Here is a 144,179-nt window from a genome sequence, read left to right as displayed (position 1 = left end):
ATGGATTTAAGGTGGGCTGGATCTACGAGTTTTCGTAGGCTCTGGTAATTCTAGTGTTAGAGACAGCAGTTGAAAAACTGATACAATTAATCACCCAGCTCAATCCAAGAATGCATCTGCCCTGTGCTCTGACCTCCAAAGACCATGTGAAAAAATTTCCTTTCAGTGATTAATAGTATCAAATACCAAAAAAAGTGCCCCTTCATTGTAAGACTACTGGAATATACACAGATCAAAGTAAGCTCTTCTGATATTCAGTTTTAAAACCTATTAGTCTACTACTTACCTCTGGGGGTGGAGGCAGCAAGCACAGAAGACTGACTTAAAGGCTTAGTATTTGGTGAACTCTCACAGTCCAAATCAGAGTCCTGAGAAAGAAGTGTATAGGATTTAATCCAGCAATGCTTGCAAGGTATTCTGAACTTTAAAATGAGCAAGCCAGATACTATTGGTTAACCCCTTTGCATATAGTGGATATTTTTTCCTAACAGACTAAGCACATCCTCAATCTAGGAGTTGAGATCCATCAACGCATGAAATGGATATGAAAGCCTATGGTGGTTTTAAACAAGTGAAACAATCACTTAAAGGATAAGTTCTCAGGTGGGGGTTTAGTGTTTCGGGTTCTTTTTTTTTTTTTTTTAAATCTTTTTTCTACTTTGAAGTCATTTGTTGTGCTACATCAATCAGTTTGATTGTATGCAATGTTTTCTTCAAATAAAGTTTTGTATTTTTCAAGTCAAAGTTTACTCACAAACATGTTATATGTGCATTTGTCACACTTAATTTTTTAATAATTATACTGCCATCACTGGCACTTTATAAAAGAGGCTAATAGGACACTGGCACCACCAAAAAAGCTTTAAAATTGAAAAAATGTTCCAATAAGAATACCTGCAGTGTTTGACACGTTTGTGATAAAAGGGATCTGGAAATCACTCCCATAATCCTGGTATTTCCCTCTTGTTATAAGATACCTTTTCTATTTGCTGGTGTGTCTTTACATAAATACTGCAGTAAATCAAAACCACCATGTTGCACACACACAAAAAGTGATTTGGTCCTTAAAAGGAAATCACACCTGGGGATATGGGGCAGCTGGGGTGAAAGGCTATTGCAGAGGAAACACGGAAATGGTGTTAACTAGTCTTAAAATGGTTAGATATATTTTTGAACAAAAAAATGAAATGCATCTTACAATGTGTGTGTAATCACTAGACATGGATCAATACTTGACAACTGTCTTGGACGTATTCAAGAAGCTTTTATTTTCCACTACCCCATTAGCCTCCACGGTAAAGTACCAGTAAAGGCAAGATGTCAAACTTTAAAGACAACACCCCACTTTAGAACAGTTGTGGATGGCAAATGCATATACCACAACATTTGTGAAGAACGAACTTTGATTTTAAAAATACCAATTTTATTCTTTAAAGCATAGTTCAAAGCTGTGCATCTACCTGCTGAACATCAAGATTTTTGAAAGAGTAGCCCTGCAGTGTGCATCTGGGGAATGTTCGATGTTGAATTGAGTGGTTAGTTACATACTATATAAACCTCAAGTCCGTCCCTCTGGCTATAGGAATATCTAGCCTGGAGAAATGCTAAAGCTTTAACGAAAAGCTGTCCAAATATTTTTAAAGTTAATACTTTGTTACACAAGTAACTAGGACAAGTACCAGTTTCAAAGTAGTGTCGACCTAAATTTTTTTTCTTGGTAAACTGGCTCATAAAAAGCCTCTGACTCAGTAGGATGTCCAAAGACCATAAAAACATCCAAAGTATAGAGAACATAGCCCTTTCAATGGTTCAAAATGAGGTTTATATTACATTTGTTGTCTGAAAGCCATAGGTACCACACCTCCACACACCCATATCATCCTGAAGAATGGATGTAGGCATGGATGTCCTGGTAAAAGGAACACTGTGCTGCAAAGTAGCAGACAAAATTTAAATCTCTGCTGAATGTGTTCTTGGAACACTATTGAACTACTCCAATTAGACTAGGAATAGGAGGAGGATTGTCAACTGTCCCACCTAAAGCTGCCAAAAATCAAATGCAGTGCACACAACTTAGTAATGTTAAGGAACATTCCAGTTTCAATATAATGAAGTTAATCCATGATGCAGGGAAAGTAAATGCAAAAAGGGAGAACGAGGGAAGGAACAATATCAGCATATTCCAAAGCTCATCAGGTTTTGTTTCTACAAAACATGCACTGCATTTTTATTGAACTGTTTGGCAAGCTGCCATTCTGTAAAACCAATAAAAAGGTCAACCTGCCAGAACTGCATTAATGGGGGACTGTAGAGGGAGCCCAAGCATCAGTTATATTCTAATGGTAACCAAAATGTTCTTGTATCTGTGGTACAGTACACTTAAAATTTGCACATATAATAAGCTGTATGCCTTGCTTATAAAAGGCACTTTGCAGGTAAGGTGCAAAAGATTAAGAGTTTATATTAAAAACCCAACTACACACAACTTCCTAAGCAAACTTAATGTCCTACAACTGAGTCACTTGCAAATGGCAGTGCAGTTCAGACATGCTAGACTTATGGACATTTGAAATGATCCCAACAGGACTACACCATGAGAATCGCATTAAAAGCAGACTTGGCCCCATATATACAGTGCATCATCTTAGTAGGCTCCAGCATCAACAAGATTACATTCCACTATTGAGAAAAAGAAAAAAAACATATCATGAAAGTTCCACACATTAAGAGCACAATGAAATTCTTACTTACATAATAATAATAATTCATTACATTTATATAGAGCTTTTCTCAGTACTCAAAGCGCTATCCACACAGGGAGGAACCATGTCCGACTAACAGGCATGTCAATAACTACCCACTGGTGGGCCACTTTGACTGCCATGTGCGCGTCAGCAGGCCACACTAACAAATACTATACAAATTTACTGTAGCTTTCTTTCCAATACTGAAAACTTTAAAAAATGTAACACTTAAAGTTTAAAGAAAAGCAATTTCTATACAATCTCCGAACAACAGCGTACAATTAGAGTCTTAGCTAGGTCCTTATATAGGAGTCTTACAGTCCGATCTATTTCTTTTGTCCCGACACCCGGCATCTCATGTTTGTAACCAGTTCATCAATATCAGGCTTGAAATCTTGAGCACCTTTCATTCCTCATAAAAGTTGCAGCTGCACGACAGTAAGTCTTGAGCGATGTGGGGTTTTGGTAGCTTTCATTAATGAAAACAATTGCTCACAAAAGGTAAGTGCTTCCGAACATACAGTACAGTCATCCCTCACCTATCGCGGGGGTTACGTTCCAGAGCCCCCCGCGATAGGTGAAAATCCACAAAGTAGCGACCTATATTTTATTATTTATACATATTTTAAGGCTTTATAAACCCTTTCTACACTCTTATAAACCTCTCTCACTCTTGTTAACCTTTCCCACACTCTTATAAAACACTTCCTATGCTCTTAAACACTTTCTACATTCTTAAACACTGCAGACCAACACTGCACGCAGCGATCAGACGTCGATGTGTCTGCACTCGCTTTGTGAAGGGGGGTAGCTGAACTCACGCGGAGCAGAAATGGACTTTGTGCTGCTTCTGCCAAAATGCCTGCTTGTCGCTCTGCGCGTTCGGAAGGAGGAGGAGGAGTGGGGGGGTGTGTGAGGGCTGAACGCACGTTCGCTCAAACCCTCCTCCCCGGAGGTGCAGTACGCTCCTGCCACTTCGCATTGTCAAGGGGGTGGGGAGCTGAATGAACGCTAAGGAGAAGTGGACTTTGTGCAGGCTTGGCGCTGCTCGTCGCTCTGCCTGTCAATAATTTAAAAGCCTGTACAGCACCTATTTTCCTGTCTCACTGTCTTGCGTGAAGTTAAAATGTTTTATAATAGTGAGATGTTACTCATATCCTTAGCCCAACATCCACATATCATATGTGTTAAAGTGTGTTTTATAAGTTTACATGTGTTTAAAGCATGTGGGATGGGTATTTTAAGGCTTAAACTATAAAAATATTTATATGGTCTTTCTATATCGCGGATTTTCTCCTGTTGCTGATGGGTCTGGAACATAACTTCCGCGATAGGCGGGCAATCACTTGTATTTAAAAACCCGCGAAGTCGTGAATCCGCGAAAAGTGAACCGCGAAGTAGCAAGGGATTACTGTACTCTTGATGCCAACTTACGGATCTGCACATACAAGGGTGGCAGGTAAGCATACAAGCCTGGCACACCAACTTCGTTGTATTTTGCCTTCAGAATACAATCTGACTGCAGTTCAATCAATTCTATTTGGATATTCTAAGGCACATTCTCAACATTGTAAGAGTATGGTGACGGAAACAGCGTAAAGTCCTGTTCGTGTGAACTGAAATCACGAAAACGCTCACTGCATTAATTGCTCAGTAACTCAAGTTGGAAAACAAATCCTCCAAAAATCAAATTTCACTTTACTAAGTTTACTTCAAAGGGGCAGTGTCATGCCTAGGGTATCAAGGCTGCAACTATACTAGCAGATAACATTTCCGGTAATGTAATGCCATGGGAAAACGTGCTTTTGTCAGAAGGCAGAAGTCAATAAATAACGCCAAAGATGCAGAATGATTCAATCACAAACGATAGTAATCATTTTGTACAAGTTTAGTGCGAACTAGGATCTGTCATGTGGGCCGCACAGATTTCTGTTGCAGGCCGCTTGTTTGACATGCATTGACTAACATACACCCCATCATTTCAATAGCAGTATCATCTGCACAAGGACTCCATATATACAGAAACACTAAGTAGGGGTGGGATTCATTACATACCACATGATTTGATCACGCTTCAGGATGCCATGAAGAGTTTAAAAGGTGCATCAAGTCTAGTTTTGTATTTATGACTGATACATGAATTTCCATACTGTTTGACCAAAACCTCCTACAATAATAAAAAAATAGGCTGAATTTAAATTCCACCTTTTATAACACTTAAAAAGTGCAGACTGATTAGTTTCCCTCATGCGTCAGCATATTTTCTCTCCACAGCAAAATAGGAACCATGTCTAACCAGAAAAGGGAAAAAAAAAAAAATCACTTAACATCCTTAGCATTAACCCCAAGTGTGTCTTTGACTCATGGTAAACTAATTGCATACAATTCTGAGCAACTCTGGATGACTTGTAAAGATTTACTTTACATTAAGCTCATGCAACACTCAGGACAGTATTCTGCTGCCATCAAGTGGATAAAATCATGTTGCAAAATTTCTGTGCATTACACCATTTTAAGGTAACTCAATGAATGAGGCAGAACCTCCAACTAAAAACACAAATGGTAAACAAGAGCCTTAAAGGCAGAATGAACTTAAAATGAACTATTGCTCAAAACGAGTGTTAGTGATAACTGGGAACTGGTCACACGTTCACAATGAAAGTGAAACTGATGCAGTCGAACCGGCATTATATGCCCTCTGAATTCTGTGAAGCTTTGGCATGTTACGACAACTGCATAACAAAAAGAAAATTGCCATAGTACAAGGACAAGCAAGATATTGCCCCCTAAGCATGGTTTACATCATGGCAACTGTCAGTTTGTGTTAGGGGAAATGTGGAAGTCACCAAGCCTTGCTGCAGTAGCCTCCCCACACCACAATGGGCAATGTTGACTGTGCAAGTCAGGCACTGACCTTCTACCCTTTCATGCTCCTGCAACAGAAAAAAAAAAAAAATGTTGCCAACAAGCTCTTGTACTAGCCTGTTTGTATCAGACTGCTTTGGTAACTGTCTCAAAAAACATACCACACACAATAACTGCGGTGTTTACACAAAGAATGTGTACTAAACCTGCATCAGAACAGCAGTAGACTGACATACCTTTTCTACTGTATTTATGTAAATGTCTTGGTACTTGTGTGTTGCACATAATTACAGATTTACTTGTTGAAAAAAAGTTTACTAAAAGTTTTGGTAAGCTTTGCCAAGAACATCTCAAAATGCTTGGTTTTATCCTTCCTCTCCAAGGGTACACCAAGTATTGAAAAGGCTGAGCACATGGAGTTTACGTTTCAGCAACCTTAAAATTTAGCAAATATGTACAAGAATGTGTGCCCACCCTGGGAATAGCCTTACACACCAAGTTCTCCCAGGATAACACTAGCTTCTCCCAATAGATCAATAAAATGAAAATGCTTGCTGGATCTCCAGATTGGAAAATTGAGCTGGGAAGTTTTTTTTACAATTACAACTCTTCACTACTGGAGACAAAGTAAAGAAACTTTGTAAAGTTTAACTGAAGTCTATTACCTTAAAGTATTTTGTGCAACATTCTTCGGCATGCAAACATTTGACTTAAATCTGTCCAACAGAAGTACTAATGTCTTAAGTCTTCCATTGAACTAAATCTGGGCCAAAAGTTAAACCGAGTTTCAACATGCATTATGCTTTACACTAACAGAAGTGTTACTTTTAAGTTCAGTTTGAATAGTTTACTTTGTCCTATAGAATGACCATATTTTAGCAATGGTTACAAATTCTTTAACCTAGGAAGTCAAAAGCTTCTGAAAATGGTGTCTTGTGCGATGAAGAGCACTAGTCATTGGCTGCCTGTGGTGCTGCATTTAGGCATTACAAGCCATTAGCTAAACTTAAAATGTACCTATCAAAGTGACCTTTCTGTAAAAGTACATTTAACTTGCAATTGATTTAATGCACCACTTTTGAAGTCTTCGTCTACAGACATAACAGTTAGGATGTTGGAGTTTGGTCTGTTAAGTATGGGGCCACTGAACACTACTTGGATTCACACTGTTGTGGTTAGACACCTGGAGACTTTAAAACCAAGACCAAAAGGGTTACCTGCATAAAACTGAAGGATCCTTGAATCTCTGCCATCAAGTCTTGCAGTTTCTCTTTTCTCAAAAGAGGATCTTTTGGAATGGAAGAAGGAGAGTTGAATACTGCAATAGGAGAACTGGTTCTCTTTTGTGTCTGCTGAAATAAAAATGGCAAGAAAAATGAATCCTCCAAGTGCAAAAGGTACACCACCAGTTTAGCTGGCAGTAAGGGTAACAAAATAGGATGCTATTAGGCAGTCTACACTTGCGGATTTTTAAGTGTAGCTTTACAAGAAATTTCCATGCTTCGTATCTTACTTTTAATATTTGTATTTGGTATACTAAAATGTTTATAAAGTATACGCTGTAAAACTGAAATTTTAAAGCAATTTGACCTTATTACACACAATAGTGACATTTGGCACCCTGTCAAACATCTTTACCAGTGACTAATGTCAAAGAGAGCCACTTCAATTTCTAGACTAGATCTTTCAGCTGGTGCCTTGCCATTGTGTATTTTTTAATCTACCAAAAGGATTATACTTCACCAAAAGCAAATATAGCAGTCTTCACCATTTTAACTTGTTCAGCTTTAGGCTTCCGTCCACGTTTCTATGAAATGAAATAAGAGTCAAATGTTTGAAACAGCATACATACAATTACATATACATAAATGTTTAGTTCAATCCAACATCCAGATTTAGCAGCATTTATAAAGAAGTCCATGTAGCCAAAACTAGGTCGCCAGGATATGGATCAGTTTTACTTCAAGAACAAGAGACCTACTACAGATCTGATAGGTAATGAACTTCAGTTTATCAACTTTTAAACCATCTAACTTGCATAGCGGAAGACTGACAAGCTATGGTAGTAAGCAGTCCACTACTAGTAACCATACCATGGTCAGTTTGGCAGGTAAATGAACTTCGAGGCCATGTTCTTAAAACGTATTACAAAAAGGAGGGGCAAATCCAGTATTTGGGATGTTTTGATTTAGATATTAAGTGGCTTTGGGAGCTGCAACAATGCTGAAACCATTAAAGACAATACCTTCTACCTCATTAGCAATCCTTAAGTACTGCTAGTAAGCCATCTGATCTTATTTAAATCAAAGTTTCATTGGTCTGTATCATGGAAAATGATGAACATTGACTAACATGAGTGAACCCATATTAAAGGTTTTGCCAAATAGCAGGAAGGAGCCTTGTTAAAAATCCATCCACTCATGAACTTGCTTTATTCATTTAAGGCAGGGCAGTGCTAATGGCCATTCTCACAGCATGAGGCGAAAATAAATAACCAGCCTTGGAAGAGGTGAGTGTACCAGAAGGCTTACTCATGCACACAATGGATCAACTTGGTTCCCGACTAACTTTACGTTTCATTTGGGATTTCTTTACAAAATCAAATACCTGGGAAAAAAAATCCGAATATTTCAGGGAATGCTAACAGATTTCACATGCAGACAAACAGCAATCAGTTAAGATTTAAAGTGAGCCTCAAACTTGAGGCAGGGGTTCCAACCACTGCAACCTTCTGCACAAATTCCTCTGAAATCTACTTAAAACCAAGAGTTGGATAATTTAGTGATGAGCTAAAAACATTCGAGGACACTTTAGATGTAGCATATGAAGTACCCATAAGCCTAACAAAGGTGGTGCATTGAAGCCTTGGACCCACTTTTATAGCTTAAGAACAAAAAACACTTGTACAAGAAGGTTTATGGATGCTAAAATTTGATCATGGAGGATTGTATGGACCTTATGAACAAGGTCTCAAAGCATAACATGGTACAACTTACAAAATGCATTAATACAACTTGCAGTCTAATTTATCAAGAGAACTACCCTATTTAAAAGCCTCTTGCAAAAAATATATTCCAAGCCAGACTTAGAAGGCATGAGAATGCTAAATCCTACACAGGTATTCAAAAACATTCTAATATGTGGAAATGAATCCACAGTCAACTGGCTTAGGGCCATAGGAACAGTCATACGAAGTCTGATAAAATGTTGAATATGTACATTAGTTCTCAAACAAAGCCAAAAATCGTACCAGCTTTGGTTCTGAAATGCATCCCTTTAGTTCCATTGCATCCTTTGGCACAAGTGTGGCAGCAGCTCTCCATTGTTTAGGGGGTGAAGGCTGTGGTGGTGGCGAATCATCATCAAGAAGCTGCATCTCCCATGAATCGGGAGGTTCTTGATTCACTGTTGACAACTTTGTCTTCCAAGATTTTTCTGACTGTTCTTGAACTTTATACTCTGTTTCTGGCTGGTAGCGTCTATTAATAAACTACCAACAATGGTAAAGTTAAAACCTAGTAGGTGAATGCTGAATAATAAAAATTGGAATTTGTGGCATTCTATAATTAGGAAAAAGTTAAAATCTGAAGGAAAAAAATATGTAAACAAACCCACCTCTCGAATAGGAAGGTCATTCTTTTGTGGAGTTGGTACAGATGGTTCTGTGAGAGTATAAACCAAATGAATGTCTGATTAATATGGGGAAACTTGTATTGCTAGTATTTTCTAAGAAATGTGACTTGCATATTAAAGTTTACAATGCATTTTATGCCATGCTTGGGTCTTAAGTTACACACACACACATCTAGCAGAGCATGGGGGAAGAATAGGGTCACTAGATTCCTCAAACATAGCTAGTGTTAAGAATGCTAATTTGACTGCTTTTTTAAAGTCTACACACTCCACTGGATAGCCATTTGGATGCCCAGCTTTCCTACTTAAAGCATCTAAATGTTGAGGAGCCTCAGTGGTTTCCCTAGATCCTGCAAAAGCAGTATATCAAGTGGTATTAGTTCTAATTTAGAGGAAATCATTGCCATGACCTTTCCCATTAAAGTGGATAAACAAGCAATATGTTCATTAAGTAACTTCATCAACATAGCTGGAACCAATCTGTTTTACACTTGTCAGGCTAGAATTTTATGAGCCTTTTTCACCCTGTTTGTAAGAGTGAGGTGACTAAAGCTTGCTCCATTTCTTTGATTAAATTCTTTACAATGGACATTTTATCATAGCATTCCAGTAGCAGAGTTTGCATTGGACAGATTATTAAACTGACTATTAAATTTTATAGGGTGAAGACTTCATTAGTTTAAGGATTTAATTGTCAGATGACTTGTATTAGTAGCACAGTGATTCAAGTGTAAAATAAGAGCAGGGTCTGAAAAGGCAATTGTATTATATTTACAAGACTTAAGGTTATCAATGAAATTGTCCGGTCAAAAATAACTTATGTAACATTGGAGAAAAAGAAAAAAACTTCCCTTGAATAGGATTAGATAAACAGCAACATGTAAAACTTTTTATTTCCTATATACCTTAAAGTGGCGATTTATTACACAATCTATTGGCTTTATAAATGTATGCAAACTCATACTAGGAATTAGCCTATTAATACATATTACTTAGTTTTTCTCCATCACATTAATACAGTGCCCCCTTAGCTTGCTAAGACCTTAGCAGCTACAATAATGTTCATTCTGTGGATCAGAATTCCGAGTATTTAGGTCTTACTATAGAAGAAATGAAACAGGACTGTCTTAAGTGATATTAATCACTGCTTTTTAACCAGTGATTATTCAAAAATGCAAAATCTGACCAAGGAACCAAGATGTGAAAGCACTAACCTCATGACAGAGAGCCACAACCATACAGGATCTTTGTTTTTAGAAATCATTCTCCAAGGTGGAGCAGGTGCACAGAGCAATACCTGTAACTTTCAGATGTCTACATTTTCCACTGCTATAATATGCACATTAAGACATTGAATTGTTTCCCCACTTAAAATCCTTCCCAACCTTTCCATCCTAAAGGACACAAAGATCAAACACTTAAGAGTTCCAATCCTCTGGAATGCCAAGCAGCACAATACACCCAAAACAGTCCTATAACAGTGAGCAAGGAGTTGCAACAGAAATACAAGGCAGTTGTGAATACTCCTAGACAGCCAGTGTTTAATCTGTCCAGAATTTTATCAAAGCTTGATAAGAAACAAAAGCACAAATTTGACGAAAGCAACAACAATATTAATGGGTATTTTCTTAGGACCATGATATTAAGACTAAAACAAAAACAATCATGTCATTTTCTAACTGTTCATCCAGAGCAGGGTCACAGGGGGTGCTGGAGCCTAACCCAGCTTGTATAAGGCACAAGGCAGGAAGAAACCCTGGACAGAGCATCAGTCCATTGCAGGATGAAACCACACACCACCCCCCCCTTCACACACACACACACACACTAGGGCCAATTTAGTGTTGCCAATTCACCTAACCCTGCATGTGTTTAAACAGTGGGAGGAAACGGACAGGGGAAGACCCTGAACATGAACCCTGGTCATCTTTAAGGCAGCAACACTACCACTGCACCACCATGCCAGTTATGTAATTTCCAATAAGTAAATGGCTTATGGCTCAGAGTATTGAGTAAGACAGTTGTCAAAATTAACTTTTAATCTAATTTACATGTCAATTATGCTTGTGCTTCTGAAAGTTGTACTTGTAATTTTCAGTAGCAAGCAATTCTCAGGTGTGAACAAGCTGTCAAAAATGTGTCATTGGATGCACAAGACAGTTAGAGGTAGAAACGATCGATTTGTTACTAAGCATATGCCATAAAGGTAGAATACTTAAGCTATTTTTGACTGTGATCCTACTTCATACTTGGCCCCTTTACAGTGGGGCCAAAGGGCAAAACTCAAAACAAAATCGACAATGAAATTAAACAACGACAACATGCAAGTAACAATAAAAAGCATGAAATTAACAGCTGTGCATTTTAAACTTTATATAATGACTGAGTGTAATTTACTTGCAGGTCATGTGATTTTAGTGTCACATTTGACAATACTTTTATTTTTCATTTTGTGTCTTTATCCATGCATCTGTCCAATTTCTACACGCACTTTATCCTGAGCAGAGTTACAGAGAAGCTGGAGCCTCCCCCAGGAAGCATAAAGCCTTCTCTTTTGTCTATGCCAATTAAATATCAAATCTCATTCATCAGATTACAGTGTGCCAACTTTCCCAGTCAGTAGGACCCATGTAACTATGTTGGGAGAAGAGAACTCCCAAAATTTTAAAAAGGCATCCATCTTGTCAAAGTTATTAAAATTAGGGTGGTCCAGTGCCTTTTAACCCTTTACAATGGAAATTAAGCATCACAGTGAATCCTATTTATTGGATATGGCAAGTTTGCCGGCCAATTTGAACACTGAACTCACGTTGGGCCAGACAAATCTCAACTGCAACTTATAGGAATCTTGTCACAAAGCTATGAAAATAAGGGTGGCAAAATGCTGCACAACGGTCTACTGTGCCCGTTAAACAAAGTTACTCCTAGTCATTAAAAATTGGAATATGACAAATTTGCCAGTTAATTTCAGACAGGTACTGTACTCACACTGGTCTGTGCAAAACTCAACTGCAACTTAAAGGCATCTACATTTTCTCAAATCTGAACCAGGGTGGTCCAACATTTAACCTTTTACAGTGCCCATTAAACATCAGTTATTTTCCTTCACTGCCAAGTTTGCCAGTCAGCCTGACCCATGTAACTGAACTGGGACAGCAAAACGTAACTGCACTTTAACAAAGGTATTCACTTTCCTCTGAAAATTAAGTACATCAATGACATATAACCCCTTTATAATGCCAGTTGAACATCATATTGAAATCTGTTCATTAGATATATGGGAATGAAATCTGCCAGTCCACTTGACCCATGCACCCAAAGTTTAACTGCAATTTAACAGAGATCTTCTCAAAAAAAAGTGTAGCTGAATGCCATCTAACCCTCTGTAGTGCCCGTTAAACATCTAATTTCATTCATTTGATATGGGAATGTGCCAACTTTGCTTATTAATTTGACCAATGTACACAGCTCTTATATAACAGGCATCTGCCATGTCAAAGCCATGACAAATAGGGCTGCATAACACTTTACTGTGCCCATTAAACATCAGAGCACATCTTACTCATTAGATAAGACAGTGTGCCAAGTTTGTCATTGAGCTGGGCAAAACTACTGCCATTTAACAAAAGGCACCAGTCTTGTCGCAAAACTGAAAATTAGGATGGTTCAGCTTGATGCAACTCCTTTGTATCCGATAAGGTATAAAATCTGGAAAACTGATTTCTTATTTTCAAATAAAGGGCTAATTTTAGTGACACATGTTAATATCCTTTTCATGCTGCAGAAATATTCAACGTTAAGAGCCAGTCACAATAAGTAACTGCTTTTCACAAGATGTATAAAACTGGCTGGAAGCAAATAACTTCAGGCTCACGTGGAATGATCACATTCTCCCCATATCTTCATGGGCTTCAACCTGCGATTCTTTGGGAGGTCTGACAAAGTAAATGAGGGTTCAATGGCACACCCCTCCATGATGGAATAGCATCACAGCCTGGGCTGATTGCCCACAGACGTTCACTAAATGCTGCTAGGGAAACTCTGGTCCCAGAGACCTCCAGTTAGATCAAACATGTAACAGTGAGATGGCAATTGAACAGACATTCAAAGCTTTAGCCCATATTTTATATATATAGTAGGATCGCTGTCAAAAAAACTCCAGCATCCACCTTTGACACGTGTAGTAAATCAATTTTCTTCAATAGAGAATGCCTTGTGTGTCCAGTGAGGTATTTGACAGTGTTCACACCTGAGAATTGTATTGCAATTTTAAAATTTGTTTCACGGAAACATGAACCTTTCCTTTTCCATTCTAACCACTTAAAGTTACAAAAGTATTACAATTCTAAGCTGTTAAGCCATATACAGTAATATACAGAGAAGATAATGACAGACAAGTAAATATTAAAAGAATAATAAGGTTATGAACTAATATAGTAAGATTCTTTGCATTTGTCAAATCTTTACTTTCTACTTTAACACCTATAATATGCTTCTAAAACCTTGCAATGGATTAATAGCTCAGCCTCAATAGGGGTCCTGTTAAACACATGAAATTCAAATCAAATTTGAATTTGTCACATACAATATATAGTGAAATGCTTGTTTGCTGAACTCCAAGACTGCACAATACAAGTCTAATTATGCATATTTAATGACTATCAAAAACTTATAGGAGAATTAATATAGAATCATGTAGCACTAGGCACTATCCTTATTTGGAAAGCAGTTCTTCCTCAGTCTGAGGATGTCTCCAAGCAGTGTGTTTAGGGTTAGGGATGAAATGTGGCCACCCACCCAAACCACCTAGGATCTACCTGTGAAAATGATAAATCCCAGCTGCGCATTGAAGTGTTCAGACACAGGTCATTTTGCATGGTGAAGACCTTAGGAGTTTATGTGAAAATACTATCTAGACTATAGTTTGGCATTTAACACAATTTCCTCTACTGTTGTCCACTTGGTCCTATATTGTATGTAAGAAAGGTGATGGCATCCTTTGTGGATCTACTAAAACAATGTACTGTAAAGGATCTAGCTCTCTGGGCAGTGAAGAGCACATGCAATTCTAGACTAACCTCTATAAACACTTCATTGCTATAGGTGCTATTGCAATGGGAAGATAGTCATTAAAGACAGACTGAATAGGAATGCAGTGCAAACTAATGTATCATTAACCATGCAGAGAAAGAAAATATGGCCAACTCAAAAATGTCTCCTCGCACTTTACAGCTTGGTTCCGTCTAAACAGTTTTAGACAATGTCTGTATTTTCATTGTTTCAGCTTAGTGAGTGCAGATTTGAACGATGAACTACTCTTCTACAGAATGCATACTGTTAGTAAGCTAATCACTAAAGTGTCAATAGAGTATCAGTTGATACTTTTGGTCGGCCGTGAATAGCTGGGGTGTTATTAAAGAACTATGCAAACCCTGCAATGCAAGTACTGTACTTTTAAAATTATAGAAGTTAATTTGTGTTTTAATGTTCCAATGAGAAGTCGGTCAGCTATCACTTATGTAATGAATTATGCGTCTTGTCTCAGTCTTGTCTGCAACATTAGGTTAGCCTTTACTTTGTTAGTATTCATGCAAGGGGGGGGGGGGGGGGGGGGGGGGGGGGGGGGGGGGGGGGGGGGGGGGGGGGGGGGGGGGGGGGGGGGGGGGGGGGGGGGGGGGGGGGGGGGGGGGGGGGGGGGGGGGGGGGGGGGGGGGGGGGGGGGGGGGGGGGGGGGGGGGGGGGGGGGGGGGGGGGGGGGGGGGGGGGGGGGGGGGGGGGGGGGGGGGGGTGGGGGAAGTTGTCCGACTTGCTTTACTTTAGATCATGTAAGGAAGCAATTAAGAAAAACACGGCGGTCTGGCTGGAAAAAGTCCAGCCATTATTAATAAACGAGAATGGTTTTCACCGTATCTATGTAACCTGGTAGCCAATTAGAATAGACTGGAATGCACATTCATGAACAGACTTCAGTGGACTAGTCACATTGCGTTTTAGGCAAAAATCCACTCCGCAGCTTCGGTCACCAGAGCAGAAGGAACATCGTGCTGCAGTTGCTAATGACTTGCGTCAAACTGCTACAAATGAACTAGATTTTCTGATGAAGGTCATAACCAGAGATGAATTGTGGGTCTAAGGCTATGATCCGGAAACAAAGGCCCAGTCGTCCCAATGGAAGTCACCTGGTTTTCCCACACCCAAAGGCGAAGTCACAGCGAGATCAAGGCCATGTTATTTGATTGGGTAGGTGTTGTCCATCACAAGTACGCTCCTCTAGGACAAACAAGGAGTAGTACCTCAGTATTCACCGGTTGAGAGGTACAACACCACCGGCCACAGCTATGGGTAACTGGAGATTTGCAGCTTCATCAAGACAACGCACCCGCCCATGCATTACATTTCATGCAGTTTTTTGGCGAAACACACCCAAGTGACACTGCTCCCCTACAGCCCAGATTTGGCACCCTGCAACTTCTGGATTTTCCCAAAACTAAAATCACTGTTAAAAGGGAACAGACTTCAGACCTAAGATGTGGCAGCTGCAGTGTTTTGAACATTGGAAGAGACACAGAACTGTGCGAGGTCCCAATGGGACTACTTTGAAGGGGGTGGAGACTTCATTGCCCTATGTTTCTTGTATCTTCAATAAGTGTAATTGAAAAGTATCCAGCCATGTTTTTTTTTCATGCCAGACCTTTTACATTGCTATTGGAAAACATTTTAAAATAAAAAAGTTAGGACTATTGGCACAAGCTATAAACAGTGGGGGTGGGGGTAAACATACACTTAAAACTCCAGAAGATGGTGTGACCAACATAGGAGAACAAGCCAAAGTCTATAGGTGATCCTGGACAACGTCCCAGAACATAAGTGGCAGCCTCAAATTTATCCTTCTCTTCCATGGCGTCAGTGATAAAATCACCAGTGAAACAAGTTTCAAAAGAACAGCCTGTTTACTGGACATTGCTATAAAACCCCTTTTTTTTTTTTTTTTTTTTTTTAAAAAAGGGTAGGGGAAAAAATTGCTTTCTATCAAATTTCAGATCAGCTACTAAACAGGATGCAAACTCACCAGACACACTCAGTTTAGGCATTTCATTTGTTATCTTGGTTGATGAATCGAGCTTCACAGTATTTGTGGTCCCCTTTTTTTCCTCTTCCTCTGGCATCTCATTGTGAGGGGCCGGGATGTGATCAAAGTACCCACAGTCTAACAAGCGTGCCAACTGGTCTTTCAAATGCTTATCTGTTGAACGAACACATTTTTAGGAACATTCATTTACATCAACTTGGAATCATAAAAGGTCTACTCCAGTTCAAACCTTATAGGACCGGTTACTAAGTGTTAGTTCGGCATTTATACTTTAGATTGTAAACGCAGGAGTCATGAACATCCAGTAATTAAGCTAAAAAGACTATAGTGATGCCATACAAACCCATAAGACAACCTCCTAGACTGAATACACATTTGATCATTTTCTCCCATTATCAGTTAAAATGTGATGCCATAATATGCAATATTGCGGCAAGGTGCACATGCACTTCCTACTTTTTGAAGTATTTCCTTCCTACAGCAACTTCCTCTCAGTCACAAAGCAATGTGGTTTTGAACTTGGCACCTACCATAATATTGATGAGGGGAAGGTGCCTTCCTGCAGCCAAGGCAGACTACCTCAACCTATTACAGGTTTAGTCTGACTAAAATTAGTCTGAAGTTTAAAAAAATAAAATGGGTATATCGTGGCTCTTTACATATTCATTAAGCTACCATTTCCTGCAAAGTGGAATAGGAACTAAGAATCCAACGTTTTCTAAACCACATATCAGGTAAATTAATGAATAAAAAGTTAAAGTACTAGATAACTTTGATTTGGAATGTATTTCTCCACCACCAGAATGCACACTCTAGCCTTATGTAGGCCTAGGTGCTCTTAGATATGCTGAAACCACTTTCAGGGTGGGCATCTAAATCCAGAGTCTCAGGTAATTAAAAAATTGTGATCCCCAGCCCCAAGCAGGCCAGTCACTTGTATTAGGGAGCCAAAATGCTCTAAATCTTCACAATAAACCCTTTCCAGCTTATCACCCCATGCACATATGCAGGTTTTGACATCCCCCCCCCCCCCCCAAAAAAAAAAAAAAAAAAAAAAAAAAAAAAAAACTCACACGTGGTACCAGCCACAGCTTTCTCATTTCCTTCCAGCAACTCCCAAAAGCTGACTGCTGCCTGATCCATCTGGTCCTCCAAGCTGCAATAAGAAAGGAGTCATTCAGAAAGCTGCTCACTCCCTTGCAACAGCCTCCTCTGAAACAAATGGTAGCTTGTGGACAAAACTATACATTCACCTGTTGTAACCCTGGGAATGCGATAGATCTGCTGGCAGAATATAAATAACTACTTTGCCTGTTTAAACTCACGGTTCAAAAGAGGTTCTGGACCGCATGTTTTTTTTTTTTCCTGTGATAAAAGAAAAGTCTATCAATTGCAACTATTGGCTAGTTAGCTGCCATCCACATCAGTTTGTGGCCAGTTACCAGAAAAAGATTGGATGCTGTGATAAAATGCTGGGGGGGATCTGGTGGGAAGCTACCCAATCATTATCCTCTAATTACATGCAGTTCTTCTCAATAGTTTCCTTAAAATCCATACAGACCACTGCAGGAAATCTATTTGGAGTCATACAACTAACAAATTTATCACCAGTAGTAAAAATATGGAGAAGAGTAAGTACATAAGCAGGGATGTGGAGTTGGAACCAATTATTGTGTTACTGGGAGGGGAAATGTGTTAAAATGGCCAGTTTTACCAATTCAAATATGCTTTTCTTATAACCTTTTGATAAAATTAACCTCTAATTTTTAAGGTTTTGCCAGTTACAAAATGTTTGTGTATAATTAATATATATATTTTTAAATCAAAGAATAAATTGCTTAAGGTTAATGCTTACAAATTTAGGTTTTGTATGATTTTGGCGTTTTCCTCCTGATGCAATCAATGGAAACTTCATGCTTTTGATAAACTAAAAACCTTGAGCCTTAATTTTTACACTACTACCACCTCCATACAACAAGGAAATCCTCTAAACAAACATCGAATGGGTATACAACTCCCAGCCTAGAGACACTTCTATATATGCCAGACCAGTCTTAACATTGTACTTCATTTTACTTTGAATTGTCAATGTGTTCCATTTTACTGCAAACATTAGCTGTTCAGCTTACCTCATGCACTCATTTCGCTCCAAAGAAGCCATCTTTGAGAACCTGATCAAAAACTCAAGTTCTTTAGCAGAGAGAAAGAAAGCCCCATTAAGACCACTTCGAAAGTCTTTCTTCACGTGTTCCTGTTCCAGGCTCTGAAGAACAAATTGCACCTGAAAGATAGTGCGCAAACGCTTTTTCTCTGCTTCAGTCTTCATGACTTGCTCACGTCGTACTGCCTTCTTCTGAGCTTTTAAAAGCTGTAGGATTAAAAAAAGGCGGGGGGGGGGGGGGGAACACAACTTAATGGGTTTTACAAAGGTACTGAATCCAAACTATCCAGTGTACACCAAGAGAGACAATTCTGCACAAGTTTTCAATTAAAAATTATTGCTAGAAGTGCTACAAACAGTCTTACTGATCTAACCCCAAAATATACATATTGGCACAACTAACAAGTTTGAGTAACACTTAATTTACTTCTGAAATATTTGTACTCCCATGGGACATGAATGTCACTGCAGCAGCAATATATAATCATACAAGCGCACATTGAAATGGATTGTTTTTAATTCAAAATAATTCTGAATCTGCATCGGCAATGTGTGTGTACAACACAAGTACGAACTGTGTTCTTCTACTTAATGTAAAAGCAGGCAAAATGCACTTTGACCACTTGATAGCAACTTAGGGTTACATCAAAGAAATGGTACACAATTTTTAATAAAGTCCCAAATAAATGTTATCCATCCTCTAAAATCTTTACCTAAGCAGTTGTGGTCAACAAAGCTAGAGGTAAAACCAATGTTTTTTCAAGGACGGATCACAAGGAAATCCCTGGTAACAAGTATTGAACCACTGACATACGTCCATCAGAAGTTTAGTTTGGCAATACCGTCTTGCTCAGAGTTAAGTTACCTCTGAACATTAAATCTAAATTTTAATTTATGCTATTGCTAGACATTTAGTGTGCACGTCTTCCATACCTTCCTGACACTTAACCTCATGTTTTACTAATTAATTTCTTTGGCTTCTTGTGTTTTTGCTCTATGGCTTGCCAACAACATAAAACAGCACTATTGTATACCAACAGTTCTTACTGAACACTAATCCTTCATATATGAATATTGCTGGAAAAACTAAGCCTCAAGCTAAACCCAGTAACTTCCTGTTCAACCATCTTCTCTAGTTAAAATACATAACATAGCTTAGTAACTTCGCATTTGCCACAAATTACATGCATTCTTCTCGTAATCATGAGAAAGCATTATAAAAATGTCTTAGGACTTCACTTATTCCGTCCTTGGCCTCTCCAGACATGAAAACATGCCTCTCATTCAATATATTTGGCGATATAGCACTAAGAGAAATAGGCTTGGCCCATCAAATTTGATTATGTTAAATTATAATTGGCAAGTCAGTTTTGTTGTGCAGAGAGCAGAGGGATAAGGGATTAAATCCAGGTTATGCTTTATTACACTCGTTTAAGTACATTAGAATATAAGGCTAAGTTTCCTTTTGGACACATTTAATTGCACTTTAGAACATGCTAACTATAGCTCAGATCATCAAACTACAGTTAAGTATTGCTGAATAACATTCAGATCTCTGAAACCAAGTAATTTCCTCAAGTTGCTTAATGGATTTCATCACTGTAGCTTTATTTATATAACACATTAAATCCGGCAAACAAAAGTAAATTCTAGAAGTTGTAAACCTGTAAATTGGAGGTTTAATTGCATTTTAATCCTTTGCAAAGTTTTAGATTTAGGTGCTTTATTACTCCAACATGGTTTAGGAGCCATTTGTAAGGGTATTGGAACATGAAAGTTTCTACAGCTATCATGCGCTACTTTTTCTAGCACACATTGAAATTACGGTTAGGCGTCTAACAAGGACATCTTTATAGAAGCTGTATATAAAGGCTACAGTCTTCTGCTTAAAAATCTAAGTATGACAGACTGAGAAATGCAAGGGCCTTTTTTCTGTTAATCTTCCCCTTCCGAGTATTCCTGTTAGCCCAGGTCCAGTGTACTAATACAAATAGGATCACACACACATCCAAACACAGTGGCATTCTATGACTTTTCATTGCTTTAGAAACACATTTAACACATTTAACAAATCAAGAAAATTGGAGGATTACTATAATTTGCAAAGATCATTTTCAATAGGCAAAAACTGAAAATTGATACTTACATCCTGACTGAGTGCATTAAAGGTTTTATGCAGTTCTTTAGCAAATTTAAGATTGTGAACAACTTCCTCATACTTCTCAGCTGCCTCCTAAAGTGGGGGGGGGGGGGGGGGAGAAGGGGAGAACAAAAAAAAAAAAAAAAAAAAAAAAAAAAAAAAAAACTCCAGGTAACTGAAACCAGTAAAGCAGACAGTGCTGACAAGGTGGGTAAGGTGTTACACCATAAAACAAAAGGTTTATGCTTCAAACCTTAATAAATCACTTAAATCATAAAGGATAGGAGTACTGTATTTCTGATTTAAGTTTGATAAAAGTTGCAGCTATGTCAAAAAAAAAAAAAATAAAAAAAATATGCAGAATTGTTAAACACCAAAACTAATGCACATCAACCAGGAAAGAGTTTAAAACCATTCTTAACAGCTAAGCAATAATTTTTTACATCAGACATTAAACAAGGATGCTACCCTGTTCTTTGAAAGATAATTTGTTACCCACAGCAAATACCTACAGCCATTATATTAAAACAAATATGGTTTTGAAGTTGATTTTCTCAAACTGTGCTTAAAAAAAAAAAAAAAAAAAAAAAAAAAAATTAGCCCAGAAAGGCAACAGCAGCGAATTGAAGGACTAACTGCCAATTATTCTCTTTAATATTAGGACCTTAACAGCTAGCAGGGGATAAGGGGTGACATTTTGTAAATGCCAACAGAGTGAAAGGGTTTTCAATGTTGACTCAACATTGGTCACAATTATAGAAGAAAAATTAGTCTTCAAGGAGTATATTATAGTTGGCCGAGGACAAATTTATTATGCCACTTCACATGCAATAAAACACAGTCCAGTCCCACCCTCAGGAAATGACCATCTATCTGCCACAGCCAGGTGGTGTGTTGGCATCCCCTCAGCCTGGTCCAGCCACTTGGGTCCTCAACAATGAGGATCCGGAGGCCTGATTCATCCTCAAGGAAATTGCACCACCTGGCTATATTGGTGTAATTGATGCTCCCTCACAATGCAGGTAATGTGCCTCATTTGGAACTCTGAGCAACTGCTTGTTTGACACAAAGTCTAACCAGCAGTACCCAAGGATTCTCTAAAGAGACAGTACCGAAGGAGTCCAGTCTTCATCTCCGGTCACTGGATAGTATCCATGACTCCCAACCATACAGCAAAACAAAAGCACCAGGACTCAATACTTGAACCTTCCTTTTGCAAGAAAATCAGGAGCACCACACACCCCTTTCCAGCGACCTCATGATCCCACCCCTCTCTCCCAATCTGCCTACTAACTTCACAGGAAGAGGCAACAGAGACATGAATGTCACTGCCGAAGAAAGCAAACCTCTCTATGAGGTAGACATTCTCTCCACAGATGTACACTGCTGATGACTGCCCAAGAGGTCATTAAAGGCCTGGATCTTTGTTTTTATCCAGGATACTCACAAACCCAGACACGCAGACTCCTCACTCAGTCCCTCAAGAGTGCCAATCAGAGCCTCCCTTTACTCCAGGAAGATCACAGCATCAGCAAAGTCAATATCAGGGAATCTTTCTTCGCCAAGAAATGCCCCACAGCAGCTGGAGCCCTACCCAATACCCAGTCCATGCAAGAACTGAACAGAAGAGCAAGACGACACGCCTGACAAACCCCAGAATCAACTAGGAAAAACGTAGAGGTTTTGCCTCCACTCTGCACAGGCTGTCCACGATATCTAGCAACTCTGGGGGATCCCACAATGTCTCAGGATGTCTCACAGGGCAGCTTGATCAACCAACTTGAACATATGACATTTATATATAAAAAAAAAAAAAAAGCTACAAAGAAATTGACGATATTTGCGTTTCCATTCCATGAGAACTCTCCGTGCCAAGATGCGTTTGATGGTAGACTTAGGCATAAAATCCGAACTGCTCCAGTCACTGGTAGGTGAGCAAGTGATCACGGATTCTATTGAGGATGACCCTAACAAGGACCTTACCCGGCAAGGAGAGCAGCATTATTCCCCTGCTGCAATCCTGGCAATCACACTTCCCTTACCAGATAGGGATGAGAAGTTCCATTTTCCAGTCAATTGGACAACATTTCAAGCAGCCTGGAGAAGTCTCCAAACCAAGAGACCACAAATCCCTGCAGCCTTCCCTGCCCTCAGCTGGTTCACCACCTGTGCAATCTCAATGAGATTGGGTGGTTCACAGTTAATTGGAGGATCAGTCTCGAACTGTGGATGCAGAGATGCTCAACATCCTAGCTAGATTATCTTTAAACAGCTGCTTAAAGTAGCCAGCCCAGTGGGTCACAACTGCAGCGTGGTGCAGTGAAGGAGGAGATCACTCACATCCTTGTAGGCAGACACTGGAGGATCCTACAGAACTGCAGATCCTACATAAGCGTCTAGTTTGTGAAATCTGACTATAGACTTGTTGCTACTTTTAAGATACAGGGTTAGTAGTCTACCACTTACTAGGAGAATGAGGCTGGACCTGGCTAGACTCCAAGATCAGGCTGCTTCTAATAAGTTTGCCCGCAGCTTGAGTGAGGAACTTACAGACTTGGGTGCAACTGAAGATCATAATGTGACGTAGGAGACCTTCCGTGACAAGACCTTGAAGGTTGCCAAGGGTTGTGTTGGTGTTGCTGGTGTTCCATCTCGCAGGGCACCCTGGATATCATTGAGGAGTCACAGCACATGGCTTAAATGGTACCTGTGGTCTGCACTGGGAACAGGATGGCTGCGAGGGTTCCAAGGGCAGATAAGAAGACTTTAGAGGAATATGTGAGCAAATGACACCATGGTCTAGTGACCAACATCCTACTTGCAGAGGAATCAAAGTATTGCCCACATCCGAATCTGTTCCTTGCAGATTTATAGTCGGGGCAGTCCTTACAGATGGAAAAAGCATATCCACTTACTGTAAATATATGCATAAAAAAATCAAATGAATACCATAAACTCACTCTCAGAATAATGTCTCATTACTGTCCATTTTCAGCTTTCTACTCCTTCCTTCCCTTATTTGCCACAAACTGAAGCTACACCACTTACCAAAAACACTATAGAAGAGTTTTAATCTAATGATGAGATTTTAAAACAATCCTCTTAAACTTAAATACACATGGCATATTGTAAATGCAGTTCCCTCCTTCATATAAAAAAACTTTACAGACCATACAATTTAGCCACTAGTTACTGTACATACAGTCCATCCACTATTCTTTTGAATACCACAAACAGTATGACAGGCAAGGACAGATTACATCAAGTTTACTGCCTATAGATATTCAAATTTAGCTGCTAAATTCTGAACTCCTGCCCTTCAAATCTGATGTACTCAGAAATCCAATGCATGTTGCATTCTTCCCCGCCAAAGTTTGTTCCCTTTTTACAAAATGAACATTTAAACCCATTACCAATGGTTCAACCCTTTTAGGCATTACAGTTGAAGCAGGGAAGTACATGCCTACATATGCAGAAAAATGGCTGTCATTCCTAAATGGTTCATACGATACTTTTGGTAAACCCCTTAAAGCAAAGCTGAAGGTCTACACTTCAATCACACGATTGCTTAATTTCAAATCCATTGTGGTGGCATACAGAGCCAAGATTTTGAAAATTGTGTCACTGTCCAAATACTTATGGACCAAACTATAGATTTGTATTTATCCAATAATTAAAACAATCCTCCATACAATACCAAAAACTTATTTTGTATTTCCATGATGCAAAGCGTCCATCTATTCAAAAAACAAACCTTAGACATTTAACTTGAACAGTTGTTTCATAAGGTAAAGTCAAAACACTTTCTCCTCCCTTACCCATAAGCCATGATGAGTTAACATAACCAAGATATCAATATACCTCACTTAAGTAGTGAGCAACAGATAGCTCATATACTTTAAACTGAAATACTGAATAAGAAACTCAGTTATGAAATTATTCACTTTGCTGCATAAGCTGATGTATAGAGACTAAATTATGTTTCTGATTAAAAGGAAACTGGCAATTCTTTAGACTTCTATTGATCCAAATTGTATGCTGCACTTCTACTTTGGGATATAGTAACTTCAAACAAAAATGTAGATAGCTTACAATTTGGGCATACTTTGAAAGAGCAGTATGGATCTCGACACATCCAAGCCATAGAACATCCATATTAAACAGATGCACTAGATGTAATAAAGTGGCTCTGTTCACTTGTATTCAAGAAAAGGTAGGTTGCTTTGCACATCACTATTCCTCAAACTCAGCATCTAAAGAAAACAAGTTTGAACATTGGAGTAGGCACAAATGGTACAAAGTAGAAGATCTCCATCAAAGCAATGACATTTGCCTCCTATAACAAATGGTTATGGGCCCATTTTTGGTCAGTTTAGTGCTTTCATCGTTACCCATATCATAGCATTAAGCAGGTACAAGATGCACATGCAAGATAAAAAGCTACCTTATTGGAAGAAAACATCCTTACAATATCTTAAACATTCAGAAGTGCCGCAAAAAATCTGAATGTGTCCATTTCTATTTGGGGCAAACAGGCAGAGAATGCTGGAATTTGTGATCACTTCATTAGACTTCAAGGAAATGTACAGATACTTTTACCCTCATAACTGGTAGAGTGCATTATTAGTGTCAATAAGCATTTGAAATGAATACCAGACTAATACACAAGTTATGGAGCTATCAACTTTCTATGGTGAAGTTGCATGTAAAGTTCTTACATGCACAGTACACAAGGGTTGCAAGACAGTAAAATCTGAAGGTTTAAAACAATAGAAAGTACACCTAATGCGAGAAAGGTGCATGCAACTTTCAGTAAGCAGGGAGGACTATAATACATTTATAGAAGCTTCTAAAAAAAAGTATACTATTGACAGCCACGTTAAGTTTCAGTAATACATTAATTGGGTAGTAAATACCATTTATCCATACATAGACTAGTGTAGCTTTCTCTAGGGCATTCCCACCAATTACTGACCAGCAGGTTCTACATTCTACATTAACTATATTAAAGTTAATCCAAACATAGAATAAACTGAAGCCATTCCGTGATATAGTAATCTGTCAATTTTTGGAGATGTATAACTATTGCACCACTGAGATCCCTTCTTAGTTATTCCATAAAACCCATTTTGATTTACCACTGTAATCTATGGCCAGCAGTTCATCCCGGCCAATACCCCCACGCCACCAGGTGGAGCCCTTCTTGCAATATGGAGGTGCCCCAAGCTCCAGCAGGGCATCATGGACAGTGGAGTTTTATATCACAGCCCTGCTGGATACCATGGGGGCCTCAAGGGGATGCTGCAGGAAGGCACAAGGATTTTTATTATAACCTGGAAGTACTTTCTAATCACGGGAATAGAATTGACAAAGTACTTCCGGGATGAAGAAAAGTTTTCACCTGACCTGGAAGTGCTATGAAATCACATGGACTGAGAAAGAAGCACTTCCGGGTTAGGGACTATAAAAGGACTGTGGGAAACCCCAGCAGATTGAGCGGAGTTGGGAGGAAGGGTGACTGAGCTGCTGGGAGTGAAGGATTGATTAATTGTAGTGCTTTATTGATTGTTTATTGGAGTATTGTGGAGTAGTGGTGCTTTGTGCACATTATTAAAAATTTAATATTTGGACTTATCTGGTGTCTGATGTGTGGTCTGAGGGTTAAAGGGGACGACAGCACCCCCAATCTCACACCACCATTACAGGCCAATTAGACCACTAGAACAATCTTGCCAAAAATAGGACATTCAGCTCAACAAACTCAATTCTATTTAATTACTAAAAAGTAATTGACTCAAGTTTTAATGACCAACAAAGTCATACTGTACCACACCACCTGGCAACTCATCCCATGTACCTACAATTCTTTGCATGAAAACACCAAACCTTTTTGGTCATACAAGATGACCAACAAGTCAGACATCCCATATTACTTTAGTATATAAAGTATTTGTGACAATTCAGATACATCATTGGACATTTACTTCATAAATTTTCTAAAGGTTTTACTTACCATCTGGTCCATGTTTAGGGTTTCTCCATCACCGAGACGTTTTTTGTAATCTTCCAGCTTCAGCTTTAAAAGGAAAACAAGGACTGATTTAATTGAAACTGAAGAGATGATGCGATTCTATACTTTAGAATACCAGTTGGTACACGAAGTGAGGTTACATACCAGACAGCAGTCTAATCTACGTTGTAGCTTCACTTCCTATAACCTGGCAGTAGCACCTTCAGCACATTATCTAAAGTGCCTTCAAAAGTAGTATCTAAAAACTGGAGTTCAGGTTCAAGCCACAGCCACCACTAGGGCCTTTCTGATCTCGGCAAGTTAAGCAAATACTTGGGCCTCCATATACAGTGGGGCTTCCCCCCTTAAACCACACAAAGAAAATGTTTCTGCACTCCATCCATAATAGGTGTTATGTTTAGGGCCCAAGACATGGCTTGAGGCAACCCTACAAACCATTTAATAATTAAAGCACAGGTGTTGACAATAAGAAATGTTCAATTGTACTCTGGAGCAAGACTAGAGGTATTCAAAAAAAAATTGTAGTTTTAGCCTTTATAGTCAACCAGCTGATTCAAACACTTTCCTCCTCCAACTACAAAGCTGATTTGCACCAAATGTCTAACAAAGCTATTGCACCTTACAGATAAATCAAAGCAAGTTACAAGAAAAATTAAGCATTTTAAATATTGAAAAGGTCACAACTAAAATTGAAGACAGACCTGCAAAGAGGTAGGGCAATACAATGTAATGAACCACAACTTTAACCCTAAGCATTATATACCCTACCTTCTTTTTCTCAATGTTGCGAATCTTGTGCTTGAGGCAGAGGAGACCATCCTCGATGTAAGTATCATAGCCCTGGTAGGTTGTGGTTGCAGCAGAGAGTGCCAGCTGCAAGGAGCTCAGGCCTATCTGCTGCTCTAGCTTTGGGCTTTCCTCTTGCTGCTGCTGAAGCTGCTGCTTCTCCTCCACCCTCATTTTCTCATCCGTCTTATCCGGAGTAGGGAGACAAAGGACAGGGGAAGGGGAGAGCTGCACCATTGTAATCTGAAAGGATGGTTCTTGTTTATTAATAAAGTTTAATGTGTGGTTTAAGATGGAAATCAGATACATTCAACAAAACTGCACAATACTAAGCCTGTACAGCTAACCAAAGCCATGGGAGTAAATATTTATTTGGATCCAACATTGTGGTTGTGGTCCATGACATTTTGCATTATTGATGTAAATATTTATATGGCTCCAAGCTTTTAAAAAAAAAAAAAAAAAAAAAAAAAAAAAAAAAAGCTTAAACTGCTCCAAACTACATATGCAGATATCTAATATTTAACTCAAATGAGGTCTTAGTTTTTTCAGCACTGCATCACAATAGGAAGTCTGCAAATTGTATTCTAGCACCAAAGAAAAAGCAACAGCATGCATTTACCATATGTGAGGAGCTTGTCATCTCACTATGGTCATGGACAACTATCAAATATAAAACTACTTGGTAGGGACAGATTTGGAACTTGGTTATTGGCTCTATTTTCCTCCCTAAAACAAAGAAAATCTTAAATTTCACAACATACAGGTTGGTCATGACTAGGGTTTAATATTTTAGTTGGTCACAAAAGCAGATATGTGCAGATATTTCACCCTCACTTACATATCAGGTTCAGTACTTATCACTTCTGTCTGGGCAAAAAATACTACACTATTTGGATACAGCAGACACTGAATAAATTAACAAAAAGCTCATCTTAGAACTTGAGACTTCTAGGTCACAAGATTTCACTACTGCTTGAAATAACCCATGCATTTTAGAACAATTTTGATAAAACCAGGCTATTCAGCCCAAGAAGAACACCAATCCACCCAACCAGTCTTTAGGTGCCTGCATAAACTCAAAACCTCATTAACTTTAAACCAGAAACCATCACTCCAGCTCAGCATTTGAGCCCCTTTAGAGAACACACCAAGCACATTTAGACAAGGTGATCAATATAAAATATAGTCTTTGAATCTTAGGCTTTTTATGCACCTCAATCTACAGAGAAGGTACACCAAGTGGGTAATAAACCATGAGTGGAATTGTCTACAGGACTTAATGCACAATACAAACCTTTCAACACTTATTTGAAAACCTAACCTCCACCCATGATGAAACCAGCAGCTAGGGATGGATGGATGGCTCTCTCTCTATAACATACATATGCATGCACAGAAGGAGGAAACGTCAAGCAATGCCATGTACCATTCAAATTTGTTGTTTCTGAAACACCAACTAATTGCCAAAGTCATTAATGTCTGTAATAGACAGTTTTTCCTCAAGGAATTAAATGACTCAATATGTGCACATTGCATCACTGATGTCATCTTATTGTAAAACAACCCAGGCAAAAAGTTTTAATAGGCACTGTGTTTACATACAGTATGTTACCACAAACTAAAAGTGCAGAAAGCTATGCAGTGGCTAAAAACTCGCAAAACATTTATACAGAAAATTGCCATGCTGGACTAGATTAGAATTAAAAAAGTGAAATTAAATATGTGGCACAGTGGCTACACATTGCTTTCTCAACTCCAATAATCCATCTGCCAGGTCACTTTCTGGGTGAGATCAGCAGGTTCTCCCAATGAAAGTGAGCCAAAAAACTACGGTTGGGTTAACTGGCGCAGAAGGAGTGGGTGTGCAGAGTTTGTCCACTGATGCCCAGATCAAGATTGATTACAGTGATGAATGTTGGGCTAGGAAGTAACCCATGCCATCCTGAGGATCTGAACTAAACTGTCGCCTTAACTTCATGTAGAACGTTATCCGCCACATGTGTATCACTAGTATACCCACTGTATGCTTCTCGCAGTTTCCGAAAAGGCGTTAAAGCGTTTCAAGGAGCTGCTCTTCTAGGACTACTCTCGATTCAAATCGGGAGAATGAGACCCTCCAGCCAGCGGGGAACGAGAAATGCCCGCATAACTGAAACCCTTACACTAAAATAGAACCAGGCGGCTCGAGGCTAATTCATAAAGTGTGCACCTTCATTTTCTTGGGTAATACTTTTCCAAGTTTAATGCTTGGTATCTTAGAGATATTGCAACTAAAATAGCGACTCCCTTCCATTTTCCGTCCTGCCCTCCCTCATTTATTTAACTCGCCAGAGTCGCGGTGGTCCAAAACCTTCGAACTTTGGGCATTAAATAAGGCTTGCACTGGCCACATTTCTGCCGCTGCTCTTGACAAATTGTGACATCAAAGAACAGAGTAAAAGCAATCTGTCCCAGCCAATAAAAGAGCGAGAGAAGGCGTGACCACGATCAATATGCGTGGTTTGAGGGTTTTTTTTTTTTCGGGGAGGGCAATTTAGGTGTCTGTGCATTAGCTGATTAAGCATCGTGACCGGTAAAACACAGGCTAATATTCCGCTGGGCTATTCTAGACCGTCACCAATCTGTCAGCCAATTAGCACTGCTTGCAGAATGACTTGCATTTTCCCTTTTAAAGAAGTCGGGTTATAGACAGAATGGGAACCACCATGAAAAATAAAAGTCCCTCCACCACATCGGTAGCATGGGTTATACCTAGTAACCCCCTCTTTGGTAAAAGTATAGATATACTATGTAAAGTTACTAAGATTTAAAGCGCGTCGGAAATCTCCCAGTCAGAAACCCTGACGGCAGGGGGACTGCGGCTTACGGCCAGAACTGGATGCGGTCCGGAGTAAGGGATAGAGGAAAGCAGCTTTTTTCGGTTACTTAATGAGCTTGTACTGACGCCGACACAAATTCTAACACGTCAGTCAGCTTATTTGAAAACTTGCAAACCAAACTGCATGCCTAGCATAAGGTCTCGATTGGGTAGAAAAATACTTTTGGGAAGATGTAAAATCCTTACCGAATGAATGAGTGAAAACCCGATTAACGCGAACCCCCACCCCATTCGGCCCAACCGAGTCTTGTGCTCCTGCCCCGTGTGTCGAAAAAGGGCAACCCTCCACATCTCCGTGTACAAATAATGCGAAAAGTCTTTCCATTTCTAAATCAAAAAATAACCAATGCTGTAAACCAAAACAATCACGGTGACTACAGGCTCAAGTAATGTCAGCAAAAGAGATAACGGACAGGTGCCAGGATCACATAAATAAATAAATACAAATTAAAACATCTGCACATGCAAATCTCCTGGAATAACCAACCTCCTCGCTGCACTCTGAGCCGCAGGTATAAAGGGAAGGGGAGGGGAATCAGCCGCACACTTTAAAACCACAAAGACCGCAACCCTCAATTCAGACCAAACGCAGGAGATGTTAGTGACTAGCCGGGGCCGACCGCCCCTACATTTACCCTTTTATACTCCCACACCCCTCAACCCTCTAGCCCCGCCCTTATCTTCCCTATGTCAGCTGCGGCTGCGTGAACACCGGGTCGTGACGTCATATCGGAGTCCGTGCATTGCATCCACCTGTGTGCGCGGGTAGTCGTGGACGGAGTAACTCCCTTACTGTAAGCCCGCTACATTTCAAAATAGAACCGTACTTTTTCGGCGATCTAACCATCCTTGGTGACTTGGCTTTAATTTCATGTAATATGAAAGGCGGCGCTTTCCTTTGAGTGGCTGAAGAGAGGACCAGAGAAGCTGCCGACATCACACTTGTCCCACGCAAACCGCCTCGAACCCTCCGACGCTACGGCGAATGCTGAACATGTGATATGCCGGTGACGAAGACGACGGTCAAGTAAAACATGCTGATGGTTATTATATTATTTGTTAGAACCATATGTAGAAGTTAAAATCTGCACACTAAGTTCAGTTCTTTAAGCTACTAACTTGGCATCCTCTAGAGTCGTGCCTAGGTTCGCTTCGAAGCCCACTGGAAAACTTTATGGTGCTCAATAATACAGATATTAGCCCAGAACAAACAATTGTTGCAGGTAATTGTAACGCTAATGAGTGTGCAATATAAATGAATAAATAATATTTTCAAATAAAGACTGCAGCAGTCCATTTACAATATCTGTTTGGGGAAGTAGTGGCTATCCCGGCAGCATGGGGTCAAGACAAGCGTCTCTGCCGGCAGCATTGGGCACAAATGATGGGATGAGGCAGAGACCACCGCAGCATGGGGGTCAAGGCAGGTGCACAAACACACTCCCACTCATAAAACACCAAGTTAAATACATGTTTTAGGAGGAAAAGCCAAATAGACAGTGGGAGAACGTATAAACTCAGTGTGAACAGGGATAAGACCTGCACTTTGAACCCACCATACCACCTTAATTATTGAGAAACATACTCTATTACTGATTTTCTTTCCATATTGTGTGCTGTATGGGAGCTTTTCAAATTAATCCCATTATAATATTTAATGGTTCAAATGTAATTTGCCATTGATAGAAGGTTCAATTTTTATTTAATTTTATTTTAGCCTGATCCATCCATCCATCCATCCATTTTCCAACCCGCTAAATCCAAACACAGGGTCACGGGGGTCTGCTGGAGCCAATCCCAGCTAACACAGGGCACAAGGCAGGAACCAATCCCGGGCAGGGTGCCAACCCACCGCAGGACACACACAAACACACCCACACACCAAGCACACACTAGGGCCAATTTAGAAACGCCAATCCACCTAACCTGCATGTCTATGGACTGTGGGAGGAAACCGGAGTGCCCGGAGGAAACCCACGCAGACACGGGGAGAACATGCAAACTCCACGCAGGGAGGACCCGGGAAGCGAACCCGGGTCTCCTAACTGCGAGGCAGCAGCGCTACCACTGCGCCACCGTGCCGCCTAGCCTGATCCATCCATAATTTTTCTGAGCCCTCTTAATCTAGTTCAGGGTAAACAGGGCTGGAACCAAAGCAAGGACAAGATAACAGTCTAACAGCAGGACATGCTCATGATGTATGCACTGAACAAATGTAGAGTCACCTTTCAAATAAATAGCATTTGTTTCTGCAGCACATTCTCATGTAAACAATGTAACTCAAAGTACTTTACAAGATGCCAAAGAAAAAAGTTACAAGAAAAGGACAACAAATAAAAAATAAATAAGAATGGTAACAAATGGCATATCAAAATTAGTAAATAACAATAAATATACGCTTACATGACATACCTTCAGAAATCATAGATAAAGCAGAATCCTTTATATATTTGTTTTTAAGTGTCAAATGATAGGTCTGATAATATGGCCAGATGGCAGGAAAGGACAGAAAAAAAAAAACTCCAGGGATGCAATGATGGAAAAAAAACCTAATTGTTCTTTAATCTCCATCTTAGAAGATTTGATGCAGAGGATCATGTGGACAGCTGGGTTACCCACTTTTCATTCCAGCATCACAGGCGACTGCACAGTACTTTGTTCAGGTGGTGATGGTGGTGCAAAAACACGTCACCATAGAAAACCATAAGAGAACATAGAGAAAAATAGAGATTAATATAATTGCAAAGTATTGAGAAATATATATTTCTAAGCATGTTTAATCTATGAAAGTAGAATTAACATACTGCTATGAAAAAGCCACATTGAAAAGTAGGGTTTTAGGATTTTGTTTATTGAAAGTTCCACAGTATTCCAGATTATTGGTGCAGAATAGCAAAAGGCTGCCTCACTGCTTCTTTTATATTTGGCTCTTAGAATAATAAGCAGACCACTAACAGAAGTTCTAAGAGAACTAGGAATGTAAGGAGACAGACACTCCAAAATATAGGAACGAGAAAGATTATATAGAGCTTTATACTGTATACCTTTAATAGTATTCTAAAATCAGTTCTCAAGAACACAGATAACCAATGTATTGATGCTAAAACCAGTGAGATGTGCTGAGATTTTCTTTTCCTGATTAAGATTCTTGCTGGTACATTCTGGATTCTGGACTGACTACAACTGATTTATGTCTATCTAGGTGGTCCCATTAGGAGTGAATTACAGTAACCTACTCAACTATCCATCCATCCATTTTCCAACCCGCTGAATCCAAACACAGGGTCATGGGGGTCTGCTGGAGCCAATCCCAGCCAACACAGGGCACAAGGCAGGAACCAATCCCAGGCAGGGTGCCAACCTACCGCAGGACACACACAAACACACCCACACACCAAGCACACACTAGAGCCAATTTAGAATCGCCAGTCTACCTAACCTGCATGTCTTTAGACTGTGGGAGGAAACCGGAGCACCCGGAGGAAACCCACTCAGACACGTGGAGAACATGCAAACTCCACGCAGGGAGGACCTGGGAAGCGAACCCAGGTCTCCTAACTGCGAGGCACCTACTCAACTAAAAAGCCTGAAATAATGTTAGCATCATAGATAGATAGATAGATAGATAGATAGATAGATAGATAGATAGATAGATAGATAGATAGATAGATAGATAGATACTTTATTAATCCCCAAGGGGAAATTCACATACTCCAGCAGCAGCATACTGATAAAAAACAATAAATTAAAGAGTGATGAAAATGCAGTGCAAGTTAAAAAATGCAAGGTGGAGAGTGCGAGGCAGGTATGACAATCAGTAACCTTGTATTGTTTTAACATTTACCCCCCGTGGAATTGAAGATTCGCATAGTGAGGTGGATGAACGATCTCCTCAGTCTGTCAGTGGAGCAGGACAGTGACAGCAGTCTGTCGCTGAAGCTGCTCCTCTGTCTGGAGATGATACTGTTCAGTGGATGCAGTGGATTCTCCATGACTGACAGCAACCTGCTCAGCGCCCTTCGCTCCGCCACAGATGTCAAACCAGTTTGTCCAGGCGTGAGGCGTCCCTCTTCTTTATGCTGCCTCCCCAGCACACCACCGTGTAGAGGAGGGCGCTTGCCACAACCATTTGATAGAACATCTGCAGCATCTTATTGCAGATGTTGAAGGACGCCAGTCTTCTAAGGAAATATAGTCAGCTCTGTCCTTACACAGAGTATCAGTATTGGCAATCCAGTCCAATTTATCATCTAGCTGCACTCCTAGGTATTTATAGGTCTGTACCCTCTGCACACAGTCACCTCTGATAATCACGGGGTCCATGAGGGGCCTGGGCCTCCTAAAATCCATCACTAGTGCTTTGGTTTTGCTGGTGTTCAGGTGTAGGTGGTTTGAGTTGCACCATTAAAAAAGTCCTTGATTAGGTTCCTATATCCTACTGCCTACATCTTGCAATGTTTTAAGAGGTCTAACTTTTGCAATGTTCCTTAAATGAAAAAGCACAGCACAAAGTTTAAATCAGAGTCCATAATAATGACAACTTACTCTCAGAAGCTGAACCCAGTTGTGTTGATAATGATTGTGGGTTTAAAGTTTAAATTGGAGTCCACGACTACACCTAAATTCTTTACTTTCGCCTTGACTTTTAATGCCAAGGGATCAAGTTTGTTTCTAATGCCCTCACTATTTTAATTTGTGACAACAATTTAGATTTCTGCCTTTTTCTTACTAAGCCTGAGGAAATTACTACTTACCCATTCAACAAATGCAATACAGATATTAGAACGGAGGGCCGAAGGCTTCAGGTTGATCACGTGCTATAGATATGTAAAGCTGTGTGTCATGTTCATACATGGAGTAGTTCGCGTTGTGTTTCAAGATAAACATTCATATCTTTTCAATATGTGAGGATACCAGAATAGATGAAGAATTTTTTATGCAAAAGGTGACAAGGCCGGGACTCTCAGTCATTCTCCTGGAAATCAGAGCAATTCTAAACCCTTTAGCAACGTACCACCCCATCCATTAAATATCCTCTTAAAAAAAAAAAAAAGTATTATGGTGCATTATCAGACACTGGGTGCAGAAAACTTATCAATCAACATAGTATACAGTAAATATAACTTAGGCATAGGATAACTTTAAATGTTAATTGTAACACTGTTGCTATTATAGGATAGGGTATATGTAGTAAACAGTATACCATGCATAAATAGAAGTAATAAATTAAATAAAAAGTGAACAAATAATACCAGTGAATAGAAAAATAAATACAAACTTGAACCATCTGTCCTGGATCAATGCCTGCTTTGCATCTGATGATGCTGAGATGGATGAGAGTTCCTGTAACTCAGAACTAGATTAAGTGGGTTAGATGATAGAATAATTGAGAATCAAACACTGGAAAGCTGGGGAGCTACAGAAGGATATGCCATTCTCCCTGTGAATGTAAATGGAACTGCAAGGTCTTTGGCATTAGAAGTTTGAGAGGTTATTTAAGCCATTATTTGATTATTAGCATGCAAGTGGATAACATTAAATAGCTGCTGCTATTTAGAATTCAGTTCTGTTTGAACCTAGGTTCACTCAGTTGCTTATTAATTGTCACAATTTGGATTGAGTTAAGAGTGGAAATTCCACAGAAAAAGTGAACTAAAAATATGATAAAACAGAATTAAGCATTTACAGATGTGGCAGAAAAGTTCATATTTTCTGTAAGTGTAGCACTATATTGAACTTTTCTGAATGCAAAATATAAGGAGGAATTCCAAAGTGTGAATTTCTTTCTCTTATGTTTTCGGCGCCTTCGGAAAAATTCAGAAGTACAAGTTAATGACGAACCCAAATCGGCTGTCACTTTATTTTAGATGATTTAGTACCAAAATGAAGGGAATCATCCATTATTTGAAACTGCACACTGTTCAAACATTTATACAACCATCTAAAATTCAACCGCATGGTCTAGTATGTGCATGAAAGCTAAGCAATCGGCACAAAGTCCCAACAACAGACATCAGATATTCAGTTCATTTTTTGAGGAAGAACTCATGTCCATATCCAGTAGGCTGCGCTACAGATAACGGGGCGAACGCGGGAATGGCATTGCGCTCAACGAGCGAGCTAGACTGTAGTGTTTTGGCCGTAGTCTACACTTAGCGATTCGTTAGTATTCTGTGGGTTTTAGGCTAAACGTAAACACTATGCGTTACGTAGGTCATTTGTATTCATAGAAGCCTTGGCGAGCCGTACTGTATTGAATTACCTGTTGTTTGTATTGAATGTTATTTATATAACTCTATAAGGGCATGAGCATTTGTTTAAAATGCCGGACTTGTGCTACAATCGTGTATGTGATGTTGCTATATTGCCCTATATTACAAAGCAAACAAATAATTGAAAGCGTGCAAAGATCGTGTAAGCAAAGAGCAAACTCATAATATTTTGACAGTAAGGCTACAGTATTTTTTATTTCATGTTGCTTTATGTGTAATCTAGTATGCTGTATAAATGACACTGCAGCATGAAACAGTATTTTACCCTCTAAATACTTTATGGGCTATTGTTATATTTTATCATTGTGGGGTAATACTGATATTAAACATGTATTTTATTTTTTGGTTAAATTATTTTGATATTAATGCTTGTAATATTATCTGTCATTTGAGGAAAATGTTTAATTGTTAATGTTAGGCATTACTGAAAGTGATATTAAATAAGCAGATATTTAGACACTTCTTTGTGAACAAAATAGATGATAGCCATAGACATCTGTGTAGTGGGCTTCAAATATTATTTTCCTTTTGCAGTTCAGAAGGTGTCAAATAACAACTTTGTAGACATCTTGTAGTTTAGCATGGGAAATAACTTCTAAGTTCTCTTAAAGCCAAGAATGAAAGTGCCTCCTTCTGTTATTTTATACAATCAAACTGGATTTGGTTAATTCACACTTGTACCTGTTCAGTATAATATGTATACACCTTTGTATCAGCACAGCAGACTTATCTGAAGTCTCTGAAATTTAAGATACAGAAAAAGCCTGTGAGAGTTGAATGCAATGTACATATGGCAGTACACCTCATTTGACTTGAATGTGGTTCCTTATTATCCTCATTACACAATTTTGGGGTTGCACTCAATATATCTACATACAGTGCATCTGGAAAGTATTCATAGCGCATCACTTTTTCCACATTTTTTTATGTTACAGCCTTATTCCAAAATGGATTAAATTCATTTTTTTCCTCATAATTCTACACAAAACACCCCATAATGACAATGTGAAAAAAGTTTACTTGAGGTTTTTGCAAATTTATTAAAAATAAAAAAACTGAGAAATCACATGTACATAAGTATTCACAGCCTTTGCTCAATACTTTGTCAATGCACCTTTGGCAGCAATTACAGCCTCAAGTCTTGTTGAATATGATGCCACAAGCTTGGCACACCTATCCTTGGCCAGTTTCGCCCATTCCTCTTTGCAGCACCTCTCAAGCTCCATCAGGTTGGATGGGAAGCGTCGGTGCACAGCAATTTTAAGATCTCTCCAGAGATGTTCAATCGGATTCAAGTCTGGGCTCTGGCTGGGCCACTCAAGGACATTCACAGAGTTGTCCTGAAGCCACTCCTTTGATATCTTGGCTGTGTGCTTAGGGTCATTTTCCTGCTGAAAGATGAACCGTTGCCCCAGTCTGAGGTCAAGAGCGCTCTGGAGCAGGTTTTCATCCAGGATGTCTCTACATTGCTGCAGTCTTCTTTCCCTTTATCCTGACCAGTCTCCCAGTCCCTGCCACTGAAAAACATCCCCACAGCATGATGCTGCCACCACCATGCTTCACTGTAGGGATGGTATTGGCCTGGTGATGAGCGGTGCCTGGTTTCCACCAAACATGACGCCTGGCATTCACAACGAAGAGTTCAATCTTTGTCTCATCAGACCAGAGAATTTTCTTTCTCATGGTCTGAGAGTCCTTCAGGTGCCTTTTGGCAAACTCCAGGCAGGCTGCCATGTGCCTTTTACTAAGGAGTGGCCTGATTGGTGGATTGCTGCAGAGACGATTGTCCTTCTGAAAGGTTCTCCTCTCTCCACAGAGGACCTCTGGAGCTCTGATAGAGTGACCATTGGTCACCTCCCTGACTAAGGCCCTTCTCCCCCGATCGCTCAGTTTAGATGGCCGGCCAGCTCTAGGAAGAGTCCTGGTGGTTTCGAACTTCTTCCACTTACGGATGATGGAGGCCACTGTGCTCATTGGGACCTTCAAAGAAGCAGAAAATTTTCTGTAACCTTCCCCAGATTTGTGCCTCGAGACAATCCTGTCTCGGTGGTCTACAGACCATTCCTTTGACTTCATGCTTGGTTTGTGCTCTGACACGAACTGTCAACTGTGGAACCTTATATAGACAGGTGTGTGCCTTTCCAAATCATGTCCAATCAACTGAATTTACCACAGGTGGACTCCAATTAAGCTGCAGAAACATCTCAAGGATGATCAGGGGAAACAGGATGCACCTGAGCTCAAATTTGAGCTTCATGGCAAAGGCTGTGAATACTTATGTACATGTGCTTTCTCAATTTTTTTATTTTTAATAAATTTGCAAAAATCTCAAGTAAACGTTTTTCATGTTGTCATTATGGGGTGTTGTGTCTAGAATTCTGAGGAAAAAAATGAATTTAATCCATTTTGGAATAAGGCTGTCACATGACAAAATGTGGAAAAAGTGATGTGTTGTGAATACTTTCCAGATGCACTGTAAATTAAACTATTATACCATATTCCAAAAGCTCCTGATTGTATATGTAATGTACATTCTGATTTCTTTATTTGTAGAAGATTAAACTAGACCGGTATGTCCTTTGTCATTTATTTTATCTGCCATTCCATTGAACCTTTCACTGACTACGTATGTAAATGGTAAGAAATTTGGGAAAATGTAAAAGGGAAGGACTCGAATTAAGTGTCTTTTTACGCAGATAATATAGTGCTTTATTCTACTGATCTATATTGGGGTTAAGATGATAATTGAAATCAGAACATAATTTTTGAATTCCCGTACATATAAGCTGACAGTTCGCATGCAAATTAATACACACCCATATAAAGACCTATTTAAAGTGAACTTTAACAGCTTGACTAAAAATGTTAAATCAAACTTCATTGACTGGTGGTATATAAATCTCCCATTAGCTAGGAATATTAACATTATTAAAATGAATTTCCTGCTGAATTCTTTTATCTTTTTCAGTAAATATTATTTTAAAGGAAATTGTTTAGACAATTAAGGTAGCAGGTTATTACTGATAAAAATATTAAATTTTAAAAAGTGAATAGAAAGCATGTCATTTGTGCTAAAAAGCTATGACAATATATTATTCAATTTTATATACCATCTTATTGAATTTAGACCATTAAGACAACAACATTTTAAATTTGTAACTGAAGTTGTTACACACTGCTGACAGTAATTTCTAATCTCACTGCAGTGGTCATGTGTTTCAGTTCAAAAGACCAAAAAGTAAAGAAGTCTGTCTGGTAAAGTCTATTACTGAAGAGATTAACTTATTTGGAAATTTCCGCTCTTGGTAGGTTGAGTTAAATATTTGAGCAGTTTGTTCTGCTTCGCCACAGAAAACACCTGAAGTCACATTTTGCAATACAATTTTATTATGTATCTTCATTTGGGTTACAAAGCATATTTGTTTCATAGAGAGGGGTACATTTTGTTACAAATATTCAGTTATTTTTACAATAATTGCCACACTTGATAATGATCATGATAAAATAAATAAAACAACATTATTTTTCACGTCATGGGAAATATCCTGTATTCACGCATATTCATTTATTCAATGGAGTGCGACTAAATTTACAAGTGTCACAAGTACTCCTTAAGAAGGGACACAGTAATCCTCCGCCTTATGCTTCCTATTGACTTCCCTTTGCCAAGACTCTGCTTTGTATCTCCTTCCTCAAGATTAAATAAAAAAGATTGCCTGTCCTCGCGTTTGTTTTCTTCAAGCTTAATACAACAGTCACATGATAACCTAAAATCAGTTTATGGCAAATACTGCCAGTTATTATGACAGTACGGTACTGCAATTATAAAAAAGGTAGTAAAAGTCTCAGAAATTAAAAACAGTGCTTATAGACTATTTCTGCAACACCAGCTATTAACAAATGTTGGTCCCACACCATTTTGTGTCATTTTTAAATCTGGGATGATACTAGCTTGACAATGAATACGTTATAAAGTTATCTTCCTTTCATAATAAGACTCAAATACTACATTTTTTAAGTTAATCAATTGAAGGTTTATGTATAGTAAGTGAAGAATCTGATGGTATGCTATCCAAACTCCCGTTCTCCAAAGAAAGAAAAAATGGAATATATGCCAGGTATTGAAGTCTGCTCACAGGTTCAGTTTCTTCCTTAAAACAAAACAAAAACATTAATAGAATGTAATTATACTTTTGTATTTATTTTAAGATACATGTGGAGGTATGGCCCAGTGGCTAAGACAATTGCAAGCATAGCCTTCATCATTTACAGTACCTTATGGGTGATCACAAGCTTGTCACTATTGCTGGCACTGACAAAATATGACATTTTCCTCCCAGTCACAGTAACATGTTGCTATACTTCTTCAGTGTTAACTCTGACAGGTTAATTGAAGTTATTTAGTAGTTTTGTCAGGTAGTTAAGTGGTTTGAACATTTGCCTTCCTGTAAATGTTCAGGGTCACCAGAGCAGAGAATTGTCTGTGGACTCCTGTTTGTTTTATCATTGAGGCATTTTAAACAGATTGGCATGCATCAGATGACTTTAAAAATCAGTAGGATTCCAAATAACCATATGTTGGCCTCATGTTGTATTAGTTTTTTAGTAATAAATAACAATGTGCACGTCATGTGCAAAATATAGGCCCTGTATGTTTTTGAGCATCTCAGATATTTTTTCCCCCTTACCAATTTATAAGGCAGGGATTTTTATTGCTAGATCTGTAACACTGTCATGGCCCATAATAATCAATAATAATTATTGAGTCATCCATTGCATACATTGAACTCACTAAATCCAGTTTAGTGTCAGGAGGGTGTTAAGTTTATCCTGGCAGCACTATGTACAAGGTGAAAACCAACATTTGGTAAGGCATCATTCTATCATTGACCATGTTCACACATGCATCCAACTCGTATCCAACCAATTTAGATCACCAGCAACACACACGTCATTGGAATGTGTTTGGAAATCTAAAATAACTTGAGGAAAAATCTACATAGACTTGAAAAATGTGCATGTGGGTGAATGGGCCAATATTTTGGCCATTTTATCATCTCAAAAACAATTATCATCTTGCAATTTAGATTGAGTATTGCACTCCAAGACCATTGTTTTAGAAATAATGGGTCATATATAACTGACATGATTTTCCTACCAGTTGCAAGTCTGTAAGCATCTGCCCCCATAATGCCCTGTGATGGTTACTTAAATCCAGTTCCAGTCCAGCCTCCAAAATCTGTTGCAGTGAAGCAATACTAATAAATCCTTTCTTTTGTCGATCAATGCTGCAGAAAAGGCTCTGGAAGAAATGAGAAAGTAAGGTGCGATTATTAATTCAGTCCTTAGTAAGTAGGCTTTTAACAAGGACTTCATATTTTCAAAACTGAAGCTTTACATCTTTCCACAACAGATTGCTGTTTCTTTCAATAAACTACTGTAGCTATTTTTAGTTGTGGATTCCTTGCAATTTACTTAATTCCTTATTGAGCTATAGACCTCCCAACGCAATCATTGCCTAGGTTTCTGAGAAGTCCACTAACCAGTTGGCTTCTTTACCCATTACATTTAATCATCTTGGCTTGTCAGTTGCATATTACCTGAAGTAATTGTAACCTTTCAAGAATTCTCAAAGGAGTTCATGTTGTGCATCCTTCCAGCTTACTCTTTTCTGTCACAAATGTATTTATCATAGATATGGTTTGCACCACATATTAAGAAAAAACAGCAAGCCAAAAAGCATCTAATACTTAAAAATTAAATTAAAAAAAAAGTTATTTGTATGATCATTCCTCTATCCTGTGCTCTGGAACCCATTAATTGTGGTGTAATCCTTTGCCTCAATGGGTCATGTAGTGAGCTGACTGCCTATTATTGTTCTTACTTGTATGTCATAAAGTTAAGTATTATTGGTTCAGGTCAAAAAAAATAAAAAATCTTTGCAAAGGGCATTGGTTAGGTAGCATGGTGGGCTTGGTGGTTAGCACAGCTGTTACACAGATACAGTGTCCTGGGCTCAAGTTCTGATCTCAGTTTACATGATCTCCCTGTGTCAGTGTGGATTGTTCTCAGGTTACTTCCATTTTCCTCCCGAAGATATGGAGGAAGGTCAATTGGTGATTCAAACCTGGTCCTGTGTGGCTGTAAGTCTGAGTATGTGCTCTGTGTTGGTTTGTAAATCTGCCTTAGGTTCAGTGCTGCTAGGATGGACTTTAAACCTGAACAGGATTAAACTGTTAGAGAAAGTTATGGTATTATGATTTACTGGGAATTAAAGTGTAAAGTGTCTGACCACCAATGAATGCCTTAAGATTGTATGGGCATATACAGTAAATATACCATATGAAGAATAAATGTTCAAAACACACAATACTGAGCTATGAATTAAACAATATATTTAAAAAGGAACTTGGACTACAAATACATGTCAAAATCTCACTTGTGCGAAGCTAACATTGATTCTCCTGCCAGCAATTAGGACACCTGAGTCAACAGACAGCATGTAGAAAACATGGACTCTTTTCTTTATTTCCACAGAACCTCCTTGAACTTTTAAACAATGGACTGTAAATCCCATCTCAAACAAAACTCTTGTGTATCTTTTAAAATGACTGCTATAGATTGATTTTTAACTCGGTATTTTTACTGACTTGAATCTTGTAGAACATTCTTTTAAAATGCTAAAAAAGTAACAGAAACATCTTGAAATTTATTAGCCCAGGATCATTAGAATCAGAATGGACAATCAGCCTGAGGAAGACAAATACTTATTGATCATTCTTAGAATCATCATTAATTCAGCATGAAATAAGGCTTTTAAGTTTGGGATAGATGCAGAGCAGAGAAGGGAGAGAGAACGCAAAGAAATTGATAAGAACGCTGTGGACTAAACAAAATTCAAAAGCAGCTCTACACCTAAAGTTGAAGAGACTCATCTTCCATTACTTGTGCTTCCTGTATAAGTATTTTTTTTTTAATAGCGCTCTTTTTCAAATATGTTTTCTAACTTTTTAAGACTCTCTTCAAATATATTTCGTAGTTTTGCTTCCATCCATTTTACTGTGGTTTTTAATTAATTTTGCTTTGTAATAATATTGTTTTTATACTGATTGATTATGTCAAAGTATATTATTAAGAGGACCTGGTTTGGGTGCCATATTCCCACAGGGGTTAGCAACTGAGAAGAGATGTCTTCAATCTAAAGTAGTGTGGTGCCTGGCACAGGTGTACCTTAACCGTTTGGTCTGCTTGTGCTGAGCTAGTAAGTCTCTTTGCTTAAAGCAGTTGTCCACATGCAAATAAAGCTTTCATGTTTTAATGCTATCAGCTATCAAGAATAATGTGAGCTACATGCTTATTCTTTATGGCATGTCTCTAAAACTAACTCAATTTAGTTCAGCTGTATTTGTACTTATTATCATGCATCATCATTAATGTGATGTTAGTTATCAAAAGACATGTATATGAAAAAAATGAAAATCCTGGCTGCTGCTACTGTCTCAGTAATGACGAGACAGAATCATACAAACCAGATTTTGACATTAGGTACGTTACTGCAGCAAACACAGTGATCATTTGAGAAGACTGGATAAATAAATGAGTGTTAGACCAAAAGTGATTTTAAAGCTGTGGCAAACTTGAGCGGTGTATCAGTTAACAGTGTCAAAAGCACTCTGAGGCTGGGTGGCTAGAAGAACTTAAAATATCTCAAAAGATTGTATAGGTTTTGGTGGTAAACATATGAATGATTAAGCAAATTTGTGGGGAATAATGAATAATTAATTTATGCTAAAATAATCCATCCATCCATTATCCAACCCGTTATATCCTAACACAGGGTCATGGGGGTCTGCTGGAGCCAATCCCAGCCAATACAGGGCTCAAGGCAGGAAACAAACCCCGGGCAGGGCGCCAGCCCACCACAGGGCACACACACTCATGAGGGACAATTTAGGATTGCCAATGCACCTATCCTGCATGTCTTTGGACTGTGGGAGGAAACCCACACAGACATGGGGAGAACATGCAAACTCCACGCAGGGAGGACCCGGGAAGCAAACCCAGGTCTCCTAACTGTGAGGCAGCAGAGCTACCCACTGCGCCACCGTGCCGCCCGCTAAAATAATACAAGGTGTTATTTTTGTTGAAGACCTAAGATTACCCATCCATGTAATACCATGGTGATAGCAGTATTGGTATATAAACATTAATAAACTTGTCAAAATAATAGGAAAAATGAATGTAGCAATGTATGTGCACATATTGTTTGGATTCTGTATTAAAAAAAAACATACTAGAGTGAAACATCAACTATTGTTTGAGGAAAGGTAAAAGAAAAAAATGGTGAAGAATGAAATAACAAAGAAGCCGGCAGAATTCATGGTCAAAGTTCTGGCAAAAAGTCAGAACTAGAAGGACTAAAGATAATATAAATGGCAAACCAAAAACCACAAATCCAGATTTATAGTCCACCAAGAAAGTTCATAACCAAATAATCTTAAAGTTATCTTGTTTTTGTTTAATCTATAACTACCACTAACATGAGTTTGTTTCATTTTGCTTTTTAATCCTAAGTGGGGATGCCTGAGCCTGTGCATCTTCATCTTTTGCTGAACAAGAAGACTTGAAATGTTATGTAACTCCATGTCAAGTGAATAGCAACAGGCCTGAACATAGTAAACAATATGGCTGGGACTATAGAATGTAAAAATGTACAACTGGACAAATGATTACAATATACATTTCTACAAAATAGGAAGCCTGAGGTAGTAAACTTATAAAAACAGTTCTTCAGGATATTGAAGTAAGAAAAAAGTGATAAAACATTGGTGGGAATCAAGAGTAAAATTTCAGTGTCTTTTAGTGGCCAGACAAAGTACAATATTTGCTTCAGACTCCTCAACAATCCTTGACACCTCCTGGAACCAGGTTATCCCATATTTACTCCTTGACACAGGTTGGCATTGGGTAGGTTGGGTTGTTTCTTCTTACATTTCTTATTATCTTTTTGAGTTTTAATTAAAAAATATTTTAAAATAATGAATCATTGACATGTCTTGGAATGCACAATTCATTATTAGTATCACTATAGCTACAGCATCTGAGATCAACAGATAAGAATCGCCTCCTCAGAGGATGTAAAGGTGTCAGATACTTAGCCTTAAAGACAACTATCCTTATAGCAAACCTGTCATTTTGAGGTCATGAGGGCCTGGAACCTTTCCTCCAAGCACTGAGTGCAAGGCAGTTGCATGGCTCACTTATAGACAAACTCAAACATAATTTATATTCACTAGTTAAGCTAACCTGCATGTCTTTGGAGATGTGGGAGTAAAACCCATACAGAGTTGGCATACTCCATATGAACTTAAAACGGGTATGTGATCTAAATCCAAGATGTTAGATCTGTGAAGCAGCAATATTTACCTCTGTGGCACTCTAGCAAAATATTCTTCAACCAAATGTGATCATAAGGGAGAGGACTGGACATTTAAACAGCAAACAAATTATAGTTTTTTTCATTAATATATTTACTGATGTAATTTAACTTGTAAATGCTATAATGAAAATATCACGCCTTTGCTAATTCTAATTTTGAATGCAGTGTCGAGAAGGATGTAAACCATAAAATCTGGGGTGTGGCAGAAGCCAGCTCTGGTTTGAATCTTGGCTAATTTAAATCCTGTACAATGTTTAATAAAAAAAGTCATCACAGCTTGTATGTTTTCCACTTCTCTGTTATATGAACACATATATATTATAATCATTAATAATAAACTGGGCTTAATGGTACAATGAATGTAAATCATTGAGAGTAATTTGTATTTAATCATTGGTTTACCTTGATAGGTGTGTTTTATTTATGTTAATACTATGTTTAGTAGTGTTTATATTTACTATATATGCTCTGAAACACATTTATCCTATTGTCCACATAAATATATCTAACTGCTCTGAGCCCTTACATGGTGAAAAGCACTATGCATGAATGAACTGAATTCATAACTGGAATATAACTAAAGTTGATGGCAGTTTTTTTATTTTAAAATGCTATTTCACAAGGATCTGTGCAATTTATATTTACACTGTTTTCATATTGTATTCATATACAGTGATTCCTCGCTATATCGCGCTTCGCCTTTCGCGGCTTCACTCTATCGCGGATTTTATATGTAAGCATATTTAAATATATATCGCGGATTTTTTGCTGGTTCGCGGATTTCTGAGGACAATGGGTCTTTTAATTTCTGGTACATGCTTCCACAGTTGGTTTGCCCAGTTGATTTCATACAAGGGACGCTATTGGCAGATGGCTGAGAAGCTACCCAACTTACTTTTCTCTGTGTCTCTTGCGCTGACTTTCTCTGATCCTGACGTAGGGGGTGTGAGCAGGGGGGCTGTTCGCACACCTAGACGATACGGACGCTCGTCTAAAAATGCTGAAAGATTATCTTCACGTTGCTACCTTCTGTGTGCAGCTGCTTAGTGAAGCGACATGCTGCACGGTGCTTCGCATACTTAAAAGCTCAAAGGGCACGTATTGATTTTTGCTTGAAAAACAAACTCTGTCTCTCTCTATCTCTCTTTGTCTGCTCCTGACGGAGGGGGTGTGAGCTGCCGCCTTCAACAGCTTTGTGCCGCGGTGCTTCGCATACTTAAGCCAAACAGCCCTATTGATTTGTTTGCTTTGCTCTCTGTTTCTGACAGTCTCTGCTCCTGACACGCACTCCTTTGAAGAGGAAGATATGTTTGCATTCTTTTAATTGTGAGACAGAACTGTCATCTCTGTCTTGTCATGGAGCACAGTTTAAACTTTTGAAAAAGAGACAAATGTTTGTTTGCAGTGTTTGAATAACGTTCCTGTCTCTCTACAACCTCCTGTGTTTCTGTGCAAATCTGTGACCCAAGCATGACAATATAAAAATAACCATATAAACATATGGTTTCTACTTCGCGGATTTTCTTATTTCGCGGGTGGCTCTGGAACACAACCCCCGCGATGGAGGAGGGATTACTGTACTCAAAATATATAATAAATTCTTATTTCAGCATTATTTGAGCCACACTAGGTGAACATACAGTAGGTTAATAAGAATTAATTATCCACAGTGTGTTGGGATTAACAGCTGCTCATGTCCAAATATTTTCCACTTAAACAATATGTTGACTGTAAAAAGACTTGGCATTACCCCATGGTATAAATATCAGTGAAGTCCATCAGAGGGATAGGCTTAGACACTTGCAGTTTCAAATTTATATTACCCTAAGTTCTTGTCAATAAGCCGCGGCTTATCTAAGGAAAAAAGTTGTGAAAATGAAAAAATAGAATATCGGCTTATACATAAGTCCGGCTTATACATCCATCGCGGGGGTTGCGTTCCAGAGCCACCCGTGAAATAAGAAAATCCGCGAAGTAGAAACCATATGTTTATATGGTTATTTTTATATTGTCATGCTTGGGTCACAGATTTGCGCAGAAACACAGGAGGTTGTAGAGAGACAGGAACGTTATTCAAACACTGCAAACAAACATTTGTCTCTTTTTCAAAAGTTTAAACTGTGCTCCATGACAAGACAGAGATGACAGTTCCGTCTCACAATTAAAAGAATGCAAACATATCTTCCTCTTCAAAGGAGTGAAGCAAACAAATCAATATGTCTGTTTGGCTTTTAAGTATGCGAAGCACCGCGGCACAAAGCTGTTGAAGGCGGCAGCACACACCCCCTCCGTCAGGAGCAGACAAAGAGAGAGAGAGGGAGAGTTTGTTTTTCAGTCAAAAATCAATACGTGCCCTTCGAGCTTTTAAGTATGCGAAGCACTGTGCAGCATGTCTTTTCAGGAATCAGCTTTACAAAAGATAGCAACGTGAAGATAATCTTTCAGCATTTTTAGACGAGCGTCCGTATCGTCTAGGTGTGCAAACAGCCCCCCTGCTCAATCCCCATACGTCAGGATCACAGATAGTCAGCGCAAGAGAGAGAGAACAGTAAGCCGGGTAGCTTCTCAGCCATCTGCCAATAGCGTCCCTTGTATGAAATCAACTGGGCAAACCAACTGAGGAAGCATGTACCAGAAATTAAAAGACCCATTGTCCGCAGAAATCCGCGATATATATTTAAATATGCTTACATATAAAATCACAATTTAAATGACCGCTACGTGCTCGTGTTGACTCGGCGACGCCCAGAGCAGAAAGAACGCGCTCCGGCCGCTCCAACCGCGCCATGCGGGGAGTGAGAGAGACGGCAATATCTCACACTCTCTCCCCCCCTTAAAGAAATTAAATGGGCGCGAGTGAGACCACTGACCTCCCTCCCTTCTATTAGTTATAGGTTATAGTACGTTCGGCTTATCCATGAGTCCGGCTTATCTATGATACGATTTTATTTTAAAAATTCGTATGATTTTTGGTCTCCGGCTAATACATGAGTCCGGCTTATAGACAAGAACTTAGGGTAATGACACAAACTCAGAATTAGACAGTAAGCCAGTGAAATACATCGATAACACCAAAAGCTAAGGAATAGAAAAATAGAGAGGAGCCAGCACAAATGATTCAAAAAGATTTGATAATGTAGTTTAATGTTAAAAAATACTACCGTAAGTTTTTTTTTTTACACAAAAAGAGGAAACATTGATTATAATCAATGGTCTACAAAAAAAATTTTTTTTTTCAGGTGCCAAGGTTTTTCGAATGGATTTAGGGTATTTTGAGGGTGCGGAATTCGAAAATCTCATTACTTTTGCTGAATTGGTTCTAGTTTTTAAGATAATGGACATCCATGAAAATAATGCATTCCCCCAATGCGACTTGTGTGTGATAACAAATGCAATAGCTTTTGGTCTGTCTCTTGACTCTTTAACAGTGTCTTAGGTAATAAAATATCCCATATAATTATTTTGTATTTCAATTTGTAGGCCTACAATGCTATAAAAGCGATTTTTTGAAGCCAGAATTCAACTGTGAATTTGCAGAGGAAAGAAGTCGGCTACAGTATACGTTTGTCAACCAAGTCTTGGTTTATACCCAAAAAGTTCTGTCTTAATAAGTATATAAATACATGTAAAAATTATGACTTCATCAAGAAGAACAATTCTGATGTATTCTGCTACATCTGTGGAGAGTACATGGTTGAAAAACAAAGAAGAAATATCACAGACTTTGTGTATCGAGTATACCTGGCTTATTCTGGAGTACAGCTTGGAGACCAGGATAAGTCTTGGGCTCCATATATGGTTTGCAAAACATGTGTGGAGCACCTATGACAGTGGACAACAGGTTAAAGAAAAAGTTTAAACTTTGGTGTGCCAATGGTATGGAGAGAACCGAAAAACCACCATGACGATTGTTATTTTTGTGCTGTAAAGATTAAAGGCTTTAATCATTACAAGAAAGCTCGGTGGGATTATCCTGATTTGGAATCAGCAAGACAACCTATTCTACATGGCAATGACGTTCCCATACCAGTGTTTACCAGACTACCAAACCAGCCACTGTCAGACTCTGAAGAGAGGCAGGGATTGGAGTGTATGGTAGGTAGTAGCAGTGGAGGTGAATTTGAGGGAAACTCTTCGACGCCTCAACCATTAAGCCAAAAAGAACTCAACGACCTGATTCGAGACTGACATCTGTCCAAGCAAGCATCTGAACTTTTAGCGTCCAGACTTAATGAACAAAATCTTATAAAGGCGGAAGTTAAAATTACAGCCTATCAAACAAGAGAAGAGAGGCTTCTCCCATATTTCAGCCAAGAGGAAGAACTTGTATACTGCAAAGATATGCCAGGAATTGTACTTCAAATGGGACTAACAGAATATCGACCAGAAGACTGGCGGCTTTTTATAGACAGCTCCTTTAGAAGATTGAAATGTGTTCTCTTGCACAATGGTAACCGTTATGCGTCTCTTCCCATTGCTCACACAACAAAACTTAAAAGAAGAATATGAAAATGTAAAAATTGTATTACAGAAAATCCGTTATCATGAACATCAGTGGTCGATTTGTGTTGATCTGAAGATGGTGAACGTCTTGCTTGGACAGCAATCTGGATACACAAAATATCCATGCTTCATGTGCCTCTGGGATAGCAGGGCAAAACAAGATCATTGGACAAAAGTGTCATGGCCTACAAGGGAAGAAATGATTGTTGGCGCTGCGAATATCATCAACAAGCCGCTGGTGGACAAAAACAAAATCACTCTCCCACCGCTTCATATTAAGCTAGAATTGATGAAGCAATTTGTTAGGGCTTTGGACAAAACAGGTAATTGCTTCAAGTGCATTTGTAGATCATTCCCTGGACTGAGCATGGAAAAACTAAAAGCTGGAATCTTTGATGGTCCTCAGATTCGTATACTCATGAACGATTCCAATTTTACCAAATGCATGAATGACACGGAGGCTTCAGCCTGGAAGAGTTTTGTCTCTGTTGTGAAGAACTACTTGGGTAATCACAGAGCAGACAATTATGAAGAACTGGTGCAAGATATGCTTGCTAACTTCAGAAACTTGGGAGTTAATATGAGCATAAAGATGCACTATCTCCATAGCCATTTAAACAGATTTCCAGATAACCTTGGTGACTTCAGCGAGGAACAAGGCAAGAGGTTCCACCAGGATATGACAGTGATGGAGGAGAGATATCAAGGCAGATGGGACATACACATGATGTCAGACCACTGTTGGAGTCTCCAACGTGTTTGTCCTGATGACACACATAAAAGGAAATCGCATAAACAGTGTTTTTGAAGCACTGACATTAATAACTAATTAATATTGTATTAATTAATCAAATCATACATAACTTTTTTCCTGTCACTGTTTTTATTTTATGATGTTAGACTGTTTACTTACTAGTTGTAACTAAAATAAAAATATTCTTGCAATTCTGAATGCTTTTCAAACATGTTGTGTTAATTAATTAACTATTAAATATCTCAGAAACTAGAGCGAATCTGGCAAAACCAAAGTCATATTCTTAATCAGCACCATAAACTTAATATAAAACCATTCAGACATTGTTGGCACCAACATCACTGTATACCAGTGCCTGAAGCTGACTTAGAGCAAGTGACCTATGTAATGTTTTTTAAAGTTTACATTGACATAACATTCTCAGGATATAGGCAATATGCAGAAGAAATTAAAAAGTCAAATAAATTGTTAGGTTAGACAGTAGAAATTGTTTAATATACATCTAGGAACAGTATGCTTAGTCTCTGGTATGCACTAGTGAGACTGCATCAGGGATCCTATATGCCTTTCTGGTCACTACTCTGTACAGAAAGACAGCAGCACTCAAAGCAGTTAGTTAGTGATAATGTACATGAGGATACCAGTGGAAGTTAGAGAAAAGGGCATTTAATACCAGAGCCTGGAAACACTTATTTGCACAATTGTTAGTGAGATTGTGGAACACAGTACCAATGTGTGTACTGCAGGTGAAATTATGTTGGCTCTGAAGTCCAGTGCACAAAAATAAATTGAATAATACAATAACAATAAAAAACCATAAGCACAAACTATTTGAAAGTAGCAAAACAAACTGTAAAATGCATAATGAAAATCACAGAATATGAAAAAAATAATAGAAAAAATAAACCCAAAACAGCAGATGCTAAAAAGAGAAGCACACAAACAAAATGAGGAACGTTTAAACAAATTCGGAAGCATGTAAAGAAAAAGTACAGCATGGATATATCATAACACACACAACAAGGCATAAATACTTTCAAAATTCAGTTGCATAGTCAGTGGTTGGTGTGGTGAAAGTGAGTCCCTTTTCTGCTTTAGGTACTTTTACCTGAATAACATTTTAACACTTAAGGGAATGTTTAGATCATTTCATACACTAGTACTAGTTTTTCATCGTTAACAAAATTATGATCATTTACCAAATAACATTAAAAATAAAATCTGATGCGATAGATGCAAAGTACTTGAATTACTCTTCATGTTCTCAGTCCCAGATGCAAAATGCTGTAGAATATGCCACAGTGTGGGCGGTAGCTTCATATTTCATCCAAGTACAACCCATACTGCCCTTCATAAGTAAACTGCAATATATACTGAGCATGGGGGTCATTGTATTATGAAGATGTTTATGGCAACAAGACATTTAGGTTTTGTGCTGTTGCAGTGTGCACTTGAACCATGTACTACCAGAAGATCAAGACTAACTGACATTGCAGTGTGCATCCTGGTGGTGGCGAAGAGAACAAGTAGGGCCCTATGGAATCCGTTTTATTTTTTCACAAATTTCATTTTTTTTTATTTTTGGTTTTCATTGTTTTATTTTTCCTTGATTCAGATTTTTGGGTTTTTATGTTTTGTTTTGTTTTTACTGTAAGAAAGTAGTAACAGCTACAACAAGACAAACAATAATGAAATGGAACTTTACATTCCTTTTAATGAAACAGCACACTAGCACAACTGAACCTTGTTTTGCAGTTCCATTCATCAGGTAGGAGCCCAGATCCTCCTTGATGCTGTATGCTAAGATTGCAGTAGGACAGTGAGTGCCCTCCAGAATTGTAAGGCGGTGTGGTGGCTCTGAGGCTAGGGATCTGCACTGGCAATCGGAAGGTTGCCGGTTCGAATGCCAGTAGGGACTCTGCTCTGTTGGGCCCTTGAGCAAGGCCCTTAACCTGTAATTGCTAAGCGCTTTGAGTAGTGAGAAAAGCGCTATATAAATGCAAAGAATTATTATTAGTTTGATGCATCCTTCTGAGATGAAGGTTAACTTCACTTTTAGGGTCTAGGATGTTTATTACAGCCTGAGCTGATGTGTTCTCAGCCAGAAAGAACTTTTTCTACTGATTTGATCCAGCTATTCCACCTGATGTTTCCTGCCAGGCTTCTTGAAGAAGGCAGACTTTACCCACATCACTAGTGATGCAGCCTCACTAAATTATGTATAGTGCTGCCAGGTCTCTCCCACCAAACTAATGACATGACACAAGCAAGCTGAATGTACACGATTAGGCATAACCCCTTTTAAAACTTCCAGGTATGCTTTCAGACAGTATGATACATTGTCTGTAACCACTGCTAAAATGTCATCAAGTAATGGTCTTCTTTACCTGTAATTGTAATTATGTAAATTATTTATAATGATTCTTAAATCTTAAATGTTTACAGATTGAAAATGTGCATCATTACATCTGTAGCTTCATCTACTGCATATCTTAAAATAATTAATTACAAAGCAAAAGAAAACTAATCTGCAAGACGCTAAATCCCGGAATTAAACAAAAAAAAAAAAAGAAAGAGATCCGCTTTTAAGGGCTTGTTGCATCTGAGGAGAAGCCTTCTCTTCTGCCCAGGTTTGTAGGTGGTGAGTTTATAATGGAAGAGTCAAATGTGGACCTTGCATGCCTCATCACCATGAGGCAAAACATTTATTAAATCCCGAAACATCGTTGTTAATTTTTAAAAGGGTACCCGTTAACAACCAGTGCCATTCACTAATAACATTTTTCTACGGAAAAGACTGTTAATACCAGTTAAATACCTATACTGTATAATTTAATCGGTTGAGTGATTCACAGTAAATACTTAACGTACAATTAGAACTGCCTACATAAAAGAATTACCATACAGCCAAATGTTTACTCACCTGTCACTATGTTGAGAACTACAGTATGTGGTCTCGGCTGTCAGTGGTGTCATCAACTACTACAACATATATTTTGTCACGAATCTTTCGAAGGACGGCGTCCATATGTTGTTCAAAGACATGGGGCAAATAAGTATGACAAAGACTGCTCTCATTTTTTGGCAACGCACATCCTTGTTTAATAAAGAAAGGATGCACCTTCGTCATTTTTTCGAGCGGTATGTCTGACACACATGGACACAAACTGGCATCTTGCATCTGATGATTTTGTTGTTTCCTCTAGTTTTTTAATCTTAATTTTCTTTGTTTTTGAGATGGGTTTTAGATTTGACATGGTCATTGCAAGTATCTTTTCTTGTCCAGTCTATAGTATGATCGCAAAACTTGATCGCAGAAAAGTTGTTGTCCAGATTTGTAAAAGTCGCCGAGATATTGTTGTGCCCTCGATTTTGCAGTTAAGCCCGTGTTTCTGAGGTTTTTCGACGTAGTTAGAGTATTTGATACTGCACAGTTCGACATTTCTGTCGTGCCTTTAACAAGAAAACATACAGGAAATACGCGCACAGAAAGAGGCACGTTTGAATTTCTACCAAGAATTGCATTCGCTTCACAAACAACAAACTAGAAAATAGTATCTGAGTGATAGAACTACAGATTATTCAGTCGTTTAATTTATTGCTAAGTTTTGTAACAGTCATCCCTTCAGTCTCTAAATTCCGCACATTTCCGTTTTTAAATCTAAAATCTGTTTTTTTTTTTTTGTTTTTTTTTTATTTTATTAATTTTATTGTAATCATTCCATACAAACAGATCAATTTATAACCCAACAAATTTGAAAACAAATCAAACCCCACCCCTGAGAAGGAGAGCTTAGCTAAAGGAAAATTTCTTTAAGCTTTTTAATAAGGCAACATTAGACAAAAGAAGGGGAGAAGTAAATATCTATATAAATAAGAGATGGAGAAGGGAGTTAAATGCAATAATAGTTAATTCTCTTATTCTAAAATAATATTGATTAAATCCTGCCAAGTTTTGAAAAAATTTTGTACAGATCCTCTAACTGAAAATTTGATTTTTTTCCAATTTCAAATAATATAAAACATCGGTTTCCCACTGACTTATAAGAGGAGAATTAGGATTCTTCCAATTTAACAAAATAAGTCTGCGTGCCAAGAGTGTAGTGAATGCAATCACCATTTGCTTGTCCTTCTCCAATTCAAGTCCATCTGGAAGGACACCAAACACAGCTGTTAGTGGGTTAGGAGGGATTGTGATACTGAGGCTGTCTGAGAGGCACTTAAAAATTTTTGTCCAAAATGATGTTAGTTTGGTGCAGGCCCAGAACATGTGACCCAGTGAGGCAAGAGCTTGGTTGCAGCGCTCGCAGGTCGGATCCTGGCCTGGAAACATTTTGGACAGTTTTAAGCGAGACAGATGAGCTCGATATATAATTTTTAGTTGAATAATTCTATGCTTTGCGCATATAGAACTCGAGTGAATTCTCTGCTTTGCTACCTTCCACTCCTTTTCTGATATATTGATTAAGAGATCTTCTTCCCAATGTCCTCTTGGATCTTTGAAAGGTAGGGACTCTAATAAGATTTTATATATTACGGAAATAGTGTTTGTTTCCTCGGAATTGAGCAGTATTTTTTCCAGCATTGTGGAGGGTGCAAGGTGGGGGAAATCGGGCAATTTCTGTTTAACAAAATTTCTAATTTGAAGATAGTAAAAGAAATGTGTAGCTGGGAGGTTAAATTTTGAACGTAATTGTTCAAAAGATGTAAATATGTTGTCTATATAAAGATCTCTGAGCATTTTCATCCCAAAACTGTTTTTAAGCGTTAATTCCATGATTCCGTCCGTGTTTTCCGGATCGCAGAAATCGGGCCCTAAACAAGGTTATGTATTAAGGTTAACCGCCTAGTGAGCAGATCTAAATGACTTTGCTAAGTACTTAACGGCTGAAAATGAATACCTGCGTGTATCATACAGACTGTTGTGGTCATGATATGCAAATATATAAACTGATTTGAAGTCAAGTTTTAGCGGGAGTGGTAATGAATTGGTTTTACTAACTCAACATCACAGAAAATAACATGAGATACATGTGAAACTGATTCGTTTTACAACCCACTTGTATAGCAAAGTTCTTTCTCAATTAACTTATGTCTTCCACACCAACAGTCAGAAAATATTCAGACACATGTTTGTAATGCTTTAAATGCTGCTCCAGCAAAGTGTGCAGAATTAAACATTTTGTTTTATGTTCATTCTTTCTGATGAGCTTTTATGGTCCTGTTTTGTTTTGTGCTTTTCAATAATATTTGCATGATTCAGTTTTTTTTTGTACTGCACTTCATTGAAACTGTATGAAACAGAAACCTTGAAAGTTTTTTTAAAAACATCAGGATGAGATATCCAGACCACACTGCTAACCAAGTGAGGTTGATTGACAGAGTGGTTCTTTCTCATGTGTCAATTGTCTTCTATTTCGCCAGTTTAATCCACTTAAATCTTTCCTGTATTCTTACCATGTACTTCACCATTCCATTCTCACATGTTTCTGGATTCAGGTTATCATAAGTAAACTGTAGTTTTGTGCTGAAATGATACACAGAAAGTGCAATAAAATTACAGTCATGAGCAAGAGGCTAAAATAAAACAATAGAATTGAACTGAAACATTTATTACTATATATCTGGTGTATATATATATATAGATATATCTACTCTATATATATATAAAATCCTAAGCCTAAAAGTGCAACGGTGACGTTTTTATGTCACTTTTTGTCACGCTTTAACTCAGGCTTATTTTAAAACCTACATATATATGTTTGGTATCATTCTTTTCAGAATTTATCAAACTTTAATGTGATGTTGTTATTCCATTTTTAAGTTATAAACTAAAAAATATCAAGAACTCACATCTCGCGAGACGGGACTTTATACCAAAAGATTTAACCACGCCCGGGGCCGAAGTAAAACACAAAGAGTAGGACAGATGCTGTACTGGCTTTTAAATGTTTGAAGCGCTGCATAAGATGCAGATCAGTCGGCACTGCAGCAGTAGCAGTCCAGCAGCTGATCGAACAAAGAGGAGGTAAAAAAAAAAAAAACTGTTTCCCATTGTATCACCGTTTAAAAGGGAGTTTCGGAGGAGCAACCGCATCACCTTGGCATGCGTTCAGCCCCCCTCTTCACAGCGCGAACAAAGCGTACATATATGTGTGTATATATGTATATGTGTGTATATGTGTATGTATATGTATGTGTATATATGTATGTCTGTATGTATATGTGTGTATATATATCTATATATATAAAAATGGAATGGGTGGGTCGTCGGGTGGGCCTTTTTTTCATTCCATCGTTTTTTCGACGTTTTGAAAATGTAGAATGATTATTTGATTTTTTTGTTTTTATTTGATCGTGTCTATGTAGCCGCCGTCGTAATAAAGTATCGCTAAAATCGTCATTTATCGTAATTTATTTTTGACGTATAACGTCGCCGTCGTCGAGGTCAGTGATACCAGTGCAAAAAATCTGCTTACGGTTGAAAGACACGCCCTACTCACTGGACAGTTAAAAACACCAATCAAACTAACGATGACATCAAGTATTACCCAATCAAAAGTAGGAAAGGAGGCATCTTCATAAAATGCGTGTGGGATGATTTGCATGAGACGCTGCTTTAAAAAAAAAATGATAAAAAAAATACGGGATAAATCCCGTCCAGTATTGATTCAAAACGGGACGCGCAATTTCATTCTCAAACGCGGCACGATTCCGTATTTTAAAGGACGGGTGGCAACCCTACAGTGCCAGGTAACCACCCATACAATCACATTGTGATTCAGACTAGGAATGCAATGAATGTAATTACCCCGATCTACATACAAGGCGAAAGTCTTGCAACATTCAAAGATGATGGTTTGGGATAAGTACACCATACAACATAAAAGAGCTTATGAAGCCTTGAACCGAAAAAAGCAACATCTCAGAGATCGTAAAAAAAAAAAATAGGAGCTAATGTCGTTTTACTCGCTGTAGATTTTAGTCAAACATTACCAGTTATTTCACGAGGGAGACCAGCACATCAACTCAACGCGTGTTTAAAATCCATGCTTCTCCCACGCTCGGTTATATGTCGCGTGTTCTCGGGTAGGTGCACCAAAAAATTTATACATTTAAGCATGTAATGGGCAAACAAAAAATGAGGTATACCCGAAGGCACAGCAGTAGTACTTAATGTAACTTTACTTCTTAAAATGTTAATGTTTTACTGTTTAATAATTTATACGCTTCTTATATGTTGTTCAAATTCTTTTATCAAAATACCACTGACAGCGCAATGCACGATAACATCGAGTGAATACACCATACGCATCCGCCCACGGCTGCCCTGCTGTGCGCAGATAGGACTTGATTGTACAATAAAATAAAATAAAGATAAAAAGACAAAAACAATCATCACCCATAAAGCGGATAGTAGACGTGACGTACTATATGTGTACCACATTTCAAGTGTATAGGTGCAACGGTTTGCGAGCTACAGGTCATTTAAAATCCTGGACAGACACACAAATTGCCACGGTAGCAAATTACAGAAGAAGATTTTACTGTTTAATAATTTATATTTATATGAAACGAGCTGTATATACCCGGCGTTGCCCGGGGCAGAAGTAACGTAATCGGTCAAACACTTACATATATACCAAAGTAAACCTAATCGGTCAAACAGTTACATATATAAAAAAACCGAACCTAATCGGACAAACAGCTTCATATATACAGAAGCGAACCTAATCGGACAAACAGCTAATCTATATACATAACCAAACCTAATTGGTCAAACAGTTACATAAATACAAAAGCAAACCTAATCGATGAAACAGCTTCATATATACAGAAGCGAACCTAATTGGTCAAACAGTTATGCATGTGCAGAATAATTTTACAAAGATTATGCGTGTTAACAATCATTAAAAAGAAAAGATTGAGGAACTCTTCTTCTATATGTGATGAAGCTGGATGAAGCTGACTTGACGAAGACGTAGGTGGCATAGATTGGTTTTTCTAAAACAGAAGAAAAAAATGAGTATCTATTATTATTTTAAATTAGAATGAAAATGAGAACCTTGATTAGAGATAGATTATCCGTATTAAAATATGTGCATGAATAAACTTTTGCTAACTCTCTAGCAAAAGTTTATTCATACAAATTGGCATGGGATGGCTTTGTGAAAAAGTAAAAATTAGATAAAAATAAATTGAGAATGCGTACTTCGATTTGACTGAGATTATCTGTAATGATGAAAAAAAAGTTTAGTATGTTTTTTTTTTCCATACGGGAAGGATGTAAAACCTTACATAGGCACCCTTCAGCCCGTACTGAAGGGTAGTGTCAGATTCTTACTGACTAAAAAACACCCTTTTTATTCCACAGCTACCCCAAAAACCACTATTAGGCATTACTTTGGGGTGGCAGTAGTTTAGTTATGAAACAGCTGGGTCCTGAAAAAAATCTTATTAGTGGCTTCATCACATATAGAAGAACAGTTCCTCAATCTTTTCTTTTTAATGATTGTTAACACGCATAATGTTTGTAAAATCATTCTGCACATGCATAACTGTTTGACCAATTAGGTTCGCTTCTGTATATATGAAGCTGTTTGATCGATTAGGTTTGCTTTTGTATTTATGTAACTGTTTCACCAATTAGGTTTGCTTATGTATATAGATTAGCTGTTTGTCCGATTAGGTTCGCTTCTGTATATATGAAGCTGTTTGTCCGATTAGGTTCGGTTTTTTTATATATGTAACTGTTTGACCGATTAGGTTTACTTTGGTATATATGTAAGTGTTTGACCGATTACGTTACTTCTGCCCCGGGCAACGCCGGGTATATACAGCTCGTATATATATATATATATATATATATATATATATATATATATATATATATGTGTATACATGTATGTGTGTATATATATATATATATATATATATATATATATATATATATATATATATATATATATATATATATATATATATATATATATTGTGGTGGGTGGCCAGCTAAATATTCCGGCCCTCACCCCCAGGCCACCAGGTGGAGCTCTCCCAACAGTGTGGACATTCCCCGAATTCCAGCAGGGCCTCATGGACTTTGTAGTTTATATGCACAGCCCTGCTGGATACCATGGGGACCACCAGGAGTCGCTGTGGGGAGGCTGCCGGACTCTTACTTGCCCTATAACCCGGAGGTGCGTCATGATCACATGACAAGAGAAAACGACGTGTTTCCGGGTTGAAGAAAGGAGGTTTTTATCCGACCCGGAAGTGTTCATGATCACATGGACAGAAGGGAGAAACATTTCCGGGTCATGGACTACATAAAGGACTCTGGGAAACCAGTACACTGAGCTGAGCTGGGAGGAAGGTTGGCGAAGTGTCTGGGAGTGTGGAGGATTGATTAGTGTATTGTTTATTGATTTATGAGTATTGTGGAGTGGAGGGTGCTTTGTGCACTGTATTGTTCAAATAAAAGTAGTATTTGGACTTTTACCTGGTGTCTGGAGTCGAGTCAGAGGGTTCAAGAGGACGATAAGGGCCTTAAACTGTCACTATATATATATATATATATATAATATATATATATATATATATATATATATATATATACACAGTATATATATGTGTGTGTGTACTAGAGGGCTCTGGCCCCTGCTTGCTTCGCTCGCCAACCCCCGTACATGCCCTAAGCGCTAGTCATTTCCCGGATCTGCCACTTGCGACGAATCGTGCTGTGCTTTTGGATAAACACGAATTTCAACTCTGACTTTGATATCTCCATCTTTTGAAACTATTATCGCTGACAATTCGTCACATGTTTGTTTATTATATATGCGAGCGTGATCTTTCGGATTCATATAGAAATCCAAGAAAACTTCTTTGTCCGTGTTTTTCAGATAAATTTCGTGTAAAGTAAGATACTTTTGGACATAGGGATTTGTATCCATTATTGGCTGTAGAATTTCTAACACTTCGGATCATTTAACTCTTTCGATTCTATGTTGCATCGCTTCTCCTTGATTATAAATGTAAACGTGACCGAATTGTGTTTTCTTTGAAATTAAACTTGTAGTAGCTTTAATTGTTGCGGGACCACAGATTCTCATAGCGTATGGTCCTGAATCGTGTAAATCTATGTTTTGAGCATTGTATGATGTGAATGTGAACAGATTATTGTACATTCGAATATTTTGCCTGTAGTGTTTATGGATTTCACTTTCACCAAATAACAAATCTTTTATTTCTCGCGGATATGCCTCTTCATTGGGAAGAAACACTACTTTTCCCTGAGGGTAACACAAATTAAATGATCTACAATTCTCCAACTTAAACTTTAAAGCCAACCAATATCTACATACTTCTGTCATATCACCTATGGCCATATATTCGATCTCTTTTCACTGTTCCGTTATTTCACCGAGTAATAATTTCCGTTTGTTAGTGCTAATGCGATCTTTACTATCAGTTTTTTGAGATTTTCGAATTTTAGTACTTTCATAATCTCTAACCTGCTCTGCATGTGTATCGCGCCAATGTTTTTGAACCTCTTTACAGCGTTCTACTTTGTCTTCTACTCTTTGGCTTTTATTTCCACCCCCGCTTGGACCTGTTAGGTTTTCTATTCATCTCCTGGCACAAAGTCTTGTCTCGTGGGACATGAAATTATCTCTCTGAAAAAGTCTCGTCCCAAGATTTTTTTTATATAATACACTATATATATATATATATATATATATATATATATATATATATCTATATATATATATATATATATATATAAAATATAGCTGGCATAAAAAGTATATATTATAGTTAAGTGAAGTTTTCAGGATCAGATATAAATAGAGAGTCAAAGGCAGGACTTGAGCAATCAACCTTTGGATCTAAACTCTAGTGCCTTTGTCACTTGTTTGCACATCAAGACATCAAAGATAACTGTTTACTGAATTAAATCTGCATGCCCACCTGAGCTTTCCAATGAAAGTGGATAAACTGTGCAGCACCATGCATTCTTCCAGTCCAAATGTGCTACTGCAGCAAGTCATCTCATAAACCTAACAATGAAAATAAAAAAAGTATGAAAATAAAACTGTGATGAGGAAAGATTTGCAGGATGTTGATTGGTTGTATTTTACTTTTATTTGTGGCTGGAATTTGCTGGCTTCTTTGCTAAACTGTACATAAATAAAAGACATTCTTTAAAAAGTGCTTCAAAAAGTAGTACACAGATGGAATAAAATAATTTAGTATATCATAATTTTATAATGGCATTTGGCATTTTTTTCCTTATAGTTTTGTAACAATAACATGCTGGAGAACCATTACCATTCTCGGTGAAATTTATTAAAATAGACAGGTGCAACTTGTTATTCTTATGCTGTAGATGTCATTCGAGATAATGATTTGGAGGGAATATTTATGTCACATTTAATTTTATTTGGAGTACTCTGCCTGTGTGGAGTTGGTTCCTGCCTTGTCTACTAAAATAGACAATGTCATATTTAGAAGCTAATAGTTAAGACACTGACTGGTTTATTGTAATATTATTGTAAGGTTATAAAAACAACCCCACCTTTGCTTGAAACCAACAGCCATTACACCAAGCATAAATAAGTTAACATTATACAGCCAGAAATGAATACATTGTAAATCTTGGGGACATATAACAACTGATTTCCTTGTACTGGCTAACTGTTAAATATCACATCTCTTGTAAGATTCTTTGTTAATATGTAAAGATCTTAATTGGAAATGGTCCAATATATATTTCAAACATGTTACAATAAAATAAACATCCTCTAATATTCAATTCCTTCTTGTCCGGCATACTAAATGCAAGTCACTGGGTGATCAAGCTTTTAGTTTTGCAGCTACCAGATTATAGAACTCCCTGTCTCTTTATCTTAGGCAGTCTTTTTCAATTATTTGATTCCCGGGTCCTCCCTGCGTGGAGTTTGCATGTTCTCCCCGTGTCTGCGTGGGTTTCCTCCGGGGGCTCCGGTTTCCTCCCACGGTCCAAAGACATGCAGGTTAGGTGGATTGGCGATTCTAAATTGGCCCTGGTGTGTGCTTGGTGTGTGGGTGTGTTTGTGTGTGTCCTGCGGTGGGTTGGCACCCTGCCCAGGATTGTTTCCTGCCTTGTGCCCTGTGTTGGCTGGGATTGGCTCCAGCAGACCCCCGTGACCCTGTGTTCGGATTCAGCGGGTTGGAAAATGGATGGATGGATGGATGGATGGAAGTTTTAAACAAGGTTTTATGGGCTGAGTTCATTTTGTAATTTTGTAATTTTTATTATTTCTCTATTTTTAATTTTGACTTTTGAATTAAATAAAATGTATTATTTTTGTTGTTATTAAAAATGAGAGACAATGAAAGAACTAAGTGTGCATCTTTTCTAGTACAACACAGTTCACCCTGCCATAATTCCATTGGGATCTCCCAACAAAACCATGTTGACTCTACACTGAAACATTCTTTAGCTTTGTCTAAGATTATTATTTATGTTATGATTAAGCTGTATTGTTGTGCTTATTTTGTTGCCATTGTGGCTTTAAGGTAGCACTGTAACCAGAACAACCTTTTCACTCTGCATTGCCAAGCACAGAGCCAGATTCATTTGTGGAGCTAACACTCCTTGCTGAACACAGGGATAAAAGTAATAATAATAGTTAATAAGATGACCACATTTGTGTGACTAATGACAAGTCTGAATACACCAATAATTGCCATTCTCTTTGCACTGACCTTTGTGCATAAAGTCTTGAGAGTCAGATTGCATATTGAGGCCAAATGATGACACAACACTTCATCTGACTTGACAACACTGGTGTTCTGTCCGAATCTCAGTCACTAGCTCAGCCATCTTTTAAAATGAACTCCTTTTTGGCGACCATCTAAGCAGCTACTAGATAAGTAACTGGGGAATATCGTCGACTCCCACTTAAATAGGATTTAAAATATTTATTCTCCTCAGAGATATTACGAGTGTTCATTTGGCGAATGTCATGAAATGAAATGATACGTCTGTAATGAAGCCCATAATAACTAAAGCAGAACATTACTGCCTAGACAAGGTTTAAAAATAGTTTAATTGCAGACTTTAGTTTCATTGCTGACATCATTATAGGACAGTAAGTAATCCATTTTTGCCACAATGTTCTGAAATGTGATAGTAAAAACGTCAGATAATAGCCTATTTTAGACATCTAAGAAAAAAAAAACATGGAAGGAGCATTTTAATTGTTTCAGAGTTTTCAGGAGGGAAAAAACACTTTAAATGAACATTCAACACCTTTTTATAGCAGGCTGATTACATCATCATTGTATTTAGCTCTGTAAAGCTCATTCATGGTATAGCACTGATAATGTTTTGATGTTTGCATCTATAGATTACATTTCTAACTTATGTTATCAGAGAATAGTTTATAGAGAAAATTACTTTTGAGGAATATAATTGCTTTAATGTTAAATTGTCTGTGATAACAACACTTGCATTTAGAAGCGGTTACCCAATTTTCATGGAACATGGCATATGAAAAGGCGACATAAAAGTAATAAATATTTCCAAAAACAAAGCAAAGAAATAGTTTTTGATGTGGAAATAGGGCCACAAAGCAGCTTTGGACCCATAAAAGTGGCAAATGATGTGTTATGACATATCCCACTAAGCATCCTGCAGCCTCTTCCCCAGGGTGGTCATAGTCCATGTGTGGTGTAGGAAGAACTATAATTGGTACAATTAGAATGTTTTTCTCTTACTCTATAATGTATGTCCCTGTCCATGTTATTACATCAAGAAAACTTTAAGTCCAGTATGAAGCAGAATTCAGGATCATAAAAGCAGTCATTAACCATGTTCTATGCAACATCTTGTGTCCAGACACTTAACAGACTTTGACATCCTTCTTTTGCAGATTGAAGTATCTTAGTTTTATAAATATAAACTACTCACAACTTAATGGCACCAATTATGTCTCTCTACTTTAATAAGGGAGTTTCTCCACTTGTTAGCTTAATATTCACTCCACTAAGAGTATCTTTTTTTTTTTTTTTTTACCTGTTTTAGAAACGCTTCAGGTAATCTCAGTTTCTGCTTCTGGGCATGACTGCTTGTGTAATACTTAAACCGACAACATGCCTATAAATTCTCACTACTTTTAAGCATTTTTGAGCTTTTTTATTTTTAGTAACTACACTTTTAATGCTGTGTTCACATGCTCTTGGACAGATGGTAAATCTGAGCTGACAAAACAAAGCTTCCTGAATTGTACAAGATGTGATGTAACTGCATACCTTTCACCCAAGTCAGTTGTTTAAAATGAATATATAACCTGGTCAACCTGAAATACCATTTTTTGTTGAAATACATTTGGAGCAAAATTATTAGTATGTTTATTTTTCTCTTTATTTCCAGAAAAATGCTTTTTTTGTTTGTTTTAGCACAGTAACAAATTAACAGTGATCTAGCATTTTTCCTAATAGTGTGATCGGAAGCCCACTGAAGTGGGAAGGTGAAATGTCACCACTTGGAGCTCTGAATAGTCCATGAGCATATAAACACAGTAGGCAGTCTTAACCTGTGTGAAAGCCCTTATAAGCCCTGCAACAATGGACAGTACAGTGCTGAAACACCTCAGCAACTATTACATCTTCATCTTTTAAGTTGGATCACCTTAAGAGACGTTTTCTCAGAGGATTATAATTAATGCTGTTGTTTTGGTGCTTCATTCAAAGAACAGTAATGGGTAATTTGTTTTTGGGTTTATATTTATTAATACATGGTTTTACAAAATATTTTAATAATAATTTTATTTAAAGGCACCTTTCATGGCTCACAAGGACACCTAACAAAAGTAAAAGAAAGCAATACAATAAAAACAATTAAAATAACATTATGTAATGTGGAGGATTGCCGGCTTTCCAGTCCGGCCCTCACCCCCAGGCCGCTAGGAGGAGCCCTCCAGACAGCATATTCGTGCCCCGAGTTCCAGCAGGGCCTCATGGACTTTGTAGTGTTGTGACACAGCCCTGCTGGATACCTTGGGGGCCGCCAGGAGTCGCTGTAGGGGGGCTAGTGGGCTCTTGCATGCCCTATAACCCGGGAGTGCGTCATAGTCACGTGACTGGAGGAAGCGACGTGCTCCCGGGATGAAGAAGAGGACGGTTTGCCCTGACCCGGAAGGAAATGGACTTGTGGGTTGTGCTTGGAACCACTTCCGGGTCAGGAGCTATAAAAGGACTAAGGAAAGCCCAGAACACTGAGCTGAGCTGGGAGGTAGGGTGGCGACGTGTCTGGGCGAGAAGGATTGTGTTATTGGAGAATAGTTTATTGTAGTTAATGAGTGTGGTGTGTGGAGTGCTTTGTGCACTGTACAATAGACAAATAAATAGTTATTGTACTTTCACCTGGTCTCAAGAGTGGTACCTGAGGGTTCAAGAGGTGGACAAACACTATATCTGCTACAGTAAATATAATAATAAAAGTGCAAAAACCACACAGTCCAGGAGCAAATTCAGGTAAGTGGGCAAGTCTAAAAATATATGAAAGTTTTAAGGTCTGGATTTGAAATTGGGAAGTGAATCAATGCTGCGGATATCTTGAGGGAGGGAGTTCCAAAGACAAGGAGCCACAAAGCTAAAAGATCTAAAGCCCATGGTAGTTAAATGAGCAGAGGCTGTAACAAGTAGCTTTGAATAAGAAGATCTAAGAGTAAGAGCAGGCGTATACATGTGTAACAGATCCAAGAGGTATTGGGGTGCCAGATTATGAAGAGCTTTGAATGTTAATAGCAAAATCTTGAAATCCATTCAATATTTAACAAGAAGCCAGTGGAGTTCACATAGAACCAGAGTAATATGTTCTGTGGATGTGGTAATAACACGAGCAGCAGAATTCTGAACCACCTGAAGCCTATGCAAAAGCTTGTGAGGAAAACAAACCAGTACAGAATTACATTATCATAATACAAAAATACAAACCAACAATAGTTTTCTTGTTAGTGAACAATGAGCTTTGGATAGTTTTTTTGGACTGCTAAAAATAACAACCAGCAACAACTACATTTTATCAAATATAACAGGTAACAGAAAATATGAAATTACATTTGGAGAAAAGATTTGGTAAAATGAATTGTTTTACTAATGGGATCAATTTAAAAGGAATGTTATCACAATATTATTAGAAAACTAAAATATGCAGTCAAATTACATAAATAGGAATATTAATATGAAATTGTATCACTTACACTTTTTATCACTTACACTACTGTCCTATGTTTTCCTGTTTCTGTGTACATTTACCTTCAAACATGTCATTTGTAATACTACAAAATTCTCCTGTTCCTGGGGTTAAGATGTCTTCTAACAGAACTCAATCAATGCTCTTCTAGTCACAATACTTACACTCATCCTACTAGGTCAGTCAACATAAGTTAACATGATTTTAGAATTGAATTATTTTTCTGTACCTTCTTTATAAATAATAGCTGGCTTGTCGTCAATTTGGTCGAGAAGCTACTCTGAAGAATGTGGAATGGAATTTTCCTACAAAACAGAAAGATTGCCAAACATTTAAATGGCCCTGATACAAAATTCATTCTTCTTTCTCCAGCATCTCATTTCATTAAACAAGCAATTTATATACAGTAAATAAAAGTAGCAAATATGGTTATCTGTTGGTCCTGCCAAAACCTAAATATTCACTGAAAACAGCTGGCAAGTATCCTTGATGAACAAAATTGGTTTACATAACAGAAGACTAGTAGAGACTCCAAAAATTAGCATACTGTATGTTAAGAATGTTAAAGAAATAACATATCAGTCTCATTTTCTTCTGTTTATGTAGTGCTTATCCATTTTCTAAATCTGTTTTTTCAGTATTAGGGCCTGGTGCTTCAACCTATCCTTGCAGTGTCATTGCAACAATTTACAGTTAACATTTAATATGTCACACAGGAATCAATGTCCAATGAAATATACTATGGGTATATGTGTTTACTGAATCATTATCTGATTATCTATAGTCTTCTACCCATCTCTAGTCATGTTCTTCTAAAAATAGAATAAAGTTAACTGAAGAAAAGCCAGTAAGACTACAACATGAGTCTGCGTACTTCAAGCCAGGAACTCACATCTACATCCAAACTATAGTCTCTAATAATGATTAATGGGATTTAGAAGGCACTGTGTGTTTCAGAAAAACTAGTGAGCATACAATGGCTGAAGCAGGAACCTGGAATACTTCAAAAGCAGCAAGACTTTTTACATTACAATATCTGTGGATGGGTCTAAATGGCTAACATAATAGCTCTTGGGATTCTTACCCAAAGTTCTTCCCCCACAAATGACGAAACTTCATTTCCAAGTGGAGTTGTTCTTTATAAGATAGTTCTTTACTCATCTGGGGACACTGCCAAAACCAAGTGAATGAATTATTACTAACTGGGGTACCATAAAGAGATGCTCTGTCTATCATGACACATACTATATGTTTCTTTAAAAAAAGCATGAATAAGGAAAGATGCAAATGGGTCAAAAATATTAGCTAAAAATTAACATTGATTAAACAAAAACACAATGCATACATCCATGGATTGGTATGTCCAGTAATGCATGCTGAAATGTCTTAAATGTCCAGATTCTACAGTTTTCATTTTTGGGGGAAAATAAGAAACTTTATAATAAGGCTTAACTAACTGTATTTATTTTACTTGGAGTATACATAAATGATATATAATAATAATTAGTTTGATTCAGTTTATTTGTATAATCTTTGCCTTCCATAGATGCCTAATTCTAGCTGGCAAATAATTACATCTAAAAATTAGTAAATTTAAATATGATATAATGTATCATTTCATTAAATGTTTCAATAATTTTATTTATTAATATTATCAGGAATGTCACTGTGCAGTTTGCATATTCTTCTGATGTCTATGGTGGGTTTCCTCTGGGTGCTCCTGTTTTCACTTCACATTCCAGAGGTGTGTGCTAGGTTGATTATCAACTCTGAACTTGTTTGCTACAATAAACTGTTGCCCTGCCCATGTTATTGTCCTACTCTGAGCCCATTATTGACAACATTCTCCATGCAAGTCCATGAATTTGATTAAGTAGGTTCAGAAAACCTATGGGTGTGTTCCTCCCACATCACAAAGATATGCAGGATTGTATTTGCTGGTGACTCTGTGTAACATTGGCTTTATTAGTGAGTGTGTCCAGCAGCACACTGGTACCATCTCTGGGGATGGCTCCTACTTCCACATGATACGAGTCCTGCTGGGAGATAGGTGTTAGGTCATTTAAATTTTGCAGATGTACTTCAGTAAAATCTACTGAGTTTCTAAAAAAATGCCACAACTATAAAATGTATGTGCCCTATAAAATATTTACAGAAAAGATACCAAAAAGATCTACACAAAAAAGTACACAGTCATTAAACAAAAGAGTGTAACAGAACAGGTTATAGAAAAATTGTTTCTCATTAAAAGCATAAATTGTAATTTTTTTAATGTTGATGTCATAACTTCTTTTTTGGTTTTAAGTGCATCACCATCACTATTAAAACATTCTAAATCTGAAATCTTCATTGAATCCTGTTTTATTAGATTCACATACCAACACTGGCTCATTTAAGGTTTGTAGACTTAGGTCGGCTTCTGTCTCCAGCTGAAGATCCTCTGAAGGATGACTACTTTCTGGCAGCTTGACTGCAGATGCACTGCAAACAAGTAGATTAATTACATTTGTGCCTTAGGTCAATAACTCAGCCTGTTGTAGCCTTTTTTTGATTTTAAACGCTTAAAGCTTATAGTGCCTAAGTATCAAAGAACAATGGAATTTAGTAGGACAATAATTCTGAGCCCTTTGCACACGCCTTCAGTTTATTCAGTCTGCATAAACTATACTAAATAAAGCTCAATTGATTGTCTTACAATATACATTGTCATGGTTTGCCATACCCCATCCAACAAGACTGCCTAATGCCATTCTATTTTCCAGATGGTGTTTAGTAATAATAATAATAATAATTCTTTATGTTTGTATAGCACTTACTGTATCTCATTGGTCAAAATGCTTAATCTCAGCAATGTTTCTCTAGAAGGGTGAATCACAATCAAACGTGTATTGCATAATGTTGTGAATGTTGACTGTATTGGAAGCAATTAGCTCAGTCTATAGAAGCAGACTGGAATATAGTGTTACTGGGAAAAAGTCTTGAAACACTACAGGAATCTTTAGACTTGGCCACCCATTCATTTTCTAATCCCTGTTATCCAGTTTAGGGTGGCATGGATGCAATTCACATCCTGGTACTTAGTGTGCAGGGCTGGAGCGAACTCAGCACGGAGAGCTAACCCATTGAAGGGCACACTCGTGTACATCCCAGTACTTAAATGACTGGCAGTACAGAGTCTCCAATTAAGTTAAAATGTAGGACTAGGGTTTGATCCCAGGGGTCTCACCATGTGAGATAGCAACACTAGCCACTACATCAACCTTGAAATACTGTAAATAACTGGACTCTGTAGAATGGCAGGTGGTAAGAAAGGAAGTATGGTGGTGTTGTTTTACCACATATTTCTCATCTGTTATATGTGTTACCGGCAATGTATGAATCACGGGCATTGTATAGAATACCTAGGCAATATATAGAATTCATGGAGTTTTTAGGCAAAGTATGAAATATCCAAATTATTTTAATATTATATATACTTTCCCTAGGCATTGTATGTAATACCTAGACATTATATAGAATGACATATACTATTTAGGCAAAGTATTAAAAGAGAGTTAATGAAAAGGCTTTTATTGAAAAGACATATATGAAAAAGAAAGAAATACAAAATAAAGTATAGGACTTTCTTATTGAGGAAAACAAGAGAAAATAAAATATGAACCTACTTGTTGCAACAAGGAAAGAAAAAAAAATATTTTAAATTGCACTTAATTGTCTTTCGCACAAAAAAGTAAAACTTGAAAAGAGAGTCATGAAAAGGCCTTCATTAAAAATTACATAAATGAAAAAAGAAAATATCAAATAAAATACAGAACTTTCTTACTGAAAAAAATAAGAGAAAAAAATCAACCTATTTGTTGCAACAAGGAAGGCTTAAATGGCATTTTGAATTGCACTTCATTGCTTTTTTGCATTAGCGGGAGTATTTTATACTTTGCCGTTTTGTCTTTTGGCATCACATAGAATGCCTAGGAAATATGTGAAATATTAATCGTTTCATACTCTGATGTCCAATTTTCGGCATTCTATATATTGCCTAGGCATTCTATACAATGCCTGCTTTTCATACATTGCCGGTAACATGCATATCAAAATAAATGTCTTGATGATAAACAGGCTATTCAGCTTGCTCATCGAGTCCTATTTATCAAACTTTTAAAGTTATTGTCAAGAAAACTAGTTTCCAAAATATTTCTATCACATTATTATATGTACTTTGTGAAAAAATATATCTCAAAGTTTGTGCAAGTTTACTCATAAACTCATTTTAAATAGCAGTTGACATCCACCAAAAAGCTCTTTTCACAATTTTAAATATGTCCATTGAGTTGCTCACTTAACTTTTCATTTGATTAAAATGAAAATTTTTAGTCTTTTCTCAAATGTTCCATAAGTTCTCTAGCAACATTTCTTTTGATTTTCTCGAGCACACTTATTAGGACAACTTAGCTATTACAGTACCTAACCAAATAAATATCAAACAATGATTGGTCCCCTTCACAAGTTCTTATGTTATGACATTTTAAAATGGAGACCGAAACTGCATGTAGTATTCCAGATGTGCTCTCACTAGAGTATAATGGACTACGTAATGTGCACTTGTGTATATAGTTAGTTCTGTTTTGCTTTATGAGTAGAAAATATTCCGTAAGAATTTTCGGGTGGGGGGGTGGCTTTTATTTATATGCAGTTATGACACTGAGTTTGCATACACTGCAGTGTTACTCATATAACCAATATCTTACCACATATTCTGTTGTAAAGTGGCATCACAAAGATTAATTTCTGTTTCTTTATCTGAGTTTGGCAGCTGATGTCCTGGGGTCTAGATGAACAGAGAGGAGATATATTAACTATTTATTACTTCTCAAAAAAGAAAGCAACATAAATCCAACTGAAATTTAAATGACTGGATAATGTGGCAGTCTGTGCCACTAAATTCTCCATGATGCCACCCCACACTCAGGGCTATATATTACCTCCTTACTGCAAATACTAAACCTGGTATATATTTACAAACGATTGACTTTCAAGTTCTGTAACAAAGCAAGAGCTCAGTCTCAATTTATGACAAACTCACATGTAATCTCGAGTGGCAGGACAAACCAGGATTATCATTCAAAACATCAGACTTCTCAGAGGAACTTTGGTGGCTGCATTAAATAAACAATTTGAGTTGAGTGAGTTTGTGCTGCTTTGCCTATGTTTTCATTTTTTTAACGTTATTGTTTTAATTTATAATCTAGTTTTTCCAGTTCTGGTTATTATTAGGTTTAATTTAGTTTGTTTTGTACGGTACAAGTGCACAAGTATAAAACTATAATGTACTGACAGAAATAATTACATCATGTTATTTAGAGTTAGTTTGATTACACCAAGTAATTTCAAATTCATTAACATATACAAATGATAATTTAATTCCACTAACAATACAATTCAGATATGGCTAGGTAACAGTGGAAGAGAAGAATTCCAAGCAACAGCATTTCTGGAGAAAAACCTCTGGGCATGCCACAGTCAATTAAAAAAAAAAACAATATCAGTGTCAGGCTAAATCACAGTTTGGATTCCTAAACCATGTCTAGTGTCACATTTCTCATTTGGAGTAAATGATTGGCAGTGTAACAATGGAAGTAAGTGCCAAAGCAGGATACCAAGGAGAGAAACCCAAGAAGCTAGCAGTTTTTCACAAGAGACCTTTGGCCAATAAACTCTTTGGGATTACATTAAACTTTTGTTTTTTCTTGTGTTTGTACTGTTTACTGTTTTAATTTTTAATTAATGCTGGTTGATTAAACCTTTTTCTAAATATAGCTTTAAAATTTGATTTAATTATTTTTAATTTTAATTAATTTTATTTTTGAGTTAATTTTTCATAGGCCTAAGTGTGTCCAATTCTAAAGTTATGTTTTCCTTAAATTTTAATATACAGAAATTACCTAGGAAAAACATGGGAGTCTAAAAGGCTTGCGATTCCATAGTTTTATCGCTATTATTTTTCTAGATAAGAGTTTGACATCGCTGCAGCAAATGCAGGTGGTTGATAACAACTGCTGAAAAATGAAGTATCTGTAATTAAGTATCTGGCTACAGCAATGACAGCTGAGATCCGAAAGTAAGGTATAGAACCTAAAAATAGTTAACAAGTTTATTTCAACAGACAGGTATCATGACGAAACAAGCACAATACTGGCAATACATCAACAGTAATCAGAGGAACAAGAAAAGGTTCAAAATCCCAGAATATCAAAGTAGATCTTTAAATGACTCAACAAAGACAAAAGGCACGACTGAGCACTCAGACAATGACAAGCTCTGCTTAAACAGGTGACTGCCCTCCTTCCAATAATATAGGTGTATAGTCAATTTAATAGGCACCTAGGTGGCATACAGAACATGGTAGATGGTAGGGCACTGCCCCTAACCAAGTGTAAAACTTTGTTATTCAGAAATTCTAGTTACATTTTAGGGATATTGTGGCAGGCACTGAATCAAGGATCACTGAATGGAATAAAATTGCAACAGGTCCTCTACTTTGGTCTTAGACATGACCGTCCCAAATATAGATACCCTGACCTGTAGTACATACTGTGTTTTAGTACTGCGTAGAGCACTTATCTTAAGGGCTTGATATGGCAATTTATCTTCACTTCTTTTTGCATTGGAGTAAATTAGCAGATATTTCTTCACCAGCAGGGTCTGCCTCTGCATTTCAGTGTCACTTATCTGCTGCTGGCCTAACATATAAATATCAAGAAGAATTAGTTACATATATACATACACAATTCTTCAAAGTGAGTGAAGTCATTCATTTTATTGTAAATAACAATATAAGCAGTTTGATATATGAGAGAAGATCATTCCGTCCATCAAGCCTGTATGGTCAGTTAATAGCCAAGTTGTAGATAATACAACAGATACCAGCAACCACAAAACTAGTGATCAGTTTTGTTCCTTCAGCATATGGAAGAACTATGTGACTTATTACAGAGGTCAGGGAGGTAAGGACTGATTATAAACAAATGTATATTGTATTCACAAAAGCTAAGTCTCATTTCTGATTATAAATCTGACAAGGAAAGGAATGGACATTTAGTCAATAATTCATTTTCTGAAACCTAATTTTCCAATACAAGGTTGTGGGCTGAAGTTAATGGAAGCCCACAACAGCAAAGGGTACAAGGCAGGAATTATTCTTGGATGTGGCACCAGTCTACCGCAGGTCATTACTTACTCACCCATGCAGACCTAGTTTATAGTTTAACTGTACATCTTTAGGATGTGGAAGAAAACTGAGGATATATTCATGTGAGGATTGTTAAATTGTGGAAACGCCACATAGGTAAATCCAAGGTCATAATTTCTGCTCAGAATGTGAGAGATACCAGTGCTAACCACTGACCCACTGTAATGCCCAGGATGTTTCAAATGCATAAATCTTACTTATAATCACAGCAATTAACATTATCAATTGTGAACGTAACCTACAAAAACATCTGATGGAAGGATAACAAGATGTTTATACATGGAGGAACTTCACAGCTTCTAATGGTTTAAAGTTAACATTTACAGTAAGCTTATTTATATAGCATATATTTTCAAACTTGCTAAATCCAACTTGTTTTTAGCAATGCTGGGTAAAAGGCCAGAATCAGCCCTATGCGGTGTATCAGTCCACCGCAGGGCCCACTGATGCACATTCTTACTCAGAACAACAAAAAAGAAAAATACATATGAATACATATACAGTATATGAATATTGTGTTCTGTTTTTTCAATCTGAATTTGAGTTATTGATTTGGTGCACATTAGAATAGATTTCTTAGTTTTGATTATTGTTTTGTTCATTGAATACATTTTTATCTCCTGATCCATCTTTCGCTCTATTCACCTCACTAGGGAAGTACAATTTATTATTAAAATGTTACACCATTACTTTGTAAACATTGTAAGTCTAAAATATGCTGTCTTTAATCTAAAGAGGTAAAAATTATTAACCACATCCTGAATAATCTAATAACATGCAAGCTACACCACTGTTCATCAAATGGCTCCTACAAGTCATAATACCTGGATTGTTTTGTCTTTAAATTAACATGACTAGTCTTTAGCAGACTGAATATGAAGCTTTAAGGACTAAGATTAGTTCAGTTCTCAGCACTGACTCACTGAGATAGCCAACTGTCTAAATATGCAAACCATTGTAGCGCACAGTAAGCTGTAAAACAACTTTGAAAAGTGCTTGTTATGGGAACTGACTGTAAAATTAATTTTATTTTCTTTTTACCTTGTGCATAATGCTCCTGATGTCCAGCAGGCTGGCATGAACATAATTTGTTAGTAAAGTGCCTAAAAAAGAAATAACACCTTTGGTATAATACATTGCTTTTTTGAGTCCTGTTGGAAAAAATATAGTGCCACTCCATTAAGTTTAATCTGTCAGTATCACTTAAAGAATATCCCAATCTGCTGGTTCCTGCTTTTTTCAAATGAATGTCTGTATGAAATTGAACAGTAGAGGAAGGCCTGGCTGTCCCCAGTTTTAACAGGCACAAACATGTTCACTTTTAGCAAATCAGTACAACTATTTAATACCCACTCAGCCTTTGCTATGCACACCATTTAAATGTGAGACATAGAAAATATTCCTGCCTTGCGCCCTGTGTTGGCTGGGATTGGCTCCAGCAGACCCCCGTGACCCTGTAGTTAGGATTCAACAGGTTGGAAAATGGATGGATGGATAGATGGATGGACATAGAAAATATATTGAATCAAATGAAACACAAGCACAAGAGTGGAACAACCACTGGAAAAAATGACTTGCAACAATCAGAAATGCAGAAATTAAACACAGCTTTTTATAAACACAAACTAACCCCACCCCCTTCTACATTTTGAGGTTTAAGTTGTTTCATTTATACTGCATTGGAAGGAAGTGCTTACTAATGCAGCTGGCCACCCGTCCATTTTTCACTCAAAACAAAGTTCCAGAAGAATAATGAGCTTGTTTCAGTAGAAATGGGATACAGAGGGAAGGAATGCCACAAAACTTTTCTATCACACACAAATTAAACCAAGCATTTTAAGCTACTTACAGCACACTAATAGCAAGCTAGCAGTTAAATAAAGAATTCATAAGAAATAACAAAATATTGAGGCTGTAATAAAGCCTGAAAATTTGAACACCCAATGACAGTAAAAACTCATATCCACATCAGCAATGTCAGCATTAGTACAGAAGGGGTAACAAAATCACTCATAAAACAATTAAAACTGGCACAGCTGAGATAATAGGCATGTGATAACTGATATAAACAATATTGGCAGGCCTAGTAAGAGAGTTTAACTAAGTAGAAGCCACAAAGGTGAGTAAGTGTGGACAGCATAGCAACTTGATGTGAAACAGTACTTTAACACTATTTATTAGACTTGCTTCAAATTAATCCCACCTGTACTTTGGATGCTCTCAATTTTTTATGAAGTTAATGGCACTGCTGTTAGCATTTCTACCTCACAGCTTAAGGATATGGGGTTTGATTCCCAGCGTGGTTACTGTCTTTGTAGACTTTGCGCTGTCTCCTCATTCACATTACTTGAATTAAAATCTGTTGTCTTTGAAAACTTGAGCCACAACAAGCCAATCTGGGCTATGTTTTTTAACTACATGATATTGTAAATTGCTGTTAAAAAGCATGTGCTTAACATAGTCTACTAATACATTTAATTACATTCTATTATCAGTGTTATTTTTTAATATGACTCACAGCTGCAAAAATATGTCATGTCATTTTCTAACCTGTTTAAACCAGACCAGGGGTTGTGGTGGTGCAGCTGTGGCTGGGGCTGGAGACTATCCCAGCTAGCATAGGATGCAAGACAGGAACAAACCCTGGATAGGGAGCGCACACACACACACAACAAGTACACGCTAATACCAATTTAGTGTTGCCAATTCATGTTCTAGAAACAATAAATCAAAATATGAGATCTAACTCTTTGATGAAATAACTAGAACAATTTAAAATGCTCAGACTTTAATATCAGTTAACTATAAAAGTGAAGGCATCTGAATTGTATGCCATGCATACATCTTATAAATTGTTAATAAATTCTCTTTTTCTTTCACTTTTGGTCTGTTGTGTCAACTCAATAGTGTCCTTACAGTCCAAAAAAGTTAACTCTAAAGACCTAACTACAAAACTAAAAACATGAGCTTACCTTCCAAGATGGTCAGTTCAAATCTCTATGGCAATAATGGAAAATAATTAGGTATAACTCCAAAAAATTAGTTTTTCTGTTGTGGTCTACTGTTGATTTTTTTTTTGTTCTTTATTTCGCCTTATACAATTTCTTGTATTAGGAATTTGTTAGTTTTCGCATACCCCTTGGGGTCAGAGCGCAGGGTCAGCCATTGTACAGCGCCCCTGGAGCAATTGAAGGTTAAGGGCCTTGCTCAAGGGCCCAGCAGAGTAGGATTTCTTTTTGGCATTGACAGGGATTCAAACCGGCAACCTTCAGGATACCAGCGCAAATCCTCAGCCTCAGAGCCACCACTCCGCCCTTAAATTAGATGGTGTCTCCGCCCTTGATAACGCACTCATGAATGACAATGACACAGGGTCTATCTCCAGTTTGTAAGTGTAACGTCATTGGACACAGATTAGCAATCTATATACTGTATGTGTATATATACAGGGCATACTGTATATACAGTATCAACTGCTCAAAAAAATTAAAAGAACACTTTGAAAACACATCAGATCTCAATGGGGAAAAAAAATCATGCTGGGTATGTATACTGATATGGACTGAGTAATGTGTTAGGAACGAAAGGATGCCACATCATTTGACGGAAATGAAAATGATCAGCCTACAAAGGGTTGAATTCACCTGTGCAATCTCTGTCGGGTCCAAGTATCGCCTCAAGCTACCAGTAGTGACACCGACCATAGCCAAATGCACAACTAGTGAAAAAATAGTCAGAAAAGATAAGGAGGGAAAAATCTCAGTGGCCTCCACCTGTTAAACCATTCTTGTTTTGGGGGTCATCTCATTGTTGCACCCCTAGTGCACCTGTTGTTACTTTCATTAACACCAAAGCAGCTGAAACTGATTAACAACCCCCTATGCTACGTAACTGACCAGATCAATATCCCAGAAGTTTCATTGACTTGATGCTATACTCTGATTAAATGTGTTCCTTTAATTTTTTTCAGCAGTTTATTTATATACACATGAGAGTGAGAAAGAGAGAGAAAAAATATTGCCTTACCAATGTATTTTTAGTGATCTCTCATTTTTGACCAATGGAAGACCCCTGTTATCATCCATATTCCAGACATACTTTTTCACTGTTATAGTTTTCTCCAGGTTGGTGTCTACCTTAGTAGAAGACATCCTCCTTTGGCATTAATAAAGAACAAAAAAATAATAATTATTGACAAAAAATATTTTGTAGATTCAGTCTCCCTTTTATGAAAAACATGGAAAAGGAAAGAAGCAGGAGGCCTCAGTTTCATAAGATTTTAATCTATACGCACAATGCAATGATAAAACAAGTATTCCATATACAGATGAGCATTATATTCAAAGTATAATGACAGCATTCTGAATGCAAATGTTGTTAAGAGCCGTTGATCCTGATATCCATCCATCCATTTTCCAACCCGCTGAATCCGAACACAGGGTCACGGGGAGTCTGCTGGAGCCAATACCTGCCAACACAGGGCGCAAGGCAGGAACCAATCCCAGGCAGGGCGCCAACCCACCGCAGGACACACACACCAAGCACACACTAGGGCCAATTTGGAACTGCCAATCCACCTAACCTGCATGTCTTTGGACTGTGGGAGGAAACCGGAGCACCCGGAGGAAACCCACGCAGTCACGGGGAGAACATGCAAACTCCACACAGGGAGGACCCGGGAAGCGAACCCAGGTCTACTTACTGCAAGGCAGCAGCGCTACCACTGCGCCACCGTGCTGCCCCTGATCCTGATATATCAGGTTTTAGATTAATTTGCCAGTGGAAATTGTTAAACATGTTACTTTTAGGATGGACATTTTGTATTATTAGCTTTTCTAATTACAGATTAAACTGCTGCTTTCATAATCTCATTAGATGTATTTTCGGTATTAGTGTTATTTTTATTTTAGGTGTTACAGAGGTGTCTTTTCTTCAATAATGTTTAGTATTATCTGTTTACCCATGCATTGAGATTATTGTATTTTTGTTTGTAACTGTTGATATAAAGTTTTTTTGCATCTTTTAACTCTCACTCTATTGTTCTGCAAGTGTCCCTACACAGTAGAATGTTAGCTCTTTTTATTTCCCTGAGAGTTTTCCAGATTTGCTATTTGAAATAAAACCCAAAACATTATTTCAGTATTTTAGTATTAACACAACAGTCAAAGGAGTACAATGAGTTTGCCAAAACAGCAAATGTCAGATGCATGCAAATAAATTAATAGAATGGACGAGGAGATAAATTACTTAAAAGGTAGAAAACAAATACATTCTTTAAGGACTAGCCAGGGGTCAAAGGGTGCCAGAAGTGTGTTATAAATTAATGCTAAAAAACAAAGTAAAGAGAATCAAACTCTCTTTAATACTTGTCACTAAATAAACTGCTAAATGCATTTTAATCCAAAACTTAAATATTGCCTGATTGTAGCAGTGCTGGCATCACAGCCCCCATGAACAGGAGCAGCAGGCATAAATAAACGATTCAAAATAGTGGCTCCTATCAGAAATTGCAACAAAATGATGTCACAAAGACAACACATTCACATTATTTTTAAATGAAAATTAAAAATATACTAATACATTAAATAAAACCCATATCAAACAAATCATATACAAGTATATAAAACCCTGAATGATTCCATCCATTCACTATCTTTTTCTGGGTTGCAGGAAGCCAGGACCTTTCTCTGCTTCAGTATGTGTGAAGCAGGAACTAGCCCTCAATGTTGTACTTCTAAATCACATTGCACTCTCATGAGTACACCAACACTCACTTATAGTATCACATAACATGCTCTGTGGAAGGAAATTGGAGTCCACGGAGGGAAATCCACACTGACATGACGAAAATGTACACACACCACAAAGACCATGAATGGATGTGGGATTTGAAGCTAGGATGGAGGATCTACTAGGCTGCCCACAAACATACTTAGAACACTTAGTGATGCAAATTAACCTAACAAGCATGTCTTTGTAATGTGGAAAAATAACCAGGGTAACTGAAGGAATACCCATGCAGATATGGCGCGAACAGTATTATGAACAACAAAGAGGAAATAAAGTACACCAAATGTTTCAAAATTTTGAGTAGATTGAGAATTTTAAATAATTTTCAAATGGACTTATGATATTATTAAAGGAGTGGCAGAGATGTTTTGAGGTTAAATGAAAGTATAATCAGACGTAACCTAGATTGTTACACTAAATAGTCAGGGATTAATTATTGAGGATCAAAAGATTCAATACATTGTAGTAACTTAACTAAACCAGAATTAAATGTCTGCTCAAGAACTATTTCTTCTCTAAGTCAGTCCTATATTTAAAAACAAAGTTTGGACAGTAATTTATCCACATGGCTATCCTTCATAACATGTCCGTCATGATGTCACAGGTTACAGGGCATGTACAATTTGTGCCAAGTAACTGCTGAGCATCCATAGCAAATGCACACCGAAAATGGTGGAGACCATGAACGGCACAAACACAACAGAGTCACAGTCATAACTACAAAGTCATGAGGAAACAGTTAAACAAAAATACAAAATTATTAATGTGTTCTTCACAATATAAAGAACTTTAAGGTCACACTAAACAGGACTAAAGACAATTTTATATCCAGGTATAGACAGTAACTGTTCTAGTTAAAGTAAATTCTGAAGGACCAGACACTAGCTAATGTACCATTATGCATGAAATGAGAATGTGCTGACTCTTCAAATTACCAGCCAGTTTGCTTAAGAAACAGTCAGTACTGGTTTAGACAGTGGAAGTTTTATTAACATGCTCCAGTTACTGACAGCAATACTCCTTGCCAGGCCACAGCTTAAAATAAAATTATGTTAAAAGGTTTTGGTTTAAGTGAAATTGCATTAGCTTCTGAGGGTAAGTGAAAACACATCTCTCTCTAAATATAAATGAATCCACTCCTAGACATAACACTGAAGCTGGTACTCAGTCCTGAGCATAAGAAATATCTACTTGTAGTCATAAGAGCAGATGACACAGCCTTCAATCCTGAGTTTAAGTAATATTCTGTTTTGTCCAGGGTTTGGCTAAAACCACATTTGTACTCAGTGTAAGTAAAACTGAATCCACCTGGAAAGAAAAACTAACTGCATCTTGTCTTGTGTACAAGCAAAACCTCATCCAAATTGAGAACACATCCGATATTGAATGTAAGTGAAAATCCGTCCACTTGTGATGGTAAATGAAAAAACCATTGATGCCCTGAATATAAAGAAAGCTACATCTACCCTTGTGTGTATAGTGCATATTGGTATGTGTGTAAAAAAACATCTAGACATGAGCAATTCAAATCAGTCTTGTCTGAAGACTGATCATGTTTTGAATGTAAGTGAAATGTCATTAGAAAAATAACAGAAACCCTGCACCAAACACCACATACAGTATTCTATCCAGTTTTCAGCAGTGCTAACAGCTAGTCAAAATGCATCCAATTCTGAGTGAGACCAAAACAGCATAACATTCTTGGCGTGAAATGAATTTTAAGTTGAATTCATCCATTCATAAGAATTTGTGCTTTCTTCTTGACCATGATTATAATGGGTATAATCTTTGCAGATATTATCTTCTCAACACATGTTTAAAAACAAACGATCAAACCTAACAGAAAGTGTACATTTGTGAGAGAAAGATGGGGGCTTTAATTTGGAGCAAAAAGATAGTTTACTTACCTATTTGAATTATCCATGATAGGCTTCAACTAGAAAAAGAAACAAAATTATTGTACATAAGCAACTTGCCACTCAACTATGTACTTGTACATTTAAGTATCAGAAGACATAACTGTTTGTACTAGATTTCAGATACTGTATATAAATTTGGTAAAAAGAGACAAGACATCAGATCTATTCTGGCTTTTCCATGACATCCAAACATGTTATATTTGGCACTATAGCAGAGAGGGAGTGAAGGCTGCAATAAAACAAAACTATTAACTCACTTACATTGGTTAAAGTACATTTTTAAGGGAATTGATTTTTACAAAGCTAAAATAGTGCCCTCCTATGGTAAAGGCTATGAAGAACAATTGTAGATAGATATGTTTCCTGTAAATGTGCTCAAAAGAAAGGTGTGTATGTTTATTTACTGTGTATTCCCCAAAAACAAGAGTAACCAACATACTATAATTGCTCAAATATTTCTGTTTGTTGTTCTTTGTGTGATTTTTAACATACCTCTACACTTGTCCATGCAGCTCCTTCAACTTTACATTCAAATGATAGTTAAAATGTCATATCTAAGATACCAGAGTTGCACATAAAATCTTCAGTAGCAGTAACAGTACTGGCCTTTATGCTCCATAATACTGCTGACTCTAATGTACTACCTGAAATTTACTACTTTTCGTTCTGTAGTGCACTTCTTCTAAAAAAAATTACATTGGAATACATTAGAACAAGTTGGCAAAGAATAGTCCACGACAAATAAAATCAAAATAATAACAGTGGAAAAATGAAGATTTTTCTTCTTGAATACTTTTGGGTATGTCTTACGGATTTTGCACTGCTGCAAAAATCATCTTTAAATTTTCCACTCATGTAGCATTTTATTGCAATTGCCTATATTTTTATTTCCTCTCATATTATAAGAATATGGATATAGTACAACATCTACAACTAGAAGATATAGATCCATCCATCCATCCATTTTCCAACCCGCTGAATCCGAACACAGGGTCACGGGGGTCTGCTGGAGCCAATCCCAGCCAACACAGGGCACAAGGCAGGAACCAATCCCGGGCAGGGTGCCAACCCACCACAGGACGAAGATATAGATGTTTTATTTTATTAATGTTTAATTTTATTTTAAGGTGACCTTGAGTGCTAAGAAAGGCGCCTATTAAATAAAATGTATTATTATTATTATTATTATTACAATATCTATGGTGATCTAAAAACAGTGGGACTGCTTCTATGAATTCAGTTTGGATATACCATGTAATTGTTCCTTCATTTACAAAAGCTATGTTAAAGAGACATATGACATTAAAATGTACTAGCCAACCCGTGGCGTAATCACGCCACTCTTTTATTGAGTTTTAAGCACAGGGAAAAAAATGAAAATCCGTAATTTAATAAACCACCAAGAAAAGTAACATTGCAACAATGCACACTATGAACCAACATACAATTGTCCGTGATTGAAAACTGGAGGACCGCCGTCGCGCCTCCACCTCCCAGAGCGAGGGACGGGGCAGGACAGCGCTCGGGCGGAACGGGGGAGAAGGGAAGGATGCCCATTCCGCAAATCCTGGCCCCCCCGCCATTCATTGTTCTTTACGGTTCCGGCTGCTTTTCTATATATAATCCACCAAGTCACCCGACCATGGTAGTAGCGAGGGGGGGTGTGTACAAAGGGCAGGGACGTAATCAGTGCGAGCGTATGACCCGCACTTACTGGGAATGCCTTGTTCGTGGGGGACAATTGCAAGCCCCGGTCCCCATCACAAATGGGGTTCAACGGCTTACCCACACCTGTCGGCGCCGGGTAGACACAAGTTGATCCATTCAGTGTAGCGCGCGTGCAGTACCGGACATCCAAGGGCATCACAGACCTGTTAATGTTCAATCTCACATGGCTGAAAGCCACTTGTCCCTCTAAGAAGTTGGACGCCGACCGCTTGGTGGTCGCGTAACTATTTAGCAGTAGGGAGTCTCATTCGTTTTCGGAATTAACCAGACAAATCACTCCACCAACTAAGAACGGCCATGCACCACCACCCACAGAATCGAGAAAGAGCTATCAATCTGTCAGTCCTCTCCGTGTCCGGGCCGGGTGAGGTTTCCCGTGTTGGGTCAAATTAAGCAAAATTTATGTGTGGTGAGTTGTTGCGTCCGGGCACATGAGCAGGCACTGTAAATGCCTTGAGAGCGTGGGTGGACGCGTGCCGGGGAATAATGAGTATCTATATATCTTCTTAGATATAGAAAGCGTCTGATGCAGTGTTTGGTGAATTGTTGCAGTTTGTGAGTTAGCAGTTGTGATGGTTTTACACTCCAGTACATTGTGGTGAACGCTGGTAACAGTCAGGCGGGCGGGCGGGCAGGCGTTCTCGTCCCATGCTCTTAGAGTTGTTGGGCAGTGCTCTGTCGTTTGTATCCCATGGTCGGACGACTTGGTGGATTATATATAGAAATGCAGCCGAAACCGAAAAGAATAATGAAAAGTCAACGTGGCTCAGTGGTGCATGTGTACTGTAGCAGAGACGAAAGCGAGTTGGTGAGTTGTTGCGCCGGGCACATGAGCAGGCACTGTGAGTGCCTTGAGAGCTTGGGTGGATGCGTGCCGGGGAATAATGAGTATCTATATATCTTCTTAGATATAGAAAGCGACTGAGGTGGTGTTTGGTGAATTGTTGCAGTTTGTGAGTTAGCAGTTGTGATGGTTTAACACTCCAGTACATTGTGGTGAACGCTGGTAACAGTCAGGCGGGCGGGCGGGCAGGCTTTCTCGTCCCATGCTCTTAGAGTTGGTGGGTGTGTCTCTGTGAGTTGTCGTCGTATCCTATGGTGTTAGAGTTGGTGGGAGGGGCTTTGCGAGTTGACGGACGTGGCTATTTCTTGCATATCTCATGGCTGTCTTCCGGCAGTGTGAATGCCTAGAGAGACAGGGTGGCGGTGTTTGGTGAGTTGTTGCAGTTTGTGAGTTAAAAGCTGCGATGGTTTTACACTCCAGTACATTCCGGTGAATGCATTGCAGTGAATGCTGGTAACAGTCAGGCGGACGGGCGTGCAGGCGGTCTCGTCTCATTACAGTTGGTGGGCGGGTCTCTGTGAGTTGGCGGGCGTGGCTATGCCGTGCGTATCCCATGGTTGTCTTGCTTGTTCTGTCGCGGCTTAGTGAATTATATATATATAGATTGAATTGTATTGTATAAGCATTTTATTGTTGGGTAGAAATATGTGGCACATAAATTCTTTCGTGGACCCAACAAAGATATTTTTGGCTCTTCATATAAAACTTGGACTGGTGAAAAATTCTGAGAAAGTGATGAACAAGGAAAGTTAAGGAGGTTAATATTTCAGGCAGATGTTTTCACAAATAACTAATGCCAAGGTTAAGGAAGGCATTTTTGTTAGTCCACAAATGAGACTTGTCGTCACTGACAAGTGATTCAAAGATCTGCTAGATGAGCTGGAGGAAACTGTACAGAAAGCATTCATGAACATTTTTTTTGGTAAGAAAAATTTTCTTACCAACTGTTGGATAAAGTAGGCATTGCCCATTGTACTACGTTTTGGTGGCACACCAGACTTTTTAAGGCAGCAGATTTAACAGGCATCCAGTTGCATAAAACCCTTACTTACCTTCCAAACTAATTAACTGAACTCCGGTTTGTACCGGGATCTGCCTGTACCTCATTTGATAACAAAGATGTAAATTAGAGTTAAACTGCCATTTTTGCAGAGGCCCCTCTGCAGACTTCTTCAGCCAAAAGGCACAAAAATGACTCAAGCCAGAAAAAATAGCTAAAAATCAATTAATGAAACTCTGATGGACAGAATATGCGCCTATGAGAAGACACTGATTTTGTAATCTTCCCTCATAAACCACTCATCCCATAAGGAGATTCTCTGGGGAATTATGAAGGACCTCTGAGGATTCTCTGGGGCACTCTGTCCCAGGGTCATTCCTTAGGACACTCTCCAAAAATGACTGAAAATCTCTTAACCTCCCTCTCTCTGAAACCAGAAAGCTGATGAGTTGATCCCTCTTTAGGGAGATGAAAGCTGAAAATCTATTCTCTTTGTGGACCAGAAAGCTGAAATCCAGTCTGCCAAGCCAAGCACCGAGTCCAGTCTTCAAGAATGCCAGTATGCCAGAAAGAAGAAAAGCTTTACCCTATGAAGTTGCTAATGACACCGAATAGGGTCTAACTGAGAAAAACACTGCCCACCACACACAAAGGATCATGCAACAAAGAGAAAGAATACACTCCACCAGCAACAACAAAGCAACAACTCCACACAACATCGGACATAATCTTTAAAGACTTGGTATCACAAAACTATTTATCTGTGCCTAGATAAATTAGAACTCTAAGTAATTAATAAACAGCTAGCCTCTTCTTTCTTACATGTCAATAAGTATATTCAATTATTATATTTCTACAATCCTAGTGTTTATAAATAAATTATATTTTTGTTTCTTAAAATGAGTGTGCTTTAGTTACCTTGATATGAGTAACAGCTACAGACCTGCCTCCTACAACAGAGAAAATTTAAGTAAATAAAGTAGGAGCCTTATCGAATATTTTTTTAATTAATTACTGCCATTGCCAAAGGCAAAATGGATAATGGATAATTAATTAACCAAGTTAATCCTCTCCTCTGTTCCTACAAAACTAGAGAGCACCAAACTACATCCAGCTGTTTGACAACAAGCTTCAAGCATGCAAAACCCTGAAGTGCAACATGTCACTAAAGATTAATTTTCTGCATTGACACTTGGGACTTTTTCCCTGCTAATCTTAGTGTTGTCAGTGGTGAACATAGTGAAATTTTTCACCAGTAGATGGCAATGATGGAATGATAATGGTATCAGGGCAAGTAGAATCCATCAGTGCTGGGCGACTATTGTTGGACATTATAAACTAGAAGCATCAGGTACTTAGTACAAGTGAAAATCTGCCGAAAAACATTTTAGCTCAAATGAACTAATGAAATGTGTCAGTAATATTAAGCAATTAAACATGTTAAATTCAATAAAATTTTTATTTTATGTTTTTCCAGATCTCTACATGATAAAGTCAGTCTAAAATTATATGTGTTCAGCTTGAAGCTATCATAATCACCAAATATTTTTCATGAAGCAAGACCTTAAAATTTGTTCAGTACTGGGTATAACAATCAATTTACTAAAGAAAAATAATAAATTTTATGATTTATTGAGCATGCACTGCTAGCTAATGAGCTGGCGTTTTATGCTTGACTTCTTAACAGTTCTCACCTTTAAAAGAGTATTTTGGTCCCACTTTTCTGATTTTGTTACCCAGTACCCCTTCCAAAACCAAGTCTGTGTACCCTCTATCTAATTCTACATTGAAAGTCAACAATTTCTACGACCTACCGGGTATCAGGCTCTAGAGTCCTGGATGAATATTGCATTCTTCCTTCCACCTTTAAAGTGTCTCTCACTCTATCATTCTGACTCTCTGGGTTAACATTTAATTTTATAGGAATTAATGATCCTTGATGTCAACCTTCTTCTTGCTTTGGCCTGTTGGTTTCCATTCCCACTGACAGTTCTTTCTCTTTGTTCTGTGTCCCCTTTCGTTTCTTTTATTTTTTGCTGATCTTGCAAGCCGTCATAATATGTACATAAAGCACAGATGAGGAGTGATCAAAAAGATTTCTGCCCTATCTATTAACAGCAACATCACTCAAACCAAAAAGTAGTATTTTTTAGCATTACACTCCTGAACACTAATACACTTGTTATAACCCTCTCAATGCCACCCAAGTTGCTTGTGCAACCTCCATTCTGTAGCTAACTTGATGTGATATGGCTGTAAGCTTTCCTCATTGGTGTTCCCTTATTGACTGCACCAATCAACATAATATTCACCCATTGAGGTATGTAATTGATACAAACTACAATCTGAACACTATAAAAACTATGCATTTAATCTTGCTGGCAATCATAATAGTCTGCACCTTGAATTACTTTGGTGTGTCAATAATTCTCATGCTTCTATTATTTCAGCTGGAGTCTGGATAATAGTGATGTGACCAGGTTTCATTCTCAGTTATAGAATGCTTGAAATTCTTCCTTGGAACATTGGATCTTGTGAGTCAACATCTGGAGCACCCAACATACACAGACCTTACTCATTACAAATTTCTATGGTGTCTGCTATCTCCCACACTGTTACTCTTCAGATCTTTATTATGATGCAGCCCAAGCCCCACAGTGACAACACTGATGGCCTCGCTATGCTTTGCGTCACCTTCAAGAGATGTTCTGCTAGTATGAAATTCTACAGGATACAATTAACCTCCATAACTGCAAGTTGTTTACTTGCATTAGAAATTCAGTGATAGCATTGTGTAATAGCTATTCGCATTATAGATATATCTCTTTTTGTTTAATGTATGGGAATTCAACCCACAGTTGTTAGAATCACTGTGTACATTGCCCTCAGAAAGCAATAAAATTACAAAATGTCCATATGGTAAAAATGATGTAGGAGTACTTACCTTAGAGTTGCACTTGTAAGTGCACACTACCTTGCTGTTCATCAAATTTGAGGTCTTTGTTTTGGGAAGAATTGGGCACAAGCCCAGGCTGTTAATTAGAAGAATTTTGTATAATCAGCATTTAAGTTATATAGTGTCTTTCACAGTGAGTTCTTGTAAGGTATTTTTCTCATTGCATTTTGAAATACTACAGCAAAGAAAGAAATGCAGAAATTCACTGCGTAAATGTAGAGAGCTATATATAACATTTATAAGAAAGGCAAATTGGATTAGAGATGTACTAAAGATGAAATGGCTCTGTGAGGATAAATCTTAACCTTAGATGTACCTTTCGTGGTAAACCCCATTTCATAGGTTTAACATTTACACTGTTGAACTAAATAAAAATGTCCAGATTTAGAATAAGTTTGATATATGAAATGAAACTATTCAGTCAATCAAGCATGTTTAGTTAGCTAATAAGTAAGTGTTCCCGCATTTACTACTGAAAGAGAAGATACAACTGAGAGGAAAGACACCTGAGCAAATTTCTTGCCAGTGACAAATACACATCCCCCTTATATTCCACCAGTGTCCAGGTATACATGGTTTACCACATAATCAAAATAACTATACTAAATAAATTCCACTAACCTGAATTAGACCTTCAGGCAGCCTTCTCTGCACAACACTCATGTGATTTGATTCTATTGGACTATGATTTTGGTCCAGAGATACAATTTTGATTGCCCTTTTCTGCACAACCTCAAGGTGACTATTTCAGCAGGATCTGAGCCTTGACAGTTTCTTGCATTGTCGCTTTAGTTGCCTGTTTTTCTTTAGCATGCAGCAACTACTGTATTATTAAACACATTCCTCCCATTGTTCATACAAGTTACTCATAGCTCCTCTTGGTCTTTGCGGCCCAATTCTGTTGATTTACATTACTTGTTTTTTTTTTTTTTGCTAAAATATCAGTTAAAAAAGTCTAAAAAATCTCTAGTTGAAGGCTTTTTCAAAGTCTTTTTACAAGTACAGTACATTTAGTTTTCATATTTCTACAATGACAACCCTAGGAGTTTAAATGATTCAATCAGTCTTGTGGTCTGTCAGTCATTGGTGGGTAGTGGGGAATTTGAACAGTAGTGCATGCTCATAATGGCATTTGAGATACCCCTTCCATGCCATCCCCTCTATGTGACTCTCCTATTTCACTAGCACAGTTCACCTCCTTTGAGCTAGCTTCAACTCTTGAACCACTGTTTTTTTCTGAGCATCTATTGATAGAGAAAAAGTTTATTGACACTGTGAAGGTCAGCAAACAGGGGTGTGCTGTCAAGAATGTATTCAGCAATAGCAACTTCAAATGAATATAGCTTGAGTGAAAATCTTTTGCTTGTCTGCACATGTACTATATTGTTATAGGTTGCTTAAAATGAAATCAAAAAGTACAGATTTTCTGGAGGCTAACATGAAACTACAGAGATGAAGGCTGAAATCCAGCCAGTTACTGATCCACTGCAGGAACATGAGTAATCCAACACAACCCTGAGGTAGTGTTTATCTTGGAAGTTGGATGGAAAGATGTTATCAGTAAGGCCAACTTGGAATGAAAATGCAAACTTTTATGCCTTGGCTGTGGATTCATTTTACGTTCTTTCTTCATAAAGGTTTAAAGACTTGAGCCCATTACTGTGAAGTCAATTTCTGAAAATACAATCGTTTTGCACAAACAACCTGTAGTGCGTATTCCTTTTAAGAAGGCTTGGATATTTTAATGTTGGTAAGTCAATGATCTTTTGGTTTGTCAATCTCAGTTTCAAGAGTAAGAATGCATTAAATAGCATTGTTGATCAGACAGAGGAGGTTATAGGTGTAAGACAGAGTAATTTGTCTGACTTGGCTGAAACAAGCATTGGCTGCAACAAAAGCCACGGCAATTCTTATTGACTATAGCTATCCTCTGTATACTGATATTTTAACTCCTTTTTCTGGTTTTCGCTATATACATAAACAGTAACAGGAAAGACATTTTTGTGTCCATTTTTAAGTATACACATAATAAATGAATAATAGATCCAATCCAGTGCAAACTGGGGTGACAAAAAATAGTGATCAGTTATCTCATAGTTTTAGAAAAAAAGAAATAAAGGTAAGAATTTTACACTCATGAATTGCATTCCAGAAGGCAGGGGAGACAAATGTATATGTCCATTCTGACTGTATCACTGGACAACATTCCTTACCTTCCTGAGGCAGTGGCATATTGTGAGAATGTCCTCATTTGGTATAATTGGAATTCAAATCTTAAGCCTGGTTGTTGTTTCTGGGGAGCGTGCACAATCTCTTTGTGTTAACATGGGCTTTCTTCAAGATACTACAATTTTTCTCCCACATCACCAAGGATGTTTGTGTTAGATTAACTGGTGATTCCACACTACCCAAGCTCCATGTGGGTATGTGCCCAAGTGGGCCCTGTGATGGACTGGCAGCAGTCCAAAGATGTTTCCTGCTGTGTCTTAAACATAAATATTTTCAAACCCAGTATTATAACTGAAACTCAAAGTGCAATGCCACCTTCTGCTTTCGATCTTTGTAATGCTTACTTTTTAAAAAACTTGGTTTTATGCCTTCCATATAAACAAACTTATAGCATAATCAAGTTTTTTTTTTTTAAATATTTATTCATAATTATATGAATACTCTAAAATATGAATAAAAATTTAAAGGGAATATTCATTTTAACCATATCAACTCTGCCCGCTGAAAAAGTCTAGATTTGAGTTGAACATCTATTGACAAATTCAACTCAATTCAATTCTTTATTGTCATAAGTACAAGTACCATGTACAATTAAATGCTTGCTTGCATGTGCCCCTGCAGACAGTGAACATAGACAAAAAAAACAATTAATAAATGAATATAAATAAGTAAATAAATAAAAGCAGAATCCTAGGAATAAATAGAGACAGTAGCAGAAGTATATGTGCAGGTAGCAGTGGAGGTGACACAAGGTTACTGATTGTTCATGAGTCTGACTGCCATATTTTTTAGTACTTAACATTGCACTGCTAAAATTGCATTTAACAAGATCTTTAAGCTTCTTTTGCTAACCAAAGCACTTGCATATATCCATCCATCCATTGTCCAACCCGCTGAATCCGAACACAGGGGTCTGCTGGAGCCAATCCCAGCCAACACAGGGCACAAGGCAGGAACCAATCCTGGGCAGGGTGCCAACCCACCGCAGGACACACACAAACACACCCACACACCAGGGCCAATTTAGAATCGCCAGTCCACCTAACCTGCATGTCTTTGGACTGTGGGAGGAAACCGGAGTGCCCGGAGGAAACCCACGCAGACACGGGGAGAACATGCAAACTCCACGCAGGGAGGACCCGGGAAGCGAACCCAGGTCACCAGGTCTCCCGACTGTGAGGCAGCAGCGCTACTCACTGCGCCACCATGCCGCCCTTGCATATATCCATCTTCTATTATTATGTAATAAATTGTATTATTTTGTGTATCTCAACAAGTGTGTTTAGGTTATTTAATTCAATTGCCACATTGAACCACAACAGAAAATGTGAAAGCGTTAATGTCAACTTTGTTCAGAAATTGTATAGATCTCCTCATACTCTTGGTGTCACAGCCAAACAGTGAAACAGAGATCCCTCAATCAACCTACATTTAATATGGTGTCTCCCCTGGGGAGAAGGTCTTTTTGATGGTTTTAGTTGATTACTAGCATTGCTGTAGGCAAAACTGATAATTAACTAAGTGATCATATACCCCACCTTAAAGGGATAGCACTGTGAATCAAAATTCCCACTTCTTGTGTATTTTTATTAAAGTTGAAAAGAGAAACTTGTCCAATCCAATCTCTTTTTAACTAAAACTGAACCCTGCATCTCTTGCAGAAATCGTAAATCTGTGCCCATTTTTATCAAGCGTCTCACAATAGGAAAACGGATCTAACTGGCTTAAAAATGATGAGTGATGCAAAATTGGTCCTATTCTTAAGAGAAGGGGTAAAAGCATTTAATCAGTTTAGGAAACTACTCTAAACCACCAGGATTTAGGAAAGCTGTCCAAAATCCTTAGGAGCTTCCAGAAGATGGCATTCAGGCAGAGATTGGCATGCACATTCCGGGAACACTGAATGCTTTGGAAATGCTGGGCAACAATTAACTCATAAAATCATAGCAGTTTGACAGAGATGGAATAATATTCATAACAAATCTTGTATATCATGTGGTCGCTCCATCTATGCGATGAAGCCCTCTGTGCCAAGATTTAATTGTTGGTTACATTACATTTTTAGACACAGAGAAAAGGCAGATTTGCAATAGCAATTATTTATGCATGTCACAAACAACCACTTCTCGAATTTTGACCAAAACTTGAACACCCTTACTATGTGTGAGGTAATCCATCCATCCATTTTCCAACCCGCTGAATCCGAACACAGGGCCATGGGGGTCTGCTGGAGCCAATCCCAGCCAACACAGGGCACAAGGCAGGAATCAATCCCGGGCAGGGTGCCAACCCACCGCAGGACACACACAAACACACCTACACACCAAGCACACACTAGGGCCAATTTAGAATCGCCAATCCACCTAACCTGCATGTCTTTGGACTGTGGGAGGAAACCGGAGCGCCCGGAGGAAACCCACGCAGACACGGGGAGAACATGCAAACTCCACGCAGGGAGGACCCGGGAAGCGAACCCAGGTCCCCAGATCTCCCAACTGCGAGGCAGCAGCGCTACCCACTGCGCCACCGTGCCGCCCATGTGAGGTAATATGCAGAATAATTCATTTCCACATCCAGCTCACATGAGGCAATATTAAAGCAAGTTGCATTCATGCAATAAACTGGTTTAAATGGAATTATTTGTGTGATTGACTGTGCTGGGAAGGCTTTCCACAAGGTTTGGGAGTGTGTTTATAGGAATGTCTGACCATTCTTCCAGGAGACCATTTGTGAGGTCAGGCGCTGATGTTTAACGAGAAGGCCTGGCTTGCAGTCTCCGCTCTAATTCATCCCGAAGGTATTCTGTCGGGTTGAGGTCAGGGTCCTGTGCTGGCCAGTCAAGTTCCACCACACCAAACTTGTTCATCCATTTCTTTATAGACCTTGCTTTGTGCACTATTGCACAGTCATGTTCCATCCATCCATCCATTTTCCAACCCGCTGAATCCAAACACAGGGTCACGGGGGTCTGCTGAAGCCAATCCCAGCCAACACAGGGCACAAGGCAGGAACCAATCCTGGGCAGGGTGCCAACCCACCACAGGACACACACAAACACATCCACACACCAAGCACACACTAGGGCCAATTTAGAATCGCCAATCCACCTAACCAGCATGTCTTTGGACTGTGGGAGGAAACCGGAGTGCCCAGAGGAAACCCACGCAGACACGGGGAGAACATGCAAACTCCACGCAGGGAGGGCCCGGGAAGCGAACCCGGGTCCCCAGGTCTCCCAACTGCGAGGCAGCAGCGCTACCCACTGCGCCACCGTGCCGCCCCACAGTCATGTTGCCATGCCCAAACTGTTCCCACAAAGTTGGGAGTATGAAATTGTCCAAAATGGCTTTGTTTGCTGAAGCATTGAGAGTTCCTTTCACTAGAACTAAGGGGCCAAGCCCGACCCCTGAAAAACATCCCCACACCATAATCCCCCCTCCACCAAACTTTACTCTTGGCACAATGCAGTCAGGCAAGTACTGTTCTCTTGGCAACTGCCAAACCCAGACTCGTCCATCAGATTGTGTGATTCATCACTCCAGAGGACATATCTGCACTGCTGTAGTGGCGGTGTGCTTTAACCACTGCAGCTGACACTTTACATTGCACTTGGTGATGTCAGGCTTGGATGCAGCTGCTAGGCCATGGAAAGCCATTCCATGAAGCTCTCTACGTACTGTTCTTGAGCTTTTGGAGGTCTGCAGCTATTGACTCAGAAGAGAGCTGGTGACTTATGCACACTGTGCGCTTTAGCATGCGCTGTCCCCGATCTGTGATTTTACATGGCCTGCCATCTGAGTTGCTGTTGTTCCCAGTTGCTTCCCCTTTGTTATAATGCAACTAACAGTTGACCGTGGAATATTTAGTACGAATGGATTTATTGCACAGGTGCAATCCTATCACGGTACCACGCTTGAATTCACTGAGCTCCTGAGGGCGACCCATTCTTTCACAAATGTTTGTAGAAGCAGTCTGCATGCCTAGGTGCTTGATTTTATACACCTGTGGCCATGGAAGTGACTGGAACACCTGAATTCAATGATTTGGAGGGGTGTCCCAATACTTTTGGCAATATGGTGTAGGCAGAGCTGGATGTGTGATTGACAGCAAAATGTCACACAAGTTGGCTGAGCTTTGCATTCCACTAAACCCTGGAATATTTGTGTTACACTTTATAAGCCTGGGAAGGTTCAACAAAACAGGCATAGACTCCTGTGGCATTAAATAAATATAACCTTGCAGATGATAGGGGGAATCACTGAGAGAGCCACAGCATGTCTCTCTGAAAGACAGTCAGAAACACTAGAAGAGTAAACACAACTTCAGAAATGGCGCCAGAATAGCCATGACTAGTTTCAGTATAACTGTTACTTTTCAAGGTGTTTCCCTTGGCCATAACAGCAGAAAGGTGATTCTTCTCAAAGTATGGCTAAAGGTAATTCATTATTAAATTTAAATGTGCTTGTTATTGGGCTTAACTCTTATTCTGTGTGTGTGTGTGTCTAGGTCTTCCTGCCTTGGTACTCGTCACTTTATTATTTTTGATGTTGTTGTGAATAGCCAGTTCAATGCATGACTCGAGTACCTCATGATAGTGGCATAAACCTTTTATTTGAACATCTCTTTGAATATTATTACTATTATCATTATCTTTGTGGTGAAGCCTTACTGTTAGCACCAGAAAACTACAAAGCATCATTGTGATTTGCAAGAAAACATCATCATGAGTACCACTTTGCGGCTTGGGGTGCCATAAAACCATAATGTAATTCATTCTCAAACATGAACTCCTACTTCTAGCTAGGAATAAGTCTACAATGCTTCATAAATACTTACTATGTACTACTCTTTGGCAGGACAAATTCTTAACCTAGTCAGACTTTTAGTGCAATTCCTAAGAGTAATTCTGAGATACTTGATAAATACGGGCACTAGTCCCAAAGATGTGAGAACACTTTTTTCTTTTAAGCTTATGATTGAGACCTTTGTTATTCTAACTTAATAACTTTAATGAACATTTAAGATTCTGTATTCTTTGTTTTCTGGCATTAATTTTCCAGTGTGGGAGCAAAAAATGACATACAGTATTACTAAATAGTTTAACTTCCAGTGAAATGGCACATTTAGGAATGTCCAGCTCTGTTACTAATTATAATTTTCTATTATTTGCACTGTAACACTTACAATAGAGGCATAGAAGATAATGTATACAGCTTGCTTTCTCTCTCTCCCTCTCCCACAGTAAATCCATCTATTCACCAATTTTCAACCTACTTAGTCCAATTTGTGGTCACATATACAGAGTATATCATAGCAAATAGTTAAGTAAAAACAGTTATACAAACTAAACTTGTGAAGTCTGTCTGTGGACACTATGCATATTCTTCCTGTGTTTGTGTTTCCATGGTGCACTCTAGTTTTCCTCTCACATCTCAAAGATGCATACATTAGGATGACTGGCATCTATAAACTGTCCCAATGTGTCCAAGTGTATGTGCGACCTACAATGGACTCACATCCTGTCCAGGATTGATTACTGTCTTACATCCAATTCTGCATGAAAATATTAATAATAATAATTCTTTGCATTTATATAGTGCTTTTCTCACTACTCAAAGCGCTCAGCAATTGCAGGTTAAGGGCCTTGCTCAAGGGCCCAACAGAGCAGAGTCCCTATTGGTATTTACAGGATTCGAACCAGCAACCTTGCGATTGCCAGTACAGATCCCTAGCCATGACACTGAACAGAACAAGCAGATGATATGTTCTGAAATTGGAGAAGATCTCTATAAAACTGAAATCCTGCTGGGCAGTGAGTAAAGCCTTTACATTTGACTGTAAACTCCCCACTGTTGTAGTCTGTGTTGAGGGGAGAACTCAGACAAACCTGTCATAGTGTCTCTCACCAACTTTGTCATCCTTTTATTATTGCACCACCAAGCCTAACTTTACTATAGTGTACTTAACACATATGGTGCAAAAACAAAGATGTGGTTATCAACAAAATACTAAGACAACCAATGCCAAAGGGAAACAAACATGTCTCAAGTCAGAAAGGCGTTTTGTTCCCAAGGGCCCTGACCTTAAATCCTCTCAAGTGTTTGAAGGCAAAGCTTTGAAGTGTCACTTGTATGTCTGCCTATTCACAGAATACAAAGGTGGAAGCAGATCCCGTGTGCTCAGAGACAACAATACAAAACCACCATCTAAAGTTTCGGCTAATTACTCGTCCTGCTAGTTATCTTTCAGCTCATTCACTCTGTCTCTCCCTCTATTCACGCTTTTGACTCTCTGAATGGATCAAGTGCCTATCATATCACTAGTGATCATGCACGGATATGGACTGGTTGCATAAAGAAAGCTGTCTTTTTACTGAACAATAATCATCAATGGCTTGGGAACCATATTCAATAACATACACAGCTCTTCCTTCAGTCTATATATAGCAAATGCACAGAGCTATATATGCAGCATATTTTTTGTGAATAGCTAATGTCCTTCAGCAAATGAAGGTGCGAATTTGTGGTTTACAGTTGAATGCCCTAACCAATATACCTCACTAGCTAAGGACCCTGGGAACATTTGACTAAAAGAGACATGAATGGCTGGAGCCTACACTAGCAGCATCAAGACAAGAGCCACCAGTTAAAAACACAGTCCCTTGAATTTGCCTGTTTTTATTTCATGTTGCATGGCTTTGTTGCATTGACAACATTTATTATGAGCCCCTGAGGAATACTGTGTGTGTCTGCACTGCTCTAGTATATACACACACACACACATATATATATATAAAGGCTGGCACAAATTCATCACAGTTCCAGCATTGCTATCAAGTCTGTGTGTTGTTTTCTTGAGGTCCTCCAATTATCCTTCAAAGTATCAAAAATGTGCATGTTACCTGGTGAAATGGAAAATCTGAACAAACAGGTGTAAGTGGGCATGTGTAACACGGCTGTGATCGGCACTGGCTCCCAGTGACGTTGAATCAGATAAGTGAATGGTTGGATGTTATCCTTTCTGGTTTACAGTATATTTTGAGTATGTGTTTGGTTACTTTACAGATTAATTTCTTTACATGATTTTATTCAACTTATTTACACAGTGCACAAATCACCAACACAGTCCCTTTGTTGCCTCCTTCAATCCTCCAGACAGGCTGTGTCCTCTTTATCTTGACTTGGGCCCTCGACTCCTGGTGACTGGCCCCTTGTTATAGGGCACCCGGAAGGTGTCCAGGTGCCCAACGAACTACTTCTGTCAGCACTTCTGGGTGTTGCAGAAGTGCTGCCAAATAGGTCCCTGAAAACGTCACGGGCCCCAACAGGGTTGAGCTTCTATGCTCATGACCCATGCCCCGATGGAAACCAAGGGGGCTGCCATTTGTCGTCTGGGGAGAAACAGTCTTGAAAATACTCCCCCCTGGTCCTTTCATAATCAGGGCCCTGGGCATCCACCACAAAATGAATAAATATATATAATGTGTGTGTTTGCCTGTGATACAGTACCTGACAAATAATACAAAGAGTACATGACACGTGTTTTGCCCTAATTGGGGCTCATCTGATGTATGCACCTTTGCTTTCCCTTATAGGGAACGAACCTTGGACGTCAGCGCCTGAGGTGAAGCCTCTGACGTTGCCCTGATGAACCCAATTAGGGCGAAACATGTGTCATGCACTCTTTGTATTATTTGTCAGGTACTGTATCACATAGCTATAATCTGCTTCTTGCAACTGTGAGGACGTGACAAATGTTTGTCAACTGCCTGACCAACCACAAGCGTTACCTGGTAGGTAACCATCCAAATAATCTGATTGCGATTCAGACCTATGAATATATATGTATATAATCTTAATACTGTATATTATAGTGAGGGCACTGAAATAAGCTGACATTCTATATTCAGTTGAGCAGCTTTAGCGTCGGTCACTGGGGAGCCTATAAAAAGAAAAACCTGCCACAGTTCCATGATCAACATTCTAGTGTGGCTAAAACAAGCTGTCCTAAAAGAATATGAAATGAGCAAAAATCCATTGGGTTAGTACGAGCAAGCACTGTGCAGAACTACTATATACACTCATTGAGGAAATTATTAGAAAGACTATGCTAATACTGGAAAGGGTCCTCTTTTTCTCTCAAAACAACCTAATTTCTTCATGACATTGATTATGTAAGATGTTGGAAACATTCCTTTGAGATTCCAGTCCATGCTGATGTGACGTCAGATTTGTCAGCTGCACATTCATGCTGTGAATTTCCCATTTTACCACAGCCCAAAAGTGTTGTACTGAATTAAGATCCAGTGAGAGGGAAGGCCACTAAAGAACACTGAACACATTGTGATTTTCATGAAACCACTTGGAGATGACTTGCTTAGTGACATGATGCATTATCATGTTGGAAGTAGCCATTGGAAGAAAAGAAAATTGTGGCATTGAAGAGATGAACATGGTCAGCAAGAACACTCAAATAGGCGATTCAAGCTATTGATTGGTATTAACTGGCACAAAGTGTGCCAAGAAAACATTCCACACCATCACACCTCCATCCTCAGCCTGGACTGCTGACAAAAGATGGCATTTAGGAGGGTGAGGTTGGAGGGGGCTGATTTTATATTACTCTTGTATCTTGAGTATTATACATTGTACACAGGTTGGAGGAGTTAGTTTCCTTTCCTTTGTTTCTATTTAGTCTTAGTGGTCAAAGTTCATGTTGATTGCTTGGCTTCTTTACGCATTTATCCCCCATTATCTTCCTAAAATCCTTTCAAATTTACTTATTGTGAGAAGTCAGTCAGTCATTGTCCAACCCGCTATATCCTAACACAGGGCGCAAGGCAGGAACAAACCCTGGGCAGGGCACCAGCCCACCGCTGGGCGGGCACACACCTAACCTACATGTCTTTGGACTATGGGAGGAAACCCACACAGACACAGGGAGAACATGCAGGGAGGACCCGGGAAGCGAACCCAGGTCTCCTTACTGCGAGGCAGCAGTACCACTGCGCCATCCTATTGTAAGAGGTGCTAAATAAAATGATCTTAGGTTATATTACTTGAATTCTTGACTTATTTTCTAAAATCCTCTCAAGCACAATTTTTTGTGACACAGAGGCTATATAAAATACAGGTGAGATGGAAAATGCCCATGCCACGTCCAAGGCTGGTCCTAAATTGAACAAATTTGATCTGCTTTGAGCCTCTTTTTTGTTTTATTAAATTCTGATTTTATTTGTAACGGGTACAAGGTACCATCACAAAACGATGCATAGTAAAAAAAAAAAACAAAAAAAAAAAACAGTGAGAGACAACTATAGGTAACCCGTTCGATCAGCTCCCCATTTAAAACCGAAGTTCACTGCAAGCTAACGCGAAGCGCAATGAAGAAAGTCGCCGTGGCCAAAACAGCCAGCTTACCTGGGCTCCCTTCGAACTGAGTCTGGCTTCTGGCTTCTGTTATTCGGTGCCTGAGTCGATGTGGAATCAATCTAGAAAAGAAAGAAAGAAAGAAAGAACACAAACGGTTTTATAATTTCCGTATTGTACAGTGCGTTTCAAAGTACAAAAGTTGAAAAGCTATAAGTACCACGACTAAACCCCAAGCGTCGGGGACTCGAGAACAGTTACACCTCAAGATTATGGGGTTAAAAAAATCATAGCAAGTCACCACCTTTCTACTGTACCTACAAACACTACACACGGCGCTTACCTTCGGGAGCATCACCGACTGCCTGCGGCGCTATCTCTCTAGTTCTCTCTCTCTCTCTCTCTCTCTCGCTCGCTCGCTCGCTCTCGCGCGCCCAGGGTTCCCTGCGCGTCTCGCTCCCGGCATCTGCTGGCCACAGTAGTCAGTGCACTTGCCGTAAAACCTAAAGCGTCCATTAGAGTAGGGTCTCTAGGTTGCAGTTGTTCTCTGTCGGTCCATTACCGAACGCAATTAATCCAGTTCAGCGTCGCGGGAGCCGGAGTTTCTGGATCTGAATCTAAGGCAAGAACCAACACGGGAAGGAGCACCAACAGTTTACCTACTGTGTACCATGAGCTTACTCGTTTGTAATGTCTATTTTTTTTTTTTGGTTGGGGGTGTTTCCGTCAGAACTCCACAGTACTCCATGCTGTCACATTCCCTGGTATTTGAAAAACTGGACACAGGGAGGACGTGTGTCCTGTGATGGGTCGGCATTCTGTCCAGGGTGGGTTCCTGCTTGAAGATTACTATTCTATGAGGCTGTCAGACAAAGCATAATGTACAATACCGTCCATAACGTTTGGAACAAAGACACATTTTTCTCTGATTTACCCCTCTACTCCATAATAACCTTGGTCCGGCTCAGAGTGTGCTCTTGAAGGAAGCCTCTGCCATAGGTGTGTGTTTGTAGACATACATGTGCAGGTTGAGAAAGACCATGAGAGAGAGAGAGAGACAGCCATGGCAGTAGTTCAGTAGTAGACATCGCAAGGTTACATGTGGGTAAAGTTTGAAACTAATATAGTAGGTTTACGCTGAGTCAATGGGACAAAGTGTGACTGGCATCACTATATGCACAAGGACTGGAAAAGCCCTCAAAGCATCCAGTGGGACTGGACAGACGAAACCCATATGGATGCTAGTGGTCATTTTTGGGCTGATCCAAACTGTACAGCATTCAAGTCACAGTAAGGATTTTGAGAAGGTGTGTTGGGGAGAACCTCTGATTTATTTACAGAATGGAGGTAATCACTGGGTGAGGAAAGGTTGTGAGTACAAGGTGCCTGATGCTTATAACTTTTGCGGTATGTATTTGATTGTCATTTTTTGTGTCTTTTGTATGGCCATGTTATCTGTAGCACCAATGACTCAGTAGCACAAACTGCACTCCATCTCAGCCTCCGCGGCTGATTTAAGTGCACATTGCAGACTTTAATTTAAGCGTATTTTCATATATTTTAATCACACCATGTACACATGAGAACACTTTTTATACCTGGTTCCCTCATTCTGGGTATCATAATGTTTGGGGCAGTTGGTGTCACAGATGTTTGTGATTACTCAGGTACATTTCGTTACTTCATATGATACCTCAGCTTGCTTCTATCCTTTGGAATCTGTAGTTGCCATTGTTCAACAAGGACAAGAGCTGTGCCAATGAAAGTCAAGGAAGCCATTATGGGGCTGAAAAACAAGATTAAAACTATTAGACACATCAGTAAAAATTTAGGATTACCTAAATCAACTGCCTGGAGTATCATTAAGAAGAAAGAAGAAGGTGAGCTCAGTAATTGCAGGGAAGACCTCCACTGTTGATGACAGAAGAATCCTCACTATGGTAAAGATAAAGCCGTACACTCCTGTCTGATAGATCTGGAACAAACTTAGTAGTCTCCGACACGTCCACATCTACCTCCGATGTGCAGAAAATTTCATGAATATAATTAGAGAGGCCGACCGCTACTTAGCTACAAAAACAGGATGGCCAGGTTACAGTTTATGAAAAAGGACTTAAAAGAGTCTGCTGAATTCTGTCTTGTGGACAGACAAGACAAAGCTAAATCTGTATCAGAGTGATGGCAAGAGCAAAGTGTGCTGACCAAAAGGAAGTGCCTAAAATGCAAAGCATAGCACCTCATCTGTTAGACATGGTGGTGAGGGTGATGACTTGGGCATGTATGGCTGCCACAGGTACTGGCACACTTCTCTTCACTGATGATGGCACAGTGAATTCTGAGATGTTCTGAAGTGTATAGAAACGTCATATCTACTCAGTTCCAGTAAATGCCTCCAAACTCATTGAACAGCATTTCATCTAACAAGATAATAATCCCAAACATACTGCTAAGGCAACACAGGAGTTTTTCAAAGATAAAAATGTGGAAAATTCTTGAATTATCAAGCCTGTCACTCGATTTAAATCCAATTAAGCAGGCCTTCCATATGCTGAAGAGGTAAGGGGACAAGCCCCAAAACAAGCAGGAGCTGAAGATGGCTGCATTAGAGGCTTGGCAGAGCATCACCAGAAAAGATCCTCAGCACCTGATAATGTCGATGAATCTCAGATTTCAAGCAGTCATTGTATACAAGGGATATGCAACAAAGTCCTAAATATGACTGCTTCAACAGACCAGCAATTGCTATGTCACAAACATTATCATATGGGGGGATCATGTAGAAGAAGTGCTGTCATTTGTACATTACATGGTGAGAACGACATGTATGCAAATACCCTTAAATGAAAGTCTGCAATGTGCATTTTAGTCATGTCTGATTTGATTTGTAATTTTAATCTGTGGAGCAGAGGGGTGAAGCAAGGAAAAATGTGTCTTTGTCCCAAACATTATGGAGGGCACTGTATGTCATTAAAAATTGTATTATTATTCTCAAACCTTCGTAATCTAGTTCAGGGTCATAGGGAGCTAGAGCCTCTTCCAACAGTGGTGGTTGTAAGGCAGGAAACAGGGAACAAGCTCCCACACACAGTCACATGGCCAATTTGGAATTGTCCATTAACTTTGAGGATATGGGAGGAAACTACATAAATACTGTATTAGGGAAAACATGGGCAAACTCCACACCTACAACAACTGGGCACAGGATTTATAATCCATCCTAATTGAATAATTAATATGGAATACAGAACACCTGCACAAATAATAATGATAATTAATTACATTTAACTAGTGTTTTTCTAGGTACTTAAAGCACTTTACATAGACAGTCCTAGTGGGGGGGGGGGGGTACTTTCAACCACTACTAATGTAAGCAGCCACCTGGATGATGAAACAGCAACCATTTTTGTGCCAGTACACTCACCACACATCAGCTATTAGGTGGTGAAGGAGTTAGAGAGATAGCCAATATGGAGCAGGAGATGATTAGGGGGTCAGAATGATCAGGCCATTTTATCCATGACATTAGAGGTACACCCTACTTTTCTCAGCAGATGCCCAGGGATGTTTTATGACCACAAAGAGTCGGGACCTAGATTTTATGTCTTATCACCAATTTTTAACCATGGTTTCCCTATCACTGGACTGGGGCATTGGGAGTAAGCCTCACCAAAACCTCTTCCAGCAGCAAACCAAGCTTCTCCTAGATGATCACTCAAGTACTGGCCAGGGCCCAAACATGCTTAGATTCAGGTCTGTTCTGAAATGCAGGTGGCATGGCTGCTAAGAATAGAGAACTTCATCCTGCCCATGTAAAGGACTTCCACCTCTGTAGAAGGAGGACTGTCATATATACAGTATGTTTAGGGAGTTTAGGATGGGCCTGGTTTAGAATTGTATATTCTAGGGGAAGAACAATAATGTAAAAACAAATATGCATAGTAATGTAAATTCTAACCCAAAGTTTAAGTGAAAAAGTAAAAGAAGTAACACATTAAAATAGCTTGCCTTAATGCTAGAAGTATCAAAAATGAAACAAGTGAGTTAGAGTTATATGTAGCTTATTATAATTATGATATAGATAGATAGATAGATAGATAGATAGATAGATAGATAGATAGATAGATAGATAGATAGATAGATAGATAGATAGATAGATAGATACTTTATTAATCCCTGGCTAAAAAAACAAAGATAAGGATGAATATAACATAGGTTACAATTTTTGTAGGAAGGATAGACAGAGCAGAAATGTCAATATGTTATACAGATGTGTCAAACAGAATTTAAATGTAAGTCTTCTTCAGTTGGACGATGAGCCTCATCATAGTGAGAACATCTGACTTCGTCTGGAAAGCAATAGGTAAAGAGGTCTTATTTTAGGAGTCTGCTATAGAATGCCCAATGCAGACACTAAGTTCAATGTGCAAGTTTCATAGCTCTCTTTCTCTCTCTCTCTAGTTATATATATATATATATATATATATATATATATATTGTCACACACTTGTGCATGGGAGGCAGCTAAAGGGCTTGAATTAGGGTAATTCCGAGCCAGACCGGGATGTCGCAGAGTGCACTGACTATTTTTCTCGCTTATCTACAAACCGTTCATGGGAAATCCTGCCTGGTCCTGATGATGTCAAGCCTGCTTCTGACCCCTTTGACGTCACTTCCGGGTCTGAGCCTATGGACGAAGACCCTTCTGGGTTTGGCCCCGCTGATGTCATTTTCCGGTCTCAAGCCTATGGTGGAAGACCCTTCCGGTTCCGACCCCCGATGTAATTTCTGCATTGGCCTTTAAACGCCGCCACTTTTCCCCTATCCCTTCAGTTCTATTTTGGACTCTGAATCGTGCTCTTCAGTGCTATCATTTTTGCAAATTTGCAGCCAGGAAACAATATATGGGTGGCTGCCCCAACCAAACCTTGCTATGGCTCTTGGTCAAGTTTGTGACAATATTATATATATTATACAGGGTAGGATTCAAAAGTAATGAGCCTTTGTTCAAAAAGACAAATTTATTGAGCAAATCGGTACAACTAATTAATAGTAATTAATAGGCACCTCCTGCATCAATACACTTTTGTAGGCGGCTTTTCCATGACTCGAAGGCGTCCACGTAGGCCTGTTCCGGGATGGCTGCAAGGGCTGCCTTGACATTTGCTTGGATGTCCTCAATCGAGTCGAAGCGTTTTCCTTTCAGCGCGGATTTTAAGCGCGGAAACAAGAAGAAGTCAGAAGGCGACACGTCCAGACTGTAGGGAGGCTGGGGGACCACCGGAACGTTCACCCGGGCCAGGTAGGCACTCACAATGAAGGCGGTGTGGCTGGGCGCGTTATCGTGGTGAAGCTTCCAGCTGTCCTTGATGTCCCTTCGCTTGCGCGCGACGCTTCTTTTCAGCCTTTTCAGGACTTCCAAGTAGTAAGCAGCATTCACGGTCTGTCCTTGCGGGACAAACTCGTAGTGGATGATCCCCTTCACTCCGAAGAAGGCAATGAGCATGGTCTTCGTCTTCAACGCGTACCGTTGCACTAACGAACTTTCCATTCCGCTGTGTAACGCACTACCGCACAGGGGTTCCCGTCAAGGCCGATCCAACACCCACCGTCGCCGTCGCTGGCAAGTGGGGGGCGCGGCGAGGTACTTTCGCGTCAGAACAAAATGAGGCTCATTACTTTTGAATCCTACCCTGTATATTTATTGCATTGCATAGTTTACTGTCAAATAATGCAAAGAGTATGCGACACATGTTTCACCCTTATTTGGGTTCATTAGGCGTACACACTCTACTGCTCCCCTTGCAGGGATCGAACCTCGGACGTCAGCGTCAGAGACGAAGTCCCTTTACGCTGCGCCATGGTGTATGGTTCGTTTATTTGACAGCCTGTAGATCGGAGCAGTTACATTCATTGCATTTATATGTTTATATACTGTATATATATAGTACAAATAAAGTACTATCGAAGCTGCATATTGTAATAAGGGCACTGACATGAGACATCTGTGCTGCATTAGCGCAAGTTTACAGGGGGATATTATGGCCATGGGGGACTTTTACTACTCAAATATTAATTAAGCTACCCTTGCCAACAGTTAAGTACAAAAGCAGGAGTTTATAGACATAATCAGAGACTGTTTTTTAATAATTAAAGCATCATTGGTTGGGGGATGCCTGTCTAGATTTAGTATTTTGTAGTAATCAAGATAGAATTGAGTGTAGAGGTGATTGAACAGCTAGGGCCAAGTGACCCTAATATAACACAGGAATAGTAAAGGAGAATTAAAAATACAGACAGTGAAATAGTGGATGCTCTAAAATTGCATTTTACTAAGGTCTTCACAGGTAGGCAAGTAGATAACTTCCTAGAAGTAAAAGGGACTACTAAAGTGGTACTAAGTGAATTAGAAACTGTAGAGGGAGATGTACTGTTCATATTAAATAGGTTGAATCAGACAAATCACAGGACCAGATAATATTTATCCTATGGATCTGAAAGTTAGTGAGTACATATACAAACCCTAGACACATTTTTGAAAGTCCCTGCACTCTGGGAAAATATTATATCATTAAATAAAAAGGGTAACCAGGCAGATCCAAGCAACTATAGGCCAATAAGCGTAAAGTGCACCACAGGTAAATTGATGGGAGAAATTATTAAGGATAAGATTGAGAGCAGCATATAGCAAGAACAGCAGTTTTACTGAACAGTCAGCATGGGTTCAGACAAGGGAAGTCATGTTTTACTAAAATGCTGGAATTCTATGAAGCAGCAACAAAAGGATATGGCCAGAATAATGCATGTGATATTATGTATGTTGATTTTCAGAAAGAATTTGATAAGGTCCAACATGAAAGGTTAGACTTCAAACTAAAAGAAGTGGGAGTTCTGGGTGATATTTGTAGATGGTGCAGAATTGGAAGCAGAGGGTGATGGTGCAAGCAACCTTATCAGAATTGGCCGATGTTAAGAGTGGTGTTCCACAGGGGTCAGTGCTGAGGACACTGCTATTTTTAATATACTGTATATGCTGTAAATGATTTAGATAGAAATATATGTAACAAGCTGGTTAAAATTTCAGATGATAGCAAGATAGGTGGATTGACAGATAATATGGAATCTGTTGAATCATCACAGAAGGACTTGAACAGCATAAAGGCTTGGGCAGATGAAGTTTAATGTCAGTAAATGTAAAGTAGTACACTTAGGTTTACTGTGGTGGGTTGGCACCCTGCCCGGGATTGGTTCCTGCCTTGTGCCCTGTGTTGGCTGGGATTGGCTCCGGCAGACCCCCCGTGACCCTGTGTTTGGATTCAGCGGGTTGGAAAATGGATGGATGGACACTTAGGTTTAAATACACAGTGAGAGGTCTGAAAAGTGAAAGTACACCTTGTAAATAGAATTTAGGAGTCGTAGTGGACTGTACACTATCAACTTCCACACTGTGCTGAGAAGCTAACAGAAGGTCAGGTTATATAGCACGATGTGTGGAGTACCAAGGAGGTTCTGCTCAAGCCTTATAATGCACTGGTGAGGCCTCATCTGGAGTACTGTGTGCAGTGTTGGTCTCCAGGCTACAAAAAGGACATAACAGCACTAGAGAAGGTCCAGAGAAGAGCGACTAGGCTGATTCCAGGATTGCAGGTGATGAGTTATGAAGAAAGATTAAAAATCTGGGCCTTTTTAGTTTAAACAAAAGAAGATTAAGTAGGACTTTAGGGACCTTGAAAAGCAGGACTGGCTGTCTCATCATACTCTGTAAATGAAAGGAGACACCTGTACTTTTTGCTATTGTGCTCTTATTGCCAGTCACATTTGGATGCCCTGGTGGCATTATGATGGTAATCAACTCCAAGGCCAAGTACTTTCTGTGATGGGTTTCCTCCCACATCCGAAATATCCGATTACCGATTTCAACTTGCCTGGTATAAGTAAATGTCTTCTTGATGGAGGGGCACTCTTGTCTACAAGTTTTGTTCCTGCATTAACATTATGTGCAGTCTGGGTTGAAGTGAGCATTTATGAATGAAGCAAGGTTATTCCAGCATGGTAACAGCAGCTCCTGGTGGTACATTTACTTATTTGGCTTTATCCAAGGTAACTAACAACCGTTTAGTTACATTTCTGTTGTTCCCCCCCCCCCAGAACTTCAGGGTTTGAAGTCCAAAGCTTTAACCTCTACACCACATTGAGGCACTGCTGATCCTCAACAATACTAGAGGAGAGGGGGAAAACCAACTTGAACAGTGTGCCAGTCCATCACTGGGTCAATTTAGAGTCACCGATTTACTTACCAAACACCGCTTTGTGGGGGAAATGGAGAGAAGCCCAAAGAGAACAGGCAAACTCCAGAGAGACAAAGGAGAAGAGCATCAGCAAAACATCAAAAGCTAGAAAGAAGAGATGCCAGAGGGGATGATAGAGCTACAGGAGATGTGCAGTTTGGAATACAGTGCAACAGGCACCCTACGGTTAAGGACTGTAGTCTGTTTGAGAAAGCCCATTCTAGCACCAGATTTTCTGACTACAGTCCTTTGTAATTGCTCCTTGTATGTCTTTTGCCATGCTTTTATCATAAACACTCACCTTCTCTGTGACCTTCTGGATGTTCTTGTCCCATTTGTGTTTGGGGACAGCTCAAGACCTTTGACCATACTAGTTTGTCATCATTGATGGGGACTCCAAGACTCCAGCACCAGCCCAGGCCTGAATGTCGGCAGTGGGCAAGTGGGAATACAGAGGGCTGCCAGCCCTTATTGCTCTTATATTCCTGCCATGAGTTAGTACCATCCCAGCAGGCCACATCTGGGTCTTGTGGAGGACAATAGAGGCACAATAAAAGGAGGAAATACAGTAAAAAGTCTACACATCCCTTTTACAATGGCAGACTTTTGTGATGCATAAGAAATTAAGTCAAGATGAATCGTTTCAGAACTTTTTCACTCTTATTGTGAAATTGACACATTTACCAATTAAGGTGAAAAACAATTTAGAATAAAAACCTGCAAAAACCATGGTTGCATAACTTGAACACTGTTATAAATAGGCTGTGTTCAGGATCAACCAATTAACCTGGGAGGGCAGATGATCAGTACATATGAAGGTTGAGGTTCAAGTGTAGACCATTATTTAGTTAGGCCACTTTGTTCCACTATTTACACGCACTCCTCATCTTGCTTATAAGAGAGGACTTTCAAATTTGTGTATACAAAAAAAAAACAAAAAACACACAATTTGGTGGTATCTATAGATGTCTGACATCATAGTCTTTACCTGCTTCAGTCGTCTTCTTTTAAGTGAACACCAGGCACCCAGATGAGGAAATGAAGCCAAACAAAGAATACGAAAGAAAGAGAGAAGAGAGACCATGACTCTGGCATGTTTACAAAGCATTCTAGTTTATTTTAGATCTAGGTAAAAAAATTACAGTATGTATAAAAATACAAAAAAACTGGCTCCATAGATGCCTAATACAGTCATACAAAGTGCATAGCTACGTACATGCTTGTAGCACAAAAAGCTAAGATACGGAGTGAGTCTGCTGCTGAGACAGTCTGAAGCAAAGCTGGGAGTCCAGGTCATAAGGCAATGGGAATCATCTCCATATTAACGCAAAAGAAAATAAATGAACGTGATAGAGATATTCATACCCGAGTGTTCAATCCCTATTGACTGAAACAGAAGATACATTTCAAAGAAATTATACACACTACTATGTATTGAAACACACAACACAGGAACTTTTGGAATATTATCCTTTTGAATAAGCTGGGGACCTCATACATGCGGTACGCCGATTTGTACTTTTGATTAAATAGCTCTGTAATTTAATACATCATATTGTTGACCGTTGGTTGGACATGCTTTTCACTGTACCCATGATAACTCTACTAGTACATAAGAGTCAGACATAACACTAAACACTTCAAATAGTTGATGTTCAAATTTTCAATTTCAACGATACACACTCTGTAATTGTTAAGGGAACAAAATGTCATATGCTGGGGAGCAGTAATGTCTATAAGACAGTCACACATTCAAGATCAGGTTAACCCAATTAAATTAAGGAATTTTTAATATCACTGCCTACACAGAAGGCTCCCCTTCAGAAGCAAGTGACTGGAAAGCAGAGATTTAGAATACACAACCAAACCTTAGCTTTATGCACACAACTACACTTGGCTCCGTAAGTATTTTGACATTCCTAAAATTTTGTAATTCTCTCTGTATACCATCATCATTAAGCAATCAAGATGTGACGCAAGTATAGACTTTCAGCTTTAATTTATGGGATTTGACAAAGGTATTGCATTAGGTTTTCAGAAATTATAGCCATTTATCCAGTGTTCCCTCCATTTTCTGAGGCTCAAAGGTAATTGGACACGTGACTGATAAGCAGTTTCATGGCCAGATGTTGCCTATTCCCTCATTATTCCAGAACATATTAAGTGGACAGAAAAGCGCTACATAAATGTAAAGTAGTACTATTATTCTTATTATTAGATGAAAGGTCTGCAGGTGATTCAAATCACTGTATTTGTATTTGGTAGCTGTTCACTGGAACTAAACATAAGTTTCAAAGAGGTGTCAATGCAAGCGAAGGAGGCCATCATTAGGCTGAAAGAAAATACAATAAACCTACCAGAGAGATAGCTAAAACTTTAGGAGTGCCAAATCAACAATTTGGTGCATTATTAAAAAAAAGGAATGCACTGGTGATCTCAGCAATAGCAAAAGACCTGGGAGGCCATGGAAGACAACTAAAGTAGAGTATCACAGAAAACCCCCTTCACAACATCTACCCAAGTCAAAAACACCCCTGAGGAGGTAGATGTATCACTGTCAAAGTCTACAATTAAGAGGCACCTTCATGAATTTAAATACAGAGGGTTTACCTCTAGATGCAAATCACAGGTAACACTGAAGAACAGGAAGGTCAGATTAGACATTGTCTCCACTATGTTATGGCATAGGCATATATGGCTGCCAATGAAACTGGATCTCTAGTGTTTATTGATGATGCAGCTGCTGACAGAAGTAGCAGGATGACTTCTGAAGGGCTACACCCTCTGCTCAGACTCAGCCAAATGCTGTAAAACTGATTGAAAGGGGCTTTACAGTGCAAATGGATAGTGACCTAAAACACAGTGTGAAAGCAACACAAGAGTTTCTCAAAGTAAAGAAATGGGATATTCTTCAATGGCTAAGTCAATCACCTGATCAGTACCTAAGGGCATGCTTTTCAGTTACTGAAGACAAAACGGAAGGCAGAAAGACCATCAAGCAACTGAAGGCGGAAGCAGTAAAGGCATGGAAAAAGGTATTCTTCAATAAGGGCGCACATCAAAAGACGAGCTTCAAAAGGGCGACCTCAATTGGGCGCGGCGAATAAAGGCGTTCATAGATAATTTAGATAATGATAGATAATAATAAAATATCTACGTGGCATTGCACATAATCTACAGCTTCAAGTGTAACACAACAATGAGTAAGAGCAGAAAACAACAAAATACAGAGAGCTTTAGAAATAGTTCGTTAGAAGTTCATGCATTAATTAATTGGATGTTTTAATATTATTGCTTTCACCTTTTTATACGTTCAATCATTGCCTTTATCTAATAAATTTTCTGTAATAATTTTGTTGCGTTTGCCTTTATTCGCTGCGCCCAATTGAGGTCGCCCTTTTGAAGCTCGCCTTTTTTGTGCGCGCCCTTATTGAATAGAACCAAAGCATCTCAAGGGAGGAAACTCGGCATCTGGTGATGTCCATGGGTTCCAGACTTCAGACAATCATTGACTGCAAAGGATTTTCATCCAAGTATTAAAATAATACCTATATTACTTTGTCCAATTATACTGGAGCTTTTGAAAATGGAGGCACTGTGTGAAAAAAATGGCTGTAATTTCTGAAAGCTTAATGCAAAGCTTAAAACTTTGTTAAACACCATCAATTAAAGCTGAAAGTCTATAATTCTGTCACATCTTGATTGCTAAATTTCAAACTAATTGTGGTGGTATACAAAGAGAAAATGACAAAATTTACATCAATGTCCAAATACTTAAAGAAATATTCCCAGCTTTGCCTTCAAGCACATCTAGCTAAATAAAAATAAGAAGCAAAAGGAAACAAAAAAGGCCAGTGGTTTAAAACAAGCAACATTTTCTTTATAAATAAAAATAAATAGCAACAGAGAGATCCTTTATTACAGTATTGCCCCAATTATAATTTCATATTGAAATGCAGATCTGAAATGAACTACTACTTCACTTTTGTCATCCACTTTAAGTTAGACTTTGTTCTCAACAGCAAATAAACTCTTCAGATTTGTATTGATAGATAACTGTATAAAAATCCTACAAAGGAAGAGAAATAGCTGCCCATGTCTCTTGATTATTCTTTTTCTAGTGCTTTCTGGAAGAATTAAACTGTATAATTGACAAAAAGGGGATCAAGGCTTTGTGCGGATTTGAATCAAGGTTTAAAATACAGCTTGCATCTTACTGTGGCAACCATGGGTGACAAAGTCAGATTATTCCAAAATAATCCATTGTGTTTACACATTAAAACATATCCTTCACATGCACTTTTTCAGTTCTACTCTCATCTTCTGAAAATGGTGTTAAGATGCAGTATTGCAACAAACATTTTCAGAAAAACTAAAAACAAATCAAAAATTTGCAAGGATTACATTTTCCAAGAGTGAAATATACTTGTGCTTTTGGATACTGTCTGATTTGGTCCAAAACTTTAAGTGCATTTTACCAAAAAGGGTAATCAGAGATGCAATTTACAGAGTCTTCTATTCAACGATACAACACTAAAAATGAGAATACTTCAGATTTAGGTCATTTTTGTAATTTGTTTCTCCAGTAAAAACTCCCAATTTTGAATTTTATGTATAAAGAAAAACGGATTACCTAATTTGGAGCTACATGCTTTATTTCCAGTTGCGATAGGTAGAAATAACGCTGAAAAAAAATGTCACAAGGGCCCACGGTCACTGTTTCTCCCATAGAGTGGTCAATCAGCACTCACCTAACAGCCACTGCTTGTACTGTGGGCTGGAGCTCCGACAACTAGGGGAAAGCTTCAGGAGTATGAGAACACACTCACAAGGCTACCTTGAACAAGTGTAATTAAACAGGACATTTGTTACACAGCTTGTAACTAAAGTTCTAACATAATCAGATTTTCTTATACAGTATTACAGTAACCTGGTTGTGTGATTTTAGTTGATTAGGATTCTACTCATACTGGTTTTGGCTTTAATTGGAAACTGCCTGTTTCAGCTCCCTATAAACCAGCTAATTTCTAAACAAAGCTGTAAAAAAAACGGGCACCCATGACAATTCAGTTCCACCACTGCACATTTATCTGAGGTTTCCTGCTGTACTGTATAGGACTTAAATGATCAACTTAAAACTATCCATCAATCCAATGTATGAAATAGTTTTCTCCTAAATATATATACATACACAAGGGCCACTGCAGAATTGCTAGTTAGCCCACCATGCAGCTCCTCAGGATAATGAATACTGGAAAAAACAAATTTAAACAAAAGGACAACATGCATAATGTACAGACAGTGCCCAAGGTGGGATTTCAACTCAAAACAATTGTAGAGACGCATTGTTACCCAAAAAACCTGACAAGGAAACTTGCAGTTGCATGTAAATAATAGTTTATTTGATGGAGGGTTTGCTTTAGGAGCACAAGGTAGTTGAGAGCTTAAAAGCTTGCTACAATAAATACTTGCAGTCCAACCCTGACCCAGAATGTCTCAGAGTGAAGGAAAATATACAACCCAAGACCTGAGGCCTGCTTTAAGGGTCTACACAGGTTCAAATGGCACCCAGATTTGATTCTCGGTGCTGTAAAGACACACAAATGACCACAAGGACATCTTACAGGAACAATTTGGAACCACCTGGGCTCTAAATGGCGGATGTTCCCAAACTTGCATGCTTCACTCTGCTGCTAATGTTACTTTTTCCCAGCCAATGTGTTTAAAGGTTAGCTCCTTACTAATTCACATCATTTACTCTCCAGTTTTCTCCCAGACACTGGCCTTGGCATGTCATTGACTCTCACAAAAATTAGGACAGAATGGTGGCACCTCTTCAATAAGAAGCGGACATAAAATGGCTGAATCAATGGGGTGCTGTCATAACAGCTACTGTACCAAAAAAGAAGCAATTTATGACATTTATTTAAACAATTAGCTTTACTATCTTAAATGCTTGAAAACATTTTCCTTTAGGAATTAAATTTAAAGCAGTTACACAAATGAAAATGGGTCCTGACTAGAAGCTACTCAATCATTTTTGTTTCTATCAGTGTGTGCATAATAAAGCACTGGTGCTAGTAGTCATTTTATAAGCAGCAAGAGGACAAAATCTTAACAGAGCTCCAGAAAACTAATCTGTCCTCATGGTGATGGGTGAGACCACATGCTAGATCAACAGACCAAATAATTGGATGCTCCTAAAGGTCCAATCAAATTTAAGTATACTAACAATGAAATAACACACTCCACTTAGCCAATTCCTAACTGGCCACAGCTAAATCATTAACTGGAACAAAAACCAGCAGTCACTTTGGGCCAACAGGTAAGAGATGTCAAAGCTTTACTCTAAAGGTTAACAAGAAGAGAAGTGTCTGAGAGCAACCTTAACTGAACATGCTGGTTATTACTTACTTGGTGATACAGAGTTGTATGAGATTCCCTGAAATGTGAATTTAAGTTAAAATTCTAGAGACAAATCATAGTATAGCTCATTTTCTAATTTACAAACAAACAATATATTTACATGTATATTTGCTCCCCTTTTTCATCCACATAGAAAAATGTATTTAAAAAGAGGTTTCTTTACCTCACATATAAAATGCTGAATATTTACAGCGCTACAGCTTTCAGGCTTCAGGAAGTGAAACGTTTGGCAGTTCAGCTGGTTTCAAAGCAATAATAGTAACAACAGTAAGCCTCACAAAGGCAAAGTAATATGAAAAACCTATAATAAGATAAAATCTCAACTTTATGTTGGATATACTGCAGACATTAACATGGAAATGCCAACACTAAAGATACTTAAAATGTCTCACAGAAGATCCTTTAATGTATATCAAATCTTACTAGTAAATATGATGGGTTGTCTTCTCCTATATGTTTAACACAAAATAAACATTATTATAGCATATAATACTGTAATAAGAATTCTAACCACAGTTTCTGGGATTTCTGGAAAGGCAAATACTTAATATAATGGAGTTTGGTTTGGGGGCTACTGTGGCACCAATATCTGTTAAGCAATTTAGTCTTTCAAAACTATTTATTTCTACAACATGAAATTAAATCACTTGTGGCATGTCTGATGCAAGGTTTAACACTGCAGATTCAACCAACTGTAAAAACTGAATATAATATGTGTATTAAAGCAAATATTTTGCCAACACTAAAATTATGCAAATTACTGGTTCCAGAATGAAAAGGTTTCATCTTCAATTACCAGGTATAAGAAATGTAAACAATGTTCTGTTTAGACACTTACCTGCAATGAAGACAAGAAAAATATCTTCTAAACTTAGTTTTACCAAAATATAAAAGATGACAGGTTGCACCAAGTACCAAAAAGTCCCACTTTTTTTTTTTTTTATATATAAACTCCAGTGTAAATGTTTGATATTTTAGATAAATAGTTTTCCCAAAGGAGACTTCTGAATGACATATTTCCAGTTGCAATGAAGTTAAATAAGACAGTTAAGATTAAAATTCAACATTGAAAGGCCTCTAAACAAGGATAATACAAAAACACTTGCTCATACCGAGAGTCCATTTGAAAGGTACAAGTCCTACAAGAGAAACACACACACACACACAAAAATGCCCGTTTCTTGGGGAAAAAAAAGCCATCTTCAAAGCCAAGGTGTGCTGAGGTTATTGTACTTCAATAGTTTTACTGGAAACATACCCAAAAAATGCATGCATGCAAGGGGTTTCTTGGCTCAGTTTGATGTGAGGAGTGGCAAATGACTTCAGAATGACTGAATGAGGAATTGAAAAGAGAAACTGAACAAAAAACAAAAACGCCTTACACACAGTCCAGCTGCCATCATCTTGTATGAGAAACCTATGGATGCTTCTAGTAGTGCTTGAACTACACGTATTCTTTAGTAGGGTGTCAACCATATCACCATTCCTCTTCCTCTTCCTTGAGGATGGTTGGAAGAGCTTCGGAGGGCTCTGGAGCCTCAGAAACCATTTTTTTGTTATTACAGCAGGGCTTGAAGAGATGGGGGTCAATAAGTACTTCTCCAAAGCGACCCTTGTAGATAATACCACAGCATACCTTTTGCCTTGAGGTAAATAAAAGAAAGTTCTTGTGAGTTCCACTTGCAATATATAAGTATCACTGCAGATTTGCAAACATGGCTCAACCTCTTCAATGCATAATGAGAGCTCTACAAACACTACAACGCAAATGTACATCCCTGAAACTAAATACTAAAAGGTGAAATACTGATGGTGCTAAGCCTTGCTTAAATTAGGCAAACATAACATATACAGATCATTCTCAAACCTGCTTAGTTCAATTCAAGGACATGGATGGTCTAGAGCCAGTCCTCACAGCACTGGGAACAAGAAAGAGGCTAACCCTTGATGGGGTGCCAGTCCATCACAGGAATAACTGAATTGCCGATTAACCAAACATGCACATGTGTGGAAATGTGGGAGGAAAACCATGGTACTCTGATTGAGACATCCTAGCATGGGAAAACATGAAAACTTCAAAAACTAGAAGAAAAAATGGTACTGGAAGCCAGGCAGACTCAGGCAGTGTAGTGGTTAAGGCTTTGGACTTCAAACCCGGAGGAGGTGGGTTCAAATCCTGCTGCTGACACTGTGTGACCATGAGCAAGTCGCTTGACCTGCCTGTGCTCCAATTGGAAAACCAAAGGAAATGTACCCAATTGTATAATAAATATTGTAAGCAAATATTGAAAAACCTGGGACAATTATGGAAAGAAGAACTCATTCAATAAATTCTTGTATTTGTTAATCACTAGCCTAGAAATGACAGAAGTATCTGAATGTCTGTATTCCACACCCTAGTATAAACTAATGAACATGTAATTGAAGCAATGATAATTTTACCTCTAAACTAGGATCAAGATTAAATATTAAAACAGATAAAGTCAAATCTGTCAGACTGTGAGGTCTAAATGGAATGCTAGCTTCAAAAACAATGTAGTCGTCATAAAAAGTAAACAAACTAGAAACTTCCCAAGCCATTACAGTGCTCTTCTATATTCGATGAATAAGTAGAAATTCGATCAATTTTATGTACATTTAGATTAAGGGCAAGCATTGCTGTTAGGTTTTCATATGTGTCTCCCACCACACAATAAGAGTTTGTCATTGCCCCGTTAAGTTTACTACAAAATTGTGTTACTAAAACGAGTCTCAAATCAATAGAAAGTTTAAAAACCATCTAGTTCACATTCTGCACCATAATTTGCAGAAAATCTTAGATTAAAATGAAAAGTAACAAAACTAAAATTATTTAAGGAAGGCCACACAAAACAACTGGTGTAGGCTTAAATCTAAAACACTGAGAATATTATACATCCATTTGTACCTTTTCCAGTATGTGAGGTCAAGAAAGGAAAATACTGGCATCCTACTGGAGGGTGTGCCCAGTTCAGTGTCTGAGCCATCTGAGTGATTGCTGTATGTTGGAGACTGTGCTGGGGAGGCACTTGAAGTGGTACTATGAGCATCAGAATCTAAGAGAGATGGAAAACACATCAAATATTAGTTTTTCTTACTTCATTTACTTTACTAAGTTTTCTTAATTTTTTTTTAGCATCTTAAAAGGTTTTTTTTATATATTTATATTCCATGCTGACCTTGGAATTACTTTTAAATCTCAGTGTTTTTAATAATTCCTGACTGGGTACCCACCCTTGGGTATGTACATACCAGTATTAAAACTTGGTTTGACTGAATCACAGTTATACCAAGACAGTCAAACTGAAATAAACAGACCTATGTAAAGAATATAATGCTAATAAAGTTTTAAAAAAAAATCAATATTGTCATTATCACAATAACACACTCAGACACAGTGCAGACTACTATAAATGATTACTGCTTTGGCAAACAAATGAAAACCTTGAAAAAACTGATTAGACAGGATAAAAAATATCTTGAAATTAAATCTATACATTGTCACATCTTGAGAATGGACCCTGCAATATAACATACTCTGCCTTTTTAATTCCTTCTTAAGTTTACTGATTTGGCTTGGCTTGACTCTCCTGGAGAGGGATTTCATTTTTTTTGGCTTCACTGATGTTTTCACACTTGGTCCTCCTCTTGCATCCACCACCTATAAAAAGTAAACAGATCTTTAAAAAAAAAACAAAAAACAGTACACTAGATATACATTTACATATTTCTTTTAAAACTTAATACTGGTTGCAATGACACCCTTGAAGCTATACTAGACCACTGAACCCATCTCATTAACACAAAATCCACCACAAAAGAACATGTTTAAAGTTTTAATACTACTGCTCATGCACTCTCTCCAAAACAGTCAATTCATATCAAGGAAATAAATGTCAATTGCTTTAATTATTATGCTTAATTGCATATTGATGTTGCACAAAACAATTTTAATTAGCACGTTTAATTATTTTAAGGTGTAAAGGTACAAGCCTACCCATCCTTTCACTTTCTGAAAACACTCATTCAGTTTAAAGGATATAAGAAGCACTGAAGCCATTTTTGTGGCGTGAAACATAATAAAGTTGCCATTTATTTGTAATCTTCAATACGGAAGGGTATTCATGTCCAGATTCCAAAATGGGCAACTATATTTTTCCCCACAGAGCAACAATTCATTAATATGAATGCTCAACTGGCATTTCCAACTGCTTATAGCATTCTACGCTAAACCGTAATCAAGCTGTTCTTACTCAGAGCTTGAAATCAAAAATGGTTATTGTGACTAGTAATGAAATCATAACAAGTGAAAGATACCTAATAAGAATATTCTGTCTTAATAAAGGGCAGAATTGAATCATACTGCTGATCAATGATGGCAGCTTACTTAGATGAGAAACAATACATTTTTCAATTGCATCCAATAAACTTTATTTAAAGAATAATTCTGGAAATACTTCTAGTCCCAATCACTGATCATACATACGTGATTCCAGTTCTTTTTTGAACCAACAGGCAGTTTTTTCCACCTCTTCACTAGCAGCACACAGGCATTACAGATTTCTCCTGAGCGAGTTTCATGTAATCTACAAAATAAATAAAACCATTAATACACATTTTTGTCATGTGTTGGCTCATACATGATGTTTAGAAGTATGGAATGGCAAACTTATAAACAAATCATATACGACTCTAGTGCATTTTTCCTTCAAACTCACTGATCTATTTTCCTTCAGAAATAAACTAGCATGTGTTCTATAAGTAAACACAAAAACTATGGGTTAGCACCTCCAAAACCATAGTCTAAAGCAGAACATTTTTAATTAAACAATTGCACTAAATAAGACTTAAAATTTCTTTCATAATATCAAAAAAATTCTCTTTTTGTTCCTCTATCAACTATAGAAATTCTAATTGGCCAGATAATATCAAAAGCTATGGTAACGTGCAGGACTTGGACTTGAGTCAAGGGTCTTGACCTATACTCTGAACAGGATTAAAGACTCAGTAGCTTGATGCAAATTAAGTGCTTCATTGAAAAACCTTCAAGTAAAACACCAGCCAAAGTTTTAAGTGCATCCCTACCTAGCAATTTTCTACATAACTGTACAGGATAAGTTGTAATTGCCAGTTATATCTACTGTATTTTTCCTACCACAACATTAGACAAGCAGAGATAGATTTCAGTAGTTCTGTTGGCTAACATGCACAACATAACACTAAACCGGGCATTGTGTGTTCCCAAGATCAGATTTAAACATATAATGTAATTGCCATTTGTTCATTGAGCTTCCTCTTATCATAGCTCTTTCTTGCTGCTCACCTGTTTTCTAGATAACCCTACATCAAACTCAATATAAATGCTACCAACGTAAATATTAATAAGCTCAAGTGCTGCATCTAACCAGCTAGAAGGTGATTTTTCCATCTGTACATTTACCATACTTGTGGCTTTCAGGGCAAATAATGATATGCAAATACTTACACAATCAGCACTGTATTCTCCATTCATCAAGGGTAAATTAAATACAAGCAGACAATGCTACCAACGAACCATTGATCAGAAAGAATAGTACAAAACGTGATTTAGTTTAGTTCTGCACTAACAAAACACACAACAGCCAAAATTTAAGCATGAAGGGGAACATATACTCCATTGCCAATGTGTTTAAACAGTTTTAGAGTACTAAACCAACAAATTATTCACTTATAGCTTTTCGCAAAAAAGCCTCATGCTTTGACCAAGTATAATTCACATGAAACAAAAAAGAAAAAAAAAATTGGGAGTGCATTGGCCAAGAAATATGAGTAGTGTTGTCAGTTCTGGAGATCATTCGCTTAAATTTGATGTAGCTAACAAACTAGGTATCTTATTTTAAGATTTCCAAAATAGTTTACTATAGCTTCCTGAAAGAAACATTTAAAAGAAGCAGTTCAAGCTATTCAAAAATTATCTCTAAAACAAACAAACAGATGCAAACTTTTATGCTGTTCAAATGAAATCATACTCTCCCATCTCTGCTGCATTACCCTTGTGTCACCAGCAGGTTACAACATAAGGTCTGTTTTTAAAAAAACATGCATACAATTATTTGTGCAGTTATGGCTGCACTAGGTGTACAACATGTTCTCATTAAGACATTGCATTCTATGCTTTTCTACAGCCCTCCCTTGACTGATGGGGTACAGAAGTTTATACTGGATACTATAGACTTACCAAATGAAAATGTTAAAATGTAGTAGATTTTGTGACATATTGTGATTGTGCAGGTCAGTTTTAGTTATTTACTGATGAAACTGATTGTTTTCATATCAAAGTGACAGGAGAATTCTCCAATCAAATATCTTAAATACAAACATCAGCCTATCAGCTTTCAAGAAAGCCCAAATGTATGTGTTAAGCAAAAGGATTTTTATCTTAGCAGACATGCTGCACTTAAGCAACTGCAATTTAAAAGAATGTAAATATCTAGGCACCCTCTCTGCCTTGCAAATGTCCCATAGTATGAGTGCAGGGCTGTGAAAAAAAAACTGTGGAGACAGGTTTTGAGCCATAATCAATACTTATAAGTTATGGGGGTAATTAAGTAATGAGCACCCTCTGGCATATGTTATGGGAAAGTTCAGAGCTCTAGTGTGAATATTCATAAGATTTTTTACCCAGCCCAAAACAAAAATTGGGTTACGTGTACTAGAAAATAACAAGTATATATAAGAAGGTATAGAGGCTAGAATGTGCTCACAAGTGCATTTAAATAGTTCTAAATTTGTCATTTAGAATTTAAACTAGTAGAATGAAATAGATAACAGGAAATATATACAGTGACCCCTTCTCGATCACGGGGGTTGTGTTCCAGAACCCCCCACGAAAGGTGAAAATCCGCAAAGTAAAAACCAAATGTTTATATGGTTATTGTATATATTTTAAGCCCTTACAAACTCTCCCACACTCTTCTAAACATTTCCCGCACAGTTATACAGCATAAACCGCCTTATTACGTCCACTTACAGCTCGTTTCGTGCCCTGGTTAAAGGACACTGCGGCCGTAGATCTTATATTCTTTTCATCCTTCTTAATATAACGAACCATGGACTCATTGATGCCATAATGGCATCTTACAGCAGCGTAGCTGTTCCCTTCCTTCAACATATCCAAAACTTTTACCTTTTCAGAAATCGTTAGCATCTTCTGTTGGCGCTTGGGCACGACCCCGGAAGCAGTCGCAGATCGTTTTGGAGACATAACGAAGGGCTTGACTATGCACAAAGATAAACACAAAAGAGCACAAAATTTAACTCTTTACACAGCGAAACACATTGATGCTGAATGAACAAGACGAGATGCTGGCTAACGCAAAGCGGAATCGAATGCTGCTCTCCGTCACTGAGCCAATCAGCACCCAGCAACTTAACTGCGTGCTCTGATTGAGTAGCTTCTCAGCCATCCGCCAATAGTGTCTCTTGTATGAAATCAACTGGGCAAACTAACTGAGGAAGCATGTGTCAGAAATAAAAAGACCCATTGTCCACAGAAATCCACGAACCAGCGAAAAATCTGCGATATATATTTAGAAATGCTTACATATAAAATCTGCGATAGAGTGAAGCCGCGAAAGTCGAAGTGCGATATAGCGAGGGATTACTGTAAAGGTAGCTATTAGCCAGTATACTGGACAGAAAGCCATAAGTGAAGTAGCACACCACAACTATACCTAGTCCCTGGTTAGCCATAGCTCACCTGGTAGAATAAGGCAAGTCTTAGGTGAAACCTAGATTACATCTTTTTACATGTTGCTGCATAGCTGTTGTTCTGTGATGACATGATACATTCATTTTCTTCTAGAGTGAAATGCTCCCAAATGACTGTTGCTATCCCTTGTTTGACCTAATTTGCTTATTCATACATTGTTGGAACATTACTTGAAAAAGCTAGTTTTAATTGAGGGTATATACAGTAATGTGAAAAAATAAGTAGACCCTACTGAATGTTTTCTTCTTCTTTCTTAATATATGTTATCAAGATTTGATCTTCCTTTAAACTGTATCTCTAGGTAAAGGTGATGTAATTTGGGGGGGTGGGGAAAGAGATGAAAATTTGACTGGTGTTGACCTCAAGTTGGTGTTTCCTATAACTGTCTAGCAGTCTCTGACATTGACTAGGAGTTAACTTTTTCCCCAACTCTTATGCAGGATTCTTTCAGCTATGCAATGTTTGAGGAGTGTTTTGTGTGCATCCGGACTTTGACTTGGCTATTCCAGAAACCTCCATTTTTGTCTCGTTGTTCTTTTATATTTAGGGGGTCATTGTCATGTTGTATGGTCCACTTTTGGTTGAGTTTCTATCTTCTGACAGAGGATTTCACATTATCCTCAAGCACCCCCTGGTACAATGAAGAATTCTTAGTGGATTCTATGATGGTGAGCTGCCCAGGTCCTGATGCAGCAAAAGAGTCCCAAACCATAACATTCCACTACCATATTTTACAGCTGGTATCATGTTCTTCTGGTCAAACGTGTTTTTTTGGTTTTAGACAAACATGTCTTCTGGTACTGTTGCCAAATAAGTCTTTGCCCGGTCTATCCAAAGCACATTGTACCAAAAGTCCTGGGCCCTCATGTATAAACAGTGCGTATGTACAAATACGTTGTGTATGCCCTTTTCCTCTCACACTTTCAAATATATAAAAACTAAACTTGGCATAAAACCATGCACATTTTCACAGTAGCCCCATTCCTCGTATACGCACGTTTCTGCTCAGTTTTGCAAATTGGCAGCACCCAGTGTCAAAGCAGAGCTACTGTTTCCATGTCAATTACCTTTCTTTTTCATGTTTGCATCAAAGACACAGGATTTATCAAATACACCTAAATTAACTGCATATCATTTACAAATTTAACTCACTTGATTGTAATCATTCTGTAACAATATAATGGTGCATACAATGGCCAAACTATTCCAACTACCATAGCTGCTGTAGCGTTGTTACATTCAGTGCGCCACTCAGTGTATTTTAACCCATTATATCTGAGTGTGGAATCACCGCTGTAAAGCAGCTGATTGGAAAGCTCTATGGCGGTTTGTGTTGAGAGTGCAGAGGAATATCGGGATTAAACATCTAGCCCTGAAGAACATTTATAGCACACACTTCTTCAGCCATGTGCACAGTCTATTTGAACTTCTCCAATCCAGCAAATGCTTCAGAGCCTTTCCTGCACGGACCTCGAGGTTCAGAATCAGTTTCATCCCTAGAGCTATAAACGCACTCAATCAGTCCATAAAGTGCTCCCGGTAGAACTGTTTTTACTTAGAATTACAATTACCTCACTGTAAACTTGCACCACAGATGTAATATTGTGCAACCTGAGCCACTGAACCATTTGCACTATAAAATATGTACATGTATGTTATATAATATGAAAGCAAACTAAGTACATTTTTCATTTTTTTTTATAGTATTATTGTGTTCCTATAAAATGATAAAATATGTTTATGGAGGATTTGCATATAGAATCTCATTGTACCATACAATAGCAATAGAGGTATTCAAATCAATTCAATAGATGAGAATGCATATTTACAGATGATGATGACTGGGTTCTAAGTAGGGAATCCATTCCCAGACGGGTTTATCCATTCCCGGGAATTCGGGAATCCCGCAGGTCATTCCCGGGAATCCCGGGGATGACACAGTGCACAGGCATCTCACACGTGAACGGTTTTAGAACGACTGACACTTATTTTTAATAAAACTACTGCAATATGTTGACACAAATAAAAGACTAACCTTATCTACAAGCAGTTCATGCTGTCATATAACTACAAGTATCTTTAGTTGCGGTAATAAGAGCGTAGAAAGCACAACGTGTCTAGCGTGCGGTCGTCCAGGCGAGAGCGCACCTTCATGCAGAGTACGCCAGCTGCTGAGAAAGCACGCTCTGCTTCCACTGAAGTAGGCGGCACAGTCATCAGATACTAATAGACTTGTTCTAAACAAAGCCCACACTTGCCATTGCTCTGAAACACCGCCATTTCAGCTTTTACTGATGCATCCAGTTTCTTGTCATCATTCTGTGATGGCAAGTTTCTTGGCACAGATAATGCGGATGCAACAGACTGACGCATTGCAATTTCAAGTTGCTGTTCAAACCTGTTATTTGATGAAGTGCAAGCTGCAGCAATGGCGCCACCTTAATTATTTTCAACTATAACTCTGTTATTTCTTGATCGATTTTTACACTTTTACACACTATATATGCGAGCTTGGCCGTTCCCGTTTTCCTGGGATTTACAGCAGTTTCATTCCCGGGAATGAAAAATGCCCAGGAATGGATTCCCTAGTTCTAAGTCGATTTAGATTTCCAAGAGCTATCCTCTTGGAGCTCTGTTCTGTTAGAATACTAGGATGTATAGCTGACATCATTTTAAAATGAAATGCTTTAAAGTATGTATGTTACAATATACAGATACATTTTTAACTTCATTTAAATAATGCAAAAAACATGTGGAGCACGGTGGCGCAACAGTAGCGATGAGCTGGTGCCCCGTCCAGGGATTGGTCCTGCCTTGTGCTGTATGCTTGCTGGGACTGGCACAACCCTGGATGGATAGATGGATTGAATAACTAAACATGTATTACTAAGATTTTTCAGTGTTCCTTAAAAATTTTGAAGATTCAGCGTTCTAAGCTTACAACTGGTCTGACATTTATTACAGAGCTTATTGCACGGCGATTAGTTACGTGGAGAAAGAAAAGGAAGGACAGGAATTGAGGGCTGGTACATTTGAAAGAGACAGTACTGCTGCAATAAATTATTTCATCATCAATGGTCACGCATGTCCCAGCAAGCATCTTGCGGGAGGCAGGAACAATCCCTGGACGGGGAGCCAGCTCATCGCTACCACTGTGCTCCCATGTTTAATACATGCTTTAATGCATTTCATCATGAAAATGATAAAGTATACATCCGAGTATTAAAATTGTTCAGTGAGCTGTAATATCATGAATGTAATGTATGTAATGTATTCTGTGTGGAGAGTAATGCTTGCATGCTCCCGTCGGCGTAAGAGAAAGCCCATTTAAGAAGCACATGGTGATTCACACACATAGAATATGAAGCATTTAATGTGCTACTTTAGTTAAGATGGAGGTTTACGATGTTCTACATTAAATGACAAAATAAACTATGAGATTAAAGTGGAAATTTCGAGATTAAAGTTGACATTTCAACCTTTTTTTCTTCGTGTCCCTATTTTTTCCTTTTCTCTGCACCCTAATACACTTCCGTATAACACTAAGATGGTGGGCTATGACTCACCTTTTCACGCGATTTTGATATCTGACCACTTCTTTTTTTATTTCAAGCACTGTGCAACTTTCTGAACTTGTACTTGAGTGTCTCTGACACTCTGTATCACTCGATCACCTTGCTTTTGTTGTTTATACCACTGCTTAAGCCAACAAATAGTATGACTTTCCTTGCCTCCATTTTGCATTTGCTGAATTTTTTTTTTTTTTTGCTTTTGCCATTGTCTTTTAACCAAACACTAAATGGAAGGTGATATTTATATTGATTTGTGTATTAAAACATGCAAAATTCTGGGAGGTGTCAGGGTAAGGCTGTAAGCACATGTACATGTGTTAAATTTCACATTTGTTGGGATTTGTAAAAGGGAAGTGTGTAGAACTTGGCGTTCGCACAGATTTATGCGTCTGGATTTCTTTGTTCGTACACACATTTCCACTTCTGTCTGTACGCCATGTTTTAGTGTGAATTCTACGCACGGCGTTACACATGAAGCCCCTGGTCTTTACCTAGATATTTATGGGCAAACTTGCCTTGATATTGTATCTGGCACACCTCCCATGTAGATCTGTTTTATAGATCTATCTAATTGTAGACTCATGCACTTCAATATTAACATTGCCAAAATCCACTTTTAAGTACCGTGGTGAAATGTGGAGGTTCTTAGAGACTTCTTTAAGCATCTTGCAGTCTACTCTTTGGCTTGCTGGGTTGGCCTGGCCAGGAAAAATAGACAGTTGTTTGAAATCATCTCTACACTTGTATGATCTACTAGACAATTGACTAATTGACCTCAAATTGTGAGATTTACATTTCCCAGACTTATAGGCATCTAATACCCTCTTTCTGAAGGCCTTAGAGAACTCTTTCAAACTAGGCATGGCGACAAAACACACTTAAACAACAAATCACAAACCAAGCTAAATTTATGAGGTTTAGACAAAGTCCTTTCTAATGATCTAATATTTCTCACCAGATCTGGTACAGCTACTTCTACGTTTAGTTATCTGAGGTGGTGATACATGTAGAAGTATATCCTGTATATTTTTTTCTTTTAAATTGAGTAACTTATTTACTTGTGACAAATGGTAAAAATATAGGTGCACCCACTACTGTTACTACATGACCAAGAACAGCTAGTATTATCTGCCCATATTCAATCCTTTCTGATAAGGAAACAATTTTACTAAAATTGTACAATAAAGAAAATTGCAAACTATGCACTGTGACACTTTGTATTTACTCTTTCATTTTCTTACTTCAAACCACAATTAGAGATTCTACTATATGTATACACAGATTTGCATGTACAAAAGTGAATGTTCAAGCAACTTCTACACAAAACATATATGATTACGTAACAACATGGATACCTACCCAAAGCAAGTCTGGAAGTCCTTTTCATAGCGCTTGCTATCAGTAAATCGAGAGCTTGATGATTTGGCTCTACAAATGCAACAACCATCTATACTTCGGTACATCTTTGGCTTATGGAAACCAAACATCTTTTCCCTGCGGAACAGAAAAGGAATCACATAATTAAGCTTTGTCTAAAAAAATTGTTTCATATTCTAAGCTGAAGCCAAGTTCACAAACGGAAAAATTTGTGAGGTTTTGACATCCATTCATTAGCTTACTGTAATCACTTTTGTTCAGGGTTTGGGAAACAAAGCCTCTGCCAGCAGTAACAGAACAAATATGGAACTAGGTCTGACTGGAACAGAATAATCCAGTGTAGGGCATGCCCACTAATACTGAATTAATTTAGTCATCAACTTCAACTGTCACGGAGGAAAGAAGAGTTACTAGAGGAAACACTCAATCAGAAGAGAACAAACAGATACACACACAAGGCCCAGAAATCAAGTCTAAATCCTTCATGGTAGCAACAATATCTGTCATGACACAGGGTTATTTAAGTTTAAAATACTTAAATTGTATATATTGCTGTCATTTACACACAAATGTATGCAAACAGACATGAGTCAATCCGTTGAAACAAACAGAAGTAAAAATGACCATTTTAAAAGTACGGATGCTTAGAGTGAAGAGAATGCAGCTCCTTCAATAGCTCACTTTTCTCATTTTTTGGATACATGTGAACAAATTAAGCTACCTCAAATTAAGGACATGTCCATCTAACATGGCTGTACTCTTGCAAAATGTGATTCATTTTAATTTGCCTGTTGTCATCAATTTTTTGAATTTGCACAGTATATGTTGCAAATGACAATGGAGTTAAATAATCACATAAGTTAAATGTATGCCATATGCAAAAATGTAAAACCACACACACACTGAAACAGTGTGCATATAAATTGTTTCCAATGTACACAGTGAACAACATTTTATATCCATAAAACTAAACTTATATGCATGATGTAATTCCAATAATTCTCCAAATACTTCTAAAAACTGTTGTCAGTGACAGAGTACGGCAAAGTATTTTGATAAACTAAAAACACCCCTGTTCACTCTGGTTCATATACACACAATGCTGAGGAAAGTACACAACATGTCAAGAAATGACTGGACTGTCTGGAAAAGTTGTGCAAATGTATCTAAAGCAAGTGTATGTATCTCTGCATGTTAATATTTGAATTTCAACTCTCTACAAAAGTAAATATTAGCATCATATATTTCATCTATAGACATACATTCTGGCTATGTGGCTTTTGAAAACTGTAATACTAAGAAATAACAGCCAAAATGCCAAGATTAAACAAAAAAACAAAAGTGCACAGCTATTGCAGATAACCTTTTGAATAACATGCTTAATCAAAACAATCCCTGAAAAACATTCTCTCTAAACTGCTATCCATGGTCATGAAGGTGCAGCCACCAACCTGCATGTTTCACTCACTATTAGAAAATTAACAACACTGCACAACTTAACTGTTTGAACACTGGAACATTCTAGACGAGAACAGGCCATTCAGCCCAACAAAGCTTGCCAGTCCTACCCACTTATATCTTCCAAAAAAACAACATCAAGTCGAGTTTTGAAAGTCTTACTGTCTACCACACTACTTGGTAGCTTATTCCAAGTGTCTATCATTCTTTGTGTAAAGAAATACATCCTAATGTTTGTGCAAAACTTACCCTTAACAAGTTTCCAACTATGTCCCTGTGTTCTTGATGAACTCATTTTAAAATAACAGTCTCAATCCACTGTACTAATTCCCTTCATAATTTTAAACACTTCAATCATGTCACCTCTTAATCTTCTTTTGCTTAAACTGAGAAGGCTCCGTTCTTTTAATCTTTCCTCATAATTGAACCCCTATAGTCCTGGAATCAGCCTAGTCACTTCTCTGGACCTTTTCTAGTGCTGCTATGTCCTTTTTGTATCCTGGAGACTAAAACTGCACACAGTATTCCACAGTATTCATTAATGCATTATAAAAGTTGAGCAGAATCTCCTTGGACTTGTACTCCACACATCGTGCTATATAACCTAACATTCTGTTAACCTCCTTAATGGCTTCTGAACACTGTCTGAAAGTTGATAGCATTGAGTCCACTATGACTCCTAAATCCTTCTAATAAGGTGTACCTTCGATTTTCCGACCACCCATTGTGTATTCAAGCCTAATGTTTTTACTTTCTATGTGTAATAGTTTACATTTACTGACATTAAATTTCATCTGGGACAAATCTGCGCAATCCTGTATGCTATCCAAGTCCTTCTGTAATGATATAACGGATTCCAAATTATCTGCTAATCCACCTGTCTTGGTATCATCTGCAAACTTAACCAGCTTGTTACTTATATTCCTATCTAAATCATTTATATATATATTAAAAATAGCAGCAGCCCTAGGACTGACCCCTGTGGAACACCGTTTTTAACATCAGCCAATTCTGATGAGGTTTCTCACACCATCACCCTCTGCTTCCTGTGTCTGAGCCAATTCTGCACCCATCTAAAAACATCACCCTCAACTCCCACTATTTAGTTTGATGCCCAGCCTCTCATGTGGCACCTTATCAAATTCTTTCTGAAAGTCAAGATAAATAATATCATATACTCCCACTTTGAGCATATCCTTTTGTTGCCTCCTCATAGAATTCCAGCATGTTAGTAAAACACGACCTCCCTCTTCTGAACCCATGCTGACTGTTCAGAATAACTCCTGTCCTTGCCAGATATTGCTCAATCTTATCCTTAATAATTCCTTCCATTAATTTTCCTGTGATGCATGTTAAGCTTACTGGCCTATAGTTGCTTGGATCTGCCCTGTCACTCTTTTTATATAATGGGATGATATTTATCATTTTCCAGTCCTTTGGAATCTCTCCAGTGTGCAATGACTTCCTAAAAATATGTGTCAAGGGTTTATTGATGTATTTATGTACTCACAAGCCTCCTTAAGAACTAGATGGTAAATATTATCTGGTCCTGGTGATTTGTTTGATTTCAGCCTATTTAATCTGAGCAGTACTTCTCCCTCTACAATTTCTAAATCCCTCAGTACCTCTTTAGTAATTCCGTTTACCTCAGGGAGGTAATCCGCTTGCTTACTTGTGAATACCTCAGAAAAATGTAAGTTTAGGGCATCCGCTATTTCATTGTCTGTATCTTTTAATTCCCCTTTACTATTTCTGATACATTTGACCTCCTCCCTTTTTACTGCTAAAATACTGAAAGAATCTCTTAGGGTCTTCTTTTGCCTTATCTGCTATATTCCTCTCTGTCTCTTAACCTCTGTGACATTCTTCTTAATGGTTGCCCTCATTTTCTCATACGCTCTATGATTCACTTTGCAGTCATTCGTCTTATATGCCTCATAAAGCAGCTTTTTCCTTTGCATCTTCTTTTTTAAATCTTTAATCAATCCACTGTGGAGTTTTTTTTTTTTTTAATTTCCCATTAATTCCAATTTTAGGTATGCATCTGTCCTGCATTACATGTACAACATTTTAAACCCGTTCCACTGCTCCTCGACCGTCTCCACACTTAAAAGCTTATCCCAATCTATCCTACTTAGACTTTGTTGCATCTGGTCAAAATTAGCCCTAACAAAGTTCAACTTAACAATTTTAGTCTCTGCATCTGCACTCTTACAAAATACTGAGAATTATATTATGGTCACTTGACCCTAGTGGTTCAATCACTTCTACACCCTCAACTCTATCTTGATTATTACAAAATACTAAATCCAGACAAGCTTCACCCAGTGTTGGTCACTGATTACTTCTAAAAACTCCTGCTCTTGTGCTCCTCCATCTGCAAGGTTATCCCAGTTAATACTTGGATAATTAAAGTCCCCCATGACTACAATATCTCCCTGTAAACTTGCCTTTTTGATATTACTAAAAAGGTGTGTGTTGAAATTATTGTCTGAATTGGGTGGTCTATAACACACTCCTAAAATAAGGCCTCTTTCCCTAATATTTTCCAGGCGAAGCCACATGTCCTTACTAAGATGGGTCTCATCATCCAATTGAAGAAGTCTTACATTTAAATGCTGTTTGGCATAAACAGCAACCCCACCTCCTTTTCTGTTGTCTATCCTTCCTAAAAAATGTGTATCCCTCTATGTTACACTCATCCCCATCTTTGTTATTTAGCCAGGTTTCTGTTATTGCTATAATATCATAATTATGCTCTGCTACATACAACTCCAACTCACTTACCTTATTTTTGATACTTCTAGCATTAAGACAAGCTATTTTTAATGTGTTACTCCTTCTACATTTAAATGTTTGCTTAGAATTTGCATTACTATGCATTTTTATTTCTACACTATGGTTTGTTTATCCATGTATAGATCTAAACCTGGCCTGTCCTAAACTCCCTGCCCCACCCCACCCCATTCCCTAGTTTAAACAATCCTCTACTAGCCTACACATATGCCCCCAATACATTGGTGCCCCTCCAGTTTAGATGTAACCCATCATGGCGGAACATGTCCCATCTGTTCCAAAAGGAGTCCCAATGCCCCATAAACTGTATACCCTTCTACCCTGCACCAGGATTTGAGCCACGCGTTAAGCCTTCTAATCTCTTCAGTCTTACCTGGACTGGCACGTGGCACAGGCAGAACTTCAGAGAAGACTACCTTGTCAGTTCTGTTCCTCAGCTTGGCACCTAACTCTTTGAATTTGGATTGCAGAACTGACAGACTACCCTTATGTATGTCATTTGTTGCAACATGGACAACTGACAACCATCCCCTCTCTGGCCAAGAGCCTATCCACCCTTCCAGGGAGGTCCTCCACCTGTGCACCCGGAAGGCAACACACCGTGCAAGACTCTCTGTCTCTGGAACACACCAGTGCTTCAATCCCCCTAATGATTGAGGAGGTCTGGTTAGTTGGGGTGGACACATGCACAATAGCTTCATGACTACATAGTGATGTGGCAAGTGCTGTGGCTTCAAAACTACAAGGACCCATAATTATGTTCCTAGTCATGTCTTGCTGTTTGTGGATTGCATACACTGTTAGTGTGTAGTTTGTTAGTGTAGGTTTCCTCTTAGTACTCCAGTTTTCTCACACATTACCCATGCCCAGGGTGAAAGAAAAAACACATACACACACACACCCACACAAACACACAGTAGTGGATAGTGGAGCCCTGAAAACATGGTTAAAAGCTATGTTATAAAATAACACAAAAATATCTGGGTCAAGCAATATACAGACTATTTTTAAATTCAGAAACAAAGATACAGGAAGCCTAATTATGAAAACAGTTAAATTAAAACTAAGTTTGCAATAAATTATGCAGAAATAAAACATTTTCCTGTCTGGGACTCAATCTGCCCTAAAGTAAAACCAAAAACCTGGATGAAGTGCCAGACAATCAGAAAAAAAAAAAACACCCATACAAACTTGTACAAGACAAACTTAAAATATACCAATACAGGCAGTATACCCGTCTGTGGAAAGTGGGAGTAAAGCAGGATAATGTGGAGGACCAAGGCTAGAATTCCAACCTCAAGCTCTGAAATTGTGAAGCACTACTTATATACTACTATATTACTCATAGGTAATACACTGTAAATTTTAAAGTTATAATATGGATTTTAAACAGGTAAACTGTTAATTTACAAGCAGTATAGACGTTGTTCAAAATAAGGTTCAATTTAGTATTGAATGTGTAACATAAAATGTGTAAGCTATTACTTTTGTATTTCTCTAGATTTTTACTTTAAACTGTAACAGACAAAAACCACACATTTCAGCATACATTGTAACTACATTAAAAACAGCATTATGTGCAACTCTATAGAATAAATCAGAAATGGAGAAGTGTTATCCTTTCCCAACCTGGATGAAGATCAATACATCTATTTACTGAATGTATTTAACACTGTTATTAGGTTCCTTCATATATTTACATATTTATTTAAATCCAGTTATAAAAATGAGTAGGTAGTGGAGACAGGCACTGGCTACCTACAATCCTGAATTTGGTAAAATAATGGATGGAAAAAACCTTACACAAACCCCTCAGAAGGAACACCACAACCAATCAACTTGACTTAATGCATCTAACACCAAAAATTAGAATTCATCTCTAAGGGTCAGTACAAGAAAATTCCAATCCTGCCAAAATACATTAACACATTTTCCTGCCATTCAACTTCTTGCACAATTATACTTCTTTTTGTAAACAAGATCATAACATTACTTTTTTTAAAGAACAAAATGCTAGCAGTACAGTGAAAGGTATTTTTCTGATGCATAATTTGTATTTTCCAATTAAAAAAGGATCAAACTCCATCAAGTTATAAAAAGATGGAAAAGTGATTTAGTGTTGACCAGTGATCTATCCTGGCTTTTGGGATCAAGTCTGAAGAAGCTTTTCTGCTAATTACAACAGATGAACTATCACATTTTTACAATGTGCCAAACAAGTAAATTGTCCACCTCTGTCTATCAAAAACCAAACAAGACCTAGTCCCACCTCCTAATCTCCCACTTCCATCACCATCAATTGTTTGTACACAACAATCCAATGTCTACTTTGCACAAAAGTCAAAACGGGCAGCTAAACAACTGTTTTGAATCATCTCTTTGGGATTTCAGTTCTATAGCACTGCAAGTTCTTTGACTTGATGGCCTTTTGATTCAGATTACACTCTAAAATACTGTTACTCTGTGCAGAATGTGTTACTCTTACTGTCTGGCCCTTATTTATTGAGTAATGCCTTAGGTTTATTATATTTACTAAATGAACTAACTTATAGCTAGTTCTTGGGCAGCAAATTATGGTATGTTATTTATTTTTTCCCCAGAAACAAAGTCTTATGTTGAGCAGTGCATCCATTTTCTGTCATGCACCTTCCTGGAAAATGTGCAGTTCCCAGTTCAGGCTCTTATCTGTGACTTATGCACGAGCATAACCAAGTCACTTACCCAAGCCAGTGATCACACTGCATAGTTTTGGAAGAGGCTGCAGTTGTTGGAGAATAAAGGTCAACCAAATGATTATGTGCAATAGCTGCTTATACTGGTCAGAGCTCAGAGTTGCCAGTGTCAGTGGCAACAAAACAGGAAACACCTCTTAAACAGCAGCCCTCAGCCAGGTTCACACTGCATAACTGGCAGTGATCTTTAGCAACTCTGGTTATCAATTCACCTCATACTACTTACTTATTTCACAACTCCCTACAGGTTAGTGAATGTGACATTTCAATCAAGAGTGACAATATAAAACCTACTTGTCAATGCCAGCAACCTAGCTGACTCCAAGTGAAACATACAAGGTGAAGGCAGTCATCTCCTGTCAATGGGTAAGATAAAACCAATGAGTGGCGCAGGACTTGACTTCAACATAGACTAATAATGAAAGGATATCTTCACTTAGTGAAATAATTATTATATACCCCATCTCTAACAGAAGTTTTCAGGAAAACCTGGTGAATCAGTGGAATAATGTTACGCAAATAATTTTTTTTTTGGAAGTGTATTGTTTTTTTCTTGGTATACAGTGGAGGAAAGAAAAAAAAGCATTATGAGAGCAAATTTACATTAACATTCTAAGACCTTTTTTAATGGATACATTCAATCAGTACTGCTTCATGGGATCTTCTACTAGAGTAGCCCTGATAAACGTCATAGGGAGCTTGGGTGGCACAGTGGTAGTGCTGCTGCCTTGCAACATCGAGAACTGGGTTCATATCCTAGGTGATCCCCGGATGGAATTTGCATGTTTACCCTACGTTTACATGGCCAAAGATGTAGGTTAGGTGGATTGACCCTAGTTTGTATGTGCTCTCTTCCCTGCAATGGACTGGCAGGCTACCCAGGGATTGTTCTTGGCTTGTGCCGTTGCTTGCTGGGATAGGCCCCAGCTTCTGTCTGATCCTGCCCTGGATAAGCAGTTTAAAATAGATTAATGAATAAGTAATTCAGCAAGGACTAAAAATAGAGCTATAAAGAACAAACCAAAGCAAATCACTCTAGCCATAAAATTCAATATTTTGCACCAACATTAAGAATTTTTGCTTACATTTTTAAGGTACCTGTCTGCACGAACAGTTATTTGGATTGTTTCCCTTTCTTCCATAATATTGTATTGCAACAAACCAACCAATTAAAAATAACAGATGCTGGGATGCATACTGGCTTCTCTCTGATCCACTTGCACTTAAATCTAAACTTGTTCTTATTAGATTGTGAACACATGTCCTTGATGGAAATCATTTATATACCATCATAATAGTCAGTTTCTGTAGCTTAAGATGGCTGAAAAATTATTTAATGATGTAGTGTTTTCCAAACTTATTTTAGGATTACAAATACTGTATTTTATTTATTAGTGGCATGTTTTTAGTTTAAATGCAAGTTTCAGTTTGCTACTGTATATTGCAATCTTAGGTACTCTGCTAAATTTATAATGGTACATACTGTTAATAATGTAGGATTAAACAAAAAGTAACTTAATTTACTTGCAAAATAAACACTGCATTTTCAACATCCTTAGTCTGGAATATTTGTCCTTTTAGTACAACAGTGTTTTCCAAACAAGCAAATGATAAAATGTTGAAATTACATGCCATGGTTGTGCAGAACATGAGAGCTGCTGGCTATATAGAGTACATGTTCTAAAAGTAACATAATACCATTATTATTGTACAATCATATGAAAAAGTTCAGGAACCCCTCTCAGCCTGCATAATAATTTACTCTACTTTCAACAAAAAAACAGAACAGTGGTTTGTCTTTCATTTCCTAGGAACATCCGAGTACTGGGGTGTTTTCCGAACAAAGATTTTTAGTGAAGCAGTATTTAGTTGTATGAAATTAAATCAAATGTGAAAAACTGGCTGTGCAAAAATTTGGGTCCCCTTGTAATTTTGCTGATTTGAATGCATGTAACTGCTCAATGCTGATTACTTGCAACACCAAATTGGTTGGATCAGCTCGTTAAGCCTTGAACTTCATAGACCGGCGTGTCCAATCATGAGAAAAGGTATTTAAATTGCTCAATTGCAAGTTGTGCTTCCCTTTGACTCTCCTCTCAAGAGTGACAGCATGGGATCCTCAAAGCAACTCTCAAAAGATCTGAAAACGAAGATTGTTCAGTATCATGGTTTAGGGGAAGGCTACAAAAAGCTCTCAGAGGTTTAAACTGTCAGTTTCAACTGTAAGGAATGTAATCAGGAAATGGAAGGCCACGTTGCACAGTTGCTGTTAAACCCAGGTCTGGCAGGCCAAGAAAAATACAGGAGCGGCATTTGCGCAGAAGTGTGAGAATGGTTACAGACAACCCACAGATCACCTCCAAAAACCTGCAAGAACATCTTGCTGCAGATGGTGTATCTGTGCATCGTTCTACAATTCAGCGCAATTTGCACAAAGAACATCTGTATGGCAGGGTGATGAGAAAGAAGCCCTTTCTGCACTCATGCCACAAACAGAGTTGTTTGTTGTATGCAAATGCTCATTTAGACAAGCCAGATTCATTTTGAAACAAAGTGCTTTGGATTGATGAGACAAAAATTGAGTTATTTGGTCATAACAAAAAGCGCTTTGCATGGCAGAAGAAGAACACCGCATTCCAAGAAAAACACCTGCTACCTACTGTCAAATTTGGTGGAGGTTCCATCATGCTGTGGGGCTGTTTGGCTAGTTCAGGGACTGGGGCCCTTGTTAAAGCCGAGGGTCGGATGAATTCAACCCAATAATCAACAAATTCTTCAGGGTAATGTTCAAGCATCAGTCACAAAGTTGAAGTTATGCAGCGGTTGGATATTCCAACTAGACAATGACCCAAAACACAGTTCGAAATGTACAAAGGCATTCATGCAGAGGGAGAAGTACAATGTTCTAGAATGGCCGTCATAGTCCCCTGAGTTGAATATCATCGAAAATCTATGGGATGATTTGAAGCAGGCTGTCCATGCTCGGAAGCCATCAAATTTAACTGAACTAGAGAGATTTTGTATGGAAGAATGGTCAAAAATACCTCCATCCAGAATCCAGACACTCATCAAAGGCTATAGGAGGCGTCTAGAGGCTGTTATATTTGCAAAAGGAGGCTCAACTAAGTATTGATGTAATATCTCTTTTGGGGTGCCCACATTTATGCACCTAATTTTGTTATGATGCATATTGCATATTTTCTGTTAATATCCAATAAACTTAATGTCACTGCTGAAATACTACTGTTTCCATAAGGCATGTCATATATTAAAAGGAAGATATCCAAAGAATTAAGAGGGGTTCCCAAACATTTTCATATGACTGGATGCCTTTGTCAAAATGAGCTTAAGGTTAGGATGCAGTAATTATTGCTTGTACAACGTACATAACGTAAACTCTTTTACAGTTGCAGCTGAGGCAGGTTAAGTAAGTTGCTTATGGTTTCATAGTAAGCCTGGGTCAGGAATTGAACCACCAACATTGTTAAAGGAATATTGATCTCCACAGGCCAAAATTAAATTGTTTTCTACCAAAAATTTATTTTCCTGTACACGAGTGCTGTGACTTGCTTGGGGTCATACACCAAGCAGAACATGTGGACAGAACTGGAAACCTTGTTGTTTAAAAGCTAACTGGCTTAGTGACTAGGCTATACTACTTACATGTAATAAAAGAACTTCATTTTCCACTGCTCAGCATTCACTTGATTTTAGGATGTAGATTTTTCCATCAATTAACTTATTTCAATTTTTTAACAACTTCTAAAATCAAAAATGTAGTGTACAGCTGTGAAATTATTGCCATATTTGCATCACATGATGAGTGCTAAGGCAAGATCTCCTATTTAGGGTAACACGTCAGCCTCGTAGTTCATTTTCTGATGCTTGTGGCATACTTTATACAGAAGCTGCCTTCAGCTGATCTGGGAGCACAAATTGCAATAATGAAGAACACAAACAAGCCCACGGCTAACACAGAGTATAGTACATTTATTTGCCAGCTGCACCAACTAGCTATGGCATCAATTATCACTGGACAAAAAAAAATGGATGAATTACAATCCAGTAGAAACACCTCATTTTCAGATCACCACATAAACAAGATCTGGTGGCATCAGTTCAGGATCAGTAGTAGAGTCATAAGGGTATATCTCCTTATTACCAGGGTATGGTTATGGGTTTTGGGGCTACCAAACCTCAGAATAATTACAAAGCTATACATCTTGTTAAACTACAAAAAAAGTCTTTACAAATCATAATTAAATAGTAGTCACAAATTAAAAAAATAACTAAAATCTGATGTTAAAGCAGGAAGCTGCAGTGGAAATTAAAGATCTATGGTATTGAAAAAAATGCCTCTTCTCTATTAGTGTGTTAACAAGCACTTTAATAATCCAGTTATTCATGGAAACCTGGTTTCTAAAATACCATATAAACCCTTATTCTGGTTAGAGAAACCATGGTTTCGGTCTCTTAGAAACCAGGTTAACAGATGCAGATTTCTCAGCAAGTATTTTGCCATGTAAACCCTTAACCAAGTTATTATTAAGGATTCTGTAGTCTGTGCATGTCTGTTGCATTCATTTAGCTTGCACGTATGTTAGCTTCTCACAAGCTTCTAGCAGCCACAGGCAGAAGATGGTGGATGCATCCACTAGAAAAATATCCTGAGGCAAGTGCTCAAATGATCACATTTTTCCTTCTCATCATTGAAACAATATGTTCCAATATTTCAAAAATTGATAAAATGTATGTTGATGAGCTGAATGTACAGTGCTAAGCTCAGCACCACAATCTTTGAAGTAGTACAGTAACATGTTAACACTAGAATCCCTGAAGCCTATTAAAAACATTGTAATCCCAGGCCACCTTAAAGTCCATCACACCTACTCATACTGTCTTTGTTTTGCAAATGTGTCAATCAGCACAGGCAGCAAGCAGCCTGTTATCCCATCCCCCGCCGACACAGCTGACGTTCTCCCAGCTCAAGTCTGTTTATCTGGGAGTGAGGTGCCTGGTATTGTATAGGTTAAATATATCATTATTTGGAACACATGCATTTCATGTGTGTTCCGTGTCTACGACGACCAGGGTAAATGCAGGATGAAAGGAAATGAGAGGCAAGAAATGTTGAACACATAACAGAAACATTTTGCATGTTATAGTACTAATGATAAAATGTTGACATTAAGTGTATAAATGTGTGAAGACTGAAGTCTAAATATCAAATAAACACTTTCACAAAAGGTACAAGTATAACAAAATAAGTGCACTTTTATTCAAGAATATAGCCGAAGAAAAAGAAACTGGGTTAGGGGATGATGCTGACACGTCCATTTAATTAGCTGGTATTATTTTTCTTTAATTCTACATTCAGAAAAGCACAGCAGCATGATTTTTACGTTTATAAGACATTTAGAAATATTTCTGCTTTTGCTATAGATTTAAATGCTTGACTCCCTTTTGTTGATTTCATTATATTTTGCCCTTTCTCTGTGCAGTTTTTCCCCTCTTCGTTGTATCTTATTAATGACAATTAAAAATGAGCAGAGCAGACATGCTTGCAAACACTACTGAAAAATCAAAGGCTGCAACTACTTTAGCATCAGACCCACTAATTAGCAAATAATGGATTAAACAATTTGAACACCTAGAAAAGTAGAATGAAAATCCAGATGAAAATATTGTTAAAGAGAAAAAAATACATTATTCCTATATAACTGCTTGGTACATATTCATATATTCATAGCATTCGTAGTCTGAAATACGATCTGATTGTATGGGTGGTTACCTACCAGGTAACGCAAACGTCCGCCACGCCCTCTCAGTATATATATTTATTATTTACCAAACTTAATTTTCTAATTTCTATATTGTTCCCAAAACACAGAACTTGGTAAATAACACATCGCTTAATTAGCCCAGGAGTCCGATTAAAAACAGAAGCTGGTTGGAACACAAACCTGCAGCCAGGACCGAGGTTGGGAAACACTGGCCTTACGCCCTGACTCCCTGTCACCCTAAACTGGGCCAATTAAATGTACGATTCATAACATGCTGGGTTAAATGTATACCAATAACTTTTGTCCAGTTCTTGTAACTTGACTGCGAGACATGGATGTACTTTCCGTGTCTCTCACTAGCAGTCGCTAAACGATTGAAGCGCACGCGTACACGCTGTTACCTTCAGCAGCTTCTGTAGACATCAAGCTTTTCTAAAGGCAAATTGGAATTAGGCACATGGACTTAATGAAGCGCCTTCTAGATGGACATATCCACACAAATAGACATACACCCATTAGAATGGCAAAACTCTGATATACTGTAGCACTCTCTAAATTACTACATGGTCAGTCAACGCAATCCGAGTGCAAAGACTCAGCACACGCATGTTATAAGGAAGCTTGTTCAAGTTTACCTAATAAGCAAAAATATATGTATGAAGAATATTGTAGTGGAATTAATGACATAAAACTCAATTTGAATGTAATCGAGTCTTCCTCATGGGGACAGATGATGAAACTAATGTGGTGATGCGACACCGGGTGCCGCATTAAACAGCGCAGCATGTGTGTGTGTGTGGGCTGCCCTTCCACAGTCGACCCAAGCACGTGCTCGCCTTATTAGGTTTTCATCGTCGTTCACCGCCACGACGTTGGACTACGAGAATTCAACTGCAGACTCTCAAATTAAACAAGATATCGGAAGCGGATTCGAATCGTTTCGGAGGACCATCAGATCGGCTGTGCATAAGCGCTACCTGAACGCCACAGTCTGACGTCACTCCAACATGGCAACTGCCGTCTCACTTCAAAGGAGGAAGATGCGCTGGCCTCCTGCTACACAATGAGAATCACCGTCCCGTACAGGCAACCTGGAGCCCTGAACTGCCGCTTCCAGCGAACGGTCACCAGCTGACCGACGAAATGTGCTGTTGCCTGCTTCAAACACCGAGGGATTCGCGGCATTAGCCCCCCACCCCATTTCATCGCCATACAAAAAGTGGGTAGAATGAGGGCGCCGGAGGCTTGTCCTGCGACGCTGAATGAGAGAGCGAAGCACGGTTTTAAAGCCATTACAAACAAAATAAAACAGTGTTTACTCAAGTGGGCACGATGAGTGAGGTGTGAGCCCCGCAAAACAATGCGTTTACCTCAGCACACTCACGTTTTCCACTTCACGCGCCCCCTCCCGCGTTTCACCGTTCCGACGAGACGCCATCATCATTTAAAGCGCAGCGGACTGCACCACGCACAGCATACCGGAGACGCACGCGCGCACTGTAACCGAATAGTTGCGCTCCATTTCTGTGCGTCCGTTCTTTAGCATTTCCCTTTTGGTCAGCACGTGCCAGATTTATGAAATAAAATAACTTGTGCAGCACCCTCAGAGAGACCGCAAGACTGTCGCGGTGTTTCGCTCGATTTAAATGACAAGATAAACCGGTGATGGCGAGAGTGCAGAGGCGGGCAAAGTTCGATAGTCATCGCGAGGAACGTATGGCGCCTCCGGTCTTCAAAAAGGTCTCATGTGTAAACTGTGTCATCATCGCACCTACACAGTGATGCGGGACAAGACGAGAAGCTCGGGCAACCAAAATAATAAAAGCAGACGCTTACTCCTCCTCCACTTATTTTTGACGCGCATGGTGCAAAACAGCGGGCTAAAGTGCCGGTTACTGCATGATCTAAGTTGTTCAGGTAGATAAGCTCCTCGAATTATTAATCGATATAAAAATGTGATGTAGACTTAATCGTACAAACAAAGTACACTCCAGTTGATGCAAAAAAGTGGCCCAGCCGCGACCAAAATAGCGCAAAGACAACGAGCACCCTTTAAAGTCCCGTTAATCAAAAGTGAAACCTTAACCGTACAAAATGCCTTCCTCCATTAAGCAAAAAATGAGTTATTTTTTACTTGTTACTGTACTCACGGAACACGTTTTCGCTTAACGGACTTGAAAGATTACACGTGCTTGCGGTACATTTCTTAAAAAAAATACAGTGCAACACAAAGCCCATCGTCAAGTTCACAAATGCATTGCGATAACAGCACTGTCTCTCACTCTCTACACACTTATTGGAGCAAAATCCCAAGTTTGGACATTTACTTACCCGTCGCTAAAAGTTGCTTTTATTATTTTCGTCAAAAAGAAATACCCGGCCGTCCAGGGATACTCGCGGTAGTTTACAAGAACTTAGAACACTACTCACAATGCCAGCCTGCGCCGCAATTCAGTCCGAGATCACTCGGTTGTTGATGTCTCACTTGCCCTGTCTGAAAAATAGTAAATTGTTATGATATACGCATGCGCCATTCCCACGCCTCCATTTTCTTCAATCAAACTTATTTATATGCAAAAGTGACGCGCACTCTGCGTCTGCATTCTGTTGACCTAATAAGGAAGGAAACGTTGCGCGGGAATCGAAGGAGGGCGGGGTTAGTCGCTATGGCAAGTAGCAAGGTGTGTGGGCCGCACTGCTTGCATATTCCCGCTCAGGCGACCGCTGTTTGAAGGCAATGAGAACGAGAAAGTAGCACAGGACTCTGCATGGAAATCCCGTCTGGAAGCGGAGCGTCCGAAAATCAAATGTTATGAAATGGGGAACACTGCACGGTAGAATGTTTTTTGGATTATTAAATTGTATATGGTTATGGGAATAGTGAATGAGTCAATTTCTTTTTCTGTGCCGCGCACAGAACGGTTTGCTGTAAAGTACTTTTCAAATAATCTTAAGTAAAAAGGCAGCTTGGTGCATTCTTGATCAGGGATTTTGTGTATAGTAGTTGGCACTAAAATAGCCATGCAGTGAAACAATTTAGTGTTTACATTTAACAAGAGATTATATATTTACTTTTATAATACAGGTAATTATAATTAACATTTAAATTTATTTGCCTTGCACAAGCTTTTATCTAGAGAGACTTACAAAAAGGGAAACACAATGAAGTAAACATCTGTCTGAGGGACTGTTTGTGAACAAGTGTTACAGGACAAGGTTACAAAAATTGATCGCCACACGTGAAGAGCTCATAACAAAATATAAGCAAGTTACAATTCCTAGACAATAAGACCAGCAACTAATATCAGTTAGACAGGAATTCACCCAACAAGAGTCTTCAAACACTTTTTAAACACATTG

The 144,179-nt window shown here is 38.4% G+C and overlaps 3 protein-coding genes across 11 annotated transcripts in view; all 3 read right to left on the bottom strand.

Moving 5' to 3' along the window:
- caprin2 (caprin family member 2) overlaps positions 1–30,993 on the bottom strand; it is a 58,990-nt gene extending 27,997 nt beyond the window's left edge. For 2 of the 5 annotated variants that reach the window (XM_028817918.2, XM_028817927.2), the window contains exons 1-12: positions 30,819–30,991; positions 27,433–27,693; positions 26,647–26,709; positions 20,640–20,726; positions 18,462–18,700; positions 17,406–17,488; positions 16,312–16,485; positions 9,225–9,271; positions 8,860–9,099; positions 7,378–7,416; positions 6,827–6,961; positions 287–368 (exon numbers count right to left, since the gene is read on the bottom strand). In XM_028817918.2, coding sequence (XP_028673751.1) covers positions 287–368; positions 6,827–6,961; positions 7,378–7,416; positions 8,860–9,099; positions 9,225–9,271; positions 16,312–16,485; positions 17,406–17,488; positions 18,462–18,700; positions 20,640–20,726; positions 26,647–26,709; positions 27,433–27,687 — 1,444 coding nt within the window. In that variant the 5' untranslated portion in view covers positions 27,688–27,693; positions 30,819–30,991. Of the gene's footprint in view, positions 1–286; positions 369–6,826; positions 6,962–7,377; positions 7,417–8,859; positions 9,100–9,224; positions 9,272–16,311; positions 16,486–17,405; positions 17,489–18,461; positions 18,701–20,639; positions 20,727–26,646; positions 26,710–27,432; positions 27,694–30,818 lie in introns of all 5 variants that reach the window. The other 3 variants (XM_028817936.2, XM_028817902.2, XM_028817910.2) reach the window with 3 other exon arrangements.
- Positions 30,994–39,978: 8,985 nt separating this feature from the next.
- On the bottom strand, positions 39,979–101,005 carry LOC114663896 (uncharacterized). Of its 4 annotated transcripts, none has more exons than XM_028817848.2 (16): positions 100,966–101,005; positions 100,674–100,744; positions 89,014–89,101; positions 82,486–82,514; positions 78,815–78,943; positions 75,830–75,891; positions 74,132–74,279; positions 72,623–72,695; positions 72,288–72,367; positions 69,921–70,023; positions 68,627–68,712; positions 67,772–67,847; positions 62,271–62,359; positions 56,757–56,826; positions 41,762–41,905; positions 39,979–40,750 (listed from the first exon to the last, which is right to left on the bottom strand). In XM_028817848.2, the coding sequence occupies exons 1-16, from the start codon at positions 100,975–100,977 to the stop codon at positions 40,736–40,738; spliced, it is 1,275 nt and encodes a 424-aa protein (XP_028673681.1). In that variant the 5' UTR covers positions 100,978–101,005; the 3' UTR covers positions 39,979–40,735. The 4 variants fall into 4 exon arrangements, with proteins under 4 accessions (XP_028673681.1, XP_028673673.1, XP_051785044.1 ...); XM_028817840.2 differs by having other exon boundaries at positions 39,979–40,754; positions 100,966–100,994; XM_051929084.1 differs by lacking the exons at positions 82,486–82,514; positions 89,014–89,101 and having other exon boundaries at positions 39,979–40,754; positions 100,966–100,992.
- An 8,996-nt stretch (positions 101,006–110,001) lies between these two features.
- sinhcaf (SIN3-HDAC complex associated factor) lies at positions 110,002–143,370 on the bottom strand. Of its 2 annotated transcripts, none has more exons than XM_028817891.2 (6): positions 143,250–143,370; positions 128,033–128,167; positions 119,838–119,937; positions 118,889–119,012; positions 118,260–118,407; positions 110,002–116,976 (listed from the first exon to the last, which is right to left on the bottom strand). In XM_028817891.2, exons 2-6 carry the CDS (start codon positions 128,158–128,160, stop codon positions 116,811–116,813), a joined length of 666 nt encoding a protein of 221 aa, XP_028673724.1. In that variant the 5' UTR covers positions 128,161–128,167; positions 143,250–143,370; the 3' UTR covers positions 110,002–116,810. The 2 variants fall into 2 exon arrangements, with proteins under 2 accessions (XP_028673724.1, XP_028673717.1); XM_028817884.2 differs by having other exon boundaries at positions 143,151–143,280.
- Between the last annotated feature and the right edge of the window lie 809 nt (positions 143,371–144,179).

This window comes from Erpetoichthys calabaricus, chromosome 1, assembly GCF_900747795.2.
Source record: "Erpetoichthys calabaricus chromosome 1, fErpCal1.3, whole genome shotgun sequence".
NCBI classification, from domain to species: domain Eukaryota; kingdom Metazoa; phylum Chordata; class Cladistia; order Polypteriformes; family Polypteridae; genus Erpetoichthys; species Erpetoichthys calabaricus.
The sequence above is the reverse complement of the archived record's forward strand: the minus strand, read 5'-3'. Positions and strand labels throughout refer to the sequence as shown.

Coding starts and splice junctions, on each gene's coding strand:
- LOC114663896 (XM_028817840.2), bottom strand. Junction 75,892..78,814: donor AGATCACTAAAAATACATTG/GTAAGGCAATAT, acceptor TTTCTTTTTTAG/GCACTTTACTAACAAATTAT. Junction 56,827..62,270: donor ACTTTCATTGGAAAGCTCAG/GTGGGCATGCAG, acceptor GTATCATTTCAG/CACAAAACTACAGTTTACTT.
- sinhcaf (XM_028817891.2), bottom strand. CDS start 128,160: ATGTTTGGTTTCCATAAGCCAAAGATGTACCGAAGTATAGATGGTTGT. Junction 119,938..128,032: donor GACTTCCAGACTTGCTTTGG/GTAGGTATCCAT, acceptor TTTATTTTGTAG/ATTACATGAAACTCGCTCAG. Junction 118,408..118,888: donor GAAGGAATTAAAAAGGCAGA/GTATGTTATATT, acceptor CATCTCTCTTAG/ATTCTGATGCTCATAGTACC.